The 121,896-nt window shown below is 33.1% G+C and overlaps 1 protein-coding gene across 2 annotated transcripts; it reads right to left on the reverse strand.

Annotated features, from left to right (window-relative positions):
- Positions 1-62,413: 62,413 nt before the first annotated feature.
- Positions 62,414-120,584, reverse strand: SPEF2_1 (Sperm flagellar protein 2). 2 transcript variants are annotated; one of them, XM_051208619.1, is made up of 30 exons: positions 120,366-120,584; positions 120,089-120,335; positions 116,051-116,268; positions 114,020-114,107; positions 112,701-112,979; positions 111,694-111,882; positions 109,543-109,733; positions 107,105-107,312; positions 104,414-104,641; positions 101,962-102,064; positions 100,481-100,623; positions 99,261-99,364; positions 96,750-97,617; positions 94,414-94,603; positions 90,679-90,950; positions 89,960-90,154; positions 87,135-87,400; positions 85,609-85,714; positions 84,074-84,329; positions 80,450-80,664; positions 78,213-78,417; positions 76,757-76,840; positions 75,256-75,394; positions 73,841-73,940; positions 73,005-73,142; positions 71,132-71,590; positions 70,195-70,481; positions 69,194-69,272; positions 65,968-66,075; positions 62,414-62,915 (listed from the first exon to the last, which is right to left on the reverse strand). In XM_051208619.1, the coding sequence occupies exons 2-30, from the start codon at positions 120,278-120,280 to the stop codon at positions 62,730-62,732; spliced, it is 6,096 nt and encodes a 2,031-aa protein (XP_051070764.1). In that variant the 5' UTR covers positions 120,281-120,335; positions 120,366-120,584; the 3' UTR covers positions 62,414-62,729. The 2 variants fall into 2 exon arrangements, with proteins under 2 accessions (XP_051070764.1, XP_051070763.1); XM_051208620.1 differs by lacking the exons at positions 84,074-84,329; positions 85,609-85,714; positions 87,135-87,400; ... (14 more) ...; positions 120,089-120,335; positions 120,366-120,584 and having other exon boundaries at positions 76,757-76,837; positions 80,450-80,802.
- Between the last annotated feature and the right edge of the window lie 1,312 nt (positions 120,585-121,896).

Here is a 121,896-nt window from a genome sequence, read left to right on the forward strand (position 1 = left end):
CATAAATATATTTCTCATGACGTGAATTACTATCCAGTCTCCCATTTTTCTTGTCCTACAATCTGATTCATTTAAACATCACTTGCCAAGCACATGGATATTAATTAACGTTGATAAACTTATTTCGTTAATTTCACATTTTAGAAAATCTAATTAGTTTCAATGTGGTTATCTGGTGTAATCAATAATTTGGATATAAAGCTATAGAATCTGAGAATTTCTTGAAAATAATTCTCTTTATCCCCTAATCTGTGGAAATTTTCAAAATTAACTTCTTTTTTTTTCAATATTTATTTCTAATAGACTGATCGCATCGATTTTGATTTAATTTTTCTTTTTAATTTCGCATCATCAGTCCTGGGTTCGAATCTCGCGGGGTGCGGGATCGTGGATGCACACTACTGAGGAGTTTCATACTAGGATGAAACGGCCGTCCAGTGCTTCCATGTTTTCCAATTGACTCATGATTTCAATCTGTGGAATTTCATCAGTTTATGTTGGCATTATATTGTGTAATCATTTAACCAATCAAATAATACATCTTAATATCGCACTGCAGATAATGAGACAATTCATTTGTAAGAAGTATGAAGACATTTTATCGAAGAAAATTTTTCTGTTCTATAGTATCATTTTCTGAAGCCGTACAGTCGTATTTATGATTAACTTTTTACATGTAATATTCTATAATAAAATAAAGGGGTTTTACAATATTAACAAATATAGTGAAACTTATTCAAATGGGAGTCAATTCAAATGGATTGATGTTGCATAATATAGAAAAGATTATTGAAAATTTGTTCTAGTATTGAGTATAATGATCTATAAATAGAAGATTGTTATTACAATGTAAATAAAGTTTGCAAGTATTGAATAAAAAAGGTTGCATCATTTGGCGAAGTAATCAAAATCATCAAGAACTTAGGTTATGTAATAGTTTCGGAAGTGATATAAGATAACAATTTATGGGATAAAAGATAAAAATATCCGTCTACTTATTAAAAGAGGAGAGGAAGAAGAATGTAATAATTAGCAATTTAATATGTCAGTCTGGGGTTGTGGAGATTAATAAGTTTTTGATTGAGATCATGAACTGATTGATGTTAGATCACCATTCAAGACCTGGAAGCATTGGGTGGCCGTTAGACGTTAGCATTGCTGAATGCCGGTTCAGTGGTCTAGAGGTTAGGCGTTTGCGCGTGAGACGGAAGGCCCCGGGTTCGAATTCCGCAAGCGGAATCGTGGATGCGCACTGCTGAGGAGCTCCACAACAGGACGAAACGGCCGTCCAGTGTTCCAGGTTTTCAATGGTGGCCTAACATCAATCAGTTCATGATCTCAATCAAAAATTGAATATGTGAAATTTAGAGGGATGCTAAGACCATGGGAGAATAAAGAATTGAACATAACTGTTCTGTACGCAGAGTTCAGGTTTTGAAATGGTGAATTTCTATAGCATCGACTGTGCATAAATTCCTTATCTTAAACTTTTTTTGAACTAATTCTTATTACTTTGTAGAGGATTTTGAATGAAGATTCATGAAGCGGGGTGTGATGAGAATTGACCATGTGTTCAAGCATTGGATCGTTAATCGATTTATATTCTCCTTTAGATGACCATCAGAGTAGTGTTCGGATATCCGTTTACCAAGTGCTCGCTTTGTACGGCCAATATAATCTGTTCCACAAGAACAAGTACACTGGTAGATGCACAATGAGGTGACCCAAAGTTGCATTTCTCCCTTGACACTTTCATGAATGAGTTCGTTGCTGGATAAAACAGTTCGTAGCCCTACTGAAGAAAATTAATTTGTAAATAAATAAATGCTCGCAGTTCAGTTAAGTCTAAATAAAATCAACGAGTTTTATTTTGGTATTATTATAAAGAAGAATAAAGAATAGTAAACTTAGAAAGCTATGTTTCATAACACTGTTTTATGTGATTTCCTAAATCATAAGCATTCGTTTGATCTATAAACTGTCTCATATCTTCTATCCTGATTTACAGAGATCCATTCAAGAGCCCTGTATGCCCTATTAGGAATTGATCCAGAAATGGGGCTCGTACTACCATCTTTTATCTTCTTTTTGTGTTGGTTTTTGAGGTAAGAAAATAACTACTCAGTTAGTCGACGTCCGCATAGCAGATTATTTAGTCGAGTTATTAAGATAGTCTACCAGAAATATTAAATCATCGGTAATCAAACTCACACGCTTTTGCCACAGTGTTATGTGTTTAAAAGGCCTAATATATCAAGATATCTAACTTTAGAACCTTTGGGCTTTAGGTCATCACAAGCATTCTAATGATAGCTCATAAATCACCCAACATCACTATATATGGACTTTTGCACTTATCATATCTAGGTTTTCTATGTTTACACAAATTAGCAGAAATTAGAGAGAGCATTTTGGAAAACAAAGTGATGTTTACATTATTTTCTGCTAACGATTCAAAATAATGAATGATTGTCAAATTCCAATACAATACTTAAACTCCTGAGAATAGTTGTTCGTTACATTAGTAAAGAAAATATTAATTACTTGTCTGAATCCTTGGAATGTCAATTTTTAGTGATAAATGAAAAAAAAATCCAAGTCAGGAAACCATTTAAAGAATTTGGAGTAAATGAAGGTAAAGCATCCATGATCTAAAATTAATGTCATACAAAACGTATTATTGTATGACACTTTTTGTGAATGTCATCATCTCGACCAGATCTGAAAATACTGATATAGATCCATTTTAAATTGTTTGCCCACGTTAATTAGAAGGCAGGATCAGTATGGGGTTGTGGAAATTGTTGGGTTTCTTATTGAAGACATAAACTAAGAAGAAACAACACTGTAGTGCTTCGCTCTTTTATCTGTCCTCTACTGCATAACGAAAGTCACCTTATAATGTTTTCTTATACTGTTCATTCCATACAATCACCAACAAGTGATGTATATGATAGTTTTGCCTCAGTAAGAATTCGGGATTAGTATAACAACTACTGAAAACCAGAAAATATTAAACAGACTGGAGTTGGCAGTAAACGACCTTGGATATTAACTCAGCAACCAAAAAAACGGACGCTAGCAGCTAGACCAGAATATCCTGGTTTTTTTCCTTGAAGGGGTCACTGGTGGATATTATTGATGAGACCCACATGGGGACTAAACAAACATATAGTCTAACTCAGATTTTAATGGTTATTTAACTGTCTTAGAATCGAACAACCTCTTAAAGCCTGCCAGTCTAGCGACTGATAGATTTGATCAGTACTAAGGACATTACAAACATTGCATTTGTTGCTACTTATTGATTAATCAATGCTATTATTTAAAAAAAACGTACTGACAAATATATAAATCATTTATTATTAAAACACTTTATAAATAAAATTTTCTAGTTACATGTTCTTGAGGATAATTAATCTATTTAGTAATGAACGGAGCAAGAGATAAAGTCACAATAGAATTATAAGGTTGTTACGCTAATTTCAGTTTATTTTTATAGACAGGTTGGATTGTTATCGTATCTGGGTTAATGATTGGTATCTGGTTGCACAAATATCACTTGAGCCAGGTAAACAAAGTATAACGAAGAGTATATAAGGATGATGTTATTTATTTATAATGAATGGTTATTAGAAACGATAACATGAAAACAACTACAAAAGAGGATAAAAATTCACAACATTAATTTTAACTCATGTAGACTAATGCTGTACTTGTTATAAGCAGATTTTATTATAGAAACGAAGTTTGTGTGTGGATTTCAGTCAACTAAATTTTTCTTTTGGCGTTGTATCACATTTCTAGAATGATCACTTTAAAATATACAAGCGAACTAATGTGATTATCACATATTACGTAGGAAAGCAATATAAATTTGTTGTTACTTGAGCTTAACACTATTTGAACTCTATGAATTGAATGTGGGTACGAAATGCATTCCAATAAATAGTTATCGCTAAGTAAAAGACTATGCTATTAACGCTAGCAGATGTTGATTATGACACTCCGATCAAGTGGAAATTAGTATACAACTTTCATCCTTATTCTTTGTATGAGGGCTAATTTACACTAGTCTATCTCATTAATTGTAATGTTTTAACCACTAATACATATGTTGGATAAATTCGTTATCAAGGACATTATTTTACATTCTATGGTGCACTTTTAAAACATCTATAATCTGTGAACAATTTTATAGTCATTTTCTTGGCAGAATAATAAAACATTGTGTGAAAAAAATTGGATTTCAGACTGTGAGTAGGCGTAATTATTATTTTAGTGTATAATATGAATAGTTGTGATTAACCATTAATTTCTCGAGGAACTTTTTAATAATTTAGAATCAATAAAGAATATCCAAATACAAACGTAGAGCGAAAATCTATGGTAACCGAATAAGATTATATCAATCAGTGTGAGAAATTATTTGCCAATTTTTTTAGTTTTTTTTATTATGTAAATGATTGAGAATTTTGGCAATTGAACTTGAATCAATCAAGACAGTTCAATAGATTCATTAACACAAAATAAAATGATCTGATTTAATCTTTGTTAAACGAATTAGTCGATATTTAGGTAGGTGGCCAAGTGGTCTTTTAAATAAAGCGTTTATATGTTTGAATCCTAATTTACCTGATTTTAATTTAAAAGGCTGGGAAGTTTCACTAGTCCAAATGGCATGAATCCAAGACAAGTACACAAACTTACGTTTAGTTATCTAGTTGTGATAATATGTTGCTTTATTTAAGTAAAGAAGGGATTACTTTTGAATCTGGCACAGGATTAAGAGCATATATTACACTATTAAGTTGTAAACCATGAAATTAAATATTTATCTGATAAGTAATAAAATGTACCAGTAATAAGTTTACATTCAAATATGGCACAATTTGGTGCATAAACGACTAAATATAGAAAAATCTACGTTCTGTAGCTAAAAAGTGACCAAACAAATTATTTTTTTTTGATGTTGTATCAGCACTATATTTGAGACAGTTATTTCACTGGTTAGATAAGTTAACTTAAAGGTTTGGAGTCAGCAAAATCAATTAAACAAAGGTTTATCTACTTTAAATTTACTGAACACTTCTAGTGAAAATATTTTAACAAGTTTGACTTTTTCTTAAGGATGTTTTACAATTCCCATCAACATTAAAAAAACCCATTCTGAAACACTTATTTTATATACCAACTAATTTCTGCCATATATAGATGCCATAAAAATGTAAAAGGTAGGACTTATTCTTTCAGACATATTATTTATATGTTTTTGGAAAGCATAAAGGAAATGCATTCAATTAGTTTTCATTCTAATTTTCAGTGGTTGTTTAGTTAATCTAACTTTTTTTTCATAAATGATATTTTCCAATGCTTGTCAAATAGACCAATATTTTGTGCAGTACATATATGTTACTAAGAATATATTATTGAAACTATAGTTTATTCATGATATTAGCTGTCATTTTTGGTACATCGAGGAAATCAGACATTAGTTAGCTGATCATGTATTGTAATAAGACAGTCCGCATATATTAATTATCTATGTAGTTTGGTTATGTAAGATACACATTTATTCGGCAAATAAGGCTTTACAGATGCTCATGACAAGTAAATTATCATATAAAGCACGTGATTTGTAAATAACTTGTTGTTTTGTCGGGGAGACGTAGGTGCTTGAGCAGCTTTCACTTTTGCCCCCCCACCAACGCCCTGGTACGGGCGAGGGTGGGGAGAGTCAGTTCCCCCCTCTAAATGCTCTCACATGGCCACGCGTATGCAGTCACTGACAGGGAAGTTCTACTCACTGCCTCCTTGCGCCATTACTGTTGCTTACGAAATTGAGAGGACGAAAAGTGAATGTCCGATACTTTAACTGGGTTGGTGGATATGGGGGACCTACCTAGGGGAGTTGGAAAACCCTGATTCCAAACCAACTGTGAACGTGGGCTCCAGGATCCTGAGGGAACAAGCGGTGTATGAACCAATTGGTCACCGGCTACCATGGGACTGCATCTCCTAACTTCGCTGCACTGCCTTATGAATCAGACCTTTAGGTCGAAGGCTCCGGGTGTGGCCCTCTGAACAAACCACCTGCTTCGGTTTGGGCATCCCGGTAGTACCACAGCCCACACACAAATCAAGTGACTTGTGTGGAGCATATGTATTCGGTGCCTCTTTGTACCAATATTTATATGTTCAGACAAATAATAAATAATATAAATAATTTGTTGTAGTGAACAAAATGTCCGGATTCTCTCAAAGGGGTTTATTAACAATGGAAATGTTCAATCTCATACTGAATTATGTAGTCAGAATAACCTTTAAGATGAGATAAGATTTGTGTGGTACTGTTGGAATAATAAGACAAATAAAATGGCTCGGCGAGCCGCACCCAAGTATAATGACCCATAGTTATAAGTGGTATAAAACGAAGATGAACTGAGTAATGGTCTAAGATTATGTTAGAGGATTACTAAATGTGTTTGACAGCTGTTTTTTATCACTATTGCCTAGAATATGAATTTAACGTAATTCACGACATATGACATGATGGTTTGTTCTGGTGTGCTCTGTTGAATGTCTACATTCGACTATTACAGTTCTGTGTAAACTAAAGTGGCAACCAGTGACACTGTCCACTATCATATCTGGTTAAATTTATCCTTGGTATAACTTTCGTATGCACAAGTTATTACCATCCAATCATCTCTAAATTTCCTATCAGTAACAACAATTACATAAAGTTATTGTCACATTCAAATGTTGTTAAATAAACTATCTCTCAGATGAAGAATCCGATACTATCAAAAAAATCATGAAACCTGTATGAAAAAGATAAATACACCTTCCACCATAGGATTCCATGCAGTTAGCAAGATCATTTAGAAAACAAATTAATGGAAAATTCATTAGTAATCTAACTTAATGACGAGATATCTGAAAATACCGTTCGAAATCAAAACCAACTCCTTTGCAACGTTCGATTTTTCATAGATAAACGTTTAATCTGTAAGTCTGTTGTACAATGAGCACGTATGAAAGGCGACATGTCTGTGAAAATCTGAAGGGAAAACAGACAGACGATAAAATGAACTGACAAATCAATAAGTATGTAAGATGCACTGATGTTCAATAATGAAAAAGATGAAAACGATTTGGGATACCACAAGTACGCGATTAAGACAATCTAGTAAACGAAAGGGTAAGTTAACAAAGTTTGGTTTCAAATGTGTCACATGTTTTGCAGTAGACTGAGTAGCATAACTACATTCATTTCGTAACATTAGGGACATAGTTCTTCTCGCACGAGTCCGTTCAAAAATATGATCACTGAATAACGAATTTTCTGACTTTTCAAAAGTGTCAAAACATTTGGACAATAGTTTAATTTACGCACTGATTCGTTTTCTTCTTATATTACCATAAGCAAAACGATTCCAAATGACAACTGTACCCAGTAGGACTCGTCTCATTGAAAAAGTGAGATAGTTGACGTAAATTCTTGCGTTCGTAAATTTTAGTTCCTTTAACAAACGGTGGACATCAGTATTATGATTAAAGTCATTTTGGCATTTTGTTTGACCTACCGAGTGCATTTATACCCAAACTAAAAAAGTTTTTATCCACCTCTTCTCTAGATGTTTCAAGTTAGCAGATACGTTATGACTGAATATAATCGTACTAAGCCTATCTTGTAGGTTCATTTTCTATCTCTCCTGGTTTGAATTGTTTAATTATGAAATTCACCTTTCACATCATTTCCAACATGTAACTATACATTGGGATAGTTGTAACAGACCAAAAGTGACTGATTAATTGTAGTCCTAAACATAAATGCGAAGCTCCAGACAACCAGTATATATAAATGATATAGCATGTTTGATAATGAAATTATATTATTTGACCTTTAACTTTATAAAGATAGGCCAGTACACTGTGATTTACATCCAATTTTTGACAGACCTCAACAGCAGGCCAGAACATGTTAGGTTGACAATTAACTGCCCTCATGTGCAGAAGTATATTCAAATTATGATATATTATTTTCTAGGAGTTTAATAATGTAGAATAACTATGATAAACATGTATAACTGCTGTATGATAAGATCATATCGGTTGTTTTAATATGACCCTAGATAAACAGATATAAAAGTACTTAAGTATTTATGACAAATCGTGCATCTAACTTTATCTCTACTCTCAGATAAAATTCATTGAATGTAATAATTATGATCCTGAAATGATGTTGAAAAATGGATTAATTTAAATCTGTCAATTGAAGTTAATTGAATTTAAAAATCATGAGATACGTAATAAAAGATCTCGTTTCCAAAAAGAAACCGAGCTTTCCTGGAAATTAATGAATTTTAGCATGATTCTCGGTTTCCTGTCAATAAAACAGAAGATTGTTAATGAGGCTCAGATAATTTGGAAATCTCTATAGACTTGGTGCTCGTGTTCCCTTCACTTTTCACAGTATAGTGTAAATGAAATTCCTGTTGGTAGAAATGTACTTTTAGTTGACTTCAGTTCAAGTCACGGACTGACATCAGGTGGGTTAAAATAGAAAATGTTGAATGGTATTAAAAGTCCTAATTCAAAAATTTCCAACATTACTCACCCACAGCTTGAAGCATAAGTACACTCAGGACCATCATGGAATACAATGGAATTTAACAAAGCCTTTTGGAGTATATTCATTTGTATCCATGAAATAAAACTGATCATATCCTTTAAGAAAGATTCTGATACGTTTCTTAAGGCAGAGCATTGGCTAATTTTGCTGAATTAAATTATTTGAAGTCTATTGGTTAAACAATCAAAATAAAGATAATTCAATGAGGGAAATTTTCGGTTCGACGATGTCATTTACTAAATCTGTACAATCGTACTTATGATCATTTTACATAAAGATAAATTTACGGAAGGCTAACCTGAAAGAAACATCATAGGAACTTATAAAGTTGTCTTATGCTGAGCAGTAAGAGAAACTTCATATAATCTCGATCCTTGAGAGCTAAATGAATCTGGAGCAAGAAACAGTTGACGGGAAATTGAGTATAAACCACCAAACACTGATGTAAAATAGCATTCCTCTAAGGTTAATCGATAGTAACCTAGATTCAAAACGTCAAATAGAAAGAATCACCAACAACACTGAAGATTTTATTCATTAGCATTGGATTCATTGGAGACACATCAGCGACGAGCTCGGAAAATCGGCTGTCAAATAGCTTTTTATTCATTTGAACAATTAGTTGGATTCTCCAGTAAATAACTGACCCAAGGATATCCCAAAGATAAGCTGCTACTTTGTGCTGCCTTAATATATATCTACAAATTTACTTGCTCCTATAGACTACAAAGCATACTCTTTCTAAAAGCATTTCTGAAAACTACTAAGTATGGTTACATAAATATGAATATAAATCAACCAAAGGTTCTGTTTTTGATCACTTTGTCATCTATCCCAGAATCTTTATTCAAAATGGTTCACAGAATCAAACAAACTGGCTCTAAGATAAGTTGAATGAGAAATTTGTGCTTAGCAGAGTCTTTGATAACTCACCTATTTCAGTTTGGTTTTTGTGTTCCGAACTGTTATATTTAATCCCATATTTTACCACTGATGAGAGGTATATGCTCGTCCACGAGGGGTAACAGGCATAAGTGAGTAAATAACATATTTAACCATAGTCCTAACTATCCACTCGGATTCCGGTAATCATTTCTGAAATACGTTGATTACTTTTCTATCTTATTTTAAATTCTTGTAGTTGATAATTATATTTCACACCTATCATATATATGATTGTACAGCTTTAATAAATGACATCACCGGAAAGAAAATTTTTACTCTGACTTCGCAATATAATAAATTAAGATCGACAGTCACAAAAATGTTTCAACTGATTGTTGTTCATTTCCGTCTTTGTGTCAATCTCGCGTTCCATCACTATGAGAGCAAATGAGACCACATATTGTATGCTTACGTAAACACCGACCTTTGATTTTAACTAAATTCTTATAATAACTTATTGATTTCGTTTTATAGCCTGCAGTGCTTCAAATTCTTCGATAGATTCAACAAGGAAATTTATTTCTTGGGTAAATTTGAAAATCATATACTCCACTTGCAAATATCTGATGGAGAAACGTCAAAAGCTGCGGAACATCAGACAGCTGTTCATATTTATCTGGAACTTTTCAGTTGCATGTTGCTAAATAAGTGAGTTTGATCATGAATAACATCATGTACATATATTACTGAAGTACCGTTAACTAGAAAGAAACTGATATCCATTGTTCCCTAGTTTTCAGTGGTTCTTCAGGAGATAATAACTTGTAATGAAAACCTGCTTTTATGAAGAATTACTTCAACATAAACCATAAACCACACAAGGGTGGCTAATTAGAGATTTCATATATGTTAGAAGTCACTTTCATTGCCAACTAACATCAGCTGAAGAATTTCAATAAACAGGCTATGTTTATACCAATTTTTATCTTTAATCAGACATTTTATCATGTAAAATTTTCTCAGTTTATGTATGATTGGTAAGTCTATTTCTACTCAGTTCATAACTAGATAGAAAGGCTGATTTCATCCCGCGACGGCGTTTGAAGCGAACGGTACTGGGTTTGAGTCCCGGAGTGAATATCAACTTTGGGATGGAGATACATCCAGCTGATCAGTCCCAAATAGGGTTCCACTGCTAGCCACTATCAATCTTTGCTTGAAAAGCTTGTGACTTAAGGTTATATATAGACAATTCGCACAGGACGAACATATGCCAACAAGAGACAGATCAATTGCGGTCCTAAATAACAATGAGAAGATACAAGTAAAACAACACCAAGTGAATTCATGCTTAGAAATATTGCATCTTTTGTTTGATGAAAAAATGCAACAACTTAATAGTGCATAAATAAGCAGTTTGTTGAATATGCAAAGTAGAGAGAGATGAACAAATAAAAGAAATAAATAGTTATCATTCATTGGATTTGTTATTATTAATTACCAGGTACACACAAAGAAAAGTATTATTATTTTTATTTGTTATGCTACTAAAATCTAGTGTACTAGTGTTTATAAAAACACCAATATATTTGCATTAATAAATATTTTAGTGTAGCGTTTTGTTCAGATTTATATAAGTCATTTTTGGAAACGATGGAGGAGAATGAGACACTGAAAATACGGAAGTCAGTACCGGTTTTCAGAATCACTTTTCCCACTATCATGGTATTCGTTATCCATTCATCTTTTTTTTTACAGAACTAAGTTTATCGGTTATGTTAGATCTAGTTATAAAAAAATGGGTTACCATCTGTTGCTAAGGGATGTGTGTTCTCTTTTAACTAAATAATATATTATGATGGTAGAATGTTACTTATAAGTAGTGCTATTTTGTCAAGATAATTTGGTTAGTGACAAGACTTCATAAACTTCCAGTGAATATCGGGGGCTAGTTAATACTTTTAATTAGAACAAGCAACCATCGTGAAATTTACATTGGTTCAAGATTGTGTTATAGCACATATAAATAAGTTAACAAGAATAGAAGCAGTCATTTATCGGTCAGCCAAACGATAAAAGGATTAAAACGAAACCTACAAAATCTACCAACCTGTCTTAAAAAGCCTACTTATCAGTTAGATAAATATTGTTGGTTCATTTGTCAAGCAAGATGTACGTAATACACAATGAGATATTTGCTTTGTAAGGTGATGTTTAGATGAAGTTAGGAAACTCTGGACGCTCGTTAGCAAGGTTTACCAGTAATCTACAAGGAACTAATTGTAAATACACCTCACTCATATAAAATGTTAGTCACAACCCAAATTGAATTAGAATTGAAAACTGCACTTATAGGAATAAAAAAGAAAGTGTATACCGTAGTGTTTCCAAAAGCAACAGTAAGAAAACAGATGAGAAAGGTAGCTTGCTAATTCTTTATTTTTAGCGGTCAAAGTAAAGGTATTTATTCATAGATTATAGTGTTACGATAAAACAGTTATCAAGCAAAGATTCTTTCGCGACGAGAGATACGTCTAGATTATTGTTATTTTAATTAGATGAGTACTGAGTAATTATATGATTGAAGATATTAGTTAAAGAATTGTTTTGCATATAATATATAGAGACATAACAAATCTAGGCTAGACCATTATTGAAAATCTGGAAGCACTAAAGAGCCGTTTCCTCCTAGTACACGACTCCTCAGTAGTACACTTCCACGATCGCACACGAGGGATTCGAACCCGAACGCCTAACCTCTAGTCCACTGAGCTGGCACCAAACGATGTTCATTTTTAACTTCGATCGATCTGTGATCTTGCTTGATTTTAATTACCTACGTCATTATAGACAGGTATTTTCCAATCGCTCAAATTAAAATTGTCTCACGTGTGATCTAAACTTCAAAAACTGAAGTAACCATAAAATCATATAATTTACGATTATTATGTATGAATACGAAGAACAGAAGTGAATTAAATACAATTAAATAGTAGATGTCTATTTGTCTCAATCAACAAAGTTTAAATATATATTAACCAGTTGCACACAATAACTATTAAATACGCGAATAAAATCACTAGTCTATTTCACCAAACATTATCTAAATTATCATCCATAACTTGAAACTAGTAATAAAATCTTTTCGAATGATAAAGTTATCATTAGGGCTGTGTAGTAAGTGATAAGTCTTCCTAAACGAACGTTCAATCCGATTTCCTGGACATTCCGATCGATCTTAGATGAAAGCAAGACGACAAATTGAACACAAGCGAAACGGCCAGAACACTGGTGATAAGGCTTTATTTCACTTCCAAAATGAAAGTCGAAATGATTCAAGAACGCATCTTATTGAATATAATTTATTTACAGCTGGATTAACAGTCAGGATTGTACAAATTGAACTGAATTGTATTTAAGAATGAAAATTCAAAAAATTTCTGTTTGGAACATATAATACATTTATAATTTTTTTGAAAAACGTTAGTGCGTACCACACAGAGAGAATTCAAAACTTGATTTCTTAATTACTGATTGTGACATCAGTATTTTGAAACTGATTCAATCATAACACTGTGATATATCCAAAATTAAACTAATTTATCTGGTGACAGTCAAAGTTTCTCAAGGATTAGAACCAATTGTCATCATATTCATAGTGGCATCATGTTTTACCAACTGAATTGTGAGAGTCAGCTGATAGTAATGATGTTTTCAGTTTTCCTCAATCGTAAACTAATGACTGTCGTGTTGATGAGAGAGATATAAGTACAATGGTAACAACAATAATGAAAGTAATAATCACCACAGTAATTCATATTCATATCACGGACCTACTTCACATAAATACGTTCCCTCCAAATTGCAAAAGCTGTCTTACTGCAAACGGTCTGCGACTCAAGTTACATTCAAAACGATATTATTACTACTACTACGATTACTACTACTACTACTACTACTACGACTACTACTACTACTACTAATAATAATAATAATAATAATAGTGCAACTACTACTACGAACAATAATAATAATACATGATAAAAATAGTACAAGATAATAATAATAATACTAATAATACACGATAATCCAACTCAAATGAGACATAATAATAAGGAATAGACATACAATCTCGTAGTAAATAACTTAGACTATTATAGTTTAGAAAAACATATATAAGCGAACAATATGGTTTACGATTAGATCCTCATCAGGCTTTACATGTACTATACAGTAATATTTGTATGCATATACGAAATTATTAAACCAATCAAGATAGTTTATGAGTCAATGATAACAATGAAAACGATTACATAATAAGTGAAAAGTGAAAAGTACAAATTATAGTTTAACACTAGATTAGGAAATTAGGATGCTATGCACTTATGACGGCCATTTTAATATCATAATGAAAATTCGGACTGAGATAGTTATTATCATGAGGTCATAAATTAAAAAAGATAGAAACGAGACATTCAATTGATGTCGAATAATAATTAGAGGATGATAGAACTAATTAGTCTCAGTTAATGATGATTTTGTTGATAATGCCTAGACACAAATACTCATGTCGCATTAAAAATAGTAATTATTTTGGTTATATTCAACGACTAGAAAGGAAGGATAGGAAATCGAAACCTTTAATTAAAGCGCAGGGAGGCAAATGTCTAATTTTCAACTTTCGTTACGGTTACCAACATTCGATATACACATAAATCTGCATACGCAAATATCATCACCTAGTTGAACGTTGACGAAACTTGATGTCGGACCCGGAAATTCCACAAATATGTAGAAATTAACTTTGTCATCATTGGGTTGACATTGATAAGAGGACCAGTAAAAGTCAGGAAGTGCGAGACATTCTAGTTATGGGACTCGTCAGTAGTGCGCATCCACGAACACTCCAATGGTTACTGGTGATTAACTACGAGAAATTCCTAGTGCAAAGACGAAATCTCTGGAGTCCAATTAAGGTGGGAGGGAGACAGATATAATCTGTAACACTGAATGATCCTCATTCTCTAATGTGAATCGACTGAAAGTAAACATGTGGACAATTGAAGTTTACTTGAACACTTATCAGTATACTGGTAATTATTATTCTACACAGTTTGACACGGAGTGGTGAGGAGACTGAGTTTATCAAGACCTGTATATCTATCGAGTCGTAACTTACAGACTGATGTTTTACCGTCACGAATGGTATGTATTGATAAACGGTAATGAATTAAGGAAGGATCTGTTTGAAGTTGTGCCCGATTTTCCCTCGTCATCCGAGTATTGAAAATGCATTTACAAGTGATAGCATAGCGCAGAAAAGTCATATGAAGCAAGTAGGAAAATATCTAAATATGATGGTTGTGATCAGGTTGAGATGCAAATTTGAAATGACTTCATGATAGATGAAGTGTACACAATGGTATATGTAATAATATTAATAGGACAGATCTTTGTGTTTTCAATGACTTTTCATTTAATATCAGGCTCCGATGACGGTGCTCGTCATATTGAAAATACTTATAGAAATTGGCTAATTGAACGACAATCCTGTACTCACTGGTTACTGGCTAACGGATGAGTTTCCAGGATTTGTAGTGGAAATTTGTGAGATCGATCAATTTTTAGGGTAACAATTCCAGGCCTATGCCACTTGACGAAGGTTGAACAGTATCGTGAGTTCTCTGATTTTACAAATGCTGACACTGGATACTAAAGCAGTGACCAAATGATATTGTAATCGTCTCAAGATGTGGTGGTCCTAGGTTAGATCCGATGAGGAGATGTTTATATTCACTGTTAATGAATCTTAAAGTAGAATGAAATGGTTGTTTGGTACTCCTTGGTACTGAATTGTTTTCCACCTGATTTTAAAACATGATGAAAACTATTTTCAGATTTCGCATATCTCCACAAACTACTGAACATAATAATAATAATAATAGTAATAATAATAATAATAATAATAGTAATAATAATAATAATAATAATGTTCTTTTTATTATTATGATGATGATTGGTGTTATTATTTTACCATTTCATAACATTATTACCACTAACCACACTGCATTTTCAGTTAGATGTTAGTTGAGTTTATTATCATCAATAATCAGCGCCCCAAATATATATATTGAGCACTTCCTATCAATAACTCGAGACTTATTGTGTTTCCGATTAACTGTATATCACTGGAACCCTACACATGTGCATTCTAACTGTTGGCCATCTACAACTAAATTGACTCTATGCTATCCTGTTGCATTTCAATGTTATTAAACTACCTTCGTGTAACAAACATGTAAACATTATCATTCAATATACTGACTAACGTGACATTGAAATAGTCACTATATATACAATACCAGACAAGACAAGACCAGACCAGAGAATATTTCATTCCCATTTCTCTCGCCTATATCTTTAGTAAAACTAAATAAGAAATACAAAAATGTTGATTTGTAACACTCATTCTATTGTATATTCGTCAATGAGTACAAAATCGCTGATCAATTCATTATGTACTGAATGCACTTCAACTTTTAGAGGATAAAACGCAGAACAAACAAACATTAGTTTTATTATTCTTTTTGGATTACTATTGGTATTTTGTCTGTAAAAAGTTGAGCTAACCGGGGTAATTTAATAAACACATAGGCACATCTAACAAAAGTCGTATGATTGAGTTTTGTCAAAAGCTCAACAAATCAATGAACAATTGGTGGTGTGTAGAAACGTATGAGTATTAATTTCAACAACTCTATTGAATAAACACTTAATTGATATACGCCAAAACATATGAATATAATTACTTATATATATTTTAATAATCATATAAATAGTAATAACAATAATAATGAATGAATGAATGAAAACGACCTAGACATTTCTCAACTAGAAAGAAATAGCGACTAAGTATTAAACCGGTTGTTCTTCACTCACAAACAAATCTACTCATATTTGTGTTTTATTGTCTTCCCTTCTGACACTGTCTCTGAAGAACAGCAAATAAACAGGTTAGCAAGCCGAGAAAAATAGATTTACTGATAAACAGCAGTTCTTTATTAGTATACAGTTTATAGTTTACATAGGGGATTGATCTCAGTCAAACTAACTACTGGAAAGGTGTTTCATTCTAACCTGAGACTGTTCAGTAGAGAGCAATGAAATCTCCGAGATTCGAATCTAGCTGTTTCATGCCTCTCGACTAGTATGTTAGCTTTAAACCACCGAGTTGACACCAGTGCTTTATATTTCCAGCCTCAGTGAGTTCACGATATCCCACGACCATCATCGTTTACCATCGATGTTACCTGTCTCTCCTCTGACCACTGGACGCCCGTCTAGTCCTAGTTTCTGACTGCCCCCAATGAGACTCGCAAACCTAAAGAGCAACACATGTCTATCTTCCGATCTAAGTAAGTACATAATACCAACTATTCTATAAATAGAAGACAGTGTCTCAACAGTCTCTATACACCACACATAGAAAGATGTTACTGGATACAAAGGTCCTGATTGGGTGACAATGCCTTCGAACATGATACGACACCTGAAAATCATAGGTCTAATGCGAAGTGACTCTCTGAGTGTTCTTTATCAACTAAAATAGGACCGAGTTGGAACACGTGGCCGATTCTCTCTGATTTACAAATGCCACAAAGTTGATACCGATTTCTGATGACACCTGGGTGTAGATTCTTGCTATTGGTAATTATTGGCACAAACAAATAATTGGCTAACGTCACAGACTAAAATACATCATCAGATTTACAAACAAGGATATTTACAACAATCCATTAAGTGTTTGTACTCGTGACTCCACTTATTTTCAACATATCCATATGTACGCATCCATCCATCTATCTGTCATTGTGTAGTGAAAGATTTGTTTAATTTAGTCAACTCAAATAACAAACTAAACGAGTGTGACTCTCATGACTACAATTAGTAAGAAAAAAATTTCTACGGGTTAAATGGAATTAATATTGACTGATGGAGTGTAGTCACACCACACACATGCTCACACATGCTCACACACACAAGCACACACTCTCTTGCTTGATTGACTGATGAATGAATTAATGAATCGAATGGTTTGTTTAATGTTCTGTTTACTTTATGCAATTTAAGCTGTTACCTTTAGTCATAAGTCGAATAAGAATAGTGGTTCACACATAACTAATTTACAAAACGATACTTCACTTTAATTATTTTCGGTATTATTCGGATGTTTCTATCATTTGTGTGTTTTGCTTCGATTGACACAATTCAGCAACTATTTGTTTTTAAACAGAGTTCAAGACCGAACATTTGTCAGACGATTGAGTGGCTGCGTCAGACAAACACAGATTTGAAGGGTCAATCATTTAAACTATTATTTGATATCACTGATAGATAGAATGATGAAATCTCTAGTTACGACTCAATCTCTTATGCTTTTCATTCACGTACACTGTTTCTGGTGCTTCTAGACTCTGATCCAATTTGTTGTATTAAAGTTCGTTGCCAGACCTCACAGATAAAACTGGCAAGCTTGGATCGCTGTTGAACAAACAGTTGTGTAATGCTCATCAGTTTGATTTTTAATTGCTTAATCGAGAACGTATTTGTAGTGTGGGTAAATGCAATTCTTCCGCTGTATACAGATGAATCCACGATTTTCAGCGTTATCTTCTCTACTGTCGAGATATTTTATCAAGTTGCTTTAAGTAGTCTTTCATATGCTGAGAAAATCTACTGTTGATCATTAGAATTTCCGGTACGAAATCTAATTCAATAAAAATTAATGAGTTTTCAGATAATAGCCTATATTTTTCACAAAAGAATAGATGACTGACAACTGTAATGGTTCTTTCTAAATTTATTATTTAATAATACAGACTCAAAATATGATTGAATCTAATTATTTTTTTGTTTGTAGTTTCACCGGTTTTGTCTATTCCTTTCACATTCTTCAGTTAATTTTATTTTTTATCTTCTTCTTTGGTGGTCCTAATTCAATTTTATTTACGTCTCAGTTAAACCCAGCAGGTCACCTTTCATTTATTGATAACTGAACTATCTTTTCATTGAATCTTCGGTGGAATATTGATCAAAGAAATTATTAGTTTTAATGTAAATACACCGCGTAACCTGTTTAATAATAAAACTATTTAGACATTAAAAAGAAAGATGAGAATAAAACGGAACAAAAAACGATTTTCAACTCTTCCAAATTGGTGTTATTACACGTGGAGTATTTTGTATCGATGGATGGATAAATGATTTGGGAGTTTTGTTAATTACACTGAATAAATTAAGTTTGGTGTGTAAACTTCAGTGTAATTGTATATTTATGTGTCCCGTACTTTGGTTTGCACAAAAAGTAAGTAGGAAGATATGTGTAGCTGTACATAGATAAAAATTAGCAAAAAATTTTAAGCAAATCTTTCGTTAATAAAAATTCGATTTGTTTTTGAAGATACTGTTCATTGCAGGCAATATTCATGTGAATAAGCACTGGTAGACAAAAAGCAAATGACAACTGTTTCCTTTGAATTTCCGAAGATTTAGTAGTGTTGATCAATAAGTTCAGATGGCACACAACCAATAGTCATTCTCTTTCACGACGAGTAAACAATTTTGTTAGCCACAGATATGGCACAAATTTATATTAAAAGTCAGTTCACAACCAGACACTCCCTAGATATATTGTCTTATTGGCAATATAACTGCATGTGTGTAGCAAGGTTTTAAACGTTATATTCGGTAAACTATGTTCAAAATAAATGTTCAAAATCTATTTGCTTCCCATAGTATATAAAAGAAGTACACATACACTTTTACGACATAGTGTATCTCTGAACTGTAGATGTACGTTTCTAATAAATACATATAAAAACTGTAAACTGAGCAAAAATCTACAAATAATTTGTGTAATATCAAAAATTTGGTGCCATGTGTGTAAACTGATAACGACGCTTGTTTGTTTGATAATATTATAAACCTTCCACACTCCTCTGAATGCTTTCATCTTGTGCTGATTATAGTCTTTTAACAACAGTGAACTACAAAAGTTGTAGTGTTAAGAAACATGAATAAATATATCATCCTCAGACTTTGTGAAATGTTATTTTTGTTTAAGAAATAAACTGATTTACGGATCGATTTCACTATCAAGCTTGATCAGATAGTTGCTGAATTGTGTCAATCGAAGCAAAACACACAAATGATAGAAACATCCGAATAATACCGAAAATAATTAAAGTGAAGTATCGTTTTGTAAATTAGTTATGTGTGAACCACTATTCTTATTCGACTTATGACTAAAGGTAACAGCTTAAATTGCATAAAGTAAACAGAACATTAAACAAACCATTCGATTCATTAATTCATTCATCAGTCAATCAAGCAAGAGAGTGTGTGCTTGTGTGTGTGAGCATGTGTGAGCATGTGTGTGGTGTGACTACACTCCATCAGTCAATATTAATTCCATTTAACCCGTAGAAATTTTTTTCTTACTAATTGTAGTCATGAGAGTCACACTCGTTTAGTTTGTTATTTGAGTTGACTAAATTAAACAAATCTTTCACTACACAATGACAGATAGATGGATGGATGCGTACATATGGATATGTTGAAAATAAGTGGAGTCACGAGTACAAACACTTAATGGATTGTTGTAAATATCCTTGTTTGTAAATCTGATGATGTATTTTAGTCTGTGACGTTAGCCAATTATTTGTTTGTGCCAATAATTACCAATAGCAAGAATCTACACCCAGGTGTCATCAGAAATCGGTATCAACTTTGTGGCATTTGTAAATCAGAGAGAATCGGCCACGTGTTCCAACTCGGTCCTATTTTAGTTGATAAAGAACACTCAGAGAGTCACTTCGCATTAGACCTATGATTTTCAGGTGTCGTATCATGTTCGAAGGCATTGTCACCCAATCAGGACCTTTGTATCCAGTAACATCTTTCTATGTGTGGTGTATAGAGACTGTTGAGACACTGTCTTCTATTTATAGAATAGTTGGTATTATGTACTTACTTAGATCGGAAGATAGACATGTGTTGCTCTTTAGGTTTGCGAGTCTCATTGGGGGCAGTCAGAAACTAGGACTAGACGGGCGTCCAGTGGTCAGAGGAGAGACAGGTAACATCGATGGTAAACGATGATGGTCGTGGGATATCGTGAACTCACTGAGGCTGGAAATATAAAGCACTGGTGTCAACTCGGTGGTTTAAAGCTAACATACTAGTCGAGAGGCATGAAACAGCTAGATTCGAATCTCGGAGATTTCATTGCTCTCTACTGAACAGTCTCAGGTTAGAATGAAACACCTTTCCAGTAGTTAGTTTGACTGAGATCAATCCCCTATGTAAACTATAAACTGTATACTAATAAAGAACTGCTGTTTATCAGTAAATCTATTTTTCTCGGCTTGCTAACCTGTTTATTTGCTGTTCTTCAGAGACAGTGTCAGAAGGGAAGACAATAAAACACAAATATGAGTAGATTTGTTTGTGAGTGAAGAACAACCGGTTTAATACTTAGTCGCTATTTCTTTCTAGTTGAGAAATGTCTAGGTCGTTTTCATTCATTCATTCATTATTATTGTTATTACTATTTATATGATTATTAAAATATATATAAGTAATTATATTCATATGTTTTGGCGTATATCAATTAAGTGTTTATTCAATAGAGTTGTTGAAATTAATACTCATACGTTTCTACACACCACCAATTGTTCATTGATTTGTTGAGCTTTTGACAAAACTCAATCATACGACTTTTGTTAGATGTGCCTATGTGTTTATTAAATTACCCCGGTTAGCTCAACTTTTTACAGACAAAATACCAATAGTAATCCAAAAAGAATAATAAAACTAATGTTTGTTTGTTCTGCGTTTTATCCTCTAAAAGTTGAAGTGCATTCAGTACATAATGAATTGATCAGCGATTTTGTACTCATTGACGAATATACAATAGAATGAGTGTTACAAATCAACATTTTTGTATTTCTTATTTAGTTTTACTAAAGATATAGGCGAGAGAAATGGGAATGAAATATTCTCTGGTCTGGTCTTGTCTTGTCTGGTATTGTATATATAGTGACTATTTCAATGTCACGTTAGTCAGTATATTGAATGATAATGTTTACATGTTTGTTACACGAAGGTAGTTTAATAACATTGAAATGCAACAGGATAGCATAGAGTCAATTTAGTTGTAGATGGCCAACAGTTAGAATGCACATGTGTAGGGTTCCAGTGATATACAGTTAATCGGAAACACAATAAGTCTCGAGTTATTGATAGGAAGTGCTCAATATATATATTTGGGGCGCTGATTATTGATGATAATAAACTCAACTAACATCTAACTGAAAATGCAGTGTGGTTAGTGGTAATAATGTTATGAAATGGTAAAATAATAACACCAATCATCATCATAATAATAAAAAGAACATTATTATTATTATTATTATTATTACTATTATTATTATTATTATTATTACTATTATTATTATTATTATGTTCAGTAGTTTGTGGAGATATGCGAAATCTGAAAATAGTTTTCATCATGTTTTAAAATCAGGTGGAAAACAATTCAGTACCAAGGAGTACCAAACAACCATTTCATTCTACTTTAAGATTCATTAACAGTGAATATAAACATCTCCTCATCGGATCTAACCTAGGACCACCACATCTTGAGACGATTACAATATCATTTGGTCACTGCTTTAGTATCCAGTGTCAGCATTTGTAAAATCAGAGAACTCACGATACTGTTCAACCTTCGTCAAGTGGCATAGGCCTGGAATTGTTACCCTAAAAAATTGATCGATCTCACAAATTTCCACTACAAATCCTGGAAACTCATCCGTTAGCCAGTAACCAGTGAGTACAGGATTGTCGTTCAATTAGCCAATTTCTATAAGTATTTTCAATATGACGAGCACCGTCATCGGAGCCTGATATTAAATGAAAAGTCATTGAAAACACAAAGATCTGTCCTATTAATATTATTACATATACCATTGTGTACACTTCATCTATCATGAAGTCATTTCAAATTTGCATCTCAACCTGATCACAACCATCATATTTAGATATTTTCCTACTTGCTTCATATGACTTTTCTGCGCTATGCTATCACTTGTAAATGCATTTTCAATACTCGGATGACGAGGGAAAATCGGGCACAACTTCAAACAGATCCTTCCTTAATTCATTACCGTTTATCAATACATACCATTCGTGACGGTAAAACATCAGTCTGTAAGTTACGACTCGATAGATATACAGGTCTTGATAAACTCAGTCTCCTCACCACTCCGTGTCAAACTGTGTAGAATAATAATTACCAGTATACTGATAAGTGTTCAAGTAAACTTCAATTGTCCACATGTTTACTTTCAGTCGATTCACATTAGAGAATGAGGATCATTCAGTGTTACAGATTATATCTGTCTCCCTCCCACCTTAATTGGACTCCAGAGATTTCGTCTTTGCACTAGGAATTTCTCGTAGTTAATCACCAGTAACCATTGGAGTGTTCGTGGATGCGCACTACTGACGAGTCCCATAACTAGAATGTCTCGCACTTCCTGACTTTTACTGGTCCTCTTATCAATGTCAACCCAATGATGACAAAGTTAATTTCTACATATTTGTGGAATTTCCGGGTCCGACATCAAGTTTCGTCAACGTTCAACTAGGTGATGATATTTGCGTATGCAGATTTATGTGTATATCGAATGTTGGTAACCGTAACGAAAGTTGAAAATTAGACATTTGCCTCCCTGCGCTTTAATTAAAGGTTTCGATTTCCTATCCTTCCTTTCTAGTCGTTGAATATAACCAAAATAATTACTATTTTTAATGCGACATGAGTATTTGTGTCTAGGCATTATCAACAAAATCATCATTAACTGAGACTAATTAGTTCTATCATCCTCTAATTATTATTCGACATCAATTGAATGTCTCGTTTCTATCTTTTTTAATTTATGACCTCATGATAATAACTATCTCAGTCCGAATTTTCATTATGATATTAAAATGGCCGTCATAAGTGCATAGCATCCTAATTTCCTAATCTAGTGTTAAACTATAATTTGTACTTTTCACTTTTCACTTATTATGTAATCGTTTTCATTGTTATCATTGACTCATAAACTATCTTGATTGGTTTAATAATTTCGTATATGCGTACAAATATTACTGTAATATGAGACATCTATATGACACGACGAGAAAACTGACAGGGGAATATAGTAAACCAGCGAGACCGACCAAGGACAAAGAAGGCATGACAAACACTGATACTCAAGAAGAGGACGAAACTGTGGAGTATGTGGAATCTTTCACGTACCTGAACAGCATTATCGATTAACAAGGGCTAGGACTGAGGAGCCCACCCACATTGCATATGCCTATATGCCCGCTAGTGGCAATGGGTGGTGTTCATCCAAGATAACAGATTAGCGTAAGTGGTAAACATGAAGCATTAAGTGCCATGATAGTAATCTAAGGGTCAAACACTTGCTAGGAAACCCTAACTTCCCGGATTCTATGCCTAAAAGAATGTCAGTTAACCACTACATCCGTACCAGGACGTACTAGGATCATTGTTTCTCATTTTCTAATAGTTTCCTGATTAGAATCAGTCCGTGACGTGATTTTTAGTATAAGCTCTGGGGATTTGTGTTACTGATTAAACTGAACGTATACCGTTAGATAGTCGTATTGATGAATTCATCAGTGTCATTATTTATGTTTCTTTCCTGGACGCTTTTTCTAGTCATAAAGAAAAGATAGCCTAATGTCTATTTCTTTCTTCAAATTAAACAATAGTATGATTAGTTACCCATACAGTTTATGCTTCCAGATAATACGTTCATTATTAACATGATCTGAATCTGTCAATAAAAATAAAATAAAACCTTTTGATTATATATTTTAGTACTATACTGTTACTTAATAGGTACTTTAATAATAAAAGATGATTTCATGTTGAGTTTTTTTAGTAGTGTTTTCTTTCCAAGAATTTCTAGTTCATTTTTTAAGGTGATATGTATTTTTCGTGACTCGTTACAGTGAACATTTAGAAAATCAGTACACATAATAATAATAATAGGAATGTCAAGGAATTCATGATGAACTATGAATAGTTACATTATTTTCATGGAAATAACTTTATTGCTTATATTATATATTACAACATAAACGATTAAAGAAAACCTTAACTATTCACTTTTCTAATTCAATCATCAACCTGGGATTCATTTCAATAAACAATGATCTTTTTTTAAATGTTTATGAACCATCTATCTAGATTATTATTATCATTATTATTAATATTTACGTAAACTAAACTTCCCGCCATATTCAGTTGTGTAAATCTGACATATTTGGCACAAAAACACTGTGGTAACTTACATTATTTCCAATAAAAAAATATTTATTTTGAATATCTAAGATTTTATGATCATAATTACAATAATAGTAAAGTTTTTTAACATATCAAGGTCAAGGTTAGTGAATGATAATAATAATAATAACGCTAAAAGTATTGGTAAACAACAGAGGTTTTTTTATAGTTTAGAAAGTATTAAAGTTTACGTAGTTACAAAGATTGGATGTGGCGTATTGAATGATATCATAGTGTATAATGAGGTATTGGACATGAAAATTTGAAGGTATTTTCATATTAAAAGCTGGCATCATCTGGAGAAACATCTACCCTTAACCATTTAATTAAATTAAAATATGAATTTTGTCACAGGAAGAAATCTTGTAAAAGTTGTCCAACTATAAATTAATCTTCATTGCGGTCTGATATAATCTGAAATTATTGATAATGTTAAAATATTAGGAAGCTATTGTATTTTAATTTGGGACTCCTCAAGATCCCGTACTCATGATCCGCCATCAGAGATCGAAACGTTAGAATGTCAGTCTTTAAAACAATCGCGTTGCTTAAGAACACTGAGTTGGAATTTGATTGTCTGTTTTTTTATTTCATAATACAATTTAAAGATCATCCATTGATGATATCTGTCACACTTCCATCATGATTAAACTTCAGTGGTTGTACATTCCAATTAGAATTTCGGAAATTCTTTTCAAACTTATTACATATCCATTTTCCATATTTTTGATGTAACCACGAGTGCATAATGCCAAGTTGTCAAAATCTGAAACCAATCACCTATTTGATGCTCTATTTTATATTGATTTTCCCTGTAATTTCAGCTTAAGAACTATTTACCAATTACTAGATAGCACATAGTTATTATTATGGGAGACAACTTATGAAGAATGTCATATATGAAGATTATGGAACCTGTTAAACTTCTTTTAGGTATGGTGAAGTGAAATTACTATTACAGACAGTAAATAAACAAATATAAAAATATCAGTGGTAGTGAAAAATTGCAAAATAATAAGAGATGTTACATTTATAAAATTATAAATGGTAATTTCATCGATAGCGATGAAACGAATTTCGTGTCAAGCTATCTAAAATCTCCAAACTAACTACAATTATTTAGTGAAAAGAGCCATGTATATTTGTATAGATAAGTATGAAAACATCACTGAAGTTGAGATTACTCATAGAGTTTAACTAATTTTATACATTCATGATTTCAAGACTTATTTTTAACCAGCTCAGACCATGTGTAAATTGATTTTTCATAGTGGAGAAGATTTGTAGCTCAGGTGGATGATTTTGATGGAGTTTTGTTCTCTGAGCTGGATGGTTTAGTCGTGGAGCTTTCATCGTTCAGGTAAGAGTTTGTGCTGACGATGTCACTCACAAGAACGATGAAAGCTCCACGACAAAACCATCCAGCTCAGAGAACAAAACCCCATCAAAAAATAATAATTTTTCACCATAATTTCATAGTCATTTTCTCAGTTTATTATACTACTTGTAAGTAATAGGATTAGGTTGTTGAATGGATCGTCAGTAGAATTCTAGAAATTTTGTTTATTATGAAATATTTATTGAGAATTCATATAATTATATTTATTACTTGTTCTTATAATTTTTCGAAATAGATGTGTTAGATTCAGTCTAATTAGAATGAATGTGTCAAATACCTGAGAAACTGAAAACTGCTCGACGTTTACTAATTTTATATCCGGTTACACTACTAATGAGCAAAATAGTTAACTATTGTGAAAAATTCTATTATTTCCATGGACCTGACTGAAGTTTGGCTTTGGTTAAAAATCAACTACTTTACTACTTTACAATCCATCTTTGCTTATAATACTTGTGACCTAAAGCAATATCGAGGCAGTCTGCATAGGATGCACATATGCCAACAAGAGACTGATCGATGGCAGTCCTAAATAACAATCGGAAGATACAAGTAAACAACACCAAGTAAATTTAAAATACTTTACTAGATTAATTCATATATTCTGAAGCTTATTAAGCTTTGTATAGGTTCATTAATGGAGACATTTACTAAATCTTAAAGTATCTTTCATTACAAGTTGACATCTCTTGGCTAACTGTTAGAAGTTAAGGTACACTTAGTAGTTGTTTCTTCCTAGTTAGAAATGGTTGAGTACTGTGCACCAACACGATATTAACGGTAAGAAAAGTAGAGTGTACACTTCTGAGAGGTCTCAGACCGAGAAGGAATAATTATCTGGTTCTCCCTGGTTTTTATCGATTTTCCAGTAGATAGTGATTCATGATAATGTGGTTGACAATTATTGCACTACTTTGATTCGTAAAAATACAACCGAAACTTATTTATTTTACAATCATAATTTTGATCTTATGTACTATAGTTGGAAAAGCGATAAAATGAATTAGTTGTTTTATTTCGTTATATGTTCGAAATTATTATCTCAACGCAGATGATTAGAGAGTATTGAAAACTTTGTCCTTTTATGCAAAGTGGTTTCCGTTTTATTAGTTGCTATTTAAATTGGGCTTATGAGCACCTTCATGGATGTTCAAAGAGTTCGTCTCTTTGCCAACAGTTACAACCTATGGATGATTAAACATCATTTTAGTGACAATACCTAATTTCTAGAAGTCGTGAAATTTTCTAGAATTTTATAAGTAATACAGTTTAGTATTAGCTCAGCAATCCAATAAATTTTCAACAAGATACAGCGATATGAAATGAATAAGTCCAAAGTCCAAATAAGTAGTACAATATTATAGAATTATGACAGACTGAAACAAATACCGAAACATTTTAAATTTACAGGTAGATCCTACTGTTTCAGCACATCAGTTATTCAGTCAATTACAGTCAGTTTGGATCCTGACATAAAAATTCAAAAGCCCAAGTTTCCTTACCGCATTAGCACGATGAGAAAATATTAAGAAGATTTTGACTAGTAAAATACTGAGACTTCATCTCCAGCCATCTTAAGTAATCAATGATTCATCATTATACAGAGATGGTTGGATATCTGTGAGTACTCTGCAGATATCGAATATTTTTATTACCCATACATTATGATTTAAAAAAACAACTGAATTAATTAGCTTCAATGGTTGAGATCATGAGTCAATTGAAGCTAGACCATCACCGAAAACCTGGAAGCGCTAGATGACCGTTTCGTCCTAGTATGGGACTCCTCAGCAGTGCGTATTCACCACCTCGACTCGCAAAATTTGAACCCAAGACCTATCAATCTCAATTTCGCTCAATTTCGTGGATTGGTAGGAGTTAGACATTAACACCGTTGGATGCCGGCTTAATGGTCTAATGGTTAAGCGCTCGCGCGCGAGACTGACAGGTCCTGTGTCCAAATCTCGCGAGTCGAGGTCGTGGACGCACACTGCTAAGGAGTCCCATACTAGGACGAAACGGACGTCCAGTGCTTCCAGGTTTTCTATGATGGCTTAGCTTCAATCGACTCATGATCTCAACCACTGAATTAATTAGCTTGATAAATTTATTTTCATTATTCTCTAAATTTAACTCTGACCATAATTCCATCCTCATATTCATAACTCTTTACGTCAATCAGTATAGTATTAAAGTAATATGCTTAATGACAGAAATTTATCCCGTCTATGTATATTTGTTTATTGTTAAATACTGGGGAAAAAAAGAAAGACTACGTCAAGTTATTTGAAGTTGTTAGGTCTGGTTAAAGTTGAATATTCATTATCGATTATTCGAATTATACAAACTAGACATGGACGAAAATTTTGCATTAATCGAAAAACAGATGAGTCCACATGGCACTCATAGGTTGACAGTCATGTTTATAGTATGAGTCTAGACGATAATATATTGTATCAAAAGTTAATTGAGCAGTAGTTAATTATGTTAGGGCGTAGTGAATTCCTGTCTGTAGATATTGGATTGAATATACAAAAAGACGGTGAACGTTTAATTACTAACTGTGAATAATTGCAAACTGTTAATTGACTTTTAAGTAATTATAAATACTGTCTCTGTATAAATGTATTTTGTGTAATTCAAATGCCGTATAAATCTTAAATGAAGAAGGAACCTGGCAAAAAAGAAAATTACGATTGAAATGATTGACAGCACCATTTGTAATAAATCGAGAACTTCATATGGATTGGGAGACACCTTATTGTCTTATTTGATTGATTGAGTAAACAGCTTGGTTTGTCTTCCCCTCTAATTCTGATATTAAATATTAACTACAAAATTAATAATAATGTCCCGACAGTGCTCGGTGTCTTGACATGGTGGTCTAGCTTTCCCATACTAATAATTCAAGTGAGTTTTAACGTCTAGAATACCTATTCATAGTGCATCACTCTAATTTCAGTCAAGAGTGAGAGTATACAGATTAAACTTTTACTGATTTTTCAGTTTTTGGAACACAAAAGTAAAGATGACACAAGTATTTGGAGTTTGACAACGCTTTAACCAGTAACACCTTTTATAATCGAAATGTGCCAACCCAGTCAAATCAAAAGTCAGAAGTGCAGAGGTTTGAAGAAATATTTCATAGGCGATCGATATATCGAGAAGTGACCGATCTAAGCTGGTTAGTGGTCGTAGGAGATGTGAAGCTCGGCGTACCCACTTGTGACCGAAAGTTTTCAGCTAGGTGAGTCCATTAAAACCAATGTGGTCAGCATCAAATGTCAAAGACTTACAGAGCTATTGATTTAGAGTATTTGATTACTGCTATAAAAGTATTTATCAATTACCGATCCTAATTATACTTCCCAATCTGAAGCAGAAATCTGAAATGATTAACCAAGAGATCTTTTGGCACAGTTTGTTAATGAGTGGTATGAAAAGAAAGTACATTGTCCCACTGAGTGCTCTATACTAGAGCGTTCATAATAGCATGAAAGCTTATGCCATGCTAAAATTTTTAGATAGATATTTTACTCTCTCTAGTTTTAACCACCTTTCAAATAAACTATTTTGGTAGCATTTTTCGGTATCCACTCAAAGTGGTAGAAGCTAAAATTTCGACCATCAAAAAAGCGCATATTAATAAAGGTGAGCATTGAAAGGGGAATAACATTTTCAATGGTGTGAAATATGTTCAGTTAGCTCTCTGTCCTTCTGTCCTACGACAAATCAAGAAAAAAATTGTCTAGATGTCTTATGAAAAGTCTAATTTCAACAATTACTGTAATTCTTCAAATTTGGAAACAAATTGTAATTCTTATTACTTTAATCATGTTATCTCGTACGTCTTTTTTCGAACAGCTAGGAGATAGTCTATTTAGAGTGGTGTTTAGAAAAAATGCTTAGGAAATGTACCATGAATTGCAGTTAGAATAAGTTTTAAATACTAAAAATATGTCTTTTTTTAATTAAAAAGTCATACCATTCTTCATTACATTGTTCTTTGTGGTCTCCAGATAAACTTAATGAACTTTATTCTTGTTTATCGTTGACTTCCGTGATAATAAGTCTAGGTTCTATTTGATATTAATTAGATGAACAGGTAGAAAATACGAGATGGACCTTATGCAGTTACTATTAACGTATGATTATTAAGTGTTTATATAAGTTAGATTATCATACATTCCAGTTAAAGTCATACTCAGATTCACGTTTAACAGGTAATAACGTTTAAACATTTTTTAAAGTTAGTTCGTTTAAGTTACAAATCCAACTAGATCACAGCAATATCACATAGATGTTTTCGTTACATAGACGGTAGCAGTTTACCATTTCAAAACTGAGCTATGTGTGCAAAAGCTTCACATTATGCTGTTATCATATCATGATCCTAATACTTCATTTTTCACACACAGTCAATCGGTTATTGATACTTTATCCTAATGTTTTTAATTTTTAGTCACTTCTTACTACTACCTTCATGTTTTTAACTTATTCTTCATTTTTCTCATACTCCTTAAGTAAACAATTATCTTTCGCATATTTGGCTTTATCCTATTAATTTTTTACTTTTTAGTAGTTACACAATCTTCTTTCGATCCTTGAAATTATGTACTACTATCTATGATTTTCGACTGACTAAGAGGATTAGTAGGTGTAAGTAAGTAGGCGACAGAGACACTTAAAATTCGAACCCGTACTCCTTGACACATTGATAACTCCTTGGCCTAAAAGGGCTATTTATTACCACGGTAAAATAATACCGGGATTATACCAACTGACTGAGTATAATACATCAAAAGAGAGCAAAAAAGAGGGCAACATAAATTTAATATAGATCTAAATGTTATATGGATTATTGAATTTTCTCAACATAGTTAAACATGTTTAGGTGTGAATATTCAAATTATATGCAATTCCATGTAGATAGTCCAGTGTCGATCTTTTTTCGTAATTTTCTATGATCAGTTTGACACGTACTGTTACCTTCTTCAACAGACTGTTCGTTTTTTAATCGATTTGGACTGTTCCTTTTTCAGAGCATCAATAAGTTTCCGTATATTTGTGTAATCGGCACCAAAAGGTTGGCTAAAGCCTATGTAAAATTGTCCAACAGGTTGTTGGTTTTAGGAAGGTCTTCCACAAAATATTTCACACCACTGAAGTGTTATTCCCCTTTCAATGTTTACGTTTATCAGTATGTACTTCATTGATTATCTCCCTCTTGGCAGTCACCCCTATTAATGTGTGCCCGTTTAAAATGCGTTCTTTTACATTCAATAATTTGATGGTCGTTCTTTTGTTCTCACCCTTATTAGTGTGATATATATATGGACAGATAGATAGATAGATAGATAGATAGATAGATAGATAGATAGATAGATAGATAGATAGATAGATAGATAGATAGATAGATAGATAGATAGATAGATAGATCAGACCTGTGATACTGTTAGGTATTAATTAGTTTATAGCTCTTGATCTATACATTTTTTTTCTGTTATATTTCACTCAATTTCGCCATTCTTACATTGCATTATGAATTAGACTTTGGTTACTTGACTCCGCTCAGTTACTCACCGCTTAATTTGTTATTTGTAGCATGGAAAGTAAATATTGTCTACTTAAACGCCATAGTTAACCAATTTCAGAACATAATATAGACCGGTGTTTCACTAATTGAAGGACATTTGGTCAATTAATTTAATTTTTACTTTTAATACTATATTCAGAATCTAGACCTGCCATAAATAATTGGAATCATGTATGTCAAATGTCATTTAGTATATCGCTGTATCAATAATCAGGTTTAACAAGTCAGTACAGTTTATAGAGTTAAATCTACCAGTGTGAAGGTCTGGTGTTTATACATATACGATAAGTGTATTCTGCTAATAGGAATTCTTGTAATGTCTGGTGGTTGTTCTTTGAAATAAAATTATCATGAAAAAGAATGATATTCATAATTTTTAACTCAAATATTTCAGTCAAAAGTAACGATAATCAATCGCTTTAAATTTAAGTACTTGAAGTTTCAAACAGCAAGGGCTAGTGTATCCAAGTAAATGTGTACATTTTGATACGCATAATATTTTAGATATCCACTTATTGTTTACACGAGAATAATGATTACTATTTATCATTTTATAAATACATTGTATCCTTTTATGTGTTATTTCTATCCCATTAATAACCATCTTATGTATAAGTTATGCTTTCACTTTAAAATTAGCTTGTTTAAGCAGATGGAAACTTAAGATCTACGGCACAAAGTGTCTCATTTCTGCAAACCAACATTATTATTATTATTATTATTATTATTATTATTATTATTAAATGTTTGTTTTCCTTCTCTCTAGCCTACTTAAATCCACTCCACCTTACTTTGTCCTAAATGAAATTTCAGATTCAGACACTAATCTCGTTCCATTAGCTCATAATTTTGCTCCTTTTTCTTAATCCCCATAGAAAATAGCAAAGGTGTCATGAATTCAGATCAAACTTATTTTGGCATAGAGATATAAAAATTTAGTAGACAAAAAATGTCTAACTGATAACGTTATTCAAATTTATTTTGGTTGATATAGACGATATGCATAATACAAACATTAGTTGCATACAAATATATCGATCGATAGACAGATAGATACATAAATAGATGGATAGATAAGCAAACAGACGAGCAGATTTGTTTTCATTTGGCACGCTTCAATTTATCGCTTTAAATCATTTATGGGCTATTGGGTAAAAACAGTAATTATCCTAGTCAATTATACTACCTAATGATGATCACATACAAGTTTTGCTGATTTTCTTAAAGAGAGAAAGAACGAAGGTTAGTGCGGAATATTACGAATTCGTTTTATTTCGTTAGGTTACGGCATAACTTGAGACATTCATCAAAAAACTTAAGTCGAGTCATTTCTCTAGATATTCTTCAGCGTATTGTCACCAGGAGATTCAGTGATACAACCACTGTGGTGACAGACATAATTTATGTATTTAACTCTAGATAGAAACTGGGACTTCAGATGGTATTACTTGCTTACTTACGCCTGTCACCCCTCTTGGAAGAGCATAGGTCCCACACCAGCTCTCTTCATCCAACTCTGTCCTCAGCAATCCTTTCCAGTTGCTATTCATCCTTTACATATTTGCTTCCGATTCCCGACGCAGTGTGTTCTTTGAACTTCCTCCTTTCAGTTTTCCATAAGGGTTCCAAGTTAGTGCTTGCTTCGTGATACAGTTTGATGATTTCCTTAATGTGTGTTCTATCCACTTCCAGCGCATTTTCCTAGTTTCCTCATCGGCTGGAAGCTGGGTTTTTTTCGCCTATAGTAGGCAGTTGCTAACGGCATCCGGCCAACGGATACTCAGTATCTTGTATACGCAACTGTTTATAAGTACTTGTACTCCTTTGATGATTGTTGTAGTAATTCTCCACGTTTCAGCTCCGTATAGTAGGATTGTGTTAACATTCGTATTGAAGATTCTGACTTCGATACTGGTTGTTTTGAGTTCCATATGTTCTTCAATTGTATGAATGTTGTCCTTGCTTTACCAATCCTCACCCTTACGTTTGCATCGGATCCTCCTTGTTCATCGATTATGCTGTTCAGGTACGTGAAAGATTCCACATCTTCCAGAGATTCTCTATCAAGTGAGATTACATTGGTGTTCTCCTTTTTGGATGCAGCTTAGTTACCGAGTTAAAAATGATTAAGTTGCCTTGATATCATACCTTTTGATGTAAAGCGTAAACCTACAAACTAGTTTCCTACACCGAAGTGCATGGAGTTAGGCTCGAACGTGCCATTTATTGATTTAGATATTAGTACATCAACCACTGAAAAGCCTGAAAATGTCATGAGAACTGAACAGCAGTTCTCCACATTTTAAGTTACACTCATACAAGTTAGTCAAACATATTGTCTTAGATGAACCAACAAAAGTTACATAGAAGCTTCTCATGGAATTGGAGATCTCTCAATGAAATTAAATTTATCATGTGGTGGTATTTATCCATCATCTCAAGTTCTTTCATTCCTGACAATCATTGTCTGATGAATAACCAGATCCATCCAGTAAAACTACTTTTGTCTAACACTGTATATTTTATTAATTCAAATGTCTCATTTATTATTTTACTTGAGCTTTTGTAACAAGTTTGCTAAATGTGGTCACATTATTACGTAACATCAACTAATTTAAATACAATGCATAAAAAAGTCCAACAAACTTATCAAAAATAAAAATCAGTGAGATCTTAACTGTGTCTTATCGGATTTAAAATCACATGCTGATGTAGATTGTGTAAACATTTTAATGGTTATACGACCTTTTGGTATGTACTTTGTAGTAACAAGATACAAAAAATAATTTCCCGATCCCCTTTCATTGTGTATGATTGACACAAATGAAATTTAAGTTAGAGATCTCACCACATATTACGAATAACCAGGATTAAGAGGACTAAGAAAGATGAATATAATACTCTATACTACATGAACAACAATTAAACCAAATTGATAGTTCTTTTCACTTCAATTATTAATAGTCATCAGTGTTGGTCCTGGAAAATTACATTATCTTTCACATTAACTAATACTCTTTGTGAATCCGTTTAGAGTTGTGGGTAGCTGATGGAATTTCATAGTTCACATCACGGGCTGATATTAACTGGACGACCAGTGAAAACTAATAATCACTAACACAGCCATTTCAGTTGACTAAAGTTAGACATGTAAACCATTTATGTAGGGGTTAAGTGTTCACGATGAGACGTGAATGTCCCAGTTTCAATCCCCAATGGGATCGTGGATGCACTCTCCTGAATAGTCTGGTGCCAGGACGAAACAACTGTTCAGTGTTTCTTAGTTCCCAGTGATTGTCTAAATGAAATCAATCAGTGATATAAACTATGAAATTCGGTAATCTCCAAAATGCTATCCAATGAATTGGTCATGTCAAAAGTGAGGATCAATGCTGATTGATAATGGTCAGTTTACGTAAAGTAATGACTGGATATCAAGAGTGTCACACCATGTATTTTAATCTAATGAGAAAGTAACGAAATGTGATAAATCAGAAACCAAAAGAAATCTAGTTGAGGTTAGTGTTTTTGTTTCATTATAACTCATAATAACTTATATGGTTGGTTATAATTTGTGACTAAAACTCTATAGAATATCAAATGATACCTTTCTTATAATCAAAACCAAAATATCACACATATTAGATAACGTCAAACAGATTTTAGTTAACATTACATCATAATCGTGATTACATAATGAATTAGATAAGTTAATCTTCCTTTTCTTAACATAAGTTATGGTGTAATCATTACCAATTGATCATTGAAGCGGATTATCCTTTTTGATGTTTTAAAAAAAGTCATATATCCAACTAGCTTCTGGGGTGAGGCCTGTGTTAATATACATGTTCATATAAATATATGGAACATACAAGCACAGAGGAGAAAGAGGAGTGAAGAAAGGAAGGAAACATGAAGGAGGAAAGATGGATGGTGGCTAGCAGTAGGAGCTTTTTCTTATCAAAATCTGTCATGTTTCAAATCAGGCTAATGTAAATAACCAAGTTTAAGTTATTCTATTTTTGTCATTGTTGTGGTGTGAAGGAACACAAAATTAAGACAAAATCATATATTTATTTCATCAAACAAACAAACAAAAAAGATACACGCACATAGATCAAAATCTTTCACCATTCACATTATACTTAACTGAGTGATTCTTAATTAATGTTACCCGAAATAATTTGTCTAGAAGTATACTTCATAAAAGTTAGAATACAAAACGATCTTTTCTTTGAAAATCAGTTCAAAATAACTAGAGTATATCAGTAAAGTCAACTAATGCTATGGTGATATGTTTAAATTCGTTTAAATTCATTTTATTCATAAAAAAGTAGTAATCTCGTTGCTATGTGGTTCAGATAGAAAGTGAAATAAATTGCATGTGGTATCACGTAAATAACTGTGAATATATGTATCGGTAAGTTTATTTTTAAATAACATATTTTCTAGGTAAGCTTTGTTATAAACTAATATCAGTTGAAGAACAAATGAAAACCAATATTCAATAACACAGCTATCTTATACTGATTTCGAACATCTCATAAATGACAACTAATAACCTAAAAGAAATGATTTAAAAGTTTAGATCACTGGGTTAGTTTCCCATTGATTCGGATTTTCTGTTACACTCAATTCATGATGTACCACTATTCTCATTTATTGTTATCTAAGGCTTGAATAAATCCACCGGCTACGACTTCTGACCATAGTCATGTATAAAAACAAATACTTCAAATGTTGAGTAGGTTTATTTTTTAGATTCAATAGGAATTTAACTTTTAAGTGTTGGTATCTATCTGTTGATATTAAGGGATACAAATAACTAATCACCTTTGGGATATATACATCCTGAACGGATTGCTTCGATATTGCAAGTATGTCTAGCCGACAAGTCCCGAAACAGGACGAAATGATCATCATGGTGGATGACAATTTACCATAAATCTTTTTAGACTACACGCCTAGATCAAAGACACTGGATAAAACGACTTATTAATGATAACAATGTAATTTGAATAGTCTTATTAGTATAGTTTGAGGTCTCAGTCTAAGCGGATGATTGTTTCCGACCATTTTTCATTAGGGAAAATTTATTTAGAAATATTTTGATCATTTTGGCTAAGAGAATAATAATTATATGAGTATGTAAATTTGAGGATTATCATTGTGGCCATATTTATAACAAATCATGCAAGTGTTTTTTTTAAAGTTTATTGCAAAATTCATAAGTGTATGTCCGGAAGAGACAAATAAAGAACCATAGACAAACCACATGAATGATATGCGAAGACTATTTTTATTTGTAATTGTAGAGAGATGGGAAACTGCTAGAAAAATGAATTTGCTTACATTAAGCACCTCAATTTTAATCATTTTCTTAGTGTCTTCGGTGAGACTATAATTTATGGACGAACCCAATCAGATTTACGATAATAACTCTTGGATTTCGGCGCGAAATTCTTTATCCATTTGGCTAAATAGGGTCTTGGCATTTTAGCTGAAGTCAGTTCGTGATGAAAACCCTAAATTTAATCCTTATCCCTAACCATCAACTGTAACTCACAATCCTTATACTTTACACAGGTTTAAAATCCTCATTTAGCCCTAGTCAGTAGGTGGAGATTCTCAAGGCCACTTTAGCGTCACTCAAAGGTCATCTATAAATTATAGTCTCACCCTGTCTTCATAAAATTTAAAGGAGAGATCACTTTTCCATGACTTCATTATCAAGCTGTACATTTGAACAATGAATAAGTCATGATAACAGAATTATAACAGATGTAATTATAGGTCATAAAATATAACTGATAACAATAAGGATAGTCTAATACATTCAGAATGACCACAATCAAAGAGATGTAATAATCATATATAAACAATAAACTGTAATGTGGATAGAACGAATTAATTGAGAGAAATGAACTTTTTCATTAATCGTTAAAAAAACTAGATGTATTCGATAGATTAAATGAAATAACATATAACATAACGTATACTGACAGATAACAAAATAAATATTATCGCTAACAGGTTTTGTTGAGAGAATTTCAGTTCGTCCACGGTTTTTGTCATAAATTGACATTAGTTAGGGTATACTGAGAACCAAGAAGCTCTTGGGTGGTGTCATTTTATTGGACTATTCAACAATGTGCATCTCTGACTCTGTTTGGTACGAGATAAAGAGGAAGTTGTGAAATACTTTTTTTATACACAAGACAAGTATGGCCCCATGGATAGCCAAATTTTTCAATGTTCCAAACGACTGAAAACGAATAAATCATGAAAAATCAGAACTAATCAGGTAGATATGGTATGTGCTTCGTACCTTCGAAGTGCAAAGTACTTCTACAAGACTGGCAGGATTCTAATCCTGTACTCACCCTGGATGGTGAGCAGATAGACGTAGTCGAGAAGTTCGTGTATCTAGGTAGCTGCATAAGTGCTGGTGGGGGTGTGAGTGATGAGATCAATGCACGTATAGTGAAAGCCAGAGCGGCTTATGCCAATCTGGGTCATCTTTGGCGCCTTCGTGATGTTAGTCTGGCTGTAAAAGGTCGGATCTACAACGCGTCGGTAAGAGCAGTTTTGCTCTATGCTTGTGAAACCTGGTCTCTCCGAGTTGAGGACGTTAGACGACTCTCTGTGTTCGATCATCGTTGTCTCCGAAGGATTGCTGACATCCAGTAGCAACACCTTGTCAGTAATGCAGAGGTTCGGCATCATGTGTTCGGGCACAGAGACGATCATGCAATCGGTGTCACCATCTTGAAACACCGACTTCGGTGGCTTGGACATGCTCTACGAATGTCGTCCCAGAGAATTCCACGTCGTGCATTATTTGCCGACTCTGGGACTGGTTGGAAGAAGCGGAGAGGTGGTCAGTGTATGACATGGTGTCGTGGCATGAAAGAAAGCTGCAAAGGACTGGCTTGTGTTGGTCCTTCACGACTCCCTTGTTGGGGTCCGAGAGATGATGCTACACAGTGGCTAGAGACGTTATGAGATATGGCTCAGAATAGAAGCCAGTGACAATCCTGCTGTAACCTTCTTTTACTTTCTTCGTAGAAAGTGGTTGCTTCTTCCTTAACTGAAAGATTTCTTCTGATTGCACCTTTCCGTTCCCCAATTATTACTATTATTATTATTATTATTATTAAACTACCTTACACCAATCTGTTCGTTATTGTTCTCTTTTTGTTTCACGCTCCTTACCTTTTTTTCTCTTGTCTTTAAATTGTCATTGTTTTGTGTGGCGCATATATATTTGGTGCCCTCTTGTACCAATATTTATGTGTTCAAATAAATATATAAAATAAATTAAATCATTTCAGCGAAACTAAAATTAGTTTACGTGTAGGTTAGGCAATAAAAGTCAACCAAGTGTTCAAATGTAGAACTCTGTTTTCGTCTCACATTGGTAAAGCTCAACTGGAAAGTGCTCTCGTGAAAGTAATGTAATTGAGACTCATTTGTGGCTAAGACATTTTGCTAACAAGAATAGGTAAATTAATGGATATATATAATAGGAAACCTGGTAGTGAAGCTTATTTTTCACCCGTACAGCTTGCAGATTGAAAAAGTCCGTCAAAGTTTACCATAATGCACTTACCATCGGTAGCCTTAAAATAATTCTTCAATCAATTGTTATTCTATCATACATCAACTATCAATCCAATTATTCAGTGGATGTTAAGAAATCATCAAATTCAAGGTCTAACCTAATAACTAAATGGCAGTATACTTGTTCAGATATATGTGTGCTTTCAGCTCAATCTAACTTAGAATCAAGAGTCTACCTCATTGAATAACTTCAAACTAAGTTAACAGTGTTTTCTAACTCCTCTAATTAGAATTTTTTAATTATTATATTTTGTATACAATAAACTATACATTGACTATTTAATATTTAATGATAAAATGAATACGTCAAGAGTTTTCAAAATAACGTGTGGACAATGTTGCATGCTAATATTTTATCAATTATGTATGTGTGTGTGTGTGTGATTTCATGTTGTTCTAGTTTGTTTTCTGATATTTGTCTCTTTAATTAACTTATTGCTTAATTTAACCTATTTTTTCATTGAATCACTTGTCTATTGAAGGAAACATGTTGCTATGCTACTATTTATGTATAGTGTTATGATGGTTGTAGATTATTGTCAGTTCCTGTTTATATCTACACTGTTTATATATATATATATATATATATATATATATATATATATATATATATATATATATATATAAATATTGTTTACTCTTCATTTGCTTTAGAGAATAAATTTAAACAAGTAATTAATCGACAACAGTCATTTTGTCAGATTTATTCTTGTTGCCATGACTAAACATACGTTGATTTTATATTTAATGATCTCTATCACACTATTTATATGTAGTTTGTCAGGAGTTTTAAAATTATTAACCAAATTATTACCATGATTGTTATTATTGTCTTGAATAACGATTAACCATAGAATCCAGGTGGTGGACCTTTGGGCCTACTTAAATATCTTTAGTTAGGCTCAGCTGCATCCCTCTGTTGATGAATATCCAGGCTCGGAACAAGTACCCATGACTGCAATCTCTATATAATTAGTTAGTAGTGACTAGACAGTTGTTTTGCCTGAGAGGCGGGAGGCTGCTCACTGGTAAACATTCACTTTGCAACAAACAAGTCAAATTAAGTTAATGAGTTAGAATCCAGTTACCTGTATTCTCAAATTCAACAAGGATTCAATGTATTACTACTCACCTTTCATCGGTAAGTTGCTATCTCGTTCCGGATTTAATTCGTTTTCCATTCACAACTGTTGAGTAGAATCTGCAAGGTTCACTATTAAGAAAATGACTTCCCAACATTGGCAATAGATTGAAAACCTGATTACATCAATAAACTGAGTTTTGCTGAAAATCTCAATTATTATGTTTCAACACAATGGTTTAAACGAAACATAATGACTGTGAGACTTAAATATCTTAAATTGAATTGTATGTTAGGTGTCAATGTTTAATGCTACATCGTTCCAAGCATGCAAAGTATGTTCTCCAAGTACCTATAGATTGTCATTGCTTCTCCAAATGGTACAAATTTGTGGTGGAAACCGGATTCAAGATGTACGACAATCTTAACAAACCTACTTAACGATCGATGGAATGTCAATGTTTATTATATTGGTTACTGATACCTTTATCATTATCATAATCTTTTACTCACGTAGGTTGTTCACTTTCTCAAGCAACGAACAAATTATTTGGTAAATAGTATGGGATAACCATAACAAACAATAAATTATTCTTGAATGACCTTCCTCTTACTACTATGACAGATTTTAAATAATCATTACACGTGTTCTATTCCAGTGACTTTAGACACTTTCTTGAATTATTGAGGTCGATATTACAATGATTTGTAGTGTTTTTCTTGTCGCTATTCTAAAAAATCATCTTTGTACCACCGTAGTTTTTGGATTGATTAACGGGAGACTAGGGTATGTAGGTTCGATGAATAATATGTTATTTTTCGACTTTGTTATTTTCACTTCAAATGCTCACTAGTTAACTACTTAGAACAGAATACATTAAAAGAATATATATATTTTTTTATCTACAGCTATTTTATAGTCGCTACACTGGTATACATCAGTTCTACAACTTATAATAAGATCACCATCAATCAGGTGATGTTTATTTAGTTAAAAGTACTTTAAATTTATAATTATTTATGAAGATAATATCTCTTCGGTCAATTCTTCCTTTTGTGAATGTCAGCATGAGAAATTCGATTGTAAGTGAATATGATTTTTCATTTAGAACTATTCAGTTTGAACAAATATAAACTGTCTAGTGTTGGAAACAAGTGAATTATTGATAACATTTAATACTGACCGAATTTTAACAGAAGCCAATCACGATTGTCGGATTAATTAACTCTGTACGATACGACACTCTTCTGCTTTGTAAAACCAGCCTTGACTAGAGAGCTATTGGAGATCAGGGAACAATTTATACCGCGTTACCAATAGTTTAAGATAATGCACAGATCCTGAACACAATAGAATTTGCTTTATTCAGGTCCGCCAGTGAAAAGGAAATTTTTAGACCGGTTAGTTGAAATTGAGTGGCCAGCACTTTTCAGTTTCCTCTGGCTTGTCTTGTAATATGATATTCACGTTATTCCAATCCTGACTTGGTTGTCGACACTGGTTACGACTTTTCAGTAAAACATTTGGAAACCCATTTTTGAAGCATGTCATTAGTAAGCAAATCATTATTCTTTACTAAGATAAAGTTTTTATCTGATACGACCATTATTTAAAATCTCGACTGTTATAAGCAGAGATGAATGATTGCTAGCAGTAGAATCTAGAACTCGAGTCTCGTCTTACTGAAGTCCTAAACGTCAATGGGAAAACTTAAACGATCAATACAAAATTGAATCTAACTCCATTAAATTAGTTATTAACAAATAATGATCTAACGGAATAATTATTATTTACATTAGTCAATGAAAGTAGCAAAGACGTGGCACGGTCTAAAAAGCGGCATGTTTATTTTGATTTATATTTATTACGTGTGTCTCTAGAGTGATAATCACGTCTCCAATTTGGATTTTATTGATGTTTGTATTCAAGATTTTCATGACAGGTCGGGTTTTGTTTGTTATCTATTTACTCATCATACAACTACGGATAACTTGAGGTAAATCGATTTCTTTATCTCAAAATTTGCACGTTTGGGAACGTGATGTAGATTATCCTGATCTTATAATTATATGTGTGCACTCGTATACATTTAGTGTACCAAATGAGTTATATCAGAAAGTGAATTCTGTTCGGATTGAAACTAAGTAAATGAATAGTTTTTTTTTTTGAATGTTATGTATTTCATATTACATCATTTAATATGATAAGGTATATTATATGCAATATTCTTAAAACGTCAGTTAAGTGAATATCAAGTTCACTTATGTCATAATGAATTACAATCAATAAAGGACAACTAGTGCGGAAAAAAAGGGTATTAAGGAGAGGAGTTTAAGTAGTACAAGTGCACAATTTACTGAAGTTGTATACTTAGAATGTAGTATCTTGAAATAGCTAAATATGTTCCATAGTCTTTTTCCATTAAATCGGTTTTAGATTAAGATAAACGAGCAGGTAAGTAGTAAGAATATTAATGGTCACAGTATTAACTTTGTTAAATATTTGTAAGATGTACTAAGCAAGTAACTGCGATAAAATAGGGTACGGTGATAACTGATTGTGAACCAATGACCAAATGCCGTTAGTACAGCCAAAGTGAAATAACGTTCATGTGAACTTGTAGATATTATTACCAAGTTTTGACTTGAGAATTTTAAATAAGTTGGGCATTGGGTTAATTTACTTGTTAAGACCTGTTTTTTGATTGATCACATCTAATATTCTTGCTTTGTTCGTTTGTACTATTTAGACTTGGATTAATTTTGATTTGGTTATTTATTCTCTGAAGAAGTGGCCTACATTGAGTCACGAAACGTCAGAAAATCTCATTTTTCTACTCACTGGGATATTACAAATATACATATTTTTGTTCCTGTGAACTGTTCTTTTAATGGTTTCACTAAGACTGGATAAAAAGTAGAAGTCGACTAGTCAGAAATCATTTGCAAATATCTGATTGTATTGTTTCTCAAGATTGAAAACTTGGATTTGTATGTCATAAACATTTAGTCAAGTAGTGTATCATATTACTTTAGATAGGAAACAAAATACGCACAAATAGTGAATAGCTTTGATTGCTTGATGAACCCTAATATTTCAAGTATAACAGTGAATATTAGTTAGAAAGAAAAATGAAGATAAGATTGATTTAATTCCTGAGATATGATTTTATTCATAGTGAATATAAACAAAATATGACCATTGATGGGCAACATAAGTAAAGATGGGGGAAAAGTGGCTATAATGTATGATAGATTGATGAGCTTAAAATACGAGTATTTAATGAAATTATGGTTGCAAAAGATTACGTAAAGCAAATAGAAGGAAACAGTTGAAAATATAAAATAATAGTTCAAATGATTTTTGTCAACTTTTCATTTGTCTACTAGTCCCTAAAAGCTAATGGGAGCTTAGCAAGAAGTCCCCAACTATTAGAAGAATCGACAAAGTTATCGCTCGTTTGAAATAAAGAAGACCAACGAACCTCAAATATTAACTTTGGGGATGTAGAGAGGATCATAGTCCTGGATTACTATTTAAACTGACTGAAGTATATGTCAAGGTTAGGGAGGTGGATGTAATTCAGTCTAACTAGTTTCAGTCACTAATCGTTTAGGTTTACGGAAATGGACAGAAACCTAAATTTGATGACCATTGAGTAATTATTCTGGTTGAATTGCCAAGAAATTATCGTTTTCAGATGAATGATTTTATTAGCTTGAACTACACATATAACGGAGTCTTGTTAGGAAATGAATTTAATGAATACAGCCTTCTGAACACTTTAAGTGATAATATCAGAATCTGAGACGTTTTTCTCAGCACTAGATGCTAAATTCGTCTTCAAGACCATTCAAAATTATTACATAGTTTGGTACATAGGAATGAAGTCACTGAGGTATTGATCCCTTTATGGACTTCAGAATTTCTATCTGCCATTGGTGCAGTATTAGTCAGTGAAGTAATGATAAATTGTACAAGGGTCCTCTTACTTTTCTCAACTTTATCTATATATTCAGACAGCAAACGGAAAATGGAGTAGAGTTTGATTAATGGTTCTTTATAAGTTTGAAAGATAACCTCTGAAGATAGAATACATGTAAAAATAAAGAGAATTCAGCGGAGAAAATGATTTTGTCGAAAAGAAAATTTCCTTCAGTGACACTATGGGTTACTTTAATCATAGAAGACATGTATTTGTTTATGTGTTTTTGAAGCTTTTCGCTTTTTTCTTTACTTCTCATATTGTATTTTTACTTGTTAAAAATCTCAGAGGGATACTGTTTTAGTACATGTATAGATACACGTTAGAACTACATGCCAGATATCCTAAAAAACACGACTTTGAGCAATTTCATTGAGTCATGTCAACGTTTGGGAATATCTCGGAATTCATCAGCCTACTTATTAGTAGCATATAACTAGTTAATTCGGATCAATTCAGCCTGATGAAATGTTTTATGACTATAACTAAATTTAAGTTCTAATGTTCATTGCGTAGCGTTGCATTACTCCAGTCTAACATATATTTTAGCAAACCTAGCTCTCTCATACCTGTAAAGCACAAGTGTCTGTTAGTTCGTTTTTCTCGCAACTACAAATTGTTTCCCTTACTAATATCCTGGAATCTTACAAAACACAGTTGCAACTCATCCTATATTTGAAAACAACACACTAAAAGCTTCACACAACATTGGACGCAAGCCTTTTAGGTATTACGGCAATCATGACACTATTCAGATATAAATTTTTAAAGTTGAATTGTAGTTAGCAATGGAATTGGGGATATGCTTTTTGTCCTGTTTGGGGCTTGTAAATGGGAGTTACCTGCATCACATAGTTGAAGTCTTTAGTGAGACTCGAACCCATACCTTTCGCTTGAAATGTCAATGTGTTATCTGCTGAGTTACTGAGTCGGTATGGCCACTAATTTGTTTGAAGAATAGGAAGTAAGGGTTTTAGTTTTCCCGTCATCAATATTCAAGACTGAATTTAGTCAATTTCTTTTGGTATACGTGTGACCTAATTTGACTGCCCCTACGATGCTTTAGGTTAAAAAATTTTTGTATTACGGCGTGAATACCAACACTGGGTACAGGTACACCTAACTAACGAGTTCCAGCTAGGACAAAACGTACATCTTGGATTTCCCTATTCTCTCTCTCTCTTCCTATAGATATTCAATAAATCTGCAACTCATATAGGCAGTCTATAATGACTATCTTCAATCACTTTATTCACATTCTTAAAGCTTCTGAATCCCATATTTCTAGGGACCCTAGACACTTTCCATGATGGTAAGTTGCTGACGTATAATAGGATTTGTTTAGATTGGCACACTTAAATAATTTTTAGTGTCTTTCGATATTCAGTGTGATGAGCAATTAAGCGAAATGTTACCTTTGTAACAAATTAAGAAAATTCTGGATCACCTGATCTATTGATCATTCATCATTCTTTTTTAACATGATACGTTTGTTTACCTGAACTTATATTGACATTATGTAGCTCAAATAATGTCATATGGTTTATAATTCATACTAGTTGTAACCTAAAGAATAGTCATTATTTCACATGATTGAGTGATTTGTAGGAGCAGAAGCTGGTCATTGGCGTAGTGAGATTTTGGAAGTCTGTTATTATTCATAAAATTATCCGTAAGTTGACTTTCTGGCTAATGAAAGATAAAATGTCAATTAATCAGAAATGCAATCTGAATTCACATTGAAAATCAATAAATTTGGTATGCATTATGCACTACTAGGTCAGGGGTTATGAATTAGTGTCATGCCGTCTAGTCTTCAGTATTGATCAGATTAAATTGATCCATTTCATGGTATATATACTAAGACAGTTGAACTCATGGTACATTCCGTATTGATTGACTAAATGCAGTCGACTGAAGCCCCTAGACCTGATTTTCACGTATTTTGACACATTAACTGTACTGTAACTGAACAAACCGATAAAGTTTCAAATTACTATGGAAGAATATATTTCAACAATGTTCCAAATACTGTTAAGATCTCAACAGACATGAGAAGTTTCTTTAGGGGCTTCCTGTAGACTCTTTTTAGTTATCTGACACTATCCATCTGAAATTTATCACTTGTTTATTGAGATGATAATACATTTGAATAACAGAATATTTGACAGAATTATATCGGGTGTAATATAGGGAATCAGCAATTACATTACATTATCTACGGGGTGTGTCGAGAATTGACTGCCGTTTGTAATGTCAACCTATGAATCTCCAGTAAGTAGTTTGAACGTATAGTATTTTTAGTTAGATCTGAAGGTCATGTGTTCAGTCATTGGAGAAGTGATGATTGGGCACTTTAGAGTTGTCCAAAACCTAGGTTGGGATAGCTGTCTAGTGCTCTTCAGTGGTTCTCTACTCTGATGTCAGTCTTTGATGGAATTATAGTCAAAATGGAAAGCAATTAACTATGTGAAGTATGTAATTTAACTTTGAAGTCATTTATTAATCTAAACAATTGATAGACCAGATTCATACCACTAGGAATCAATAAAACAGTTGGATATGTATATTGTAAATTTAGAGCATTTGTCTGCTTTTCAACATACAACAAACACATAACTTGTTTTTTTTTCTTAAATTATTTCTTTATCCATCGTTCCTTTGTTGTACTTTTCCGAACCACCGTATAACTAATGATCCATAAATGTTTGAATGAGATATTGATTCACAAGTAATTAAAGTAACTGAAAAACAAATCAGTAGGATTTATGACTTAGAACAAGAAAGAAGATGACTTTTTTGTATATCCTTAAACCAGATTAACAAATGGTGACGAAAACTTGGGAAATTTTCCAGTTTATGCTGTAACATATATATATATATATTACCTGAACTTAGATTGAAAAAAGGATGTTTCATATTTTATGACATGGTTAAGAAGACTTAAAATGGTAAGGACTGAATAATAGTGAATATTCGAGGTATTGAATCGGTTTGCAAATTAATGCACTTTGATATTTTTCTGATTATTTTCAGTGTGGGTTTCATAAAAAGTCAGTATAAATAAACAGAAAAAATCATAGTAAAAATCTATAGTTGGTATTGAGAAAAATACTCTTTCCTCGGTAGATATCGGGATTTAATCTGATAGGCTCCAGACTCTTTTGTGAATATTTGGGTTTTTGGGAACTTTAAGATCTTATGAGAACTACTGATTCTTAACACTGATACCTGAAACATACTTGAAAGCCGTCAAACCATCGAATTAATAATGGCCAAGTTTTTTTAACAAAGATGATATATTGAAATAATTAAATTGCCCATATTTCCTGATCCCGTAAACCTGTGGTGTAGGGGGGTCCTTTATCCAATGTCATCGGTGAGTTATGGTCATGAGTGTATACTGCAAAGTTTCATATGTAAACGAACCAGCTATCTAGGACTTGTTGTTTTTCAAAACTTTTCTAACTGACATCAGTGTCTAATCAAAATGACTTTTACAAAACTTTTTATTTGTCAACTGAGATTGTGTATCATCAACAATGAAGGATTTTATACTTATTTAGATGCTTTCAACAATGAAGCCTCCATAAGCTTTATGATAAAGCCTGCTGGGAATCCCTTGTTACTGTTAGATATATAAGTAGATAGAAAGATCGGTAAAATAATTTAAAACCTACTCATGAAGTACATAGTTTCAAGCCATATTACTTTCTGGTGGTTCCAAAAATTTAATCGAAAGTTTGTATTACATAGACAGATGAAAGGCTCCGGTATATTGACTACTTATCTTATTTACTTCATTGATTTATTGGTTACTATTGCTTAAAACATTGTCTAACGTCGACATTGTCATTTTAATGGCTACCCACTCTTAAAAACCCTTCAAAGACAATAGTGGTCAGATGCTTTGGATCATGTTAAGTTACCTGACTCCAGTGTCTGCGTTTAATTTGTCGACGAGTAAAGTTGTACGCTGCCTGAAATATCTTTAACAGATATCCGATTATCCAATGAAGTTTTATATAGAGTAGAGTAATAAATGCTTCCTAAGCTACGATTATATAACAACCAACCTGACAAATCTGGGTCAGCTGATCAAAATGCTCTGTCAATCAATTATTTTCCATTAAACTAAATGTTAGTACACACACGGCTCCAAGCATTCTTCTGACAAGTATCTGTTTGTTAATAAAGTTATCACTGACAGTACTTTTCAGATAAAATTAACGGAACTTGGGGATAACAAACAATCTTGGAATAAAGCGCTTGTTGTTATCATATCTAATATGACTTATAAAGCTGAATCCTCATAAGTTGATGAACTTTATTCCTATCCTTGATCATTTATTAACTGTTCAGCATGCGAATCATAATTATACTGTCTCGGTTCAAAATCTTATATAGAAATGACGGTCATATTTTCTTAGAACCCATTCAGCCAGATGGTTATTTGCTTCATTTTCTTATATCTGCTCATCTGCGACTCGAATTTCAGTTTCGGCTGCGATAGTTGATGCGTCTGGTATTTGAACGGTTGACACCGGCTTACTAAACCTTTCCTATTTCGTACAGTTCATCTACAGAAGATGAAAGGTGAGAAGTATGAACGGAAACCTTACCGCTAAGGTTAGTTTATGTACAGAAAGCAAGGATATTTATAGGTTTACGTGGGACTTTCATATTCTAGAAGCTTCTGGAAACAGATTATGCTCTGATAACTGATGCTTTCTGATTTGGCTGTCTTTTTGTCTAGAAAATTATTGTTGTTCCTACAATCAATGCACTCTTTCATTGGATACCGATTTACCAAAACTTATTAGATTACATTCACCTGACTGTCCTTTTCCTACAAATACTGATGAAAATGTTTCAATCACCTTAAAACTAATTAATTTATTATTTACATTCACCTCACTCATTTATGCAAATTCATTTACCTGTTTATCTTTCAGTATCTTGATGAAGGCCATCCAACTTTTGTGATTGGATGTATTGATGGAACAATTTGTAATCTGTTGTTGACTAAGTTTTAACTTTATCAGTTTATTTTACATGGATCGATAGAAAAGGAATAGACAGAGTGAGCAAGAGTGCTTAAGAGAATGGTGTTGGATTTTCTTTGATTATTGATTTAGGAAGTCTGAGATTTGGACCCGTAGAGATTATTCATTACCACACTTAATACCAGAGACTAATCGTCACTGTCGTCTATCAATCTGGTGTCAGAACTGAAATTTGACTGTCAGTATATTTTTACGTGTGTATGCACGAGAAAATGATACGAGATCTTAGTTCATTTGATATTTAACGGTCATCAATGCATAAATTGTGCAAAAGGTAAAGGTCGTGTCTATCATAACATAACTGTTAACTGGCAACAATAGAACATCAACAGAACATATTAAAGTAAAAGAAATCAAAGGCATAAGATACAGTGAAAGCTTGATGGAAACAAAAACTATTTGATGTGCTTGTGAATGGCTTTAGTTTATTGACAAATATCTTACCAACGAAGTGTATTGATTATGTGTAATGGTTTAAACTACTCATTTGTTAGTTAAGATTGGAAATGATCAGATTTTACTGGGAAGTATGAATCGTAAATGGATTGTGGAACAGACCAAAATCTTGCAAATAAAAGCAGCATCAAGGGAATTTGTCCAAGATGCACGTATGCTGGCAGAGACTGGTTAAATACAACGTTTAATGTCAAAAGCATTAAAATATGAGCTCTTACAAGTTAGTAACTATCTGATCACTGTAGTTTTATGGGTCATATTTTAAAGTGAACAGAACAATTAACTAATTTATTGTAGCGTTTTCCGTTATATGACGAATTCAATTTTTATATCATTCAAATCATTAGTAATGATAAAACAGTTTTGGATTTCATGTTTTGTTTCTAGGCTGAGTTTAATTATCGTCATCTCATTTTCGACAATATGTATATATATTAGTCCCCTAATAGTTCACAGAAGTTGCCCGTAATTTACTCTTCAATAGGATATAACAGAGATATCTTTATAAACATTCCTAGTTTAATAATAAATAATAAATTCTCCTCAATTTAGAGTTATGCTTAAAATAATGATTCAGTTTGAATTGGCAAACAGATCTTTCTAGATAAATTGAATTTTCTTCTCACTGAATAATAATATTATACTCAGTAGTCCGTAATAATTGTTTAACTCTATCAGTTGTAGTGTAATATGATCATTAGACCGAATGAACATTGAAGTGAATGTTGTTCAGTGTCAGGTGGTGAATATTCAGAAAGGTTTGTTTCGTCTATCAGTCAGCATGATTTATCTACAATGATAAAGATTTCTTACCGATTTCCTTCAGACACTTAAGATAAATTGCAATATAGATGATGCGTTAAATTAAAACCAGTTTGGAGATGTTACGATTGAGGGATTGGGGAATCAAGACTAAGCAATCTGACATTGATTGGCAATTAGTAATCAACTTGTAAAAATATCACAGCCCTACAGTAGGACAGTGATAACCCAAATGGCTCTATGGTAACGTTTCTTCCACAGGTTTAATGTCACTCACTTTTTACATGTTTTTAAAGATCTTTTCCTAACTAACATTCCTATTGTCAGAATCAGTATGATTGGTCTGGTTTAATTGTAGTAAACTATTGCTCTAAGAACATTATTAAATGACTTGACATGGTTGTTTCAGTTTCTGTTATATTTTCCGCTAACCGAAAATCGTGATTTACTAAAATTTATTTAAAGATCTAAGGTAAGTTCTTATCTATGATTACAGTTGAATAAAGCTCACATACACAATGATCTTAGTGTTATATCTGATAACAGCTGAAGAAAATCTGTTGAATATAATAGTGCGATGTAGTTAATATTGGATATTTTATTATTACTGTTTTTTACTATTTATTTGAGGAATTAAGTAGTTAAATAATGCTTCTGTCAGTGAACATTCAATGATCTTTATATTTGTTGGTTGTTTGTTCACTAAACACATAGTTTATTAAATGTTCATTCTAACTAACATACATTCGCACAGTATTTTGCTCTTCCATTCTGAGGAAGAATTCCCACATGTCCTCCAAAACTTAATAATAATAATAATAATAATAATGAACGTCATCGTTCGTAATAGTGTTGTCACTATTCACACGTTCTTTCGTCCTTTAATGCTTATATTGTTATCTAGAAAGATCTAGAGAGTTTTATAACTAAACAATTCATGTCTGAGAACGCCCTACGAACAAAGTTGTTCTTTTAATCGACAAATGTTCACGATAATATCAAAAACTGTTAATTGTGAAAATTGGTAAAACCAGTTAATGTAAATAAGTTCGTCTAATATTTTCATCTGAAGTAGGTAAAGTATAACTGATTATTTAGTATTATTAAATTAAAACCATGAATTGTCATAAATTCGTAGAATTCTGAAGATGTTTTAATTTTATAAATGCCAAAATGCTTGTCTCGCGAGTATGTTGTATCAAAGTTATTTTAAGTTAGCCGATTAACAATAATCGAGAAAAGATAATGAATAACCATACTAATATAATGGACTTTATTTTACAATGTTTCAAGTCAATTTCATGCAATAAATAGGTGAGACTATAATTTATGGACGACATTTGAGCGACGCTAGACTGACCTTGAGGGTGTCCACTTAACAACCAGGACCAGATGAGGGTTATAAACCAATGTGAGGAATTGGAATTATAATTTACAGTTGATGATTACGGTTAGGAATTAGATTTTGGGTTTTCATCAGGAAATGACACCAGTTAGAATGCCAAAACTCTATTTATCCAAATGGATGAATACATTTTAGAAGGCTACGTTTTGTTGTATCTACTGAAACCTTGGTGCTTTAATAGGAAAACAGTAAATCGGATGGTAGATGAAAATTGATTTGACACCAAAAATAAACTAAAATGACATCTAAATTTTAATTGATTCATTTATTAAATGTCAGATTTGCATAAATTGAGCCGAGTATTACTTAACATCACTCAATTAACAACTGACTATGAGAATCGGCACTTACAATATTATAAAGTTAAACGGATATCACTAACAAATATAACTGATTTACTGGGTTATATAATTACCCTTTATTAAGATCTGATTATATTCCATAGAGCAAATCCAATATATATATCAATCTCTCTCCAGTTGACTAGATCCTTGCTTGCCATACAAGTTTTACGTCCATAAAGTAGAAAAAAAACGAATATCCTGTTAACAAGTGGCACACTTTCGAGAAAACCAGCCGAGATCTCTGAATCCTAGTAAAAAATACACTTTAAAGATAAGTGAAGTGGTCGACGCGTTTAACTGCTTCACTTTATAATACTAGTTGAGGCGTTGATGAGGATTAGTCTTAAAGCTAAGGTGATCAGAAAAATCTACATTTTGTCCATTGTATCAACAAAAAGGACTATGTTATCTGTGTATTCTAAGTTAATAAATGAATCTCTTTGTAGGAAATCAGTCCCTAAAAGCTCAAACGATGAAAGAGGATAAACCATGAATAAATTAACTTAAGAAAGGTATTTTATAACTGTTAAAACCACCAAGTAAAAACCCGACAGAAGGTAATAAAGTGTTTTATCAATAAGTTCTTAAGCTGGATCTTATAATTATTTACTAGTTGAAGTGTAAAGAAAAGTTCTTCAGCAAGTCATGTGTATAACTATTAAGAGTATATCTTATATTTTTGATAACCTTTAGGAAACTAAATATTACAGTGAGTCATTTATTGTTCAATGAGAAGTACACTTTGTTACAATTATACTTTTATCCTTCCTTTATACTTACCATGTCATTTCAAAGTAAAGGAATGAAGCACAAACTATACGTAAAACTTGTAACTTTTCAAAGATTACATTGAAGAATCTGTTCACTTAAAGAAAAGAATTTTCTCATTTCAGTTCGACAAGCCGTAAGGAATTCCACTTTATTTTTCTGAGAGACACATAAGTAGTAGGTTATAAATTTGTGATTTTTCACTAAAGTTTTCTTAGAAACGAGAAAAACACTCAGAACAAACAGAATAAACAAATGACCTACAACTGTATATTGAATTAAACTGGGTATTTTGTGCCAGTGATTAATTTAAACAAATAAATAAAGTTCAAAACATACTATGAACTGACAATATTCTACCTAGATTGTGGTTTGTTTTGTTGTTTTCTCTCTACAATTTTAAGCTTAAATACTCCAGGGTAAATTAGACAAAGAAGATATATTTTAGTTTAAAATTTAGTGGTGCAATTGTCTACTCTTTTAAAATGTGATAATTTGATGTTGTACTAATCTATTGGTAGGTAGGGTGTTTAACCCAAGAACCAATAAACACAGAGGACAGTAAATGAGTAATGTGTGTCTTGTTCATCTTTGTTGCACTTAATTAATGACAGACAATCCAAGTATATATATATATATATATATATATATATATATGTCCATGCAGCAGCGGCATAACTAGAAAATTACCGGAAAAAGCATTTGTCAGCAGTAGTAGAACAACAGCCATTACATGAAGATCTATGATTAATTTCATTACCATTTATAGACGTTAACAAACAAGATGATTGGCTAGATTATCTTGTTTTTCCAGTTTATTGCTGAATTTGAGGTTTTTGTTTCTCTGATTTATTTGTCTTAGGTTTTCCTTTTGTTTTTTTTCTTTCCTGTTGTCGTTCTTCCGTACAAAAAGATAAATAGATGTTGATAAGAAAATATTCAGTAAATACTACAAGATAAAAGACTTATGGAGATGAATTTAATTTAACGGAAGTTTCAGTCTGTGATCAACCTTAGAGAATTACTAAAAAGTATGGAGTTTTGGACAGCGATATCATCGCTTAGTATCGATAACTTTTCCGTGAACTGACTGAAGTTGAAAATGTGAATCATACTATTTTAATTCGGTGATCCAAACGTTATGCGGTTGGCTTAAGGTCTAATAGTTCTGACCATGATCATTGAGAGGGGTGTATGTGCTTGTTATTGAAAAGGTCAGAGGTAGGACAAATTAAATGTTTGATTGTGGCCAGTTTTCAGTAGCACTCCTTTTGATATCAATCCATAATGAGATGTGCGGTTAGTTAACCTTTAACATTTATCAGCGAGACAATCTTGCTCCTGATTTTGAAATTTAAGGTAATATGGTTTAAAATAATTCACAGTTGAGCAGATGTATTTATTCTTTATCTTCCCTTTCAATTTTAAGTTATAATATTATTCCATACTCTTTTTTTATCGATTTTATTTGTTGCTTTTAAACTACATTTCCTACGTTTTGTCCTATACTCCCATAGACATTTTAAATAATGGTTACCGACGAAATTTCGGAAGCTTCTTTTGTTCTATTTATAATCTGTCCATTGTTTACGCGGGCACTCGAACCCAGTGCTCATTGGATTATCAACTGGTATTCAGATACATACAGTTGCCAAGTTTAAAATAGGACGTATTGGACTGCGCAAAATATAATAAACTTCTAACTGTAGGTAAAGTTGATGAATCTGTTCTGGGAAAAAAATATCTATGGGAACCCATTAAAACCAATCTTGAGTGTAAGTTGCAAGCAAATATAAATCCTTACAATTAATAAATTATCGACATTGTTGTTCATTCACTTCAATTTCACTAATTTCCTCTCTGTGTTAATGTGAAGTGTGACAATTTGGGTCAGAGTTCCAAACTTAGTTGATAAGAGGTAGAATAAGTTAGATATAAAGGTTTTATAAATCTTGGAGGGAGATATAAAATTACGCTTTTCAACTCAGTAATAATAAGCCATCTACTACACGTATGTGGTGGAAAATTTTCTTTACAGTACCAGATGTAGTCAACTTAGAAAAGAGTACGTGTGTCCATGAAGTTTTAGCAGATGATCCTGAATCGGCTACACAGTCTTTTTTAGGAGCTAGAAATCATAAACTGAAATTCGTACGAGGTTCGTGTGTTGTAGTGTTTTATTTTTTATTCCTGGATAATTTCTATTATAAATTAAGTGACTGTCACTCTTTGATAGCGTTTAGTTGGATGAACTTGGGTTCGATACCCAACTTACTTATTGGGAATGATCCTACGAATCATGGATAAGATTTTTTCGCTTACTTTAAGTGCTGAGAACTCCATATTGTATAAAACACATTGAATTAAACGATTAATATTGTGTCATGTAACTTTGCAATCCTTAATGAATGTAAAAGGTCCCAATAACTTTTGATTTTCTATAGTTTGCGAAACAAATATAAAACACATTGCTAACAGTTATATTATCAAGTATAAACTTCTAAATTTCCATAAGAGAGCACTATAAACGTGTGAACGATGCAATATTGTTCTTTGAGCAAAGACACTATCAACTGTCCACTACATTTAGGAACATAATTAAATTATTCTACTTAAATACTGGGTTTTCTATAACTGAGTAAAAGACTGTTAAAAATGCTAAGACTTAAGTTAAGCAGATCAATTCAAAGGACTTTTAATGCGGGTAAACTACAGCTAATGTTCTCCAGACGACCAATAATCACTCCGAGGTTGAAAGATAAATTACCTAGACTAGCCACCTCCTTCTGTATCTATCGATTCAACTGCTCCTGTGGAGCAAGTTATATTGGTAGATGTTCTAGGGATTTGTACATTCGAGCTCGTGAGCACCTCCCCGTCTGGTTAAGCAAAGGTTTAGTCAAAACTGTTAACAGCTCCATCTCAGACCATCTAGTTCAAACAGGATGTACAGCCAACATGGAGCAATCTTTTGCAATAATCTATCGTGTTAACAACAGTCTATCTAATTCCGTCAGACTGCGAATCCTACAGACGGCTGAAGCAATTGCTATTCGGATAAAAAAGCCAAAGCTTTGCATCCAAAAGGAGTATGTTCAACCACTCCTTTTACCCTGGCCAACTTTGGGGCCAACTAGTTAATAATTAATTTTATATTATGGTGACGTAATCTGATTAATGTTCATTTTATGTCCCAAACTTATCTTATTACTATTACTATTATTATCAGAATGGGTTTTGTGGAGATTTCTAGAAATTTCACAGGTTGAAATCATGAGTCAATTGATGCTAGACCACTATGGAAAACCTGGAAGCACTGGACGGCCGTTTCGTCCTAGTATAGGACTCCTCAGCAGTGCGCACCCACGATCCTGCACCCCGCGAGATTCGAACCCAGGACCCACTGGTTTCGCGCGCGAGCACTTAACTACTAGACCACTGAGCCGGCATCCAGCGGTGTTAATGTCTAACTCCAACCAATCCACAAAGTTGCGCCACCGTACACCATTGTCTTCAGTGAGCTAATATCTCACAACAGACCTGGTTGAACTCCACTCGTAACGGCGCGAAACCAGTAGGTCCTGAGTTCGAATCCCACGGGGTGCGGGATCGTGGATGCGCACTACTGAGGAGTCCCATACTAGGACGAAACGGCCGTCCAGCGCTTCCAGGTTTTCCATGGTGGTCTAGCTTCAATTGACTCATGATTTCAACCTGTGATATTACTATTATCTTTACCACTGTGATTCTCACCTTTATCATTGTTATTATTATTGTTATTACACATGATAACCTTTTGAGGAATTTATTCAATATCCACCCCTAAATCTACTATATCTGACCTAATTCATATTATTCTACATATTGCGTAATTTCCGATTTTCATTCCATTATTTTCTCTCTCACCCCATGTTGACCATATTTATTTTGATCATTTATCGCACAATTTCATTTCGCTTATAAACTGATTCAAGTTAACACTTTATATTAAACAGCCCCAACATTAACGATCTGAAATGATTTTATATAACAAACAACAATTCTCAATTCCCATATTACAATTTCCAAATGATGTTCTCTGCCTTAAATCTGGCCAATTTTATGGATTATTAATTTGGATTTATAATTATAGAACCTGATGAGAAATTATTGAAAAGAATATTGTTCATTCATACAATTGTGTGTGAAAAATGTATTAATTAGGTGCAAAATGTGAGTGCAAAAGTATCCAAATAGGGCTAAGTGAATTTAGTAATCTTATAAATAAGTGTATGGATTGACCAACAAAAGACAGTTTTTAAATAAATCTTTGTTCTTGAAACCAGAGTTCAAAAATGATACTGGCAGTGAAATAACAGTATGGTGTGTAAAAGTGGTTTTGTAGAAATTTGCTATCGCTAACCCTTATATCACTTTCTATAATTGCCCGATCTATTTAACTAGAGATAAACTACCTGAATTTGCCTCGATGATGTACATTTACCAGTTCAACTGCTCTTATGTTTCTAGTCATATTGCTTGCACAACAAACAAAGTCTCTTGTAGGATTTCTGAACATTATCCTCCACCAATTGGGAAAGAATAACCAACAGCGGTCAATACCTTTTACCTAAATGATAAAAGACATTAGGTCTGCTTGAATAAAACCGAGTTATCCGTTATAGTTTGTCTTAATATGTTTATTATAGGCAGTAAAAGCCACCGGTATCCATCTTAGCAATCTGAATCTCTGTATCCAAAAAAATATGGACAACCACCATTATAACTTTGAATATTTGCATAGCTTACATCTTCATCTAACACTATTTAATAGACTATAGCTAGTTAAAAACAACTTGAATTCCCTTGCTTTTCTATTTAGCAGATCGTGCCTGTTGTATCTTTACTGTAACGTAATTAGCATTAATAACTCCGCCTGGAGTCCCTCCGGGGGCTACTGCCGGTCCCAAGCCCGGATAAAGGAGGAGGGTTGGGCATGGGGTTAGCGTCCCCATCCCGTAGAAAACTAACTCGCTAAAAAAACGCTAACCAGAAAAAATTATTCAAACCTTTTAAACTCTGCCCTGGGAGTCAGAAGATCTTCATTTAGAAGAATTATGACGCCTCATGATGAAAGCCGAATCCCTTCGGAAGTTACGAGGTCGATGCCCCTTCTGACAACCAGAGCGACCATTTATTTAGGTACATGGAGTGTTCGTACAATGTGGGACACCGGAAGAGCCTTCCAGATTGCTGCAGAAATGAGAAGATACAACCTAGAGGTACTTGGGATCAGTGAAACACATTGGACACAAGTTGGACAACAACGACTAACTACAGGAGAGCTCCTGTTATACTCCGGCCATGAAGAAGAAAATGCACCACATACACAAGGAGTTGCATTGATGCTGTCCAAACAAGCGCAAAATGCGCTTATAGGATGGGAATCTCATGGACCAAGGATCATCAAAGCCTCGTTTAAAACAAAGAAAGAGGGCATTTCAATGAACATCATCCAATGCTATGCGCCTACCAACGACTACAATGAAGACGCTAAAGATCAATTCTACAATAGGCTGCAGTCAATAGTCGAGAAGTGCCCAACAAAGGACCTGACGATTCTGATGGGAGATTTCAACGCCAAGGTTGGAACGGACAACACTGGATGTGAAGACACTATGGGACGACACGGACTGGGAGAAAGAAACGAAAATGGTGAGAGATTTGCAAATCTATGTGCCTTCAATAAGCTGGTCATAGGCGGCACCATATTCCCACATAAACGCATTCACAAAACCACATGGACTTCACCGGATCACTCTACACAAAACCAAATCGACCATATTTGCATCAACAAAACGTTCAGGAGGACTATAGAGGACGTGAGAACCAAGAGAGGAGCTGATATAGCATCAGATCATCACTTACTGGTCGCCAAGATGAAACTGAAACTCGAGAAGCACTGGACAACGGGGCAGACAGTATCACAAAAGTTCAATACGGCCTTTCTCCAGGATACTAACAAACTCAACAAATTCAAGATAGACCTCAGCAACAAGTTCCAGGCCTTTCATGATCTACTCAATGGAGAAGGAACTACTGTGGAGAGTAACTGGAAGGGGATCAAAGAGGCAATCACTTCAACATGTCATGAGGTCCTGGGTCACAAGAAGCACCACCACAAGGAATGGATCATTGTTGGTACACTGGATAAGATTCAAGAAAGGAGGAACAAGAAGACAGCGATCAATACCAGCCGAACAAGAGCAGAAAAAGCCAAGGCACAAGCTGAATACACGGAAATAAACAAACAAGTGAAGAGGAGCATCAGAACCGACAAACGTAAATATGTGGAAGGTTTAGCAACGACGGCGGAAAAGGCTGCAAGAGAAGGAAACATGAGACAATTGTATGACACGACAAAGAAACTCTCTGGAAATTGCCGCAAACCAGAACGACCAGTGAAAAGCAAAGAAGGCAAGTTAATCACCAACATTGAAGAGCAACAAAACAGGTGGGTAGAACACTTCAAAGAACTCTTGAATCGACCAGCTCCACTGAACCCACCCAACATCGAAGCAGCACACACGGACCTCCCAATCGATGTTGGCCCATCAACAATTGAAGAAATTAGCATGGCCATCAGACAAATCAAGAGTGGCAAAGCAGCAGGACCGGACAACATCCCAGCAGAGGCACTAAAAGCAGACGTAGCGGCAACTGCAAGGATACTCCACATTCTCTTCAATAAGATTTGGGATGAGGAACAAGTACCAACAGACTGGAAAGAAGGACTTCTGATCAAAATACCGAAGAAAGGCGATCTCAGCAAGTGTGATAACTACAGGGGCATCACTCTTCTCTCAATACCGGGAAAAGTCTTCAACAGGGTATTGTTAAACAGGATGAAGGACTGCGTAGACGCCCAACTTCGTGACCAACAGGCAGGATTCCGTAAGGATAGATCGTGTATAGACCAAATCGCAACTCTACGGATCATTGTGGAACAATCAATTGAATGGAATTCATCACTCTACATCAACTTCATTGACTACAAAAAGGCATTTGATAGCGTGGACAGAACAACACTATGGAAACTTCTTCGACACTACGGCGTGCCTCAGAAGATAGTCAATATCATACAGAACTCATATGATGGATTACACTGCAAAATCGTGCATGGAGGACAGTTGACAAAGTCGTTCAAAGTGAAGACCGGTGTTAGGCAAGGTTGCTTACTCTCACCCTTTCTCTTTCTCCTGGTGATCGACTGGATCATGAAGACGTCAACGTCTGAAGGAAAACGCGGGATACAATGGACATCTAAGATGCAGTTGGATGATCTAGACTTCGCAGACGATCTGGCCCTTCTATCCCAAACGCAACAACAGATGCAGGAGAAGACAAACAGTGTGGCAGCAGCCTCAGCAGCAATAGGTCTCAATATACACAAAGGGAAAAGCAGGATTCTCCGATACAACACAGAATGCACCAATCCAATCACAATTGACGGAGAAGATTTGGAAGATGTAAAAACCTTTACGTATTTGGGCAGCATCATTGATGAACAGGGTGGATCTGATGCAGATGTGAAGGCGCGGATCGGCAAAGCAAGAGCAGCATATTTACAACTGAGGAACATCTGGAACTCAAAGCAACTGTCAACCAACACCAAGGTCAGGATTTTCAATACAAATGTCAAGACAGTTCTACTGTATGGGGCAGAAACCTGGAGAACTATGAAAGCCATCATCCAGAAAATACAGGTGTTTATTAACAATTGTCTACGCGAAATACTTCAGATCCATTTGCCGGACACTATTAGCAACAGCGTACTGTGGGAGAGAACAAACCAGATTCCAGCGGAGGAAGAAATCAGGAAGAAGCGCTGGAAGTGGATAGGACACACATTGAGGAAAGCACCCAACTGCGTCACAAGACAAGCTCTCACATGGAATCCTGAAGGTGAAAGGAAAAGATTAAGACCAAAGAACACATTACGCCGAGAAATGGAGATAGACATGAGAAAAATGAACAAGAATTGGATGGAACTAGAAAAGAAGGCCCAGGACAGAGTGGGTTGGAGAATGCTGGTCAGCGGCCTATGCTCCATTGGGAGTAACAGGCGTAAGTAAGTAAGTAAGTAAGTAAGTAAGTAAGTAAGTAAGTAAGTAAGTAAGTAAGTAAGTAAGTAATTAGCATTAATATTTGCCTTCTAATTCGTAAGCAGTTATTGTTCATAGAGAACTTCCTAACAAAAAATATATCTCTTACAATTTATTATCTGTCATTTTCATAAATACATGTTTCGATTCATTTATTAATAGAAATTCTGAATATTATAATTATTCCTCTGACCTTCACCTTTGAATTACTTCTTTAATCATTCATAAACACTTCCGAGTTTATAAAGTTGCTAATTAGCAGACTACCAATTGACTGGGAGTTACTTTCTTGTTAATCGAAAAACATACATATTAGTGTAGAACCATGATGAACAGCTTGGTGGAAGAAGTATTTTTCTCAACTCATATTATTTTGAATATGTATAAGAAAATTTTTACCTTACCAAGATGTTTTTGTTTGCCCCGATTACAGCAGTCAGATTTATGACATACCATTTTATTTTTTGTGGCTAACTAGATTTCGTGTGTTTTTATCAATATTTAAGGGCATTCCTCATCATTTAGGATATTACAGTACTGCTCATTAGACTACATAGTCAGGTGTTAACGATTAAGTCCGATCACAGTCAATTATGATCGCTGTACGGAGGAGGGAAAACAGGTTGAACTATCACATTACACCTGAATATCAAGATTTTAATAATATAATCATTCAAAATTCTAGAGTTAACTTTGGTCATAAGTTGACCTCATATGGAGGACCATTGAAAATGAAAAAGCGCCCACTAATTCAGTTCTCGTGTTAGTCATAATACCTCTAGACCATAGAGTCGGAACCCAACAGTTCACACTTTCAACTGAAATCAGTTTGTGATATATTGTAATATATCTGTTTAGAAAATCGTCACCATATTTGTATTTGTTTTGAAATTCAAAAAAAGTTTACTACAATGCTTTAGAGAAACGAGAGCGTATATAGTAGAATAATGGTGACAATAGCAAAAATTGTCCTTGATAATCCGAAAATGTAGCACAACTTCTTATTGAAATAATTTGCCATAATAAATAAAGTGAAAATAACATGTGAAGATTAGAAAAAAAACTCATGCTTTTCAATATTGGTTCAGAAAGTTGTTGATAATTTGTCTTGCCATTGATGTCCTTTAAATTGTTTCATCTTTTCTATAATTAAAATGAATTATTAAAGTAAGTTTGTAATGCTGTTATCCATGGCTCTGAAAACGGTGCTATTCCTTTGAATTGTGTTAATGAACTGATCAATAAATTTTGAAAATGTATATTATGTAATAAATTCTTGAGTGTTGATGATTGACCATTACTTTCAAGACTCGTAAATATATCTTGAAGTTTGTCCTGTGATTATATAAAAATAATCATGCGATAATAACAGAACAGCATAAGATATGTAGCATTAAAACAAATTTATCAAGAAAAATATTCACAGACTGATATCAAGTACAGAAGAGTTGATAGCCAAGGGGTTATAGAAAGTTGTTTCATTTTTAGATTGAAATTCTTCAGTAATGCGCACTTATCATCACAAAAAGAATGAAATCTAGGATTTTTCACAGAAATACCTCATTAAATGATAGTATTTATGCTTATACTTTATACTTGCCATTATATGTATGTAAGGGACTGATTTCTCTTCTTGTTGATATTAAAGACTGAATTTGATCAATCACTATTGGGACCTTACTAAAACTTATGTTTAAAGGCAATATATAAGTAACCTCCTCAGGTTGCACATACGATAATAGAGGATCAACAACGAGAAAACTCAAACCCTTACGTATATATAACTTCATTTCGTTGAACGGGTTAGTGATCCTATGAACTCAATAGCTCAGTGAATAATGAGTTGACATTTAAAGCTAAAATTGATTAAATGCTCCTGTATAGAACTAGTGACTGTCTTACATTCTCCTTACCCCTTGATTAGTACGTTAACCTCATTTGTTATTTATTGTCGAATCCATTTTTTGTGATACAATCCTTTCTATCCTTCTATAGACATACATTTTCCATATAACTAACAATACGAATGTACAGCTTAAGTAAATGATTTCGTCGAAAAGAAAATTTTCTTCGCTGAATTCTCTTTTTCTTATTCAGTAATAATAATAATAATAATCTCATAATATAAAACTGGCTATCGCTTTTGATTTAGTTATCTTTGTAACGTTGTCCATAAGTAACAAATTCATCGACTGGAAACTGTTAAAGCTAAACATTAAGTTGTACACAATAGTAGAAAATAAGTTTATGAGGAGTGCTATATTGGCTAGAGTAGTTATTACCATATTTATTTTTACCTATTTACTCATATCTTTACTGTTCATTTTAATATATTTCTCCATGATTTATTTAATGCATTTGTCAGCCAATAAAGTACTGAACTATGAACCACTACCTTAGCGAACAATATTCTGTGTTAATATTTGTATCTACCCTGGGTAGCATTAAAGATTTAACTTGTTTTGATTTTAAAAGTACTTATATTGTTTATTTTACTTTGTTCCGTTTGATGTTTTTTATTTTTTATTTTCGTTGATTTTCACGTGATTGATAGTGTTGTAATTCAAAAAGTATTGGATGCTGTTCATCTCTAATCAGTTAGTTAGTTTACTTATCGGTAATAATCAGGGTGTCCATTTAATAATCAATTAGTTTGTTAGTCACAATAATTAAATTACGAAAAATGCATTTCATTTTAAGGAAACAAGTTAATATGGGGATGGGGATGAATTCCATGTTGTGAAGTCATCTAAGTGCATTGTAGTCAGTAATTACCGTTATGTTTACGTTTATGTATATGCTCAATTATAGATATTTCAGTGTAATTTCTATTATAGAATTAATTCGAGGTACTTCTTTTGTTATGTTGTGATTTTTCTCCCATCCTGACTGAGTGCGCTACACTGGACATGTCCGTACCATGATAGGGTAGTATTTTCGTCGTAGAAAACTTTATATTTTTGATGTAAGCCAGTAAAAACGATAGAGAACAAAACATGCCCTTCATCATGGATTACGGTAGTGTAAGTAATAATTCCCGCTTCATTTTAGTTGGTTGCTAGGTGTAAGGTCAGGTTTGCGAGAGAAAGTGGAGTTTATCATCATCCTATTTCATGTTCATTTTATATACATGTTAGATTACCAAATTGATAATTTGCAAACTATATGATTTTTAAAAACTGGAGACTAAGTAATTAGAATTGGTTTGTGATCCTTCATCATGAGGGTTGAAACTCAAGGGTCTAGAAGGTTGACATACATTTCCATTTGTTTAGAACTGAAATACTGAACAGGTAAATTTCATTTATTTAATTATGTAAGGATGGTAGCTAGAATTAGAAAAGAATTATTCGCCTGCTATATTCAACCCAACAACGGGCGTACTTTCCACGTAGTGCGTTGGTTTCTGTAAAAGCTAAATTCTCATTTTAATTCCAGTCATCATGCGTTACCCCCAGTTGACATTTCTCTATCCATAATTAATGCTTCTTATCTAAACTACCACAGCCTACTTAATTAACTGAATAATTTTTAGTTTATGGATGTTTAAAAAAGTTATGTATATTCAAAAACTTATGTAATTATATAATTTGAATGGGTTTTTCAAAATCACAAATTGATATCAATGGTTGAACCTATCAGTCGATCTAAGCCAGACCACCATTAAGAATCTTGAAGCACTGGACGGCCATTTCGTTGATCCATGGTCTTGCGCAACCCTTGATATCAGTTGAAAAACCATTTATGAACAGCAAGCATTGGGTTAAGATTTTACCTTTGCTTGGGACTGACTCTTTAGGATTACGCACCTCATGAATCTACCTTTCTTGCAGCTGGCACGTTACAGATGAGTCAGTGAGTTGAAATCCGTTAGTTACCATTTCTGACTTCAGTCGATTCATGATAGAGAGGAAATTCTATCTAGTGTCATCGATGATTTATTCTCACATTTTACATGAATGATTACACAGCCCATAGTTTACCACTTGAACTTCTAATGGTCCGTTCGTGGTCACAGGATTATTTCTGAATTAGATGACTGAAAAAAACTTTATTTTCACTGTGGCATCTTAGGCTCATACGGATGAGGAGTTTTACACTAACATACGATAGCCATTAAACGATCCATTCCAACGGTTCTTTAGAAAATGTCAGCCCATCAAAAAAAATTATTTCAAATCCTAAAGTATCCGGAAATAAGTTTACTCAGCCTAATTGATAATTTTTATGTTCGCACAATCATCTACGTTTATTTATCATTGCCAGATTTCTTTACAAAAATAGACACTTACTGAATTAGGTGAAAAATTGAATAAAATAATTCAGTATATGTTAATGATATATGGGTTATATAGACAATTTGAATCTCGTCTTTTGATATACTTACTGATATAAGGGAATTCCCTGGTTCAGACGCATCCAAAACTTGAAACGTTTCCAGATCATCATGAATAGTTCGACACTGGTTTGTATTAACTAGACCAAAGCTTAAAATCTATATTTAAAGAATGAGATTAAAAGTTTTTTGATAAGTCGCAGAGGCAATTTCATAAATTTTGAAGTCAGTAATAATAATAATACAGAAAGGATTATATTTTTGAACTTACTGGTTCTGATCTTTTATGTTATCATGAGTGTTCAATATTGAAAAGTTTAAGTTAAAATCAGTTGCCAATGAAAGCTATCTTCCAAAAGATTAAGCAAAGTGGTTTGAATATCCAAGTACTAATTCATGTGAATAAAAGTATTTACTAAAGGATTAGGTGATTTCTTCATGTACAATGGACATAAAACTACTGAATATATATAATATTTTATTAGAAAATTGTGAACATTACTACTATCAGAAAGGGGTTTTTGTGGATATTATAGCAATTTATTAATTGAGTTAATGAGTCACTTGATGCTAGACCATCATGGAACATCTGAGAGCGCTGAACGGCCGTTTCACTTTAGTGTGGGACTTCTCAGAAATACTACTTTACTCAATAAAGCAGTGTGATACCAGTTTCTTTTTATATGTTTGTTGTAATATGGAAAACATGAGGGAACTTAATTAATGACACTTGACCTTATTTGTACAAACATGCTGTGTTTTGGAATGCAGTACGCAGAAAGATATAAGTGGTACGATATAGTTTCTTCGTTTTGGTGACAATATTCATAATTACATATATTTTCTGATTAAGAGGTGTTCACAACTATACAAATTGTTTAGAATATTCAATTAAATTCAAATTCAAATAGAAATTTACTGATATTTTTCTCTAGTAAGTGACGAATTACTTGCCTCTAGATAACTCAGTTTTTGGTGAGGAAGAAAAGAATACGCCTTATAACAATGATGAATATCTGTATGAAATGGCACTAGCCGTATCTACATTTTTATTCTTCCTCTAGATAAGTTATAAACTGAAGTTCTCATGTGAAGCCAGGCATATAGGTTGTTCGATGCGTACTTTATCCAACAGAATTCAAGAACATTACCTAGAGTGGCTGAAAATAGACAGAAACGGTTCAGTAAGAAGCTTAATACTCGAACACCTTGTGAACACTGGTCACCCAATCAAAGCGGACTCTGAGTTCAAAGTCATCTACAAGGTAAGTAGAAGGCTGCCAAGGGCGGTTATATTGCGTCTTCTTAACATTGATAAAGTAATAGCCATATATCCGGGAAAACCAGAATTATGTGTCCAAAAGAGATAGGTGCAATCTCTTCTTCTATTATGGTCTTAATGTCTCATAATTTTCTTTCGCTTCTTTTCTTCATACTTTTCTTCCATTGAAGCCATCCTCCCCTTCCATTTTCTCTATAGACCTTCTACCAACAACTGATTTATTTATGTTTCTGTGACTCTCCTGATTAAATTTCATCTTAGTTTTAACATTTTATCTTATCATGCTGAGCCATGCGTCCCCAATTATAATTTCCCTGTTTATTTTCATGATATATATTCAAGCTTTTAACAATAAAAGTGTTATTAGTTTCCCTGAATAAATTTTTTTTGTACCTTTGTTTATTCTACCTTGCTGTTAACAGATGTTTATCATCACTATTACTGTAATTATCGTCATCCTGAGAAATAAGCATACATATTTGCGGTTGTACAGCATTGAAAATGAATTCGCCGAAAAGAAACTTCGCTGAACCAATCTTTCTTATTTAATAAAAACATTTCACACTACTATTCATTTATATAAGTAAGATCAAAATTTTCTTCTAATGTTTTAGTTGAGGGTTTGAATTTTGTAACAAAGTTTGATGTGCTACTTAGTATAATTTCGGATAATTGTGTTTTCTACTAATAGGGAGTTGAAGTATTCTTGCAAAGGCTTCCATTACAGAAGTCTTTTGTATATATTTTAGCGAAAAAGTCATATGTCAACTTTTTGTTATTTGCCACCAAAAATACAACAAACAGGAGTACTACGTCAATTTTTAATATGGAAAATGTCATGAATAAAGATACATAGTTTGTTTGTCTCCCCTAGTTAATTTTATTGTAAAAAAGTGAACTCAACTCAACAAGGTATTCAATTCCTTGTTTTTGGTTAAAAAAACGCCATTGTTTTGAAACAATTTTGTGTGTTTGGGAATGCTGATCAATCTTAAAGTAATTTCCACCGGAAGTCAGTATTGGCTGGGGAGCCACAAAGTGTTGTATAAATATCTGTTTCATTTTAGTTGGAAGCACTCCGCAGATTTTCACTAAAGAGGTCATGCACAAGTGAATTTATCTGAAGAACTCCATTTAGGAACTACTGGAGACTTGATTGCTGTTGACTTAGGTGAGATCTGATATAATCTAAAGAACTAAGATCTTGTTCTCATTTACACATGGGGTCTTGAGTGTTCGGTTGTAATGGCTCCTAAACCAAAAAGAAATAGCTGGTCAGTGGTCCTATTTTCTCAATGCTTGGTCAACTGATGCTTATTGGTAGAGGGATTTGCTTTCGGACTGAAAATTATCCAGTTGCAAAGGTTCTTTCCTTACTTTAACTCTAATTCTTAACTCTAGCATTAATTTTCTCTATTGTTTTTCTTTATTCATGAATAATATTAGATGGACATTAAGTCATTTTGACTAATCTTTGGTGTTATACTTTTTTAATGTAATCATTTTCTTATTTTCTGTATCTCTATTTTTCTTACAGAGTTCCCACTGACTACTATTAGTTTATCATTCTCTAAAACGTTCCACCTGTTAGCGTAATTTAAACCTGTTTACCATTTCAGATGTCGGATAACAAAAGCATCATTTTTACAGCGCTATTTTAGTGAAACGTTTCTATTGGAAGAAAGAAAAAAAGTAGTGAAAGTCTACGACTCTCATAACAAAGCAAATGAATACCTTCCACATCAAGGACTGACTTTAACTGGACAATGACTAAGACCCAGGAAGGACAGGTATCTATGCTGTCTTTATCATGGTACTCCCCACTAGTGTGGGCCCCTGACCCAGGCGAGGGGTCAAAATCACAGTCCCTAGACCTTGTAGAAAAAAGAATAACTTTAGACCTCTGAGTTGACATGAAGTGGGTGGCCTATACTTTTGTTTCTAATGTCCTCATGATATTGGAGAATTATAAATTACAAAAATCTTTTAAATAACCTTTTCCAAAATTTCTTTAGGTATAGGATTATCAGGACAATCCTGTGGTACTCCTTCGTATTCTATATCACAGCGATCTCTATTTAAAAAGAAAACAAAAGAGAAAATAAGTCAGAAATATTTATGTTCATCATTATATGAACAAGAATTTATCAGTTAATCTAGTAGCTTCAAGGTTGAGACTTGTTACTTGGAAATACTACGTTAACATTTTGAACCTCGTTCAGCATGATCAGCCTTCTACAGCTGAGTGATAATCAAAAGTATTCCTCTATCGTTTTTTCATTGGCTAAGTGCAGTACTAAACAGATAATTAGTTCTCTGGATGTTGTATGCTTTAGCTTTAATGTTATGTAACTGCTGTTGTTGTTTTCCAGGTTTATAAACTGATGTTATTCAGGACACTCGTTAAAAATTCATGGTATTCGGTAATATTTCGAGAATTCCCTATCCAATGCATTAGACTGCACCCGAAATTGCTATTCAACTTATAATTTTTTCATACTTTTATTTTTTTCCTCCAGACGTTGGTAAATATATTGAGTTTCAGGGGTTTGGGATTCATTTTCGGAAGGACCTAATCGTACACCTAAAATCTAATTACATGAACAGTTAACTTTCATTCAGCTACATCACTTGATCGCACTTATAGATGCCCTTGAAAGCTCACACTTGGATATACAAGCCACGTGATTCTGCATACAAAATGAAATTAAATATATGGAATTATGAACATATGTACATATAATCTGTGTTAATACACTATACCTATGAGTCATTAAGATAAAATTCTATGCATTCATGTGGATTACTTTAAAGTTATCAATGACGTGTAGTACAAATTATATGTATTGAACTACTACAATCATTTTTCTAAATATGTATGTGAAATATATACAAGTATTCCAAACTATAATCTACATCCGGGATATTCTATTCCTCAACTAATGCAAAGATAAATCATATTATTAAGATATTTAGCTCCTTATAATATTACTTACACTATTAGTTGGTTGTGAACAGATATATATGGAACATGTCTTCCAAGAAGTGTTGATAAACAACGTAGAAAGCCGACATAAGGAGATTTTACTTGAATAAGTGATATATTTAGTAGAAGATCTGAGCAATCGACTGTTTCTTCCATTGACAATGTTTTGTAATTTTGAGAGTTGATATAGGTTTCTGTATTCTGTGAATCAGTCTTAGGATACGTTCCGTTGATTCTTGATTGAATAACTTTCTTTGTGAACATACTGAATATGAAATCATGCAATTCTTCATAATGCTAAAGTAAAAAACAAGAAACAAGAGAATGAGATTTTTAAGACAAATGTAATGAAAGGTTAGCGAAGGACTAGATGAAGAAACAATCAATATCAGATCAAAATGGAATTATTTTTCCAGGTTTCTTAGGAATTATTCCAATACTTCTTGCTTAGGGTCGTATGCTATTTTTCATTGATGCAGTGAATGTGATTTAAATAAAACTAGGGTGTGAAAGGCTGTTGAAAAATTTTCTAAACTGATTTCAGGTTTTATTTTAAACGTATATGACTTTTTCAGTGATCAGTAAGACTTGTGTATAGTCATATCTCTTCACTTTATGTAAAATAGGGTTCCCCTGTAAAATGAAATTTATTTTGACTGTACAAGATGATAAGTATAATAATTTTTTATTCATACACAACAGTTTTTAAGATTAGAATCGCATCGCCAATTGCTTATAAATTTAACATGTTATATGGGTATCCATAGTGTCACAACTAATGTTTCAGTCCATATGTTTCAATATTACCGAAAGAAGATATAGAAACAATCGACAAATTTCATAGTTAACCCCATTTCGAACCCCTTAGATACTGCTTCACCTAGTGGCCTCAAAATCGTTTACTATATACATTAATCAAGCATATCATATTAATTGTAAATAGTTACCTTTACTCCAACTGGAAACCATTTAAATGAAGCGAATTGAAATTGAGCTCGAGTAACTTTTACATTGAGTAAATTTTCGTGTTTGGCTGATTGATCTAATTCCATGAGTCTTTGTGATAGTTCCACTAGACTTGATTGCGTAATTACAGTGGAATGATGATATGTAATAGCTGGCTGACAAGCCGCTAATAAAAATTGACGCCAATCAATGTAATAAACTTGTTTTTCATGTATATTGTTTACTTTAATCAAATCGTTATTATCAGTAGTAATCGGGTTTTTTACAGAATTTGTTTGAAATAATAAACGATACTTATAAACAATACATGTTAACAATTCATTTAATGTGTCGGTAGAACATGAGCCAGTTAGTTCAGTAAAACGTTCTGTAAGCATTGGTTTCAATATACTTTGAAAATTAACAACGTCAATACATCCTGTTTGGCTAAGAGTTGAAAACTAAAACAGGGAATATAGAAGCAGAAAATTAAGAATATCACGTGTTTAGATAGTAAAGCAATTAGTAAAATTTATTAAAATATCATCATCATATCTTTTAGATTAACTTAATAATTACTTGTTTTATTCACTCGGTATTCGACATTTGAAAAAAAGGATGGATATTAGCCAGTATTATACTTTTAATTGAAGGGAATAGATAAAAAAACACTTCACAGATGAAACATATCCGTCAAAGATTTATACAAAAGTAATGATAAGAAGTGAATTATTATCTATTTCAACTTTTTGCTGCTGATAAAATGGGTCGAAACAGATAAACTGTCTGTTTACAAATTTTGTTTATATGAACGCCATGGAATACAGTGACAACAATAACAACAGCTCACACTATTACTGTTACGCATAATAGTATGAAAACTCACAATAATACAGTCTTTACAATACCATCATTTCTCCTCTCATTACTACTATTAGTACTAATTTTACTACTAATACATACAAACGGCTACTACTCATCCGATCATTAATAATCTGATGCATCTCATCTCAGTTCAGTGCCGTCGAATCCAAAAACCTAGATTTATTTTTCATAAGGTTGAGGTTATACACTGGACCATTCAGACATAGGCCAAATGATAAGTGAAATATATTAACATGGGCCCTCTATTGTTCAAGATTTGGATTTAGTTTCTCATGAAATAGACAGTCCGTCAAATATATGAAATGCAGGACTTAACAAATGTACGTCAGTGCAAGCTGTCACATTATTATCAAGATAAACAACATTGCTAGTGGTAGTAGAAGGGACTAAGTGAAGAAAAGAAGAAAAGTAGAGTAAAATGTCATCAGCAGATTTCGGGATTTAGGAACTAAGGGGGTAAGGCCTGGATGTATCTGGGACATTGCATACAATTCTGAACTCTAAAAGTCAATGAATCATGGATTGATGCCATATCTTTTTTGGTCGCTCCCAGTTTTATTTCAACTTCTACGCCAGCAGACATCATACATCAAAGTAGGAGGTGGCTGAGAACATGTAACATATATCACAACCATCTCAGTTTATGACTATTCAATACTTTATCAATCAACCCTGTTTTTACTTGATACCCAATGCCCAAACTCATCATTTTACCATTAGTGGACATATGTTTAATTAGAAACATTATTTTCTGTGGGATATATATTTATGAATGAGTCGTGCACATATTTTTAAATGTGTTATTTAACAAAAGTTTCCTACTCACCCTTGGTTTTCTCACTCCAATTGCTGGTTTAAGCAAGAACATAATTAAATGATAATGTTTCTAACATCAGGTTAGTCAATTTTATTCGAAAATTCTGCGTGAATATTCTATATTCTAACCAAAACATGAGATTTGATAACTGAAAAAAATATGTTACGACTTACTTTATCATATAGATATTTTAAATGACTAAGATTAAAATATTGGGGTTCGGATTCAATTGGTTTATTTATAACTGGTGAATTAATTCGAAGTTTTTCCATCAATAATGAATCATTAGAAATAGGTGAAGTAGTACCACTCTGTAAGTGAACAAATTATTATATATAATGATGTAAACTTGTGTAGCTATGTATATTTATTCATAAACAGTATTTGTAAACAAAAACAAAATTAATTTGTCTCAAAAACCGGATTCGAACTTAATACAATAGTGTATTCAATAAATAAAGTGAATTTGATTTTGTCTATATTCCTATAAGGATAGTTTAAAAGATACATATAAATTATTTCGATAGTGTAAATTTATCCGAGCTCATTTATTTAGTCTTATTATCTCGACTGTCATTTTAGATAACACTTAAAGTGTCTGTCTCAAGATTAAAAGTTTCAAGAAACAATCCTGGCATCTTCACTTAGTAACTTACATATTACCTTAATGTTACTAACGCGGTTGTTCCACATACATGAAAAATATCAATAAATTTAAGTCAACTTATCAATTGGTTGTTCTGATTTTAGCTGGAAATCAAAGTTTACGTATTGACCATTCATCGACAAAACTAACAAATAAACATTAATTTTCTTTTAACCTTAGGAAATTAAGACAAAATACTCAAAATCGTTTTTGCAGGATATTTCTAGTCAAATATACAATTTAAACTGGGTTGAAATAATCTTTTTATGATCAAATGATATCATTGAACGAGTTTGGATATATTTCTAATTAAAGTGAAGACAGAGTCTATTGTAACGAAAAAAAACAAAATAGAGTGCTCACTTCATCAATGTAAAATTGTTCACCGTCTAATATCATTTTTTCTGGAAGTTTCTGTTCTTTTTCAATCATATATCGAATAACTTCAAGTGCGTTATTCACACTAAAATGTATTACATGATAAATAGTAAGATCAAATTCCAAATGAAATTTTAACATGGTAGTTCATGGAGATTAACTAATTTGTAATTAACATTATTGGTTGACTTTAGCGAAACACCGATTAATTACTGGAGAGAACTAAATATCTTCTTCGGTCTAATATGAGACATTTGAGCAGTGGTCATCCAGGCCTCTTTCTGAGATTGAAATTTTGAAGCAAACACGTTAATTTTAGGCCATTGAGCTGGGATGCCGCTATCCCGCTTCATAATTTGGTCAGTTCGCGGTGTTGCACAACCGTCACGCATTGCTGTTGGAGACATTTGTTTAACACTTAGCACTAGTTAACTCTATCGGTCAGAACGTTTAAGGGAAACGATAGGGGTAATATATTTAGGATAGGTAATAGTATTCAATGTAGTGTATACAGCGAAAATTCCCGGGTCTCTTCAAAACGTATCGACACAAGAAGAAAGGAAAGCACCGTGGATGCATGTGAGGGTATTGTAATTTGAGTAAAACGCCCATTGGTGTGCAAGTTAGTTGTCATTTAGTATAAGTGCCACAATATTTCAATACATTATTTGTGTATAAAAGCTAACCAAGCATATAATAATAAGTTATGTGTTTCATAATAAGATTTTATCACGTCTGTTTCATGATCAATGTTAGCTTTAGCAGTATTTAAAGTGATAATCACTTAAGTTAAAATTAAAGATACAGCATCAGAATGCGTATAATGGTATCGGAATATATCCTAGTCACCTTTTCAAATTGGTGCTAATCTGGCAGCTTATCATACAGGACAAACTGTGGGCCATATGTAGAGAAATTCGAACACTTCACTTTTGCCTGAAGTTTGTGCTGATGATATCGTTCAGAAGAGCGATGAAAGCTCAACGACCAAACCATCCAGCTCAAAGAACAAAACTCAATCAAAATCATCCACCTGAGCTACAAATCTTCTCCACCATTACGAAATCTGATAGTTTAATGACATCGCTAACATTCAGGTGAATACCACCATCATTTAATGCTCATCCCATGCAATGGGGATATTATATTCACAAAATAAACATAAGGGATGTAGATAACATTTGATGACTGAATAACTGAGTCAGTAACCAGGAAGCAGCCGATTCAAATTCAGCTATAACCTATGCTTTCTTCCAACTTTGTTGACCAATTTCTTATTGGTATCTTAATCACCTCCACAAGTGCCTGTGTGTCCATTGGTCTGTTTAAAGTTTTATTTTATCAGTAACGTCTAGATATAAGAAAAAGTTGGTTGCAAAACGATGCTGTGTTGAACTTACGCATCATGTTCTTTGAGTGTTCTAATTCCAATACAGTCTGTCATAAATTGCCTTAACTGGGAAAACTTTTCCTGTAAATCTGATAGAACGGCTGATCCTTGAGCCCTTATTATTGTTAAGCGAAAGGCAGTTTTAGCGGCTATTTGAAATTACAAGATCAAAAGAGGTTAAAAAGAAATAGCGATAATTTCTACAAATTATTTGATCATGAGATATAACTACCTACCTAGAAATCAAAAGGTTGGGTTTTGCTAGTCAGAAAATGAGATCAATTATTGAAATAATTGTATAATGATCTAGACCACTTTGGCGGATATAGGTTTCCTAGCTGGGGCTCGCACAAGTTTTGCAACCAGTATTGGGTTCCATGGCATAAGATTAGTTGCTGTTCCATTCATTCTCCTTTCTTCAGAACCAAAAGTTAGTTTTCATCTCTAACTTTTCATCATTTGATCTGACTTGTTCCTTTTAATCCTATCTCTATTCAGATTTTCGTTGAAGTTACAATTATTTCTATCATACGATACGTCTTTTTAATTTCTTTACTCTCCGTGATGATGTGAAATGTGAAAAAGCGGACTGACACACGTTCGTGCCAGGTCCTACAATGTTGATGAATGACTTGCTGGCCTGGAGCAACAGAGAATCACGGACCGTAGATAATTTTATCAACCATTCGCATTTATAATTAAAAGTTTAACACATTCGCATACAATATGGACGTTTTAGCAGCAAGTTTCAGCCGATGATGCAGATTAACTTGAAAAACATGAGAATAATAAAGTGTTTATTTCTCACTGATATTTTACGAAATTGATTTGATCGATCTCTGTAGTGATATTATAAAATGTTTCAAAACGTTTTGGACGCTAACCCAGTGCTCTAGAGGTTATGGGTTAAACCGAGAGACCTGAGTCTGATTTCCGGATCCGAGGTCGTGGTTGGACGCTTCTGTGGAGCCCCATGCTAGAACGAAACAGTAATCCAGTCCTGTCAGGTTTTAAGTTCGTGATATAAAATCTATGAGGATTGTAGTAATGTTGAGAATACGACTTTTCTCATACTCAACGTTTACACTAAGATATCTCCGGGAAGTGATTTTTGTTGAGCTAACTGATGTTTGGTTTCGATCTAACAGTCCATAATGTGGTTGACATACTAGGGTAGCGATGTTGGTTAGTCGAAGGGAACTTAAATGATGTTTCGTCTAGTCAATGTATCAACAATATGCTGTTGATTTTCCATTCAATGTCAAACCTCTCATCCACCGCACAACGACGGCTGTCATGTTTAGTCAGTAAATGGAACAAATGAGTAAATTTAGCCTGATGGGCAATTATCAGTCGGTTATATCTCACTTTTTCACAAACAGTATCAATCAATATCTTTTTAGTATTTTGACTAATCAACACTGTGATTATAGCACAATTATGACATACAAATTATAGTAAACCAACATATATGGGTTTTGGTCTATAAATTTATTTGATGACATATTCACCTTCTTTTTCTAGCGCAGCTATATGTTCTTCTCTAATATGCTGCCTAACTTCTCTAGCCTTTTGATCTTCTTCAGTTAGTTCTACTGAATGAAAAGAAGAAAAGCAAAAAACCGCATTAAGTAAACCTGAACATTCATTTGAAAAACATAATTAATTTGATTGATCTATAATATGTAGATAAATTCTTAAATATTAGTGTAATGAATTTTATAAACGGGATTGGGGAAGGTGTAGAGGACTGAAGGTGACTATATAATTATAATTAAAAACCATTTAATTAAATTAAAGAGAATTAAAATTCTTGATTTTTTTCTCTCATTTAATACATCAAATACAAATAGTCAATCAAGAAAAGAATACTACATTTATATTATCCAGGATACAGTCTTTATAGATTGGTAAGTTGAGATCTAAGTAGATTCACTACATGATGATGTGTACAATCTGTAACAATCTAGGTTGATAATAATTTTATACATCAACAGTACTTATATTAAACAATTTTAGATAAAATTAGAAGTTAGTAAGATAGTTTAGCTGGTGATAACAGTCCATGATACAAACTAATTTCAAATCGAAAAAAATTTCGACCTAACCAACCAGTTAGTTAGTAAGTCTGTAACTAGCTTCAAAATTATTTTCAAGTTCTAACGTGGGCCCGTGACATATAAAGTCGGTTAGGTCGGGTTTCCACTAGTTACCCAACCTAACCTTGAATCCAAAACTATGTTAAGAATGATTCTCCCTAAAAGGAATCCCTATTAATGCATGTCAAGTCAAAAAGGGGAGATGTAAGGGAGAAGTAAAATATATATACATACTGATCTTTTGAATTGTATACATGCATTAAATCAATGATTAATCAATGCAAACTGCTTCTCGATTCAAAGTATTCGAATTTAACTATTGGCTAAAGCTAGTAAATTCTGCAAAATCCACTGTATTTTTGATGCGGTTTTGATCAGTTGTGAATCTACTGTTAGCGAATATGAAAATCTTCATCTACAGTCTTCCTCGTGTCGATGCCTATCAGTCTTTGTTCACTTACCATTATTAGGAAATAGCAGTTGATACTAAGTCATGACAAATAGTCACACTAGCGTTTGCTAAACTGAAATAAGTTAAAAATGTAGTTAACTGGATACCAACTCAGTGGATTGATGATATTATGTAATTCAAGGCACCAGTGAATACTAGTTTTAATTTCAAATAGAGTTCTGGGTGTCCACTGCTGAGTTGTAAACATTACTTTATAGGATTTAATAGCGGAGAGAAATCATTTTTGTTGGAGCACTGGTTTGTTTAGTCAACCATTTTGGTTTATACTATTGTGTTTAAATATCCAAGCTAATCAGAAGCATTTTGTAAAGTATTTTCATACTAAAGTGTACGTAATGCAGTTTAGTAGCTATATATGATCAAAAAAGTGCTGTAAATTTTAAAGCAATAAACGACCTGGAGTAGTTGCTTGTTCATCAGGTTTAGATCCCTTTTCCTTAGGTACCACCGATTTTCTTTGTCCTTTACGAGGTTGCCCACCTTTATTTTTATCTGCTGAACTTAATTTGCCACCTTTTGTATCTGTAGGCTTAAGCAATAACTCCACTGTATAACCATCCAACATAGCTTCACTCGCTCTAGACTTCCGTTCTGTTTGTACCTTGAACAGTAAAAGAATACATTTTAGGTGAAGCTATAAAATAATATATTTAATACTTTTTTCGTGTGTGGTTCTAAAATCTACTAAGATAACTTAGTTACTTACAAGATAATCAGTAAGCAAACAAATAAAATGAAAATTAAATGACTTTCAAGACTCATGTTTAAAAACATTTAAGAAATTTTATGAATCGCTTTAGCTTTATATTGATGCAATAAATTGTTACACAATTTTAAAAGAATGTGACTTAAAGATTGAAATATCTTCATATTAGTATTCCACATGAGAATATTCATTGTTGGGTGTACTACAGCATTATTAAGGAAGCTAAATATAGTTTAGGTGTTATAAGAGATTTTCACTAATTGTCTTTCAAGTTATTGAAATCAGTTTACTAACTTCACTTTGTCAACCAATGGGTATAAGGCCTTGATAACTAATACTTTAAGTTACTGAATACATCCTATAATATTTTGCATATGGTTGAGAATAAAGAGAAAGTGTTAACATGTGATTCGAAAATAATGAAATGTTCGAACGGTGTGTAACCCGTAAACATTCAGGTAGATAATATGAAATGGAGAAGAATAAGAATATTGCATAACTATTCAGTTCATAAAGGAGAGTAAAAGTGGTCATGATAATGACTGGATTATTGACAAAGATTACGATGGCAGTTGAGTGGTCGAATTTCGATGATAGCTAGCTCCACTTAAGTTTACAACTAAAGATCTACAAACTTGAGACATTTACGTACCAAATGTCAAGATTTTCAAAGTAAATTTTCTGTTTCCAACAACTGAATCAAACGATAGTGAAAGCCACGGGTCTTTTTTTTCAGAATCCTTAAAGAGGTCATCATTCATAAGTACTGAACTTGAAGTAAACTTTCATCAGACGTAAGTGATAACCATGCCACTAGCATTTTATCGAATGTTTTGCTTGTTTTCATCAATATTTAGCATCAAATATCTTGTTAGATATAACTCAAGAAAATTGTAAGATCATCATTGGGCTGCTAGATGAATGAATCTTAAAGGGCTGTAAATTTACTAAATAAATCCCCATAAGTTACTATAATAATTCGAAAACCATAGGTTCGTCTTTGTGTTGGATCGGAGGTCTTTACTGCTGAAGGGTTGGAAATTAGGATGATTCAGATTTCCCCGATCCCTGGCTTTAATTGATTCTTCCGTGACGTCAATTAATAGTGAAATTCATCTCCAAAATAAACAGAAACCTTCATAAACCAGGTGGTTTGTAGGTTATATTTTTTACGGACCGTTCCAACTTGAAGTATTGTTAGGAACCAACGAGTAATAGATAGATGTTTCGTTCTAGTACGGGAACTCTTATCACCCCGCCACTGGGCAGAACTACGACCTCCAGGTTTCACGGTGAGTACTTAAGTCGGTATCCGGAGGTAAAATTAAAAGTTCGGTCAACTTGTGACCACTCCGAGATCTGAAGGTCCCGGGTGCGATTTCTGGTGTAGTGGCAGATGCACACCGGGGCGTGTGAAATCAGAACGAAGCGGTTGTCCAGTAATCTTTAATTTCTAATAGCACATCAACTAAGATCGATCTAAGACAAACATAATCTGCAAATTAAACCAATTTCAGAAAAACGTCTACGTTAGGATTGTTGTCAATCACAATCGATTCATTTGTTAGAATGTACTATTATTCCCTGAATTTTTATAAATGTTATGCATAATTACTTCTTAGGTTACCGTTTCGGAACGCTCAAGAAATTAGTAATGATGTTATTGTGTAGGAAAAGAAAAATTAGCGAAATACATATTTTTTGCACGTTTAAATATAATATCTCATTTTGAAATGTATTTCACATAAATCATTATTCATATCCTTCTTAAATATCTAATAAGTAGCATTGATTTATATTGTGTAATCAGTTTAAATTACAAGGATGTGCATATTTTAAAAATCGTACATTCATTATAACTTTTCATTAACTTGATAATTACTCAAAAAAACTTGTGGTTAATTAAGAAACTATTTGTTCAGCCAACCTGATTCAAAATAGTTTGCATAACACCTAAAAAAACATTATATAAGAATTGAATTGATGGATCTGTAGATGGAGTCGGTTTGTCTAGAAGAAGATTAGTTGGATTTGCCAGGGTCACTTTTTCTTGAATTGAATTTGCTTTAACAGCACCAGATTTGGCTCCTTTTTGATTTGGTGGATTGGTTGAAATAGTCTGACTAATCAAAGGTAAACCATCTGTACTAAGGAGAGAAGAATAAAATAATAAAAAAAACCCAGAAAGAAACGACTGTCCAATGTTCCCCGATTTTCAAAAGTTTCTCAGTTAACGTCAGTCTATGGTGAATACCATCTTGGAAAATTAATCTAACTCCCTATCAAACTACACTATCTTTAGAAGTCTTATTTTATATTTGTGTGGCAGTGTAAGGTAAACTACCGCACACTGTACTTACGTTAAAACAGTGGACTGTAACATCATATGGACCATAAAAGAAGTAGAGAATTTTCGAGGTTTCCTACCCAGCGAGTGACTCGCACATAAAATCCTAAAACTAAAACGCGATATTTGTTTGAAAATAGCCGAAGATTTCGGAAAACAATGTCAACATTAGGCATTTAAAAACACTATCTCATCAGCTGTCTAGACGTTAATTAGGCGGTCAGCATAGCAGTTAAAGAGAAGTTATATTTTTTAAATGGATGAATAAGAAAAGAATTAAACATATTTTGTAGATGAGAAAAGATAACATGGACTTGTCAAGAGGGAAACAGAAATTAAGAGCTGTTTCGAAAAGAAGACAACAGTTCATAGTAGACAGTTTCAAGGCCTAGGATACTAAAGGGGAAGCAAACAATTAGAAGGTAAAGAAATATCACTACGAGTACAAAAATAGTTACAAACATTAAGATATAAGCATGTAAGGATAAGTGTTTTATTGAAATACAAAAATGTCATGAGTTACATGAAAGAAGTAAAAATGCTTGACATAATGAGCTACTGAGTATTGGTAAGTAGTGCAGTTTCATACAAGATCTAAACAAATAAAAGCTGAAGCTAAAACGTGAAAATCAGATTTAACAAGTAACGTGAAGCGACAAATGTGTGAGCCTGTTTTGTCTATGATGAGTTATTATGAACCGGTATGAATGAAGTGAGATGGTGGAGAAGATTTGTAGCTCAGGTGGATGATTTTGGTGGAGTTTTGTTCTCTGAGCTGGATGGTTTGGTCGTGGAGCTTTCATCGTTCTTCTGAACGACATCATCAGCACAAACTTCAGATAGAAGTGAAGTGTTCGAATTTCTCCATATGTGTTTCACAGCTTGTTCTGTGCACCTCGATGTTGATTGGTTCTTGTTGACCTTAAATTTATCATTGTTTACTTCTTTGTTTTGGTTGTGTCTCCCATTGTTTTGATTTTTGTTCTTATGTTTGTGCATGATTTTTCTGATTGCTTGATAAATTGGATTGATTTCAATATGCTTGTTGATTGCTGATTGACCTGAGTGCCAAGCTTCTAAAAATTCCCTGGTGTTTTTAGAGTTTCCTCTGTCTAAGATTTCTACATTTTTCCAATCGAATGAGTGTCCGTAGTTATCCACGTGTATTGATATAAGTGAAGAGATATCATGGCGTTTGACTGCTAATTGATGTTCATGTAGGCGTAGGTGGAGGGGGCGTCCGCTTTGTCCAATGTAGTGTTTGTCGCAGTTGGTACAATTTATTTTGTAGATGATGTTTGATTTGTTTTCCTTTGTTATTTCATCTTTTGGTTTGCATAGGATTGATTGTAATGATTTTGTTGGTTTGTGTGCCACACCTATCCCGAAGGTTTTCAGCAGTCTCGTTGCGGTTTCTGATATTCCTTGTATGTACGGTAGGGTGATCCTTTTGTTGATTTTTGTGCTTGACTTGGGTTCTGATGCTGTGTGCCGTTGGTGCTTTTTGATGAAGTTGATTGGGTAGCCGTTCTTTTGAAATATGTCCTTCAGGTATTTCTCTTCATTTTTTCGTGCTGCCAGTGTGCTGCCGTGTGTCCTCGCCCTCTTGAACAATGTGTGTACGCAGTTGATTTTGTGAGCTCTTGGATTGTTGCTGTTGTAATTGAGGATTTGATCTGTATGGGTCGGTTTCCTATATACTTGAGTTTCCAGTTTTCCTGTATCGGTTCTAGTGATCAATATATCCAAGAATGCTAGTTGGTTGTTTGACTCCTGTTCCATTGTAAACTTGATGTCGTTGAAAACGTTGTTGATCAGTTTGTATGTGTTTTCCAGTTCATCCTTTTTGACGATGACAAAGGTGTCGTCTACGTAGCGAATCCAAACTTTTGGCTTGATCACTGGTAATATCGTGGCTCCTAGTCTTTGCATCACTGCTTTTGCGATCAGTCCTGATATTGGTGATCCCATTGGTGTCCCTTTTGTTTGTTCGTAGATTTTGTTGTTGAATTGAAAATATGTTGTTAGGCATAAATCGATGAGTTCCAGTAGACTTTTAATTTGAAGCGTCGTGTATTTGGTGAGATTTGTGTCGTTGTTGAGTAGCAGGGATATAGTTTCTTTTGCTAGCTGTGGTTCAATTGAGGTGAACAGTGCTGTTACGTCGAAGGATATCATGAGTTCGCCGTTGTTGATTTGAATATCCTTAATTTGGTCCAGGAATTGTGTTGGGGATTTGATGGATGAATGAAGTGATCTATACGCTGAGCTAGTTCATTTTTGATTGACGGATAGAACATTCACACAAGCAGCTCCTAAACAGTGTTTATGTTCGGAGGAAGAGAAATTCATCTTAAGCATTAATGTGTGTACTATCATGATGTTTAGAAGACTATTCATTTTGTCTGTGACTGCAAAAAAGTATTATTTATCAAAAAAATTTTGTACATGATATTTTAATGAAGTTGAAATTAAGAAACAGCTGTTTTGTCTGCGATGACTTACGTCTATTTCGAATTCTGAACTAATAGAAGATGCCTTATAACACGAGATGGATCTACACACTCTATTTCTCACAGTACTTCAATAAAAATGATACACATTTGATTGAATAGAGAGAATAGGAATTCAGCACATACGAGAACTACGACTTTGGGACAGTAAAATTAGCAACTTAATAGCTGGAGCAAACAATCAGATAATAGCTGAGGTCATATGAGTTAAAACGTTACTGAGGGCTTTCTTGTTCATCATAACCATAATCTATTAAAAATGTAAGAACTAAATGATTTGAGGCTTTCTTAGCAAATTTACACTGACTGGTACAATGGCACTGGCGAGTATGTTGATACTGAGTCAATGAATCGAAATAAATTGGTCCACACGTCTAACTTTATTCAATTCGGTATTCAGAGCAATCCGTACTTAACTATACCATTCAGTTATTGTTTAGTTCCACAGGTCACCGCTTATTACAGTAGCCTCTTAAATACAGCCCAAAGTTATTTACAAGTGAGAATATGATTATTATTTAGGCAAACAGTTTTTTGTAGGGTTTTCTAGTTCGAAGATAGTTCTCATTATTGATATCAGCTGAGAAGTCCCAAAGTACGACGATACAGATCCCCAGTAACTTTGCATATGTACAAGGCATTGAGCAGTTTAATTATTTTAAAATTAACAACAAATAGGTTGTATACTGACTTTTACTAAATGCTGCAAATATTTCTTGTAATGATGAATTCTGATTCAATAAATTAATTTGACTACGAAATTCACTCGGTAAAATTTCAAATTTCGTATCAATTGGAGTTGAATATTTTGACAAAACAGTGTTGCCTGAATCCGTTAATTTTGATTTATTCAATTTATTTGAACTAGACCTCGAAGAATTTTGTCTTGTTGATGTACTTTTACGCGATCCGGAACTATCATCATTTTCGACAATTTCATCAGGAAGCTAAAAAAATGAAAGGAATTTTTGATGAAATATATAAAACTGATAATGTATGAAGAAGTTATTGTTATTTTTCAAGCAAAGGAAAATACTGAAGAGTTCAATCACAAAACAAAACTTGTAGAAAAAGTTCTGAAACAGTGAATTAAGAAGAAATTACAACATATGCTTACTAGTGACTAGTTTCAAGAGGTATTTCCTGGAGTTCTAGTTAGAAGCAGCGACCAGTGGAGTTCAACCGGGTCTGTTGTGAGGTAATAATTCACTGAGGACAATGGTGAATGTGTCGCTTGATTTCGTGGATTAGTTGAATTTAGATATTAACATCTCTAGATGCCGGCTCAATGGTCTAGTGGTTAGGCGCTCACACGCGAGACTGATAGGTCCTGGGTTCGAATCTCGCGAGGCGGGATCGTGGATGTGCACTGCTGAGGAGTCACATAATAGGACGAAACGGCCGTCCAGTGCTTCCAGGTTTCCCATGATGGTCTAGCTACAATTGACTCATGATCTCAACTGGTAGAAATTAAGTGCTTTTAATTTCTGTTTTGTAATTTTTTTGTATGAGTCATACGAAACGTTGAATTTTATTGAATTTGATGTTGAATAAAGTTTTTCGAGCTTTGATAGGAGTATTCTAGGTGTTGATTTATCTAATAAAAAGCTTATTATTCGTTATTTGCCAACATCAGTTCGATAACAGTTACTTATAATACCACCCACTAATTCTTTCTTATTATTTACTAGCCATTTAATGATTATAGTTTTTTAACTATGACATTAATGAAACTTTACCTGTGTTTATGAAGCTACCAATAATTTAAATAAAGGACTTTGTTACTCCTGACTTTCAGGAAATAGGTAGTCTTTCAAAAGTATTCACAACAAAAATAAGAGTATCTCTTCTAATTTTGAAAGGAATCATGAAGTTGTATGACATATAAACCTCTACCAGGATGTTTGTTGATGAAAAGTATGTGAATTAGTGTAAACTGGCGATAAGTTATACTTTTGTGTAATAAACTTTTATGGCTTATAGTTGTCTTGCTGGACGTGAAGTTTGGTGGCTCAGAGTTCGATCTTGCATAGGATCGTAGGTTCTAGTCTAAAGCTAAAATAATACATACACTCAATACCTGAATTTTGCAGATATTTCTACTGAAGTTGGTTCTTAGTTAAAAATAGCTTATTTTTAAAACATCACTTGATAACAGGCAATGACAGATCATTTTCTAGCAATCATTTTAACAAAGAATGGGATGATATATATGCGAAAACCCACTTTAATTAATGGTATTCGTGTATATTCAATGTGACTTGCGTCGATTGTTCCCGCTAAAGCTTGAATCGATTCATTTTCAACTGTTTGAGGTCTAGCTTCCATAACGCTGAAATTGATATGTAACAGAGTTGTTATTAACTGTGAATTATAAGATACTGGGTTAATTTTCACTAACTAAACGAACTTTGAGCTCATCTACTCGGATTATTTACAAATTATATATCTGAAACATTTAGGTGTAAATCAACAATCTTATTTGTGATACTATCTTTACTCTTATCATTTATCTATGACATAAAAGGAGGGTTGTGATGGTTAATACCTTTAAAAAGTAATAATTCATTTCTTGCCATCGTGAAGTTCAAATAGGTTGGAAGTACCAGACCTTATCCTGTGAAACAATGTCCCTTTTTATTAATGTAAATGTAAATTTATAGCCATGAGGTTGTAAAAGTATGTTCTTAAATCAGGCTCACAAAACTGCTTTCAGTTCCATAAAGTAATTTGATGATTACGAATCTCATTAATAAAATACAACACAAATTCACTTTCCGTTCAATATACTGTTTCAAGAAATCTAAAACGGATACCTTTTTCACTAATGTTAATACTCATACGATCAGGAAATTGAAATAATTTTACCTTTGGAAATTGTATCTGTTTCATTTTGGAGTGTCATCACGATCTACTGGGTCACTAAGTTATACGAAATCGCATTTACACTGATTATAAAAATCGTATTTTTTGCTGTCTGACAGTCAGGTTTCAGACGTTGTGAAGATAATGTAAATGAAATTTAATTGAATAAGATTAAGGCAATTTTAGAATCATATCAGTTGAAGAATTATTGATCTTAGTAGTTATTTAATACTAGTTTGGTATTTTACAAAAAGGTTCTCAATGACAATTTTTTGCAAATAGATAAAGACTTATGAATAGTATTACGTTTGGGAACCAAATTCTAATGAAAACAACTCCAAGAATTACTTATAGAGACCAGTTTTCTTAGCCATTTGAATCTTGTAAAAATAAGAAAAAAAACAGCTGAAGCCTTACTTAAATGTTAGTTCTTGTACTCAATTAAGGTTAGTCAAACAGTTGTGACGTGGGTAGGGATTCTAGTTAGTCTTTAAATAGGTGTTACAATAAGTAAGAAGTTGAAAAAGGCACTGACTAACTAAGCTGTTTTAAGAAAGCTTATCCAAGGATTTGAGAAATAATTACTACCACCTCTTAATAAGTTTAGAAGGTCTTGTTTGCAGTCGTCAAATAATACTACTTCTCGAGATCAACAATGTCAGTATTTACCCGACAAACAGGGATATTATGTAACAGTATATTTTATTAGATATGTCAACATAGCTAAAAATGATGAAACCGTTGTACTTTGTTACATTTTCCTCATTCATATATAAGTTAATGGGTTTAGTTAATTTGAATTACCTACAAAAAATGTACACTGAATATGAAACTTCTAGAAAACTAAACCGCAGAAATTAATCAAACTAATTTATTCAAGAACTTACTTATAATAATCCTTTATTAATTGTGCATTCTCTTGAAAACGTGTTAATTCAATTTGAAATAATGATAAATATAAATTAATCAACAATCTTTGATGATCTGTAAACCAACCAGGTATATCAAGTAGAATTTTCAAACGATCTTCATTAGCTTGTTTTGTTTCATCAATGATTTCATATAAAGTATCACGCAGATCATCTGTTCGACAATGTAAATCAGCTTTGGTCTCTTTATCTGAACGCATTTCATTCATTAGAGAATTAAATGTCTGTTGAAAATTGAGATGAAAAATGCATATATTCATGTATTACTCGTTATATTCAGCGGTTTGAAAAGAGCAAGGAGTTAAAAGGATATGCTGACCCTCCCGACAGAAAACCTCACTCAAGCGGATTCAATTAAAAGGTCGACGTGTTAAGAAGGAATAATATATATAACCCAGTAATTTAATTGTATGTTATTCAAAGCCCTTTATAAATTGTTTACACATTAAATTACTGAATAATTACTAGTTCAATGCATTCAAATTTGTTTATTGACCGAACATTTAAAATGATATATTTCACTATTATTTTGAATGTCATTTAAACCACTTATTTCCTCACAAATAAATCTTCATTTAACTGTCATGCTCTCCTCATTTCATCGAACTACTTTGGTCTTATTCTGTCGGAAAGTGGCAGAAAGCAGTTATTTTGCAGTCATAAACAGTATCCATACCAATAGCAGTAATCAACATTATTGGTAAGATACAACAAAAGTGAATCTATTTTTAAGTTTCCCTATTTGCTAGTCATGAAGTGACGTTGTTGCATCATTTATTGCTGAAGATCCTCCTCACTCATAGGTGCAAAGGAATCATATCAGCCTACTCAGTTGTTGGCTCATGTTTCCTTTTGTTGTCTTTTGTTTAACCTTCAAAAATCATTTATATTTTTGTGGGTGAATTCTCTTCTAGGTCATCAATGCCAAATAGCTAAAATAAATTAATTTCCAATGAATGGTAATTTTATTACAAATGGAATAATGCAAAGTAGTGTTTATGGCCTTAAGATGCTGGCAGCCTATTCAAATGATATCTGTAATTGCTTCAGTGAGAATAAACTCTTTCTGTATGTAAGTGACCTCAAGGAAGTGAGTTCAATTTCTGCTCACATATTTACCCGTATTTAAAATGATTTCAGAACTGAGCTCAGAAAGGTCGCCTTACGGTATTTAAAATGGAACTCGGTAATGAGGACTGATAAGCGTAGTTGAATCTGCATTGATGACACTTATCTTAATTTTAAATTCATCATAAAAAGCATAGAGCCACATGGGTTTCGTTAAGTGGTAGACTTGAAACTCAGATATTCCCATAATTTTTGTTCTTCAGACCAAGTCACAATACAAATATCTTAGTTATCACGAATTCTGGGCTGTCTACTGAGTAACTGCCACAACAATGGATCACGTATTTTATTGTGCAAAGTTAAAAAACTGAAACTTTGCTCTGGGTAGTGTTCACATTAAAGTTAAACTTAGATTACAATCTGTTTAGCCTCAGTTTACACGTTGTAATGTTAGGGACGATTATATATTAGACTATAATTCTAGATACATTCAGCTAGAACTCGATCCTCTATGGAATATATTTCAACTTTGTAAGTAAAATTTTGAGGATCTAGAACAATCTGTCACATTGTCTCAGCGAAAGACGTTCATTATCATAGTTTATATGGCAGATCGAAAGTTTTTCGCTTCTGATTCGGCCTTATTAGTGCATAAGCCAACAATTATATTACGACCTACGAATGAAATTTCCGAGACTGTTATTCATGAACATACCCGTAAAACTTTCTTTCAGATTGATATCTCGTGCTCTTCCCCAACCACAAGGTTAGATTATGAAGAGATGGACGTTATACTTTAATAATTTCATACCTTACCCTACTTTCATCATTTACTTCTTTCCTGCAAGAATTTGTTTAGAACAGTTGATTAGCTTGAAAATCTACGTAAATCGATACGTTAAGATTCATTATTATGCATGCATGGCGAGAGACCTATGACAGTAATACTTTGTGGCTGCTGTTTCGTGCTCTCGGCTTTTGTCTTCTGTTTAGTTGTAAATGATTGAATATACCCCATAACTGAACAGAAAATGCCTCGCGTTACACTTTATTTTCCCTCTTCACAAGTAAGGCGTCTTACTGCTTCTATTAAGAAAATACTGATTCCTAAGTAATAGTTCGTATCGGTTATGAAGTTGCAGTTATGTCATTTCCCTACGTTTTCCACGCACCACTTATGAAAGAAAAATACGATTTTGAAGACTGGTACGGTACTCATTATAGATGGAGTGTTGTACTTTAAAATAGTGTCATATCTTATTACTGACATTACTATCACTTTGGTGACAGATGTTCAGTTAAAATAGTTTGTAAACCTCATGCTTTCAAATAATATACTTATCCCTTTAAAATGTTGTCTGTATTTTGTATCAACCTGATCAGCCCTATAAATTAGTGTACATTCCGTGACTGTGTTCAAAATGTATATCATTATTATTTTCAAAAGCAACACAGATAAGACTTTGATGTGACAAATGTCATAGATTCATCTGTTAACAAATTCGAAACTGTTAGATCAATTACATTCGGGAGATTGCAGGCGATAGTTTCTTAACCTTCAGATTCAAGGTATGTATTTTTCAGTAATCTTAGACTAACCAATCAGTAGTGATGATAACTAGTCTGGGGACCAATAATTAATAATTGTAAATAGTTTGAAAAGGTAAAAGCGACTCAGTGATTGGTCTGTTACCTGTCTTTAAAATATAACTTACACTAATGAATTGGTTAAGGAAATGTTGTTTCGAATCAGGTCTGTATAAATAGTTATAAAACTGTTGTTTAATGTGATACATATGTGGTATAATATTTGAATTTAGATAACGCATTTGGCGGAAAATCGACTTCAAATTCTGATTGTATATAGTTTCCGTCCTATCCCATAATTTCCATAATATATGGGCGGATTCCTGGTAGGAGAAAATAATAAAACAAATAAAATTCGAAGAATGGACTAGAGAAAAACTAAAGGTAAAAACAACAGCTAATTTTTATAGGAGGGATATCTTTCTTAAAGCAAAATCGTCTGCTAACTGTTTATCAAACACTTCGATGCTTACATTATCTATCAAAATCATTTACTTTTCTATTTGTAATGATGGGTTGTCGCTATCACGTAGCGTTATTTTCAGTAATAATATTAATAAACTTGTCAATTTGTTTTCAATGAGTATGGGCAGATACTACTTTGTTCAAGTTGCTGACTTTGACAACTGTCTTGGTATCAAGTTTGAAAAAGCCAAATAAAAGTCACTAGCATTATAAACCGTAAAGTAATGAAGATCTAATCTTTATCACTGATGGTGAAAGGATAGGAGCCGTGGTTTGTAAAGAATCTAATAAAATTGAATTATCGCCTAATTGTTAAATGACTTTTTGAGGACTGGAATACTTCATGAAACACTATAAATTTTACTTTAAAAGTGAAACTAACATTCATAACTGGCAACTCGACGAATTGATAATTTTCATCACCAGGTTGTGGCAAATCTGGCTGTGAAGTAACCGTTTGTTCTTTATTATTTTCCTTAATTGATTGAGGTGAATCAGTAGATTTCAACTTCGTTTTCTTTGATTGTTTCTTTTCGCTACCAGAACGACTCCTTGATTTATCTTTTTGAACTGATTCCAATTGTTTGTCACGATCATTTGAATTTATTCGTCTGTCTTTGGTACTTCGTCCTGCTGATGGAGATCTACTTCCCACTAATAAAAAAAATCAACATAAAAGATTTTGGGAATGATAGTAACTTTAAAAAATGCATGAACTAAGAAATAACAAATTTACTCTAGTTCAGAGATCATTTACGTTTAAAATGTCCGTTCCGTTATAGATATTAATGAGAGAACAGAGTTGCTGATCACTTTATCTTTTTTCGAAGATCCTGATGATCCCATTTATTTATTTGAACACATAAATATTGGTACAAGAGGGCGCCAATATATAAGCGCCACACAAAACAATGAGAATTCGAGGAGAAAGGAAAAAAAAGAAAGAGAACAATAGCGAAGAGGTTGGCGTAAGGTAGTGTAGTAATAATAATAGTAACAATGAGGAACGGAAAGGTGCAATCAGAAGAAATCTTTCAGTTAAGGAAGAAGCAACCACTTTCTACGAAGAAAGTAAAAGAAGGTTACAGCAGGATTGTCACTGGCCTCTATTCTGAGCCATATCTCATAACGTCTCTAGCCACTATGTAGCACCATCTCTCGGACCCCAACAAGGGAGTCGTGAAGGACCAACACAAGCCAGTCCTTTGCAGCTTTCTTTCATGCCACGACACCATGTCATACACTGACCACCTCTCCGCTTCTTCCAACCAGTCCCAGAGTTGGCAAATAATGCACGACGTGGAATTCTCTGGGACGACATTCGTAGAGCATGTCCAAGCCACCAAAGTCGGTGTTTCAAGATGGTGACACCGATTGCATGATCGTCTCTGTGCCCGAACACATGATGCCGAACCTCTGCATTACTAACATAGTGTTGCTACTGGATGTCAGCAATCCTTCGGAGACAGCAATGATCGAACACAGAGAGTCGTCTAACGTCCTCAACTCGGAGAGACCAGGTTTCACAAGCATAGAGCAAAACTGCTCTTACCGACGCGTTGTAGATCCGACCTTTTACAGCCAGACTAACATCACGAAGGCGCCAAAGATGGCCCAGATTGGCATAAGCCGCTCTGGCTTTCACTATACGTGCATTGATCTCATCACTCACACCCCCACCAGCACTTATGCAGCTACCTAGATACACGAACTTCTTGACTACTTCTATCTGCTCACCATACAGGGCGAGTACGGGATTAGAATCCTGCCAGTCTTGTAGAAGTACTTTGCACTTCAAAGGTGCAAAGCACATACCATACTTACGGACACTGATTGCCAACTGATTAAGTGCGGATTGAATGCCTTGGGCATTATCGCACAGTAAGACAATATCGTCCGCATACTCAAGGTCGAGAAGTCTTTCTCCAGGCAACAGATCCACACCACCATTACTTACATCCATCAGCGCTGTTTACAGAATGTCATCGATGGCAAAGTTGAAGAGGAATGGTGAGATTGGACAACCCTGTCTAACCCCACTGCTCGAATGGAACAATGGAGAGAGGTGGTTGTATGCCCTCACTCTGCCTGAGGTGTTTGTATATAAGGCCTTTAGGATGTTAATAAACTTCTCAGGCACACCCTTTTTCAATAGACAATCTCAGAGAACAGTCCTATCCAACGAATCGAAGGCAGCTCTGATGTCAAGAAACACTACGATTGTTGGCCTTTGATAAGTATGGCGGTGTTCTAACATTTGGCGGAGGGTGAAGATATGATCAATACATCCTCGACCGGAACGAAACCCAGCCTGCTCCTCGCGAGTCAATCTTTCTCGGGTTTTGAACAACCTACGAAGTATGACGGAAGCCAATAGCTTGGACGCAATCGGAAGTAGACTTATCTCCCGACAGTTGTTACAGGAACGACGTGAACCCTTTTTAAAGATAGGGACAACTATCGACTCATTCTATGACGTTGGTGCACTCTCTAGTCCCCAAACCTTTGTAAACAACGTCGTCAATTCCTTAGTCAGAAAGTCACCACCATGTTTAAAAAGAGCCGGAGGTAAGTCATCTGGGCCAGGTGATTTGTAACGCTTCAAGAGTTGGAGTTCTTTGCGGACTTCCTCCTCGTTTGGTGGATCAGTCATCACCGGCCATGGTGGGCAGGACAGTTTGACCGATGTTGCCGGAGCAGCAGGCCAGTTGAACTGCCCTTCAAAAAATTCTGCCCATCGTCCAAGACGTCGATGAATGTTAGTGATTGGCATCCCATCATCCTTGCAGATTGTTTCGCTCACACCAGACTCCTTGCTGCCAGTGGCTCGGATGAGTTGGAAGAGCTTCCGGTAGTTACCAGATGCAGCTGCTGCTTCCAACTCATTAGCACGCTTCGACCACCAGGCTTCTCGGTCCTTATGCAAACTTTGTCCAATTTTGCTGCGTTACAACCTTCGTTTGTGGTCAAACTCACGGTCACACGGAGTAGACCGACGGGCTTCAGTGAGTTGTAAGGAACCAGAAGAAACCCAGTGCTTATAAGCGGGACGTTTCGCGAACCCACAACTGACTGTATCCGCCATTTTCATGGCGTCATGCAATTGCAACCAATGCTCATCTATACTTTTCGGTGGAATGGTAGCTAGCCTAGAAACTAGCTCGGTTCGATACTTCCTTGCAACAGAAGTTGCAACCAGCTTGCTAACATCAATCCTTTGGTGGCGATCACTTCGTTGGCCACTGGAAAGTAAGGTAAGATTGGCACAGACCAAGGCATGGTCAGAGTCCAGATAGGTACTCCAAAAGGAGCGGCAGTCTCGTACACAACCACAGTGGTAGCTGATTGCGATATGATCAATCTGAGTCCAGGCTTGATATGCAGAGGGAGGAGGCCAGGTGGCACATCGGCGATGACTTTGCCGAAAGTTCGTGCTAGCCAGAAACAGGTTGTGGTCTGCGCACAGTTGCAGTAGACGGTCCCCGTTATCTGTCCTGTGACCAACAAGTCCCCACCGGCCATCTAAACGACTCTCTTCTGTGCCTAGACGCCCGACCTGAGCATTCAAGTCTCCGGCTAGTACTACAATATCTGTCGAACGCAGTTTTTGGAGAAGAACAGTTAACTGATGGTAAAACTCATCCTTGATTGCATCCGGGCTGCAATCTGTCGGGGCATAGGCGGAGATGACGAAAAGACATCGTTTCTCACGCTGATTTCTCACTTTGATGGAACTTTCTAATCTAACAGCACATAACCGGCTGTTAATGGGGATCCAATCGATTAGTGCTGCCTTAGCTCTAGCGCTGATCCCATTGAAGAAGTTCAGTCCAGATTGGTGATCGATACGTTATAACTATTTAAATTTCAACCACTAAGGTTATGATTACAAATATAATTTTACATTTAATGTCACTTATCCAACATGTTCATATCCCAATAGTAAATAACCCAGTTGAAAAAACAAAGAAAAACCTATCTCTTCATGAAATTAAGTTAATAGCATTTTAACTGAACATTTATCGATTACTCATTTTTCAGATGGGTAACTTTTAATATATAAAATATCTGAAAAGTAAGTAAAAAATATATCTACTAGTTATGATTAATAAATCACCTGTTTTTCTTTGACTTTCAGCACTTCCCTCTTTTTTACTACGATTACTTTGCCTAGAAGTTGTAGAGTTTTTACCACTAGATGAAGTTTTAGCTGTTACAGGACGTTGAATCGAACGTAGTGAGTTAGTGCTACCATCTCTAGCTTTCAACTTGTCGTCTTTCATGTTATAATCCTGTAAATCTGATTTCTATAATGATTAAAAATAAACGATGGATACAAAAGGAAATGACTAAAGTGAACAATTAAGTCAATAATTTTTATTCCTCATAAATGTAGAATATGGAATTAAATTCAAGCTATTATTTTACTGATGGTATATTTAAGTTAGATTACAGAAAAGCAATAAACCTGATAACCCTGGCTCACTTTAACAGTAGTGTTAGCATGAGTGGTCAAGTCAATGTGTCTTTAATGTCAATCAGCAAAGAATGAATCCTATAACTGAATTTATATTAAATTGTCTGTACTTCACTTATGAAATGTTGTGTTATAAAATGTAGGAAGAGTTATTTATTTTGGCTATTTGACAAAACATTATATAGGTTCACTTTAGATAGTTTTAAATAGTGCGCTTTTGATGGAGTTTTGTTCCATCAAAATCATACACCTGAGCTACAAATATTCTCCACCATCTCAAAATAGTGCGCTTAGTAGAATGTGGAAGATTGAGGGACGGAAACAAGTGTTTGTCCTAAAGTTGTGTTGAGAAAATATTTATATGCATTGGAAGCCCTTTGTAGACCAAGATTCGGAGTTACTAATGTCTAGAAAATACATAAGTTTGGTGGAACAAACTGCATGTACAATTTTGTCGGACACTAGTTGATGTGATTATAGTTTTATAAATAAGATTGCTTTCCCAACCAATGATTTAAAGTGGGAAAGAAATTTCAAGAAAACTAATGGTGCCTATTTTTATAGATGTATCACATTCAACAGAGAATAGAGGTTAAATGAACATTAACTGAGAGTACTTATGTATCCGTAATCTCAGTAATTACATATTTGTTTTATATTTTACAGGTGATATGGGTTATGGTTTGTTTCAATCCTCTTTCTCTGATTAGCTGGCTACTTTTCGAAGTTTTAATCTCGCTGAATCATTTTGAGCAATCAATCATTTGTTTTGTGCAAGCTATCTTCTATTCTGTTAAATGACTTACCTTTTGATGAAACACGAAGAAAAAAATGACCATGACATACCTAAAGGTATGTCAACTGAGGGTCTCAAAAGATAAATTTATCTGATGGTTACAAATTACGTTTCGTATTTTTTTTATTTATGAATCTTATGGAAACGATGACTAGTATTTGTATTAAATCATGACGTAAATACACAATTCAAGAGTTAGATTATGTGAGGTTAACTATCATCCTTGTGTCGTTGGATAATTGTTCTTAATTGTAATTATGGATAACTAGTAAGAGAAATAAATCATTTTCTATATCTGTTTATACTGGAACGTGCAGCATCCTGGGTATAACAAAGACTTTATGATCATTTATTAACTTTCATCTCTGTTAAATATATATGAATCTATAATCTGGTGAACGCTGTTCTGATTATTTATCGTCATCAAAGTAGTCAACTTGCTCTTCGATGATCCTTCTAGTATTTAAATTAAGCAATTTTTACATGCATTTCAGCATCCACCTATCAGGACTCGTTGAGTAGGCATCAAAGTTTTGGATCTTAACGAAATGAATGAATGTAATTAATAGTAATAAATAATATAATATTTTCTGAAAATAATTACAAAACTCATGAGTTTACAGGCAGGATCCGCTTGATATAGATAATGATATTGTGTTGAGGATATAGGGGATATTAGATTGTTTGAAGGGTTCTAGTTCAAAAATTATTTAGGTAGTACATTTTCCACACGTATTACAGCAATGAAAGGCGTTAGCCGGAAACTTTTAATTCTAAGTAAACATCTTGTTGATGTATAAACAATGTAGTTAAGGTCATTCCCTACTTCTTAACGAATTGATTATAACCATCTATAACTAGAGAAAATAAAATAGAACGACAAACTTAATAATTGCTACAATAGTCCAGTCAGGTCTACCACAATACCTTTAACAGGTTATTTTATGACATACTGTTCGTGTTAGATGTGTAATTCAATTAAAATAAAATTCTCTTTATAAATTTCTGCATTTATAGTACTTTGATCGTTTCTCTGAATATGCAGCTTCGAACTCTGAATAATTAAGTCACATTCAAAATAACTTGAGCCTTTTACATGATAAGATGTATTCAATGGAATTTCAAAGCTGAACTAAAAACATTTTTATGTTCATTTTTCTTATTATTAAACAAGACTTACTTTATTAATATGATCATTTTGATCATCATTATCAGTTGATCCTATGGTAGAACTTGCAAACAATGTACGTCTACTGTCTGTCTCTTTCTCATCATCATTCTCCTTCTCAGTATTTTCACCAACATTTATTACAACAGTTGGATCGTTTCCAATGAATTCCATCTGTTCAATAGGCTTTGTTTTAACTAAAGAGATGTTTTCTTTATGTTTTATAAATCCTTCAATTTGTCTTTCAATTTCTAAATAAACAGCTAATTTCATCGATTCATCATTATTTTCTAAATCATAATGATAAAATTTTGTATTATGTAATAAATCTGTTAAATGAACAACGCATAAATTTGAATTTTGTTTTTGATAAAATTTATACAATTTTGGCCAAGATTGAATGAAATTAACTAACCGTTCCGGTATATTACCCTGTGTTTCTTGTAAAATGTATGAAGAATAATTAAAATTATTGGAATAAGTTGAATTCTGATTTTCGTCCATTTCTGAATTAATATTCATAGAATGAATTTGATTAGATGATGTATTCGTTTGTATATCAACTTTGTTATTGTATGGTATTTCTTCAGCGGTTGTGTATTTTGTCAAAGAATCATTCAATACTGTTTTGGATAATGTTGTATGTGCTATACGTTTTAAAATTAATTCATCTGATATATCTAGTAAAATAATCAAATCTAAACCATTGTTTAACTTCGAATCTGTTGAGTTTTGTACGTCTAGAAGTAGTGAAATGTTGTTCGATGGGTTGTTATCCGTTACCGTTGTGTTTCCGGTTAATTTTTGTTCCAGCAATTTAGCTTGATTGTAATTTGTTGGAAATCCATCTAGTATAAAACCAGTTGTTGGTTCAAGAGTTCTTGGTGGGAAAAGAAGCAAAAAATTAAGACAAAAATACTATGAGAATAAAAAGAAGCTTATATAGATATTTCACATATATAATAACAAAATAATTACAAGATAACTGAATATGGTAGATGGTGTAAGATTTGCGATATTTTGCTTTGGGTAGGTTGTAAAGTCGTTGTAGTCAATCGTTGGAATTATGAGAATTCAAATATTGTGTGTGTCAACATAAGTTCGTAGAGTTTGTCCGTTGTATTTTATACACTTTTAATACAGTACAATACTAACGCCTTTCATCAACAATTTCTCACTTATTACCCGTCATGGAGGAGGTTTTCAGGTTTTTCGTGAATTCATTTTGGTTTTCAAAATGTTTATAATAGTAGTGAGTAATGGGTGGAGCACAATGAGAGCATAACGAGACTAAATATCGATTCAAACTCCCTAAATCAACCAACATTAAAAAGCGTCTAATGTAACCGGCAAACACATCTTCTTCTTTCTAGTAAAAGACACATTTATATGCAAAATACCAACTCATAAGGAAGTGTTATTAGATCTATCGTAAAACACAGGAGATTATAATATAAGGTTTTATAGGTCATTCATTTTGCACATATGGTTGTTATTTCAGCCTAAACGTTATTGCAGAGACATTACTGTGAAAAGTTAAGTCCGCAGATTCACTGGCACGAATAGCAAAATGTGTTGACAGTAGTTCCAATAACATATATGGTGATACTTTAAAAGTTATTATTATCAGTTGAGTGGACATACATTTTCGATTGGTAAACAAAAGTTCTAATAAATAGTAAAAAACGTCAAGTATATCGAAGCGCCTAAATTGCACAATGTCATTTGTTGCTAAGATGTAAGGAATTAAAATGTAAATTATTCTGTTTCGATGGAAATAAATTAATTAAAGATGTCACAGCTGAAATAGTCATACAACTTAATATAAGTCAAGTTCAGTAGTGGCTAACCTCTTGGAAAATCCCTTAAATTCTGGTTAGAAGCTCTTACTGATACAGTTTAACGATGCTGGTAGTGGGGACAGATATCACTGATGAGGTTGGATGATGATCAAGCTATATTGTCAGTTAAGTTGGAAGTCTGATTCATTGAATTTTGAGTTGGTGTTTTAAGAGTAATGTTTTTACCGTGGGTATTAATCATCGCCGTTCCGACCACACACGAGGTCTTTGGTATGCATTGATGACCAGTCCCAAATTAGGACGAGACAAGTGTTAAGTATTTTCCGGTTTTCAACAGTTTAATGCTAGTGTAATGACTTGACCAAAGGTATTCAAACAAAGTGTGATTTACCTAGAAAATAAAACCTGTTCACAAGCAGGAAACAACTAAACTACTGAAACTTCAAAAAAATGTTTAGATTATATTTATTTAGCATTTAAAGTCATTTAAAGTCAGTCATTATTTACTACGGCAGTGATGTGATAAACCCTGAAACTTCATAAAAAAATGTCATTTATAACTGTGTTAAGTATAGTTATACAGCTTTCTTTTACTTATGCAATGGGGTTTAGTGAATGTATAATGGATTCATTATTTCAATGCCAGCTCAATATCCTTTAAGACAAACTTCAATTAGATAGTGTGATTTGTCACGAAAATAAACACAATCAATTGACTCACTTGACTTTTTCGTATACTAAGTCAACTAAAAGATCGTCAGAGATTTCTTTTCCAACTTTTAGTTCATTCCATAACATTTCACCGAGTTTCGCTTTAGCTGACAGCTGAAATATTAAATTTATTATTAGACTATTTTAACAGACTAGAAAGTGAAGATTTTTTTGAATTGTTATTATTAGTATTAAAAGATAGAAATTGCAGAAAAATTCAATTCAAAAGAACGTTTAGCACAATTACGTTTTTGAGATCTAATCATAAAGAACGCATGACATGGCATAAATTATCAGACAATACCAGAACAAAAATCGGAACTTCTGTATATTATTGCAGCCTTTTGGTAGAAAAACACGCCTTTTGTATACATAACAGGTCGCAAATGTTGGGAAAGACCTATCATCGTGCGAATCTGAATAGTATAACAAGGTAAAATTGATTTGAAAAAGTAGTATATTAGCTGATGTTGTAAAGAATCCGATCACTCATTTAATTTTTATATGAAAACGAATAAAGGTTGGAACCACAAAGAAGAAGGAGAGTATGTAACAGAAAGAATTCATGATTTACATACCACCCTAGACTAAGCATTACCAACACAAATTGTTTTTGAAAACATACAAAATGTCATAAACTTTCTGATTGACAAGGTTTCCATAAACCTAAAAATTTAGAGCTATTAGTACCAAATAAGGATTCAAAAACAACTTTAAAATCAATTCTACGGTTTGTTTCCCTTGTATGTTTGACAACAAAGGAGTATGGTTGTGTGCACCTTTGATTATCTTACATACTAAAAAGGAAACATAATCATTACCCTATACATGGAATTCGACGTCTAAGATTTTTCAGATAGATTTTCCTCAGTTTCCTTATTTTTAAGGTTGTAAGATACTGGTTTGAGGAAATAAAGGATCATCATCATTGTTTTATTTCAAATTTTTGAATCATCTTTTAAAAACTTAATATTGATCGATGCGTGCAAAATCAGCACTGGAATTAGCCATTATTTCAACTTACTTCTTTGAGTTATATGTAGTTTGTATTGGAAAAATGACGAAAAGACTAGACATTGATGAAGGAAAAATGAGAAAAGACCTAACTGAAAATTGGATAAATCTTGTTTGGGAAAATGATTAAAAACAGTATCATCATAATTAGTAACTACAGTTTACTTTTTTTAAAAAAAAACATTCTTTTACAACATGATAAATTAATTAACGTACTGTGACCGTTGAAGAGGTTTCTGTTTCAGCTAATTCAGAACTTTCAATGGGTGTATTGGAACATTCGTCAGTTTCTTTAGTTTCATAAGCTTTTAATGCCTCTTCTATAAGTTTGTATGGATTGATTCCAACACATCTATTATCTAGAAGTGACAATCACATAAGTTGGAAATGTATTAAAGTGTAAGGAATGGAAATATGCTTATTGACTTTTAAATGCTTAGTACTGGATTTTGGTAATTTAAAGAAACCAGTACGTCTTTATTCCAAAACTGAAGTAATAAATAAAATCATAAAAAATTAAGCAACTGTTTCACGTCATTTTTGAATGTCGCGGAACCCAATAACACTGACTACAACAGTTATCATATACTCAATAAGCCAGAATACAGTGATCAGCAGTTTTTTTTAACTTCATTTTTGTTATTTTTACCATTACATAAGATACGATAGCTTTAGACATGATTATGCAACAATGTTAACAGCTAATTACCCCCAGAATATCTTAAATTAAAATTAACCACACACTCATTACTACATAGTTTCTGTTCAGTTAAATAGTGATAAAGATTTGTAAAAAAAACCCATCTTTATCCAGTTACAAAAAATTAACATTCTTAAATAATTCATCTCAGAAACATATTCTTTCCTTAGAACAATGACCACTATCAAATTAAATGAATATACTAAGAAAAGTAAAAGAACTTCTTTACAATTGTTATTGTTTTAGTCCATATTTAAACCAGGTTTGATCATCAAGATTCATGCTTAATATCATTTGGACAATTTAGACAGAGTCATGATAAATATTGAAACTCCTATGCAAACACCGACCATTCGATTCACTCAAATGTTTTGATGTACTGGATACATATTCCAGTGAGAACAACGACAGCTAAGATCAATCTGTTATCAAACTAACGAAACCTGAAATAGAATGAGTTTCGTTTTCATGATCTCGATACCTGCCACTTTTAAATGTAACCTAAATAAGACTGTAGGTAGTTCATGTACTAGAAGAAATTGATTAGTTTAGAACTGAGAATGTCCATAGTTGTCAAACTGTCACTCTTTCGGTTAGGTTAAGTAAATCATAACACCGTATTTTCAAATTAACTGCAAATGAACTCTATCAAATGCTAAATTCCACTTGTAATTTCTTACCATCTTATTGGTCTATTATCAATGTATCGAACTACACGATATATGATTTGACTATTTCATAAAACCAAATGGATTTATAGTGATAAGGATATTATAGCATCGTAAGTAAATTTTTGACATCCTAATACAATTTAATGACTATTTGTACCCGATATTTTGATTAACATCTTAACTAAAGTTTATTTCCACGACAAAAACTAATCAACTGTTGGTATACTCAACAAGAAATATATGATCAAATTATATTAAGAAAATTATTATTATGGATATTAATAATCATTCATTGAAATTGTAAAAAGAAAAGAAAAGACAATTACTCTTTTCTAACTGGCTTATTATAGTTGTTTTGCCACTTAAAGGTTTACCAAGTAGTGCTAATTTAATCGGGAATTCCGGTAAATCTGTTTTATTTGATTCAGTCTGTATTGAAGAGAGAAACAAAAGATGTCAGAGAATAACATTAAATAATTTTAATGAAATAAGCATATTTTAAATAGATTTAATAGTGACTTATAACAGCTATTTGAAATGTAAATTTATTTTTGTAGTCAGTAATTCTCAAAACTAATTATGAAATATTGGAATAGGTTTTGGCTTATCATTCATTCAAGTTATTATTATTATCATCATCAATATCGAAAAGTAGATTATATAGATGTTTTTGACAGCCAGTATCTGCTACCCACAATCAATAAAGTTTTATACCAGTTCATCTGTTACAACTGTTTTTGGGTCTGTTGTATATAAGGTTTTTGGATTTCACTATATTTGTCTCTCATTTTGTCAAACGATAAATAAATAACAAGGAAAATGTGCAGAGAACAGCAACATTTATGTTTGAGTTTCCAGTACTTGTAAGTCACTTCAACTGGCGAGTAAATGTATACAGTTACCGACCATATCTATTCACTTCAAATGAATTTAAAACTGAAAGGTTAACCTATGTATTCGCTCAAACATAAAGTAGGTAGCCCAAATATATCAACGGGTGAACAAGTCTTGATGCTAAAGTTACAAATCACAGCGTATAAATGACATGATTTAGAATAAATAGGAATTGAATAGTTTCACTAACATATTATCGTTAAGACGTTTGATTATATTTTTCTGCATGAGTTTTCTGCCTACTTTATATTTTCATTGTTTTTTATTATAACTGTATGGTGGGGAATCAGAAGTACTTGAATCTTTGCAGTGTTGTGCAAAGTTTCATGTTGCTTGATTCATTTATATGAACTTTGTTTTACTACATCCCAATCCCTATCTAAAAAAATATTCAAATTCCAAACGAAGGCTAGCAAATAAGCTGTCGCAGACTATATGATTTAACCTTAATTTATATTGCAATGTGATGACTTACTTGAGAACATAGTATGATGTGAAAGTCATCCTGGTTATATAAGAAGTTCTTAACACAATTACCTCGAATAAATGAATGACAGATTGAAAAACAAGAAAATTATTCACTGGTTGATAATCATGGTAAAATCTTGCATCTGGTACGAGCTCAAGATTGTGTTTGATAGAATATAATATGATAAAGCTTACTAATGTGTCACTGAGATGCTCAATCATCTTTGATTATTAAAACTTGAAGTTGGCAGAAACATCAGAATATAAACGTATAACTTGCTTGACTGACATCGATTTATGCAGTTTATGGTTGCGTAAGGTTATTTTTCATCAGAGTTCATTCTTTTTCTACCAGTGAATATATTATATTGATCTAATGTCTTTAAACTACGAGGCGAAAGCGTCGTTTGTTTGAAAGCCAATGGTTTAGTGGACGCTACTCACAACATTGCTTGTAAGTAGTATGTTTCCGAACTTAACCTCTGAGTTGCCGGACGGAATGAAGAGTTTCAGTGAGGAGTTGACAGAACACTTGAAGAACAGACAAGAAAACTATTTAGATTGAGTAACATATCAAAAGATGCAAATAGACGATTGAAGACTATTTATATGCAATACGTCAATACTTTGTAACTTCTTACAGTCAACATAAATTCCTACTGCTTATTGCCTTCCTTAAGACTGTTGTACAAACTCCCCAAAAAACTTCCACCTAAATGCAGTACATGAGCTTGTCATTCATCGATGAGTTGGATGACCTTACACATTGTATGTGAGTATAACCTTATTCAGTATATACTGTAAAATGTTTATCTTGGTATGTTTCTTTTCTAAACTATAGCGAACTAAAGAATTAAAAAATCTTCAGAAATCATGAAACCTATATGAATATGTTTATTTTAATTTTAAATTATTGCCTATATTTATTTCTTGATGTAAAAGACAGCTTTGTATACCTTAAAATATACATTCAGAAATCTGATTATTTATTATCATTCTTAGGTTAACTCCATTGTAGTCACAGTTTATTTTTATTTGAAAATGAAGCAAGAAACGTAGAAGGATAAAGTGACTGAATTGGTCATCACTAACCATTATTTCAAGAGATGTTTAGAATGTTATTGAGTGTTCAATTCCAAAAATACTTTTTTTAGGAATAGGAGTTATAGCACTGAAAATAATTATCTGGAATATTATGTCGTTTATTTTCTCGTGTAAATGAGTAAGTATTAAGAACTTATGTGATATAATCACACTATTATTCAGCCTTCACTGGTTTATAGTGCTTTTTCAACTGATAGAAATTCTTGACGAAAACCAACATTGAACTAGGCAAATAGTTTGGAAAAATACTTTATTAAATGATGAATAATTGAAAAAAAAGGTTATTCTATCAATGTACACTAATGTACTCACGGTTGGAGGAAAATTAAGTTTATATAAACGTTTAATTATCCATTCTAAAACTGGATTGGTTTTTATTAGATTGATATCATTTGGTAGTTTGAATTCGCTTGTTTTACATTCATCTTTGAAGTCGATCCATTCAACTGGTTTACCTTGTACATGCGGAATTAAGTCATTCGGCAATGATTTCATAGAGAGTGTACCAATTTTTTCTAGGTCCCAATCGCCAGTAAGATTCTGCAATATAATAAATGTACTAATGGTCTTGTATTTTAAAAAAAACATGAATTTTATGTTTATTAAACTTTTTGAAAATTAGAACTACGCTTGTCTTACTATCTTTTGTTCTAGCTGGCTTAAGTCCATTACGACGTCTCCATTAGGTAACATTTAAATGTATATAAAATATATAAATGTTTCTTCGCTGGTAAGTTGTGCAGCAGCGTACATTTTCATTTAATTTGACAAAAAAAAAGTTTTTACCTTAAATGTATTTCATTTGACCTAACGAATTATCAGAAACATATCCTATAGCAAAAACAATACCATTAGTAATAACAATAATCGTACCATATCATAGCTTCGTAACAAGTACTCCTAATTATTTCAGAATCTTGAATGTAGTCATTCTAAAGTAGTTCTTAGTTTGGAATTCATAATGAAAAACTTGTTTAAAGAAATGGATTTATTCTCAACACAGATTCGACTATTAATAATTTCTGTGTATAGTTAGATTTCATTATTCACACAAGTTTAAAACCATTTTCTGGTGTGATATCATTTCATGATATGTCCTTTGTTATAATTTTAAGAATAAAATAGTGTACTATGTAACTGAATGTAAATATCAACCGATTTTGGCTTGAAACGGTCTTGTTTGTTTTTAAGTATTAAATTATTATTAGAAAGCCAGGAGTACAATGTTAAATATTTTGTATCGATTTTGTGGCTGAGTCAGCTGATGGAATGTAAGGATAAGTTCTAGTTAATTTTACATCATGTAAATACAACCATTTTTTATATTTTCAGATTTTCCATTGAATCCATTTACCAAGACACTAAACATATATAGGACTTAGGAATTGATTTAACGACGCTTGTAAAAAACCGATACGTTTTATTTGACCTATAACTTGGTGCTAAATTAACGAAGTGACTAGCGGATGTTCGCATAAATATGAATGGAATTCATTGAGTTAACAAGTGTCTCAGATATTAAAGTAAACTTAAGTAGATAAGGAAATTTAAAATGTAAATATAGCCGTTTCTTGTAAGATTTAGATGTTGGTATTTTCTTTGATTTTTCGTAACTAATATGATGATTTCTTAGTTTGCATAGAAAGATATTATTTCAAGAACTTCATGTGTTTGTTTTCTCCATGAATTGAGACAAAAATGTATTAAGGTTCGTGGCAACTTATTAATATTAAAAATTCGGTATAGTTTCTATGCTCATTTAAACGTTATTCTAAACAATAGAATACGTAACAATGGCACTAAATATACTGGTTGTTACGGTTTATACAATTTTAGCTGGGGTGTTTGGATATTTTTTATTATAAAACAGATCTAACGTGACTAGGTTAACCGAACGTGTTATATACAACGAAACTTTAAAAATGGTTACCTCACGCAAGTAAAAAGAAGAAAGATGAAATATTCAATAGCGCTTTTATGCCTCAAGATTGGAAAATTTTGGTGCATAGATATCACAATATATTCAGTATTGTTCATACCGTAGTAACTAAGAAGAGTAGATGTGAATTACAAGGGACTATAATAATATCGAAGTATAGAAGGTTACAATAATAATCGTTGTTGCATCAATACCAGAAGTTCACAACAATACTGATTTGACACAAGTATATCACTGAAATGTGCAAAATGACCAACTTTCATGAATTTAGTATTAGTATGTACTCAAAATTGATGTTTAATAAGTTTCACCTATCTCAGATATCGTTTTAATTTTTTTTTGGGAAACATATTCCATAAACTTATTTAAAAAATGTTCCATAATTCTTAACAAGGTAATTAATACAAGTTTTCCTTTTTTCTTGTAAACTGTTTTGAAAGTAACAACAGTTTGAGTAAAATAACAGTGAAATTTAATGTTTACTGAGTCGCAATTTTTTTGAGAATACAACCGTTTAAAAAATGATCTGTCCAACTTTAATGGGATTTTGAATGTCGCGTAGTTGACTGTTTTGTTAAACTTAGTTCTATTAATATACGTTTTTACCGCTGGCTGATAGCAACCAGGGAACTAAGGAAAACCAGGAAACGCTAAATAATTCCTCGTTCAAGTTAAGGGCTAATCAGTACTGTGGGAAAATTCGAAATGGATTTTTAAATTCACAGCTAGAGGAGTTCAACGTTACTAGACTATTTTATGCGCTGACTGACGTTGGAAACTCGGGTCATTGTATTTCAGTTAAATAGGCAGTAAGTATTGTATCTATAATGACCCCTGTGATCATAAATTCAAGCATATATGTTGTTATAGATGAGCGCTAATGATGAATTTCAAACTAGAACAAAGTTAATATCAAATGCTATATGATTTTCAATGACTTTTCAGCTAATTTCAATTCATAATGAAAAGATTATTGAAAAATTAATTCAAGTAAAACTTAAAATGACAGAAAGATACATTTAGACAAAAAATGGGAAGTGATGATTAAAGATTTATTGATTTACTTGATACTCATCCAAATCACAATCATCTAGTAATTCTTGTTGATCTTCGATGATTTGATTCTTTTCTAATTTAAGTTGGTTAGCCACATTCGACATTTCTTCTTCAACAGGATCGTCTGCCTGATCCTCTGTTGATGATGTGTCGTTCACTAACAGACCGTTTACGAATTCGATTTTCCATTGACGGAAAAGTCTTAATGGAATTAGCCTTTAAAATAAACATTTAAAAATATACATTACTTAGATAAGTAATTTAATCAGTCAATTATCATCATTATGGAGCTTGGCACTAGTGTAATTTAGCCCAAGCTGTCATACCATATTAACACAACGAGATGAAGCTAACAAGATGAACAGAAGATGAATTTAAATAAATTAATACCAATGGTAATGAGAAAGATTAAATATTGAGAACATGATTCGAAAAGATGGAACAAAAAGGCATACATGATAGAATGGCAAGATTAAGAGGGAATGCATTTGCACCATTGTCCGTGCCATCCAGTGTTACCAACCACTGACTACTATCCTCGTGTAGATCACAACAAAGTAGTCTTAACCCATCTGCATGGCTCAAACTAAAAACCAGTAGTTTTATAAACTGATGCTACTTTTTGCTTCGGATGCCCCTAGAGTCATTCTAACTCACTTTTACGCCAGAAAACATAGCTACAACGAGGTAAGCGGTGATTAATCATATGAATGCATATCTCGACCACCTCAGTTAATGAAGACTCATTAACTCATCAGCTAACTCGCCATCCTTACTTAGTACTCTGGGCCTAACCTCAGCACTGTTAATTCGGTCGTTCCACGATATGAGAGCAGTACTTAGGAGATAGCTGTAATTAACTGCTGGTAACCTATGAATATCCTGTATTTTTAAAAACCACATTTTACAGCCATAAAGTAAAAAGCGGCAGACTGTGGATGAACACTTCACGAGTGATGCATGTTGGCTATAGCTAAGAAAACATTCTGAATTCGTATAGAGGTTTCTTTAGACACCAACTCACCAAAGCTGATAAGACTTTCAGCATACACAAAGTGATCATCACACTCAATTACTTCATTCCTTAACATTAGTTCAGGCATTAACGCTGACCATTCCTGAAGCAATATCTTACAACTGCAGAGGTAAAATGCGTCCTAAATATGCCTAAATTGTTGTTCAAGGCGATCAGGAGACTACTTTTTGTCACCATTTTCATCGTCGTTATTTGCATGTTCTAAATCGACCTCTAAAAAGTTGGAGGACGAAAGTGTCGTCTATAGGAGAAAGTCTGTTGCGAAATGAATTGAACAGGGGTAACAAAAGACATTGTAATACAGTGCAACTCCTATTTCATGCCATATATTAGAGGCAATTAAACTTCGTAAGTTACAATAATATGTTTAGTTATTTTGTCAGTCTTTTAATTTACTCGAAATAAATTAGATTCAAGTGAGATGGTGAGACTATGATTTATGGACAACCTTTGAGCGACGCTAAATTGACCTTGAGAATGTTCACCTATTGACGAGGACTAAATGAAAGTTGTAAGCCAGAGCGGGGGTTGATGGTTAGGGTTAGCAATTAGATTCAGGGTTTTTATCACGAACTGACATCAGCCAAAGTATCAAAACGCCGTTTTGTCAATTGGATGACTGAATTTCGTGCCAAAATCCAAGACCTGTTATCCTAAATCTGATTGGTTCGTATATAAATTATAGTCATGCCGGTAAAATTGATATCCACTTTTTGTCAAAAAGTATTTTAGATCCTAACTCTGTTCTTATTAGAGACGGTATTGTTATTCACTGAAGATGTTTTTGTTCATAATAATAATCTATCAAACTTTTCTTCCAATTTTAGTAGTTAGAGAAAATTCTCTTCCTTATCTGGAATCAGGTTAATTCTATACAGCTTTTCGCTTCAGTCTAATACTCCTCAGTGATGGGCTCATATACCCATGGCTATCAGATCTTGCGATATGAAAGATTTAAATTGGTGAATCGTAATCTAATAGACCATGTTTTCAATTTCATTTTTGAGAGGACACCTGAGGAATTCTCAAATAGGATGGTACAGCTATCTTTTTTCCATTGTTTTCAGTAGTTCTTCAGCTAATAATTATGTATTTGATTTACTTCTAAATAATATAGGATTTTACGGAAATCTTCCTTTATCAAAGTAATGTACTTTTCAGTAGCACAAGAAGATAGGAAAATAAATTATCTGAACGGTAGTGTTCAGAAAGCAGATTGCCAGTATCTCAAGGACTTCAATCAAGTGGGACTACAGCTCATCTGTAAATCTTGACATGAAACATAAAATTAAGATTTTAACTTGATTGTTTGAAAAAATATCTGTTTTCATTCCTTCTTTAATTTTCAGTATATATAAAATTTCAAAGGTGTTTTTTAAGAGTTATACACCGTCTACCTTCCGAACTTACTTCCCTGTGAACATCCGATATTCAGCAACATTCATAACAAATTGTAATAATAATGGTATGATATCGTTTTGAATAAATTCATAATGACGCTTATAAGAAGCTTGTTGTCGTTTAGCTTTTTGTTCAAACCAAAGTTGTTTTAATATTGTAAGTTTGTCTTTTTCTTCCTTTTTTTGTTGAAGCAGCATTTCCTATTATTAAAATTCAAAATCAACAATCATAATGTTAGTGAACTCAAACAATATTGTTGGTGATGGGTTTTCTATTCATAGTGTCGTGTATTTCGCAGCATTATATCTTAATGGGACAGTTCAATAAACACATATTCTATTTAGTCTTAAATTTAATAGTAGACATTGTGTTACATTTATTTAATGCAAATGCTTTTGGCGTCCTTTCAGGTACAAATTATTAACCGAAAAATGCGCTGACTCCTCAATAAACCTTCCATTAATTTAAGGGAGACAGTAAAATATGGTAACAACAAAAGTGAGCAATTGAGTGAATTCAATCTAAACTGAGTAGGTTTGGTCATTAACGTAAAGCCAAGAGAACTGTTTGGTGATTTTTCATCCATGATCTCAGACTACCTTGACGAAGTAATCAACATTAGTGTTGAGTTCAGCAGAAATTAACTAACAACTTTTCAGAAATACTAAGCAATTTGTAACCATGATTTATCATTATTATCTACTACAAAAATCCGTATACTCTCAGATAGCTCATTTATTCGTCGTAGAAACTGTAACTTTTCTGTTTAAACTAGTGAAACGACCGTAGGTAATACCTCCAGACTACAGGCCTCACTGTAAAGTTGTTCGTAGCGGTATCAGTGAATTTATTTCTTATCCAACATTTTATTTCACCAAAAATTTGTCGTCATTTTCCTTTTTGCAGCTCTCCAGTGTTACTAATGTTTTCATTACCTTTGTTGTTTGTGTTCAGCCGTTTGGTAGATTCTCTCCTTATAATTGATCCTTAAGTTTCTGACTACTTGAACCAATTCATTATTTCCAGGGGTGTTTTTAACTATTTTCTCAGTTTGTGTAATAATATACTGATTTACAGAAATCAAATTATTTTAGCTATCAAATAGTTGGAAGCAATCGGTAAGAAGGTCTAATCCCGGATTCGGGCTGTCTGATACTATATATCGAGGTGTTTCCTTAGCTTTTATGAATATGATTGTTATGTCCTATGACCCATCAAATATCACATGATAAAGTCTCCAAAACCAGCATACCGACCTCTCTGACTTTGTCCCTATGTTAAACCAATAATGCGTTAACCAGCACAAGTAGCCTTGAGTCAACTCTGAATCTTTATCGGTTTTCTGTATAGCAGCTTCTCGCTTAGCCCGACATGTTCAGTTCAAAACACAGATATCAGCCTCCGCTGTGTGAATAGTACATTTCAAACACATGTAGTTTTCATACAAGTAGACCAGACTGCATCGCATCAAGCCAAAAGTGGCTGTGCGCATAGGTGACTGCAACTAACAGAGTGTGAATAAATTAAGAATTGTATATCGTATAACAGCACCCAATAGGTCAAATGAAAGCTTATGATGAAAGAAGTATGAATATACATATAATCTACTTACTCACTAGTTATCCAATGAGAATATATATAATAATAGGCTATAAATAATTCCTGACAGTCACTATTCATTTATTTATTGTTTGGATATAACAACAATGCCCCTATAATATTCAAACTCACGTAATCTAATATCACCGTAAGAATCACTACTACTGAGGTTACTTCTTATAAGACGCTAGCAGATCATTTGGTAGTAGCCTAGTAACCTAATATTACATAATTTGGTCTTTGGGGTGATCAAATATATAAGCTAATTGGAACACAGATTCAAGAATTCCTACTGGCTAAGATCGTAAGCACATATTGCCATTTAGTTTCGAACGGAAGTAAAACAGCCGTTCACTGCTACCTGGTTTTCAATGGTTCTTCAGTTGGACTTGGTTTACAATGCTTATTACTCATAAATTATATGAAACCTTAATAAAACTACTTACCATAAAAAGTATGAATTTTTGAAAGTGGGGGATAAAATTAAATATCAGGAAGGAAAACATTTTATGAACCTTCAGTTTATTCCTTTAAAATAATCTTATTTGTAATTGGCCTTACTCTTTCATGATCCATTGCTAATTGAAACTCTAATTCTCTTCTAGTTTCATATTGTCGCTCTCGTTCAAGACGATTTTCCAAAATTATTGATTTTTCTTGTTTAATTTGTTCTAATTGTACAGAAATACGACTTTCTAAGTGAGACTGACGTGATAATCGTTGCACAATTTGCTCTGATCTGATTTCCTCCTAAGATTAAATGATCACAAAGAATTATGGTTTAAAAATAAGTTAAATAAGAAAAACTTTTGTATTATAATTTTTGGTACGGATGTATTTATATTTAAGTCAATTAAAAGCTTGGCTAATTTAATTAGTTTATGAAAAACTAATTTAAATGAAAACCACTACAATTACAGTCCGATTCACTGGAAATCATTAAAGTTGACTTTATATCGATAGGAAACGGCTGTTCATTATTTTTTCCTTTCACTAAATCCCTACCCGATTTTAGTTCACAACGAAAAGAATTTGTAAGTGATCAGAATCTTTGACAATTAAATTCTGGAATACTTGGATAATTTTTGTTCATTCATAGAAACTTAGATAAGGTCATCCTCCCTGACAGTGTTATAAGAGATATATTTCAAGAAAATGCGGTCTCTGTTGAACTCTGAGTGTAGTATTGTTAGTGAAAATGTCCAATGTGTCAACATTCTCACCAACAAAAAGCAAAGGGATTTCACTGCTATAACATTATGAAGAATTCTCTGTCTAAATATAAATGTTTTGTGCTACCATTTATAACCATTACTTAATCACTTTTACGGGATTGTTTAACCTCTGTTAAGGCTAAGCTACCTTTGCTCAATCTGGATCAGAAATCCAATTTTCGGTAACTAAAATCTCCTCCCTATTGTGGGTATAAATCCAATGTAACCTTGTGCTCTTTATTTAACAATTCTAATTTACGTTAAGCACTTAAAACGTATTTTGTTCTTACTTACAGACTAATGGCTTCTCTTCTAATATTTAACTCTATCACAATCACTTTAAAGACAACTTACTTGTCGGATGTGATTTGCTTCCAGTATATCCATAATAACTCGTCTCCTTCTTTTTTGACGCTCATATATTGCTTTTTTTTCTTCGTGAACTCTTTTATGAATTTGTTTCATATAATTCATTGTCGTTTTATTAAAATCGTCTGTTGAGGTGTTAAGTGTTAAATTTGGACTTAATTGTTCGCTAGATTTATCTCCTGTTTTTGATACATCGCCGTTATACAGTTCACATTTCTCTTTACGCGAGTCAAATTCATCCAATTCTTTTAAACTGACACTATTCTGTGAATGTAATGAGGTATTATTAAATAAACCTGAAATGTGATAGTTATCATACATTACATTACGATGTATTTTGTTGAGTTATTGAATGATAGCTATGATGAACTGTAAATATATCTGTCTATGATGTTAAGAAATTTTATTAAAGCAAAATGTCACACCTAAAGTACAATAAACTGAACGCCCTAACTAAGTTCTTACTCATATTAGTTGAACGTTTTAGAAAACATACTTGAAATAGCGTTTTGTTTTTAGCAGGACTGGAATTATTTGGTTAAGATCAAACAATGGTGTAATTCACGAAGTGACTGAGAGATCATCTCAGTAGTATAAGAAAATGTAAGGATTTAAAACAAGGTCCTGGTAATATCATAAAGAAGACCAGGAATAATTTACTTGAAATCAATCATGGCTGATTGCTTAAAGATGAGATCTTTCTTACAACGTGGAACATATCATTTGATTATACTGAGTCTTAGACTTATTACATCATCTTTTTTATTGGAGATTTCGTACCCATATGTTTTTGGAAAGTGTAACACCACTTTTTTAAAGGTAAATCTTTTCTACTCAGTGTCATATGATACTAGTTCGCTTGCTTACTGTTCTTGCCCATAGAAATACTAACACGAATGAACTTACTCAGTTATTATAATTATAAATTCGGTTGGAACGAAGTCTTAAATCACTCAAAAAAGTGGTTGGAAACATCTTGAGTTGAAACACAAATAAGTGGATTGAATAAAAGTAGCTTATCATACTCAGTTGAATTCGTTGACCTTTCTATAGAAATTTGAGCTGACTCACATGTGTCAGATTCGACAATCAGTAGAATTGACTGACCTCAGACCATCTTAGCGCCAAAATAAAAGTGTTAGCTGACTGAGAATGTGCAATGAGTTTTAACGATTACTAATAACTATACATCATGAGTTATTAATTTATCGATTCAAAATCAAGACAACATTGAAATCTTTGACCCACGCTTTACAAATACATATCAATATAACGGAAAATAATCATAATAACAAGAACATTACTGTATGTGTTTGCTTGGATTGTTGCCTGTCCATGCTTTTAGTTGTTAGTTTGTTCCGAACAGATCGTGGTAAATTGATGATAGATGCTCTAGAGATGAGTTGAGAAAATTAGTCATATTGTAAGTACTGAAGGTAAACCTTAAAAATTGAGCATAAAAATTGGTGAATCGGGTAAAAAGTAAGTTTTGTCTTCAAAATATTGTTCATTAAAATTTTATTAAGTCATATTAGAAAATGACTTACCAATTCGTAATAGTCATATGCTAAACAATATTTTGACTCCTCATAGTAAATGTCAACAAGTTGGTTAACGTTTGAAGTATTTGATTTTCAACCTCCGGGTTGAAGGTACAAACATAACTTCACCTACTTCAATGTCAATAGTTGAATAGCTTTACTAATCGTTACCCATAAAGTGTGATATGAAAGCACAATACATGAACCTTTCCTCAACTATTGAGACACATTATTCTTGTGGTACCTTAAAACATTGGACGTATATGTTTAACGACTACACACCTATCGTCAAATCATAATCGATCACAGGCTAAGAAAGAATATATCATAGCTTTGAAACGTTAGATACAGGTTATTATCACTGATACAGTTTCGGAAGAAGCACCATCCTTTTCATGTTTCAGAATCATATTTTCAGGTCTGAGGTTTTGATTTGCAATTAAGTTTGATGTTTGGTTGAAAGTGATAATATTAGTTTCCTCCCTTCTATATATATATATATATATATATATATATATATATATATATATATATATATATATATATATATATATATATATATATAGTCGTTTTAGCATATGGATATATATCAGTGGAGATAACTTGAGGTTCAAAACTGAGGGGACAGGGAGAAACAACTTTCAGTCACTTTTCATTTCTCACCTTAAACCCTAAGCAATGATTTTTTAGCATATATTAACGTATTTGAACTAGGAATGTTAGAATATTTTGTTTTTCTAAATCTAAGTGTTTACAAAATCAATGTTCACTTATTTTTAAAAGTATTGCGTTCGGAATAGTTATCTAATTCCGTCTTATAAACTTCCATTGGGCAAAGATCTTGTGGAAAAAATAAACAAGTATCATAATTTCATAAGTGCTAAACTCATTAACATGAAAGATGTTTTTGCTAATAACTTATGCAATTTTTGCGACTGTAAAAGATGTACAATATAGAGCAAAATTAACCACTTAAATTATTTTAAGCACTTTCGCAAATGTTTCTGCAGCCATCAGTACACAGATAACGAATAAAGTAATGATTTTAACTCAAGTTTTATAAAGTAGGTTTTCTAGTTAGACGAATTTTATTTAAGTGATTCTTGGAACTTTTTTGAGTAAAATTTAGAATATATGTACAATAGTATGTCTTATGTTATATCGAAAACTAAACGAAGTTAGCCAGAAAATTATAAGAATGAACAAATTTGAATTATCTACTCATTCTAATCATTGGATAATATTAATTGTTTCAATTTATCAGTAGTAAATCTATATGGAAAATGTCATATGCTTAAAACCCTTCTCCATATCTTTTAAATCTGTAAATCCGTCGGAAGATATGTTGAGCCTTGGTCTACTTCATCAGTTGGTTTAAAAGTGAATTAAACTTTCAAGGAATTAGTGAATTAAAAATAAATGCTTTAAGGAGCACTATGGATGACGCGGTATCAAACAAAGTAAGCATCTTGGATAAAAAATTCCTAGTTAGTGACGAAAGAAACCATACCCCTTGTGACTTCCGAAAGGCCTGAGATTGATTTCGTGTAAGTTCGTAAGTATGGCCTGATATGGAGTTCTGATCTAGAGAAACATCCTTACGGCGTTTAGTCATTTTTGGTTGTTCGTAAAATGGCTTGATTCTTAATGTAAATTAGTTTCTCATAGCTTACAAAATATCCTTAAAACCATTTCGCTCACAATTAGACCATAAATTTAGAAACATATAAGATAAACCAATATATTGTTATCCTTTGCAATATATTTTACAACGAAATATAAGCGACTGCTTACTCTAATTTGGCCATTAATTCAGATTGCATCATACGCAAGTCACGACTTCTTTGAAGTCTTGAATTTCGACGTTTTTGGACGAGAGCATCTTTCTCTAATGTATCCATTAAATCAGCCTCTTTAATTCGCTTCTCATTTATTTTCATTTGTCGTTCATAACGTGACAGAATTTGCGCCAAACTAACATCGGATTGTCTCGGAATTAGTTGCTTTAGTTGCTTTTTAAACATAAGGACGATCAAATTAAAAAACAGCATATTTAAAATTAAAAACTAGTTAAAAATACAACTAAGTAGTATCTCTGCACTATTTCCGCAGTTTGAAATGAGCAATATTTTCTGCTTCTGTCAAACATACACAATTGTCCTTGAATACAATCTACTTTATTACCAACACCAACAGAATGGTTAAGAGGACTAGTTCAACTAATACAATCCCGTGATGCCAACGACTTAAAACATGAAATAAACATATATAGATGCAAGATTTAATCCTTAATCACAAAATTCTTGCCGCATATGAGTTTCTCAGTGGGAATATAATTCAATTTGCTTTGAACCATTACATCTGCGTTTTGTTCTAATCATGTAAAAATAAAGAACGCTGATAGTGCGAATAATGAGTAAACATTAGTGTGTCGTTTCCAGTTTCCTCAAGTTTTTTTACAACTCACATTATGATCTGTGCAAAGTGCCAACTATTATGAACTCTCTAAATTAAGTACGTTATGAATTATAATAGAAGCTTTTCACTATTATGACAACGTGTGATTTGTTGGAAACAACTCTCAGTTGGTTCGTGGGTAATAACTTCAAAGCTAATTCTCAGTTGCTCAGGATATCCGGATGATCTCAAACTTTGTTTACAGTCGGCGAAGAATTATCAAGTTATTCCAAACCTTACAAATATGTAAAGTTTTGCCAATTGTTGCACAAAAAATATTGAGTGTTACACAGATAATTATATCCTAATTGACAAGTCCGTTGAATTGTTGTGTACCATGTTCCGCGTTACATTCTGGAGTTCAAAAGAGGTCATAGTCAGATTATCAGAAACCCTTTGACTACCTTTTATTCATTCATATATAAGTTTACTGGTCTATAGATTGAAAAAAATGGTTGAAATCCTCACACAGTGATTAAAGTTCACCACATTTTAGATAAACTATCGTTAAGTTATGAGCCTTCATAAAAATCCTATAAATGTTCCTAATGTGTTACAGAAATGACAATTAATATAAATTCATCAAGGCAATGATGCAGAAAATTTTAAAATTTAGGCTTGAATGACTCAAAGATAATCGTAATCTTTTTAAAACGTGTTGCAGGTATTTTATTTAATATGACCCTCTTTGCCTTTTAGTTAAAAACTAAAATGCAAGATTATCCATCTGGTCCGTCAGTACGCAATTACACATTTGACTGTAGTTATAATTTTGTATACATTTCGCACAATACTGCTCTTTAGACATTATCCTTTAAGTGTCCACTTTATGATATTTAAAAAGACGAAACAGTGGCAGTTGAGATCATTAGGTAATCTGAGGAGCCGTCCACAGTTATAAAAGTGATGACTTTATCGGCCCTTTTTCAGAGTACAGCATTATGAAACCACATTTCAATGAAATTTGCAAGCACATTTGCTGGAGTACTAAATAGAATTACCCTACAACCCGACTGTAATCATATTGTTCTATATGTTTTGGGTGATGGAATGCTTAAACATCTATAAATACGCCTTTACAGCACATATCTGTTTAAGGGCATAAAAAACTAAAGTGAGCTCGTAATAACTGGTTAAACTGGGGTTGGTTTTGAGCTACATATTAAATAGCCGATTTCCCTTGGTTACACAGCTATGCGAGAACTTATTTGAACTAAATAAAGCAACTTTTTTCAATTCATTCTTCAGTTTTAAGGATTTTGGATTATATGACTTCTTGTATAGCAATAATCAGCTTGATTTCTATTATGAATACCACCAGAACATGTTTTTCGACTAACCGTGCTCCCCCATAATCTTCTGTGATAGCGGGGTTTGTGCTTTTGGTAAAAAATTCGTCACTCTCAAAATCCATAGAAATGGTTAGAGACTAAGTGTTTGAATATTTCTGTCAATACTTCTACCTTTAAAATGTCAATCAGTCTGTATTGTTTACCCATTACTTATGACATGTTACTTAAGTTTTACTGTCGTATCTGTGATACTTATACACTGTCTCAACTGATTACTGCTCAAATAGGTTTTGACTTCTAAACAAATTCTAGTTTTTAATAAATCCTTGAGTAATTTACAAGTATAAAACCAGCTTTTTAAGTGTCTTTATATTGTAATCTGCCGTTCTCACTCTTTTGTACATATACTGAATCACAAAACCAAAGGTATTATGTTTGAGGTCATGGACTAGTGGAGATTTAGCAATTCTGGATACATATCATTTCTGAACACTGAGATAGACAAAATTTGTAAATATTCATACGCTGTCAAGCTTGATCTGCCGGTTTTTACTTTATATTGTCTATTCTACAACTGTCCCAGTAAAAGCAATTACCTTCGTTTGTTTCAAATATAGTTAAGCTTTGAATTTTGCGTGAAAATTCTGCATATTTATCTAATAAAAACATTGGTTAATTATATTATACACGAACCAATATCAAACAATCTAAATATTGCAAAGCACATGTTGTTTTGCCTTATATTCACGAAAATATTTGTTCCCGTATGACAGTCAGTCAATTAATGTTTAAATCACTTTCCTTCAATAGTTACTCATGCTTCAGTTAGAACAGTTTCACAAACGCATAAATAAGCGCATACGCAACGAAAAGAGTGAGTACAACTAGCCTTTTCTGAAATTACAAGAAGAGATTCATAAACTTTAAATTCAATTTCAATCGCAACGGAAAATCTCTACCAACAAAACCGATTTCAGAAACAGAAACAAATTGATTTAAAGTAGGAGTTGGTCGAGGTGTTTATTACGGATACCAGGTGAACTAGCTGTTGTTTATTAGGGGGTGTGAAGTCGTGATATGACTGTCACTATCATCTGTGAACGGTTATTACGTATCTAAAACTACAACAATGTAATCACCAATGGCTGTGATGTTATCAACTACAGTCAAAATATTTTTAAAGCTGTGTGTTTGTTTTTGAGAAGGTATAATATACTGGACCATATAGTCTCTGGATTTCATACACAGAGCTTATTTTGGATGTCGTAGTGAAATATAAAACACTACAAATAATTAGTCTAGATCGACTCATAAGCTGGCTACTATTCTCTGTTGCATGGCTTATGAAAATGCTGTAAAGACCTGAATTATAAGAAACAAAACAAAGCGATTTTTGAGATCCGTACTCAACAATAGGCAAAATGAGAAGATTTAACTCGGTTTGAAGTGTACAAGACGATAGAGCAGTGAGATGCATCTATGAAACAACCTCAGAATAAACACCTGAAGGAATGAGTCCGATCACCTATTGATAAAGCTGACGTCTAAGTACTCTTTGACTAACCATACTCTAATAGTAGTTTGATGAAATATTAATATTTAGTCTGTAAGATATATATAGCAGACGGTGTTAATCGAAAAGGTCTCGTCCGATTTATTCTCACACGTTATATTTCCTTCTATCAGTTTGTTGCCAATATCAACACAGCTATATATGGTCTTTTTTCCCAAATATCTTCAAAACCATATTATTCAATTTTAAAAGGTAGATTTACAGGTTTTTCCGATGTACAGTGTCATATTGGGGTTTAGTTATGAATAAATTATTTCACCGTCTCATGTGTTATCCGTCACCTAGCTAAATCCAAAATTAAAATTCTGTTAAGTCCTCTTGTCAGGTTAAAGACATGCATAATATTAAAAATATTCATGCGAAATAAAGTGTTGTTTTTTAATCCTTATTAATGTAGATGATATGAACATAATAACTATATGGTTATACCAGCCTTTTAGATATTTCATATACCCCAAAAGCCTAAATAAAACTCATCGTGGTCTGTTAATCACAGATATAACCACTCACGTTCTTGTAAGATAGATTTTGGAGAGTATTCAGTTGTGTATGCTCGAAATTACTGAAGTCGATGGTATCACATCGGTTGAAACCATCAACACCACTTAAAATAACGTAAATCTGGTACAGAACTTGGTGTATACTGCCAGGTTTTTCGGTGATTATGTCATGGCTTAGGTGTGCATCAATATTTATTCCCATTTCGTGGAGTGCTGATCGGAGGTAGGAATAATTTTGAATGATCGATTCCGGCGAGCTTGATAGAAGTTAGAAAAGTCACTTATACCTGGAATTTTTCAGGAGATAGAATTTCTGAAATTTGTTATATTTGTGCAAAAGTTTTCCCAAAAAGTAACCGTTTGCAAATAACTTCTCCAGTGGCTGACCTATAAAATGGAGATATTGCACAATGAAGAATACAGCTAACCATGTAGGTTCAACTCATGTGACACCCAAGAATAAATTATACTTGACATTATTGTAGACAAAAAATATTCATATTATGCACAATACCGTTACTAAACCAACGGTCCAATATCCAATATCTTCAGTCTTCAGTAATAAGGACAGTAGGTTGGTAAACCTGCGTTAATCCTGACAGATCGCCTTCCAGTGAAGGTTCAGCTTCTCCTTGAAAATATTCACTGACGAGGCTGATGCCATTTGTTCGGGTAAGGCGTTCCAGTCATCGATGAGAAAAACGTGACCCACTTTAAGTTTATTAGGTCGTGGTTTACGAAACTTCTTGCTATGACCTCAGAGATTATTATTGCTGAAAGAAGCAAAAAGGTAGGACATATTAACACACAAATCATAATCGAAAATTTGAAGTGCCATTATAAGATCACCTCGCGTCCTACGACACGACAAAGGGAAAAGGTTTAGGTGTTTTAAGCGCTCATCGTAAGGGAGTCTAGAAAGACCCTTCACTAATTTTGTTCCCATATGCCAAACACGCTCAATTGAATTGGTATTCTCAATCAGACATGAGTTAGCTGCTTGGATACAGTACTCTAAGTGTGGTCTTACACAGGCGACATAAAATTCGAAATATCTCCTCGTCAAAGCATTTAAATGCTCGGCGAAGTGAACATAACGCACGATAACCTTTGGCAGCAACTGCGTTGCAATACGTAATTGTTTTCAAGTCGTGACTCACTATTAATTCTAACTTTTTGTGTTCTTGAACGCGCGGAAAAGGTGTGCCATCAACAGTATAATTGTAACCATTACCGTGTCCGAAGTGCATGAGAACACTCTTACTAGAGTTAACTCCTAAACCTCAACCTCGGGCCCATCTAACCACTTCATCTAAGTTAGCTTGGAGGTCAAAATTATCAGCCTCACTTCTTATGGTTCTCCAGATTTTTACATCATCCGCAAATAATAGTGTCGAAGGCTTAATTAATAGCGGTAATTCATTAACGTAGAGAAGTAAAATTAGAGGGCCTAAGATAGTGCCTTGAGGTACACCGCTTTTGGTCGGCTTCTATTAGGATAGAATTCCATTGACCCTCACTCTCTGTTCTCAGTCACACGTACAGGTACTATGGCTGGTATCGCGGTGTGATTGGGACAAGTATTTGTAACAATACACGTCGAGTAGACTTTGCTAAAATAGTTTGAAGACGTCTCAAGTTTTGCCTGATCTGGTTCAGCTGGTAAATCTGGATTTTCGTGCAACAGTAATGAGAGATTACTATCACTACGTTTTTTTTGCCGTTTAAGATACAAAAGCAATCGTTTCGGAAAAGTACGGCTATCTTATTCTGACTGTCTTTCGTAAGTAGTACGAGATTTAGCTATGGTTTTGTCAC

Source organism: Schistosoma haematobium, chromosome ZW (genome assembly GCF_000699445.3).
Source record: "Schistosoma haematobium chromosome ZW, whole genome shotgun sequence".
Lineage (NCBI taxonomy): Eukaryota > Metazoa > Platyhelminthes > Trematoda > Strigeidida > Schistosomatidae > Schistosoma > Schistosoma haematobium.

What these genes read in the sequence shown, in the direction of transcription:
- SPEF2_1 (XM_051208619.1), bottom strand. Translation starts at nt 120,280, where the DNA reads ATGGGAATAAATATTGATGCACACCTAAGCCATGACATAATCACCGAA. An exon ending in CACGAATACCATTAATTAAA is followed by an intron (nt 84,330 to 85,608) that starts GTGGGTTTTCGC and finishes TCATTTTTTTAG; the next exon opens with CTTCCTGATGAAATTGTCGA. An exon ending in TGAACAAGCAACTACTCCAG is followed by an intron (nt 76,841 to 78,212) that starts GTCGTTTATTGC and finishes CTTTTCATTCAG; the next exon opens with TAGAACTAACTGAAGAAGAT.